The sequence below is a fragment of the Rutilus rutilus genome, assembly GCF_951802725.1.
Source record: "Rutilus rutilus genome assembly, chromosome: 13".
In the NCBI taxonomy this organism is placed as follows: domain Eukaryota; kingdom Metazoa; phylum Chordata; class Actinopteri; order Cypriniformes; family Leuciscidae; genus Rutilus; species Rutilus rutilus.
In genome coordinates, this window is record NC_140218.1 from 23,331,183 (window position 1) to 23,453,589 (window position 122,407).

A 122,407-nucleotide genomic window follows, 5' to 3' on the forward strand; every position below is an offset into this window, starting at 1 on the left:
GGGCCATTGGTCCCCGCAGACGCAGTGACCTTTGGAGAGGGCCAGACTGCTGCTTTGTGGCCCAACACCTTCACACACACGTCTACCCTTGAGCCCCTGGCAGTAAATAGTGAATGGTAAATGTCAGCGCTCTGGCCATTGAATTATACGGTTTATTTAAATAAGTGTATAAGAGCAGATCAGATCGGCCCACAATCTCCACCGGCAGCTTGCCTCCATCCACAAATAAGCCTTCAGCAATCTGGGAATTTTCTCTTTGATGAGTAGGATTATATTGTCCTCCTTCTGATGGCATGTCCTGTCCTGTTTTGTAACTGTTTAGTTACAAAACATGACTTTTATTTGACAGGCAAAAGTTTAAGCAGTTTATGTACAAATATTTTTTTCCAATGAATAAAAGTAAAAGTGCTTACAAAATAAGGTATTCATTCTTTTAATTATTCTTTTTTTTTCTTAATGATATCCGGACAATTGTTTCACCCTCACTTTATTTGACTCCAAAAATTTGCCCCCAAAAATATCAAACTGAATTTTAATATAGAAATGAAAACATACTCATCATAGAAAATATTTATTCAAGTCATTGTATGCATGAAGTGCATTTTTGATGTTTTTCAGAATAAATTAATAGATAAAAGGTGACAACAAATTATGCATGTCATTCACCAATGAAACTCATTTGATTACGTTGTCTTTAATCTTGCGCTTGCTCTGTTACTGTCTCTCTTTTCCTCTTCCTCACAGCGTCAGACATGAGGGTCGCACCGACACGTTTGGCAGGACCACAGAAAGGGATCCCGCTTGACGTTCCACGGGGATAAATTGGTTTATTTCTTGTCGGAGTTACACATTCTTTCCATATCTTTTACAACTGTGCGGCTCGTGGAAGACAACGGAAAAGACTTAAAAGGGCCTGATGCACCTTTTAAAAGCAGCAACAAAAATGAATAAATCATCAAGATGGAGTGAGGGCTAGTTCTTCACAGACAGCGCTGAAGGAAACACTCTCCCCCCCCCCACACCTGCCGGCTCCGAGCGAGCGAGAGAGAGCTAGAACTGAGGTCTCTGGCAGACTGACAGTTGCAGCCTCTCCTGCTCTCTAGCCTGGCGTTTTGTTGATGCATTTGCCTTGATTTTCACGTTCCTCTGCCCTCCCCTCTGTGCCTGTGTCATGCTCTGTTGCCGGCGTGCCGTCCTGGAGCCATGCCCATCCCCGAGATGGCTTTGAGCACGGTGAAGTCTCTGTACTGGGAGGTGTTCCCCTCCATGGCCACGCAGCGGGTGTACTGCACGCCCGTGCTCTGGGCCGGGCGCCTCTATGTGCTGGGGGGCTGCGGCGAGAACGGCCTCCCTTTGGACTCCGCCGAGGTGCTGGATCTGGAGAGCCAGCGCTGGTGCGAGCTGCCCCCTCTCCCCACCGCTCGGGCCGGGGCATCCGCCGTGACCGTCGGAGACCAGCTCATGGTCATGGGAGGCATGGATGCACAGCAGAGCCCACTGGCCTCCGTGGAAGTATATCATCCTGATGAGGGCAAGTGGGAGAGGAAGACGGGACTGGGGCAGGCCTCCATGGGCATCACCACGCTGGAGAGAGGTAAGAAGTGTTTGCTCCTCATTTTGACCAATTCCTTGAAAAGATTCCCAAAAAAAGAACCGCATTGGATGCTGGTTTGCGAGACTGCACTGGTTGATCCACCTCATTAGATAAACTGTACTAGTCAACTTGCATCACCAGGCAAGTTTTTTCTAATTAGAGTGCAAACATTTTTTTTTACAATTAAAAGAAAGTCTAAAAATCCTTAAAACTTGAAATAAACTTGTTAATTATGCTTATTTTCCTTACCCGGTTGTCAAATTAGTCATGTATGAACCTTACTAAAAATTGTTAGTTTATGCCAGATTTGACAGTGGGGTAAGAAAAATAAGCACAATTACTGGCATATTCTCTGAAAACAAGTCATACTATTTTATGCCGTTTTACAGCGTATCCAGGAAAAAAAGAAAAGTATTTGTTTCCTAGAAAAGTTTCCACATATATTTTTCAAGAAAAAACATTTTTACAATTATCAGAATGTTTTAATTCATTAATATCATTATTACATTTTGGTATGCTTTCATACATCACACCACATGTCATTTTACAGTCTGGATTAAACTGCCACATAAAAAGTCAAAATATGTAATATTTTAAGAGAATAATTGACCTTGACACATGGTCATGTCTGTAATGTAACTTTTTGTTTTGTTTTTCTATGTTTCTGCATGTTACGCCACATGACTTTGATTTGACAGACAAACGTTTTTCAAATATTAATAATATTGAAGCAGTTTAAAAAATATATATATATATATATATTTAATGAATAAAAAGACTGCTTACAAAGTACTTAAGTATATATCTCAAGATAGTTGTATTATAAACCTGATATATTTTGGCTTCATGTCCCCAAAAATATCAAACTGAATTTTATTATAGAAATTAAAAACCTACTAATCATAGAAAATATTTATTCAATTTATTGTATGCATGAATTGCATTTTAATGTATTTTAGAATTTTTACAAAATCATGTCATTGACCAAGCAAATTGATCAAAATCTAAATTGATTTTTATTTTTATTTTTTATGAGAAAACAAGACAAATATATTTCTTACCCACATCACTGTCTTTTCACTACAAGTGTATGTGTAAGTGTTCTGCTGTTGTAGTTTCTCAGACTAAATTGTTATTGTTTGGTTCACAAACCTCAGTGAGCAGCAGTGTGTAGAAAGACATCAGACTGTAATTGGGGAAAACAAAGTTTGGTTCCTCCATTCATCTTTCTGCTGCTTCCCGTCAGAGCACGATTATCTGTATAATCTCAAATGCTGTTATCTTTGGTACAATCACTACAGTTGTAATAAATGTCTCATAACCGGCGCCTCTGGAGTGCTCCGGATACACCAGCTCCAAGTGAAGGAATCAGTCATGCCATATTGTGACACAAAGACTTACACTGCAGAGAAAAGTCTCTCTCACACATTCTCCATCCTCTCCAGCTTATGTAGGTGTGTGTTCAGGTGACAGTTTATCCAGTTTGAGACCCAGAGGAAGAGTGTCTATTCACAGGGATTTGCTTCTCCTAAGACGTATTCCACCAGCTGAGCCGCATTCAGGCCGGGATCAGTTCAGTTCTGTCTGTGGGTCCATGTTAAAACTATCAGCAAGACCTATTTGGATTCATTAGCTGGAGAGAGATCTTGTGTGAGAACATGTGGTTCTCTAACCAACACTTCTATAAGTCCACAGAATTAGAAATGATCTGTCTTCTCATTTACTTAGAGCAGCAGAGCGTTTGAAATTAGCTTGTGAGGTTTGGGCGAGACGTTTGCCATTAAAAAATAATTTTGAGACATATTAAATAGGCCATATCATGAATATGTTCATTTATTTTATTTTTCTAGCTCTGCTTATAATGTTGGTCAAGGTTCCTTGCACCAAAAACTAGCGATTTACTTTTTTTAATAAGCATTTTCTATTCTCTTTTTGACACTTTTTTACTTCCACTGTCTGGCCTTTTTTTAACAATTAATAATAATAATAATAATAATAAATAATAAGTATTATTAGGCATCACAATGTTGTTGTTATTATTAATAATAATTAATACTAAATATTAATAATTATTCACCTAAAGATAAAAAATGTACTCATCCTTCCGTTGTTCCAAACCTCCTCTGTGGAACACAAATAGTCTTCTGAAGTCATTTGTTAACTTTTTATGAGGAACAGACCAAATTTAATAGTTTAAAAAAATATATATTTCCAGTCAGTGAGTTGACAATTTAAGAACTAGGTAAGGCCAGATTTGTTAACAGATCATTGAAAAGATCCAAGAACGAGTAAAAGTTCAGAAGACTTGTTACTACACCTATAAATGACCTCTGTTTTGATTGACTAACGTCTTTGCATGTAAAAGAGTAACACTGCTTAGACGAGGTAGGTTTGCTGTCATGTACAATTGATATGAATTTGTAGCCTCTTTTGTGTGTGAAAGAACATGAGCACACCAGGGAAAGAGCTGCAGGATTGTGTGTTTATCTATGTGCATTAGTGCGTTTATAATTATGCCTCTGTTGTTCAGTTTCCTTAAAGTTGTGTTCCCTTTCTAGGCACACAAATCATACAAGAATACAAATACCAGCATGATCCATGCCTTGCCTTATTAAAACAAGTGCATGCTAATTGCCATATGCCACCACCATGTGGACTGATAATTAAACTTGAAAGATCTTATTATACAGCTTTCTGGAATACTTGTTTCTTATTGGTCAAATCTTTTTATATAATGACGGCTAAACTGCATTTGTTCTTTGTCAATGGCAACCGACCTCATACACATCTCTCCATTATGTCTTTCTTCTCGCATAATAAAACATTTTTAGATAATTTTACTCAGTAGGCATTTAATAAATATCGTAATTTATTCACAATTTCAGTCGGTTATTGTCGCAAAATAAATCTCAATAGGGTGATCAGGACCTCAACAAATTAAAGGGGTTTTGTAGCATCCTGAAGAGGCTTATTTTGTTCTTCAGGTGATCCTTACATAACTTTTCTCTCATTTTCAGTTGACAATTTATCACGTCACCCTTTACTATCAGTGCATCATCGTAATTGGTTTATCCTCTCGTGTTGGAAAAAGCATTAAGGTCCTGAAACAGGCCGTTTGAAGCCATAATTCAGTTTTAGGCTTTGGTATCAAAGACCTCTGTTTTCACCTCTCTCTTTCGGTCAGCGGAGCTTGTTCTCTTTGATATCCTTCACGTCATCTTGGAAACAAATTGCTTTGAGGTTCCAATCTGTATTTGTATGGCTTTGAAATCCCATTTTCCTTTGCACCCCTTTGCCTTATTGGAAACATTCTTTATCTGAATATCAGTCTGTGTCTGAGCCAAACCATCTAGATCTTGTAAATAACACATCCCATACTGGATTTGATCTCAATGTTTAGGAAGAAAATAGAAAAAGCTGATGCTGTTTGTGATAATGACAATAATAGAGAATTGAGCTGGAGATGTGCAGCTGTGGCCGGTCAAAACCACAGAAGTCTTATCTCATATTTGTTCTGGTGTGCGACTGTGCGCTGTTGTCTAGTGAGAAGTTTGAGCGTGTGCTGTGGTGTTGAGGACGTGTCAGAATCATGCTGACCTCTCTCTAAGACGGCATTTGGAGCGGATGTCTATTTAGGCAGGGAAGGTCTTTTTGATTTCAGACTAGCACTCTGAAGAAAATGTGACTGTCAGCTAGGGTTGCCAACCATACTATATAACACAGAATCATCGTGTGTTAACCCCAAAGTGGGATGTATTTTGTGTCATGTTTTAGTGTTTTGCTCCTGAAATACTAGGAACACTTTGGCATGTGTCAATTTAGTTGTCAGTGTTATAAATTTCAGAATGATGGAAAACAATTTGCAAACGATGAATGTGAAACAGACAGGTTTTCTGCAAGTTGTGTATGAAAGCCATGACACATGCTGTTATGCATAATTGCATATATTCACCATTACATTAAAAATAGAAATATTTTGAAATATTATTACAATTTAAAATGACTGGTTTTCTATTGGAACATATTTTTAAATGTAAGTTATTCCTGTGATGTCAAAGCTGAATTTTCAGCATCATTACTCCAGTCTTCAGTGTCACATGATTCTTCAGAAATCATTCTATGCTGATTTTCTGCTCAAGAAACACTTCTGATTATTATCAGTGTTGAAAACAGTTGTGCTGCTTAACATTTTTGGTGAGATTCTTTGAATAATAGAAAGTTCAAAAGAACATTTCTTTGTGCAGTTCTTGTGCATTGGTGCACATTTTTCATTGGAGTTGTTGCTGTATTAATTACAAATTGTTGAATTCAAAGTAGGGCTGCATGAAAATGGTTAAACTGATCACAAATATTTTGCTCAAAAATTATAATCATGATTTTTAATCACAATTATTCTTATCTGAAATAAATATATAAATGGTTGCCAGATTGAGCAGATTAAGTAAAAACTGGGCAGGAAATGTATCAATTTAAGAGAAAAGAGAGAGAAAAAAAAAACTCCTGACATCTGCCAAACCCAATTGGATTAGAAGACTTGTTACCAATGCAAAATAACAGAAATGCCTAAATAAAAAAATGTTTTCAGGACAAATAATCGGAGACAATTATTATGACCGCCGCTAGCATAGCTAGCGAAAGCAGTCATATAGGGATTGTCAAAGGTTTTTTTTTTTTTTTTTTTTTTTTTCAATCTACTGAATTTTCCGTCAACGATACCAGGGACACCGAAACACCGGGGAACATGAAATTTGGTGAGCATGTAGCCCCACTAGACTTTTACGGAAAAATTTCGTTTGGTCCCCGGGGGCCACTCCCCCCCCCCCGCGCTGGGCCCCCCCAAACCCAAAAAATGCAGTTTTTCCTAAATAACTACTTGAACCGTGGAACCGAGGATGAAGAAATTTGTATGGTATGTTGGTCTTAAGGGCCCACATCAACCTAGCCCATAATCACTCATTTGTGATTTGCGCCCCTCCCATAAAAAATGAAAATCTGCTCAGTTCAGAACTGCACCATATTTCATGTGTATGATTAACTTGACATCCTCTGGGGGTATGCTAAGTTTCGTAGAATTTCATCCATGGGGGGGTATAAAATAAATTCATTTATGTGCACATTTAGTGACTGTACACTCATCGGCCTGTAGATGGTGCTGTTGAGCGAAGGGTTGCTGGTTTAGGATGATACTGTCACACACACACATGCAGGAATACAAACAAACGCAAGCATGCACACACACTGACATCCACACGCACAGACACACACCCATACACACACATACAAATCCACATGCACAGACACACACACACAAACACACATGCACACACACAAACACACACACATACACACACACACAGACAGACATGCACATACTACTACTTTTTTTAGGTATATACATAAACACGCAATACAGCCAAATTGCTCCACGTCATTTATTTTTGTGGAAAGCCAGTGCAGGCCTGAGCGGCGGTCATATTTTGTACCGCCATGCGGTACATCTAGTTTTGAATAAATTTTGAGAGAAGCAGAAATCGTTATCGCAATTAAAATATGATTAATCGTGCAGCCCTAATACGAAGTGGTTAAGTTAAGTGGGTTTTTATTGATTTAATTTTTATTCATTTGATAGTTTAGTTTTATGGGCATAGTTCAGCCGAACTTGTCAGTTTGGACAAATTACAGTCAAAGACAGATTAACATAACTAATTTTTACAATTTACATAACTCAGCATTATAATTTGCCTAGGCTAAATTGATATGTGATTATTGTCCATAATTTTACTTTTACTTAATCTGTGTCAGCCTGAATTTTACTATTGCATTCATTAAACACAGTAATACCAGCAGATAAGTATTTATAGTTTCTGATCTATCCTCCGTAATTACATTTTTTCAATATTACAACAGATGCAATAAACTCAGTTAGGCAAAATCTAAGTGTATGGGTCTCAAAAGCATTTTAGGATTATTTCAGGCAAACGGTGACAGATCTTTTTTTTGTACTTGCATACACTCTGTAAGCATTTTTTATTATTTTTTTCATAGTGATGTCAGTTACCTGCCACTAACAATTTACATGCATCTCAAAAAGCATATGTGGTTTATATATAAAGGTCTTCCTAAGTTGTCTTAAAAAGAAACTGTCCATTATTTTCTTCTGCTTAAGTTTGCAACCCTCCAAACAGCACACCTATGGGCCACTGGACTCTCTCTTTCTTTGACTACTGCTTATCTGTATCTCCCACTCTACCATCCCTCTCACTTCCCTGCCATCATTTGATCAAGAGAGCATTCTTGTTGCTAGGCAACAGGTGTGTAAATCTGTGTGTGAGTGTGTTTGCATTTGTGTGTGTGTGTGTTTGACCCAGAGTCATTTTTAGAACGGAACAGACTGAGTTGCATTGCCAATCCATGATTCACTCGCTGCTGTGCTACTCTCCTCTTTCCCTCTTCACAAGAGAGGCAAAAAGAAGTGCTTATTGCCCTTCTGCCCCCTTAATACCCACAGTGCCCTTTGTGTTCATCAGATACATAATAGTGAGAAAATCTCCCAATTCACTTGCTGAGTCCATCTGTTTGACCCAAACAGTCCCCCATGTTCTCTACTAGACATCTCTGCAGTTTTTACACTCACTTTCTTTTAAAATAGTACTTATGTTTAAGGAGAGTTTGTCCATCCGTTACAGAAGCATCTTAAAAGAAGGTTTTGGGTTGTACAGTATCCCCTGGAGATGATTTTAAAGTATGTCTCTGCTGTAATCCTGGTGGAACCATTTGGTCCACTTTTCCTAGAAGTATACGTGATTCAGGCTAAGTGAGCTTTTCCTTTGTGAATTATGCAGAAACGAAGTGGAAGTTGTGCTTCTTCAAACGATAGCTGCACTGTACATGTAAAAATCGAGGTCAGCTCTAACAATTTTCCTCATTATTGAGCACAGAAACTTTATGATGAAATCATATTGTGCCATAGGATTGTGTTAATGCTAAACAAAGGCAAGTGGACAAGAAAATGCAGAATATTTGCTTAGTGTTGGGGAAGCTGTAGATTGACAAGCTAAAAGCTATTTATGGTTTCAACAAATTAAACTACAGATGAATTATGAATACAAATTATATTTATGTCTGTTATTTAAAGCAATGCTGAGCTGTTTGCATTTGTACTGTTTTGAGTGTATACTTAAATGAGCATTTGCATTTTTAATGACATTCGAGACTCTTCCATATTGATTGACATATATAATTGGTTAATTATACAGTACAGTAGTCTGGTTAAAACACTAGGAAAATGGATGGATGACTGGATGGATGTTCTTTCTCTGCATCTGATGTTTCTGTTTAGATGCAACAGTTGATGTGTCTGTAAAAAAAAAAAAAAAAAAAAAGCTCTTTAGTTTTGTATCACTTTTCTGTTTTTGTCCCCCCCTGTTTTTCATAAACAAGCTGCAGTGTTTTTGTTCCAATTTACAGAACAGTAATGTGGTTTTTGAATGTTATTACGTGAAGGCAAGATGTGCAGTTCATCTGATTTGGCCTTGTTAGCGCATGTCTTAATGCAACCCATGTTGCGTGTAGGTGTGCAAGCTGCTGATAGAATGTTACTAGGCTAGCATGTGTTTGTCATTTGGTTATCACTACAGCCGTGAAGATGATGTCGTGTTTGTGTGTGCATGTGTTTGTGTGATCTCATTACATAAATTTGTCTGGGAAGTGAGCTGAGATGCAGATCACTATGGTAACACATCCATCTCTGCCTTACGTAGGGACGAGACAGCTGTGCAAACAAACACATTTTAATACTTTCATTATTATATGTGGTAACTTATCTGTTACTTATCTGTGCGACACAGATGGTGCTCAAAGAATACAATGTTGCTATTGCACGCACACCGATATCCTGACAGCAAGCCTTCATTACGTGCACACATACGTGCGATCTGAAATAAAAGATGCTGAAACCATTAGTCCCTTCCTCTCTGCTATTGTGCAAAAGGCTGTTTGATGTTGCTTTGCGACCTCTGTGTACGGCACACGTTTGATCGCTGTGTGGTGCGCGGGACACTTTCTTCTGAGGATGCGTAAAGAATGGGGAAGAATACATGCAACTGCTAATTTCCATCGTCTCGCTCAGTCCCATCTCTCTTTCTTTCTGACACCTGTGTTGAGTTGCTTATTTGATGCTCATCTAATTGAGCTGATCTAAATACATCCTCAATCACTGTAGAGCTCATTAGTCTTCTGAAACCTGTGTGTGTGTGTGTGTGTGTGTGTGTGTGTACTGTGTATGATTCTGTTGATTCTCTCCTTTGTTTCATTCACAGATCTTTTTTGAAGTCATATTGCCCTCAATACCAAACATTTTATTGTAAATATATATAAAATATTTAAATATTTCTTTCTGTATTCACACAATCATACGAATCTCAAACTGTATTCCCACTCTGTATTTAGTTGTTGCATTGAAATTATTTTACATCATGGACATCAAGTGTGGCCACTCAACAAATAACTAACTAACTGTACCAAAGTACACAACATTATTTGTTTGTTTGAATGTTTATTTATATAGTGTCATATAAACCATCTAAAAGAATGCGTTTAGAAATTGTATATATATATATATATATATACATACACACAGTACAGTAAGTTTTAAAAGCCTGCATGTATTTGATCAAAAATACAGAAATAAACAGGAATATTGTGAAATAGTATTAAATTTAAAATAATATATTATTGCATATTGTTACAAAAGATTTCTATTTTAAATAAATGCTGTTCTTTTTAACTTTTTATTCATCAAAGAATCCTGAAAAAAGTATTACATAGCAGCAGCAGCACTTAATATTTAATATATATATACTTATTGTTTACTTTGGTACAATTCTATTATTTAGTTAGTTATTGTAATTTATTAAAACTATTACATTTTAACAGGCTTTTTTATTTTATTTTTTTAAATAGTGTTTACTTTCTAGGTGTCTTAAATATGGATGATTTCATGCTCTTGGTAGCTAATAATTCACAACACCAAAGACAGTATTTAATATATTCTTTTTTTTAACCTTGCATATTTTTACATGGTTTTTGAGGTGGAGGACTTCTTGCAACCTGTCCATGTTGAGAGTCATATTTTGTCTAGTTTCTTCCAAATGACAGATGAATTTGGGGCAAAATACAGTAGACTTTGATTGGATCACACCATCTTTGACTTGTACAGTTATTTTTTTGTACAGTTGCATTTTATTATTTGTATTTGCCATTGTCAGAACAGACCTAAGACCCATTAGATTAGAACTAGTCTGAAGCATTCTGGGAAATGTAGATGTTCTGTTCTTTTGCATGTTCATCTTTCACTTTGATCTGCGTCCATAGACTTCATCAGGTTAGCTTTAGAGAAATCCCTCAGTATACTTGAGCTTCTCCTACAATTTAACGCTCTGTGAGGAAGACGATTAGAGTTTCTCCCTCAAGACGTAATTGTCTCAGAGCTGGCGACTTGTAACTTTCCTCACCCCACTTAAAGATTATTTTCTTTCCTCAGGGGAGCTTTAGAGGAGGATTGTGCTTCTCTGACAGTCAATGCTTTTGCCGCGGGCGCAGATACAGTCCACATCTAAAGTGTTGAGCTCACTTTCACAGAATCCAGCAGACGGCTTTACTTTTCACAATCTGTTCTCATGCATACATAGTACCATAGATACTGTTGCCATGTTGCCAATGCATTCAGAAAATCTTGGGTTTGTGGAAAAGTAGTTAAATTACAGGAAATATGTGTAATTTTGGCACAAAACAGAAAATAATAGCTACTCTTACCACCCCTTCAGACTAGTTGTCCCATACAGAGTTTGCCTGATTAGCATAAGAAGCCATGACATTTTTCTCTTTTGTAAGCAACATTTAAATGGCAAGTATTTCATTTGTCTGCTGTAATTTAACAGGATAATCACTAGTGAAAGGTTTGACACGGTTCATGTTTTTGTGGTGCCATCAACCTATCAATGTTGTTAGCGTGTTACTTTCCTTCAGAGTGATTCGTCATATGACATTTATGGCTCGGCTGATTGGCCCAAAGGGGCTGATTGGCTGTAAACAGCTGCCATTGGGATAAATGGAAATACTTTTGGATTGCTTCCTCAAGACATTATAAACATCCTTCATCACTCAAACAGAAAGCAATTTTCTTTAAGCACAGTGTTGACTCTTCAGAAAATCAACCTGCAAATGACTTTGTAGTTGTCTCTAAAAATAAATTGGGATAGGAGTATTTTAACAATGGAAAAAAGAACCTCACTAAGCCATTAAGCCATAATCTTATTGACAACCTGAATTGCAGTTTGTAACCTGCATTTTACTTTTGTAATTGTATGCATTTTCCAGTGAATGAGGGAAAAATAGGGCATGATTGGATTTTATCCATCAGGAATGTCCTAGATCATGAATAACTGTTACTTCAGAATGCAGAATGGATCCCGGCCGAATGCTAAAATAGTATGCACTTTCAAACATTCAGTCTTTACTGGTAAATTACAGTTAAGAGATCAGGTGTGAACCCTTTCTTTCAAAAATTCCTCTAAATCAGTTCTGGCAATTCCCCAGTATGAGAAGTTGTAACATTACCAGTATGATGCTATGTGTGAACTTTGAACAAGATTACGGGTATATGAGCACATATGAGAAAGCAAAGATCTGTCGGAGCTGTTTACGGTAAGCTCCGCTACTTTTAATTTTGTTTAGGCTGAAGTCTTGACAGTTGCACCGCATCTCGTGCTCGAGACCCTGCTTTCTTTTCCATTCCTCAACGCTACGCCTGTGGCTCTTCATTATCTTCAGTTATTGTGTACTGTACTATACTAAGTGCAATAATATAGTTACTATTATGCGTCTTGTGCTTGTACGAGCAAAACTGGGTTCTGTGTGATTTTTTTTTTTTTTTTGCATCATCTAATAACCAGTGTGAACTATCCTGAAGGGCTTTTGGAATTTTGATTAAATATTACAAGACAGCATGAACAAAATGCTCTGCTAAATTGTTCACAACGAGACCAGGAACTTAAAGTAAATAGCTTTATTTCACTCTCTATGGTATTAGAATGTATCAGTCCAGCTATTCATGATTTATACAGTTTAAAGAGAAACAACTGTATTTGGATAGAAGAAACAATCAAAATATGTAACTTTGATATTTATTTCATTTATCAACCAAATTTGCTGTCTGAAGGTGTTTGTAATAAAAAACACTTTGCAATAGTTCAATGAGCATAAAACGGAAATGATGGTGAGAGATGTTTGGCATTTCTTTCTACATCAGACCACTTCAAAGTCATTTCATTGTTTGTGTGCTCTAGGCGTCAGCTGTCTGAGCTCCTGCTGAGACGGACGTACCTGAGCTCAGAGAAGATGTGCGGGTCAGGCAGGTCCTTTCACCAGTCCTCTGTGTTGACTTACCCAGCGGCTGTTATTTAGAGTGCTCTCAGAGTTTCACAGAGGAGAGATAGAGGTCAGAGCTCATTTTCAGAAAGCCATATCTCCCCTTGAGCAGGTGGCGGAAGACTATTCTGTCCCACAATCCTTTGCCTTAAGAGTTCACTGTGAGCTGCTTTGTGCCAGCTGTTACACTTGCAGAGTTTTTGTGAACAGTGGTGTGGCCCAGTGGGGCTCAGTGCTGAATGGACTCTAATGCATTAGCTTGTCGGCCGTACATCATTCCCCACTCAATCCTGAGGACCAGCTGGGCCGCTCTACACCTGAGCCTGTTCACCCGATTATTTAACATTTACGGTAATAGATGCTTTTCATCAAGAAGAACTCCAGTTAACTAATTGCAGGAACAGGCCCCTTAGGAAAGGTTAGGAAAAAATCATCATTTATTCACCCTCATGTTGTTCCAAACCTGTATGATTGTATTTTTTATGTATTTTTCTCTGAAAATAGCAAACTACAAACTGTGCTCACTAACATTTTAATTGGCTACTTAACTTCCTGAGATTTCTGGCTCAGTGGCTAACATTTGTTTATTTGATCATTTACAGTGCCTTGTTGCTGTTGGCCCCATCTTTACATCCATAATCATCTTTAAATGTCCCCCCTTAAAACTGTTTATGTTTGTATGTGTATGTATGAAAATGATTGTAGTCGTTATTTACTGAAAATATTGACGTCTTCCTGTTCAAATAATGATGTAATGGAGAAATTCATCCTAAATACAGCTGTAAGTGCAGTGAATATAAACTAATAGACTACTTTTATGCTGCTTATGTTATACATTTGATCAGTTTCGGAGCTTTACAGATGTGGTCACGTATGAAAAAGAGCTTCTTTTACTCTTGAAAAAGCAGCACCGGTGAGTTCATTTTTGCATGCAATATGCATCAGACGCTGTGTGAACGGACTGTGGGTGGGCCGTGGCCATCTGAGAATGAGAGGACATCGTAGAAGTCAAACGCAGCTTGCTAGAGTTGTCGCTGTTGTCTCAGACACAGGCCTCTGAGGATACGCAAATGACTGAAGGTCAGTTGTCAGAGGTCCGTGCTGTACATTGACCTTGTGCATGCATAGAACCTATATGAGAAACAAGAGATGCAGGGCTGGATTTAAAGATATAATAAGCATACAGAATGCCTCATTCTACAATGGAAATAGGACTCCATTGTTGCAGGCCCCTATGTCTCCCGCTCCTGCTGTGAGTCTGGATGTGGCTGATCATCGTCAATTTGAGGGAAGGCAGATGCTCCATCACAGCAGGGATATGCTTGTAAAAGAGCACACATGGGAGAACGCAATCTGGGAGAAAGTAACTTTCCTTGGAGTTGCGATTTGATCACAAAATGTAAGATATGTTAAATCTTCTTGAATGTTACACACTTTACAGAGAAAATAGCAGACTACAAACTACACTCAGTGTTTTTAATGTTTTATCTGGCAGTTTCATAATGACCCCAGTTTTCTACTGTAGATCAATGGGTTCTCCTGTGTATATATATATACTGTATACTTCAGTCACATAATGAATGTCTAGTGATCCACTTCTCGTAAGTACCCTAAACAAGGAAATGAGTTGGTTTTACATTATTGCCTTCATTCACAGTGCCTTTTGCAGTTTTCCCTCCTACATGAGTCATGCAGCAGCCCATTCAACGGTGCCGCCTCAGATTATGAATCAAATGTATTTTAAAAGCGAAAAAGATATATTTGTCTTTGAATGTTCGTGATGGATCACAATGGCGGTTAAAAATAAAAATAAAACACTAAACAAAAACACCTCTTAATTATTGGTGTGAATACCTAGTTTATAGTTAAAAGGTAATCTTTTTGTCATGAAATTTAATTTATTTGCTATTACTTACGTGACAGTGATTGCCCCTCTGTGTGCCGTAGGTTGCCGACCCCTGATCTAGGGGTTTAAATGTTATATATATATATTTATTTTTATTGGGTGTGCTTTAACTAGCATATTAGCCAGCTTGGAGAGCAAAACATTCTTAGAAAAGTTGTGCCTTTAAATTCAAAGCACTGGCCATACATGGCACTGTCACATATTACTAAATAGTAGATTCTATTGAGGGGATTTAGATTAGTTTTGTAACGAGTTGTTTCTTTAAATTCAAAGCACTATACCTACAGTACATCCATACAGGTTTTTAAGATGCTCTATTTTTTCTTATATTAACACCCTCGAAAGTAGAAAAATTGTTATTGCACCCCCATTGTGGTTTTTATTACAAAAATAGTTATTGCACCCCCATCTGATTGTGGTCTGGTGAACCTTGAATGAAGATTGAATGGGCAACTAGTCATTCGCCCCTGTGTATATTTTTTGTTTCAACTTGGCTGAGCCTCAGGGAGAATTGTGGGGCTGTTTAAGAGGAGTTTTACCGACAATTCAGCTAATGCTTCTTCTGGCACTTACTCCAAAGTAGCCCACTAAGTGATGAAGGGGGATCAATTTAATGCACTGTTTCGACCTATCATCTTTTCAGTCACGTTAATCTTCCTCTCTCACTGATTTTTCCCTTCCTTCTGTCCTCCGCATTAATATTAGATATTCCTTTTCAACCTGTCTTTCTTTCTTTATATAGTTTCTTCATCCATAGCTTCTTGTTACATCCTTCAGTAATTTTAAATCAGTTTAAAATCTTTTTGCATTCTGCTTTCGGAAACGCACACATTCTACTCCAAAAATAATATTAATAAGCATGCGTCATGTTCATTCAATATCAAATCACAGGTAGTTCGTTTTCACTTCAGTTTCTATGGCAATGGGTAGCTCTGTGGAAAAGTCAAACCATTGGCAAATAATTAACCCTCCGTGTGGTTTAGTTTGACACTGACGCAGTAAAGTCGTGATGTGAAGCCCACAGAGACAGATAATAGAGTCTAGATTCTATTACGTGCATTTATTTAATTAAATGGAAACAATCATGACCACTCTAGATCCTATTTTGTGGGCTTCCACCTAGAAATCTGAATTTTTATGTATTTTTATCGATCTCGAAAACAGCGCACCTTGTGGGTTGTTCACCCACGACCCAGCTGGGTCTTCATGCTAACTGCACGCCATCTCCAACAACGCATGAAATGGGCCCAAGATCATTGAGATTGGACCGTGGATGATTGAAAGGTCTGACAAATCACGATTCCTGGGGCATCACGTCGACAGCCGAGCGCGGATACGCCGATTACCAACAGAGGCTATGGCACCTGGATGCACTGTTGGGCGGACACAGGCCGGTGGCGGCGGTGTTGTGTTGTGGGCAATGTTTTCTTCCCAATAGCACAATCCCTGACTGCTGTCAGGTATCTGAACATCGTTGCGGACCAAGTGCACCCATTCATGGCAACTGTGTTACATGCTGGTGATGGCCATTACCAACAGGATAAAAACAAGGAGTGGTTCGAGGAACCACTGTTAATGCCTTGGCCTCCAATTTCACCTGACATGAACCTAATCGAACATGTGTGGTTCGACTTGGAAAAGTGGGCTCATGTTACATCACCATTACCCCGCAATGTACGGGAACAGGAGGACCGGCTGTTGACATTATGGTACCAGATACCCCAGGAGACCTATCACCACCTCGTCGAATCAATGCCTTGCTGGGTGGCCACTGTCTTGCGGGCTAAAGGAGGTCCTTCATGTTATTAAGCAGGCGGTCATAATGTAATAGCTCATTGTGTGTATATATGTGTATATATATATTTAATATATATAATATACATATATATTGTACATTATTATCGATTTATATGCCTACGATCCAACTACATCTATCTGTGCTCGGCAAGTTGGTCTTCCGGACGACATATATATCGATTTAACATCGTTTTAAAAGGTAAAGAATCGATTGTATCGATACTAGGAAATAACGCATTGGATTTAAGCACGTCATACTTTATATGGATGTTTTTTCTTAGCACTTTTAATGATAAAGGCGTTAAACGTTACTCGATTCAGTCTGCCTATCTGTGACGTCGTCGCCATGCGTGACGCGCCATCAGCAGCGCAAAGACAACAAGCAGCGCAAAGTCTCTCACCTCAGAAAAACGGACTTTCCTGTCTCTCAGCCGCTATACTGCAGTAGCGCGCACTCTTCAATTGCACGCGCAAATGCGCCGGAGCGCACTGTATCACTTCACTAAAGTGCAAAAGACATACGAGAATGCAACGTGTAAATTAGTAAGTTAAGAAATAAAAGTAAAATACCAATAAATTACGTTATTGGTACGTCATGTGTGTTGCTATTTATCAGGAGCAGTTTCCATGTTTCTTTACCAGTTCTTCTAAGTATTGTGTATCACCATGGTAGCCTAATTGTTGTTTGTTTCCATAACAAAATGCCACTTACTGGTTATTTTGTATATTTTTATATGACTGTGGTGGCTCATACCAAGATTGTATTAACAAAAACTAGTTTGGGACTGCTATTTAAAAGCTTAACCTCGAAGTGCCTACTGTTTATCAGTATTTGTCATATTCTTAAAAAATGTTGTGTGTCAACAATTTTTGTGTAAACAAATGTATTATAATAGGCCTATATAATTCCTAAAAAGGTGGGTCGCGGCTTGATGACCATGGGGAAATGTGGGTCCCATGGCCAAACTATTCAAAACATCATTCAATGTTGTGATAATCGTAATGAATAATCGCAATTACAATTTCAAGGGAATAATCGACAGTTATAATTTTTGTCATAATCGTTCAGTCCTACTTTATTCAAATAAAATGTGAATGCATTTGACATTAATTGTTGTTTACTTGTTTGTTTATATCCATAATTAATTGATACCTGATTCCCTTACAAGAATTTTTGGCTAAAAAGTCATTGAATCGATTTCAGGTCACTGAATCGTTTCGGATCGTATCGTTCTAAATGAACCAATATCGTCCTTGAATCGTATCGACAACCACGAATCGCGATACGAATCGAATCGTTGTTAAAATGAATCGTTACACCCCTAACATATATATATATATATATATATATATATATATATATACAGTGGGGAGAACAAGTGTTTGATACACTGCCGATTTTGCAGGTTTTCCCACTTACAAAGCATGTAGAAGTCTGTAATTTTTATCATAGGTACACTTCAACTGTGAGTGACTGAATCTAAAACAAAAATCCAGAAAATCACATTGTATGATTTTTAAGTAATTAATTTGCATTTTATCAGAAAAGCAGAACTTAATATTTGGTACAGAAACCTTTTTTTGCAATTACAGAGATCATATGTTTCCTGTATTTCTTGACCAGGTTTGCACACACTGCAGCAGGGATTTTGGCCCACTCCTCCATACAGACCTTCTCCAGATCCTTCAGGTTTCGGGGCTCTCGCTGGGCAATACAGACTTTCAGCTCCCTCCAAAGAGTTTCTATTGGGTTCAGGTCTGGAGACTGGCTAGGTCACTCCAGGACCTTGAGATGCTTCTTACGGAGCCACTCCTTAGTTGCCCTGGCTGTGTGTTTCGGGTCGTTGTCATGTTGGAAGACCCAGCCACGACCCATCTTCAATGCTCTTACTGAGGGAAGGAGGTTGTTGGCCAAGATCTTGCGATACATGGCCCCATCCATCCTCCCCTCAATACGATGCAGTCGTCCTGTCCCCTTTGCAGAAAAGCATCCCCAAAGAATGATGTTTCCACCTCCATGCTTCACGGTTGGGATGGTGTTCTTGGGGTTGTACTCATCCTTCTTCTTCCTCCAAACACGGCGAGTGGAGTTTAGACCAAAAAGCTCTATTTTTGTCTCATCAGACCACATGACCTTTTCCCATTCCTCCTCTGGATCATCATTGATGCCCCACGAGGTGAGATCTTGCATGGTGCCCCAGACCGAGGGAGATTGAACATCATCTTGAACTTCTTCCATTTTCTAATAATTGCGCCAACAGTTGTTGCCTTCTCACCAAGCTGCTTGCCTATTGTCCTGTAGCCCATCCCAGCCTTTTGCAGGTCTACAATTTTATCCCTGATGTCCTTACACAGCTCTCTGGTCTTGGCCATTGTGTATATATATATATATTACACTTTAATATCACTAATCAAGCATGTAATTAGTCCCCACACAGGCATATACTTAAAGTATATTAAGTATACTTGAAGTTGGTCCAATTTAGTACAAAAAAGTACAATAAACGCACTTAAAGTTATGCTTTACTACAATTCAATTACAACTAAAATATACTTAGTACAAAATTAGTGGTTTCAAAATAGCACACTTCAAGTTAACTAATCATTAACACACTTCAAGTATACTGATAATTAGTATGGCTGCAAGTATCCTTAGCATATATTTTTTTCACCAGGGACATCCCACTCCCTAGAGCTTATATTTACAACTTGTAAATTAAGCTGGGAATTTTCAAAGAGCTCCTACTTGTACCATGTGACCCAGTAGAACGTCACGTGTTGTCATCTCGAAATTACGGTACGACCAGAGCCGTTGAAAAACACACAAAAAATCACCTTATCACTTGCCCGAACTGAGAGAACTCACAATTTCCCTCACAATATTTCAGCAAGCATGTCGTCTATCTAGTATTTTCTGTTCTTTGCTTATATACTGTATGTATCTTGCATTTGAATCAATCCCCGAAGAAACTAAAAATATGAATAATTGAATAATACATGAGCATGCAAATATGTTTGTCTGTGCCTGAAAGAGAGCAAAAGTTGTGTGCCGCTATAGATCTCAAAGGGCAATTGTTTGAAAATGTTTATCTGCTCAGCTTGATATCACTACCCAGCATGCCTTTTTCACACTGTATCTCTTAAAAAAAAAAAAAAGTGTTTGCTTTCATCTGGTGCTACGAAAGAACTCGCCGTTTGTTGATTCCTTGAATTCATTGGTTATTTTGCACTTGTGGAGGAGAATTTAAGCTTTTTTTCATATTCCAAAAATACATGCAGACTCTTTCACCATGTGATCAACTGCCGCTGTGAATTTGACGCCGTCGATGCAGCGACACGCTGATGAAGAACTTTCACTCATTAGCACGTATGTCTCTGAACCTCTCCTGCAGACAAGTGCATTCATCTTGTTCTGCTTAAATGCCACTGCTGCAGTCAGAGTACAGAAAAAACTCATAAATCTCCTGAGAACTGTTGCTCTATCAACTTTTATTCAGCCTGGAAATTCGGTACTATCACACAAGAGCTGAAGCCCAGCACACAATGTGATCAAGACATGGTTCAACTTTTGCTCAACTGAGATTATTGCCATAGTAACCAGGTATAAAATCCTCCACTTTTTCTATAGGATTTGGATCATGGATTTTATAATGAGTTTGGTCAAATGGTTTGGTATGATATCGATCTGATGGCAGGGAATAGTTGTGGAGTAAATGTTTGTCTTGACATCCAGTGTTGTTTGCAGCCTATTGCTTAGTCAAGTCAAGTTACATTCATTTCTATAGCGCTTTATACAATACAGATTGCTTCGCAGTAATAAATGGGGGGAAAAAACAGTGTTAAAGTTGTAAAATTCATCAATTATGAAACAAATAATATTCAGCTATAAAGCAGCTCTACAAAAGATAGTGTCATTATTCACCTCAATTTATTTCATTGTTGATTCAATTCAGTTCAGTTGCAGTGTCGACATTGCAAAGTATTTTAATAATAATTAAAAATAAATAAATAACAAATCCCTGCATACTTGCATGAATACTAATAAATTAAAAACTAAAATATTTTTTAAATGCAACAGGTCAATTTAGGCACCATTATAATGTACAATACAAAAAAAAACAAATATTTATTTTGATATTTGTTAAAGATTGCATTTATCAGTGTTATTAAAGTTGTAGTGTTTTTGAAGATTAACTTTTTGTGACCAGCTCATCTACATTTAAAAATAGGGAAAATTACAATGTATAATTAAATATCTAATTTCAACTGATATCATTACATAAAAAAAACAAAAAAACATATATATATATAATAGCATACCCAAATGCATCCCTAAGAATTAAGGCTAATAATCCCTTAAATATAATTGTACAAGTTAGACACACATACATTTTTAAATGAACATTTTTTCAAATAAAATCAATAAGCTCAAAAGCTGTTGTACAAACAAATGTATTCACGTAGTCATCAGATGTCATTGTTACAGCAGCACATGTGTGAATGTGTAAACATATGAGAGTTTGAGACATTAATGGCGGATGTTTTAATGTCCTAAGTATATTAGTTTCCTAATACGCACACCTTTAAATGAGCCTTAGACTCTTGAGTCTCTTGTCAGTCTGTCTTCATTGCACACTCACACAAGCCAGTGAACAGCTGAAAGCTGCTTAGGGTTGATACTGCAGAGGAGAGCCAGTCGTGAGGGTGGCACACAAACACGCACACGCACACACACGCGCGGCTGCCACCCGCCCACGCGCCATCCTCATCCTCATCAGTCTTTCGCTTTGACCGCACAGACACTTGCTGCTATAAGCTGATTATTGTACAAAAGTAAATGTGTGCTGGTACTCAGCAGTATTTACTTTTTAAGTAGGAGCTGAACGTTTGGTGTTCCTACATGCCCCTTTTTGTATTATGGGTGGTTGACAGTCTATATGTGTGAGTATTTGTGTGTGTGTGGCACTGATTCACCTCATCATGCTCTTCTGCTCCAGATGGTGGAAGCTGAAAAGACGGATTTCTCTGTGGCTCAGCTCTGAGATTAGTCTCATTTCCATCTCTCTGCTCATTTAACGGCTTTGGTGTGGATGTGTTTGTATACATGGGTGTAGATAATAGATTGCAACTTTTTAAAAATATTTTTGTTGCATGATCACATTAAAACTGCCTCATAAACTCTTAACCCTGCCTTGGCTACTTTTCAAACTTCTTTTATGGTCTGTATAGGTTTAATTGTCTTAACCTTGTCCCAGACCCTGACTTTCAATCGTAAACTGTGAAAATGTATAAAATATTAATCATTACTTTTTTTTTTTTTTACTGTGATAATCTAAGCCAGAGCTGCCCAGACTATTTACAACAAAGGGACAAAAATCTAACTTGAATGAAAACAACAACAACAAACTTATTCACCCCAAACTTTTGATTGGTTGTGTACATTTAAGCCTTAGTTACATCATGACCAACAATTTTGCCACTAATAAAATTATGTATTTTTTTTTGGTCAAATTATGCAAAAAAATGTGTCAATATGATTTAATTGTGTGTCTTTAGCATGCATAACATGCTGGCTATTGTATTATTCGACCATTTTAAAATGTCATTTTCAGAGAAATAAGATAATGATAATTAGATAAAGTTATAAAGTTTCATTTAAAGTTAGTGTTCTTGGTTACCAAGGAGACAACAGTGGCAGTGAAGAGCTGAGATAAAATTGAGGCATATTGAGAGAAAAAAATCTTTTAATCTTTTAAACAATATTTTAGTGTGCTTTTTTTCTTTTCTTTTTTTTTTAATTGAGCTGTCATTTTTGTAAAATTATGCAAAAAATTGCTAAAATATGATTTAATTGTGTGTTTAGGATAAATAACACGATAACTGAAATTAGTCTTAGTAAGACAAGGAAGTTGCCCATTTTAATCCAAAAGTGTAATTTCCACCACAGAAAGACTGGTGATCTGAGGTGCTGGAAATAATATTTGTTCATCACATTCTGGAGAGAAATTATAGAATTCTGTGTTGCATGTATGTCCTCTGTTGGACATTGCTAATAGACAAATAAACAGGTGTGAGTGTGAAAAGTGTGTTTCAAGAGTGTATATTTTCACAGTCCACAAGGCCAAAAGTAGAAAAACACCCATATATATATATATATATATATGTGTGTGTGTGTGTGTGATTGTGTTTCTGAGCTCTTCAGCCTTACAGGAGAGGTTTATTTGGCTTGTGGCACAGTTCCTTTCATATCATACTCCCTCATCTCTCTCCTCTCTCAGACTCTCTCTCTCTCTGTCTCTCCTCCTCATGTTCTCTTCTCTGTGTCATATTGTTACTGAGGCAGATACGATAGCCCAGTAGACCTGACTCCCCTGAATACATCTCCCATAGCGCCAATTTACACACACCACGGTCATCTGGGAGAATGTACTTAGTGTTGAGCCATCCCATTCTGTCTGTCTCAACCCATAGGTATGCTCTCCTTTTATTAACCACACTGACAGAGACGAGAACATTACCCATGATTCCCCTGGCGCACCTCATACAGATGCTTGCAGTTGTTCAGAGGGACGGGGCTCTCCACGGGAGCAAGGCAGATTGGACAGGAGTGTTAGACATGCACTCCCGTTCAAAAGTTTGGGGTTAGTACGGTTTTAAATACTTTTATTCACCAAGGATTAGGGGTGTAATGGATCGTAGTTGATCCGTTAGCCGTATGGACCAGGCTCCATGGATTGGCACGTATAATGAAAGTTTTTTTTTTTTACACACGTTTTGTCTTGCCAATTTACACATTGAACAGAGGTGAAAGAGAAATCAATTGGTAAGCCCCTCCCCTTGAACGCAGATGAGCCAATGGCAGTTAAGTATCAGTTGCACGGGACCGGAACTCGGACATCTTTAGGTTTCAGCGCCATAGAGAAACATTGGAAGATCCGAAACTCTCATTGGTTTTTGGTGTTTATGCTGCAAAAATAGTGTCTAACTATGTGTCTGGGGTACTTGTATCAGTGATTCCAGGTATCCTGAGAGGATGGGCATGGGTATTCATGTTTTGAAACATTCATGTTTTGAAACATTCTGTGCAAACGTTCACCAGCGCGTTTCAAAAGTGTGATAAGATTTACGCGAACGGACCAATTATCTGCACAATACGATTTATTTATAATATCAATGATGTGAGCTCAGTAACCTGGTTCCCTAAAGATTCAACCCCAATCCCAATAAAGAAGAAAACGTTCATTTTCTGGTTGTCATACTCTCATTAAGTAGCCTGACGTCGTCATACTCAGATTCTAGTCAGAATGTGAGTCTGATACTTCTCCATAGAGATTTAATTATGGGGCGTGTCTCAACCGAACCAGAAAAAAAAAAACTCTGCACTCAATTGGATAGACCTACAACCAATCAGAGCAACGGAGTAAATGACGCATGTTCTTCATTCATATTTTCAACCAACAAAATGTTGCGGCTCTCTGTTCCTCTTTTAAAATGAATGCGCTGTCGATATCTTCTATAACAGACGCGATGGCGGAATCTACACATGATGTTTCATAAACAAAGTTCGGGAGGAGCACGTACAAATAATCAATCCAATATCAACTTGTCATCAAACAATACCATGTCTAACGTTACCCTATCTATCAGCATGAGGAAGCATATTCACTCTGTAAACTTACCTAACACTCCTTGACAGTTTTTCAGCATCCCTCCACCACCCCGAATCCTCTCTCTTGTCTTGTTCTCTCACAACCAGGAATACGGGGGAGCATGGCTACCGAGCCCACAGCCCTCTCCTCGGACAGCACGTCATATACGCATTTATTCTATTGACTTATTTGTGTGAAATCTTATATACGCATTTATTCTATCTGACTTATTTGTAAATGTGAACTCGTGAAATCTCAATTCTCCAGCAGCAGTCGTCTTTGTTGTAAACTAATTCAAATCAAGCGCTCTTTGGTGACGTGGATGATAACGTTACCGTTGCTCATCTGTCCATCATCGTATAAAGCCCGCCCTGACAATTTGATTGGTCCGAACAATTTTTGTTCGGGCATAATAGCTACTCAACGGAGCGAGTCCAGACCGAACTTCCCGACCAAAAAATGTTGTGGGCGGGGTTCGGGCTGGCACCCAGGCTACTCATTAAGTCCATGCTAACATACACACCTACAGTAGGTCAAAAACACCCGATGGCTCAAAAACAGCCATCTGCGATCGTGACGACCGTAACATGAGGCTTCTCCCACTTGCATTGTGATCTGTAAGACCTCGCTTCCAAATTAATCTAGTTACCTACCATATTTATTTTAAAATCTTTCATATATCCCTCCATGGCATATTTAAGTCCCACTTGAATGCTCCTCGAAGAGAGGTGGCCCCTCTGTGTTCAAGATTCATCAAAAACATCTTGGAACAAGGTTTTCACACTGACAGCTGTCATTATACAGTTAGCAACTCCGTTTGTTTGTCCGAGATAGCAACAGTAACTAAGGGGGGCGGGGCTTACCGATTCGGTACTCACGCACAGTGCAAAAACCCGAAGCACACGCACGAGAGCCACATTTCAATAGCACACAAATACAGAATTGATTCTGAAAACAGCCTAGAGAGACCTGCTGCTGTCTGTCATTAATGGTAATCAAAGGGGAAAACTCTACCTAAAAAACCTTTAACCGAGATAATCTATATTGAAATGTATAAATGTAGTGTGAACACTATACAGTGTTATTTAACTATTTTAACATTTAATTATTACATTTCTATACCTGAATTGTATTTTTCTATGCTATGCTTTCTATCTATGGGTTTTCTACGCTTTTAATTAGTGTATTTGTTCTTATTTTATTACTGACTGTTCACTTGTCTTTTAAAACAAGTGAAAATGAAAAACATTTTGAAAAATGATCTGATCCGTGACTCAAAAACCGTAATATGATCCGTAACATTGCACCACTACCAAGGATGCATTAAATTGATCAGCAGATGTTTACAAAAAAAATCCATATAAAATAAATGTTCTTCTGAACTTTCTATTAATCCAAAATCCTGAAAAAAGGTAGAGCACAACTCTCTCTCTCTCTCTCTCTCTCAAACTCTCTCTCTGACATACACATATTCACTCACATACCGAATAAGCTGTTTGAAGAGAACATGCTGTGTAGTCCTGCCAGTGCATTTCCAAATATAATAACAGTGTGTACTGCCAGAGATGGGCTCTTTTGTTGCGTGACTATGACGTAAATTACGTAAAAACACTGGGATCACTGTGTACTCCTGTCCAAATTTGGACTAACCTGCCAGCACTCTAACCTAATTAAAAACACGTACATACACACTGAGTCACCAGTGGATGTGGGAGGGAAGAGATATATCTAGGTATTTATATGGCACTCACATTTGCTGTACTCTCATCAAACCCTATGTATGTTTGATATGAAGAAACATGCATGGCGACTCAGCACTTTCAAAAAATGTTAACAATGCGAAAATTCTTATTTCGCAAAACGCTTCTATTTCTTCTTTTTCTTCTCATCATGGAGGTCTATGGCAGCCCATAATACCGCTTGCGGGAAAGTTATTCAATTTGGCACACAGATAGAGGACAGTCTGAACTTTTAGCATAGCAAATTTGGAGTCTCTAACTTAAACCCTCTAGCGCAACCAACTGTCCAAATTTGCACTAATGTTTATGCTAATAACCATTGAATCATAGTCATTTGCGTGGATGTGAACATGCCTTTTTTGCTAGTTTTGGAGCTTAACAGACTGTCTGTATGGAAAAGAGCTGCATGAAAATTCAGCTAAATATCTCCTTTGGTGTTTCACAGAAGAAGAAAAGTCATACAGGTTTGGAACAACCTGAGGGTTCTATTTTTAATATATGTGATTTTTTTTTGTGAACGGTTCTTTTAAGCTGGTTGTTGAATACAAATTTTTCACCTTACACTATTTTTAAGTGATGACAAAAGCTTTTGTTAACAGCTTTGCAAGTTAGACAGTATATAGCAGGAGACATTGACATGCAGACGTTGAACAGAAAGTGGGATTTATTGCTTGTCACTAAGATGTTGTCTTTTTATATAAAAATTGCAGATCCAGTCAGATTCTACTCCATTCCAATTTTAGATTGCTTTGTTTCCAAGCATCATATGGTAGCAACTTTCAATGGAGCATCTCCAACTGCTTAGCCTTTCAGTACCTTTTTCTCTTTCTCTTTCTCTTTCTCTCTGCCTCTCTCTCTCTCTCTCTCTCTCTCTCTCTCTCTCTCTCTCTCTCTCTCTCTCTCTCTCTCTCTCACACTCTCTCTCACACTCTCTCTCACACTCTCTCTCACACACTCTCTCTCACACACACACTTGTTCAACCCCTTCCACCACATTTGCTCCATAAATTGCTACTCCATATGATTCCCACAGGGGAAGGAGAAGTGGTGCCCTGGGTCTTATGTAACAGCATTTCTTTAATAAGGAATTTTCCTCTCACTTGTGCAAAGGGGGATGAGCCTCATTAGCTTTTTCTCATTTTGGTTTATTGGTGTATGCGGGTGTATGCCCACATGCATTGTCTTGCGTAGCCACACCTTGCCACACTAAATGGCAGATCTACAGTAACTTTTGTGTGTGTGTTTACATGCTACTTAGGGACAGGGTTATGTGAAAAGGATTATACAATAACAATAGGCTAGCGTGGAAAATATTATTTAAGTAATGGCGCGGCAGCATCTTTAAATGTTGTACAGAAAACATTTTGTTGTATTTAAAAAACATTAAAACTATCTGACTAATATTGTCTAAGTCCCCATCGTGCTGCCAAAAGAGCTCTGATGCATCAAGGCATGGACTCCACAAGTCCTCTGAATGTGTCCTATGGTATCTGGCACCAAGACAATTGCAGCAGACCCAGCTGAAGTCCTGCAAGTTGCAAGGTGGAGCCTCCATCGATTTTGGTCCAGCACATCCCATAGATGCTCAATTGGATTGAGATCTGAGGAATTTAGAGGCAAAGGCAACACCTTGAACTCGTTGTCATGTTCCTCATTCCATTCCTGAACAAATTTTGCAGTGTGGCAGGGTCCATTATCCTGCTGAAAGAGCAATGGCATCAGGGGACAGAATCTAACTGGACCAGGACTGAAAAATAAGCGTAGACCTCTTCCTACGGACTTTTGCGGGCGGGAACGGGACAAAATGTGAAAGTTTCGGATGGGAGCAGGATAAAATATAACATATTTCTGGCGGAAGTGGTAGATAAATTTGCGGGATTGAAAAATCTATCCCACGCAGACCTCTAGTGTACATGGTCTGCAACAATCTTTAGGTAGGTGGTGCATGTCAAAGTAACTTACACATGAATGCCAGGACCCAAGGTTTCCCAGCAGGACATTGCCTAGAGCATCACAATGCTTCTGCCAGCCTGCCTTCTTTTCAAAATGCATCCTGATGACATCTCTTCTCCAAGTATTCGACACATGTGATTCATCAGACCAGGCAACCTTCTTTGCCTGGCCTTCTTTGCCTTCTTTGAATAGGCAAACTACGACGCACTGAGTTCTGACACCTTTCTATCATGGGCAGGATCAAGTTTTTCATCAATTTGAGCCAATGTAGCTTTTGAACGTTGAATAATATATATATTTCTTAAAAATTACAGTTTTATAAATATAGGGCCAGATTTACTAAACTGCAAAATAGCGTGAAAGATCGTCATCTACTGACGATGTGCAAATTAAATAACATAGGCACAGCCGGATCATTTCCATTATGACCAACGCAATCTACTAAGAGCAGTGCAAATAAACATCTGGTTTTTGGCTGGTAAATAATGGCACAAATACTAGTAAATTGACTAGCGCAAACCTTAGTAATTCACCTTGCATGATTCATCCCATAAATTTTGCGTCTGAAAGGGAAACTCCTACAAATGCATATGCAATAAGGTTAGCCGCAAAAATAACCCATGTCCACGCCTTTTCAGAGCAAATTTTTTTAGGAAATCCTGACAATAGTTTTTTAATGCCAAAAGTGGGTTTGCACTAGCTAGCGGAAGCTGTTAGTAAATCTGGCCCATAGTCGTGTATCTAGATAAACACAGACTAAAATAATTTGTGTGCCCTTGCTTTTAGTGGTTGCGTAAAGTCAGCCATTTGGATTAGTGCTTTTCAATTTTCTGTGCAATATGCAACAGATGATCAATGAATGGATTGTAGGCAGGCTATGGCATTGCCATCTGAAGCATGTGCATGCTAACATACACATCCCTCATCTTTGATTCATGTTTCTGTAGCTTCACATGTTGAAATATGCAGTGCTTCGTTTATTATTGAAAGACGTGCACTTTTGGTATTATGTGTTATTTAATATCTGGAGTTATCACAGTCCATAGAGTAAACATATTGAAAATGAGTGCTGTCTCACACATGGTTATCTGAAGTTTCTTCAAATCAATATTGTTGTGCTTTTCACTGCATTGCAGCTCTTCTGTTAGGGTTGTGCTATAGTTAAACTCTAATGTATATTTCATGTACTTATTCCCCCTGCCTCACTGATTGTGACGCTGAGTGGGTGGTGAATCTTTTCCTCAGAGTGCTATATTACTCACAGATAAATACACACTCAGCCTTCTCTCACTGTACATATTGCGTACAGCATTAAATATGATATTTAGTTACTCGTGAAGTAACATGAGCTAATATAAGATGGCCAACGCATGAACACACCCCCACACAAAGTTACTCACATGTCCACACACACACGCACATGCAGAAACGCAGCTGTGGTTCTGGAAGGAGGGGCCCTTATGTCTCCACTGTGAGGTTCCTATATTTAGAAAGGTCTATTATTTGTGCGCAGAGCTTCACAAACACTAAATACTCAACAGGGGGACATGGGGGTAGGGCTAAGGGCGCCATAGGGAGAAATAAAATGATGTATCGCTCTAATCTGTGTTAAAAACATATTATTATACACCCTCCTAAAAAGAGGTTTGTAATCATCATAAAATGCTCTCATATTAGAGCAAAGTGCAAAAAAATAACCTGTATAAGGGTCAGTTCAACTTAAAATGCAAAGTTTTATCTCCACCTTCTTGGTGTCACACTACAATGATTTTGCAACTATTTTTGATTCAACCCAGTGATTTCTGTTGATTATATCAGGGCTTTTCAGTCTTTTAGATGCCATGGACTCCTAAATATGATCATCCTTGTCCAAAGGGCCCCCATCCTAAAGGTGCGGTTAGATTAGCGAAATGTTGCAGCCAAAAAAATGTCCATTGTCAATAATGTAGTGTTACATGAAACACCGCTCACACAGAAGTCACTTTCAAACCAAAAAGCTCTCTGTTGGTCAACACGGCAAATTCGTGTGACCAACTTGAACATGTTGCAAAAATCTCCCTCGCACGAAATTCTAGGTTGCATGGATTTCTATTTGAAATGCCTGGGTTTCGCCCGTAAAAAAACTCACCCTAAGAATGAAAAGGTTTATACTTTGAAAAATTGTAATGATAAAGTTTTAAAATATTTGTCCACAAATATTTTGTTACTGTTGTTACATTATTAATAATACTACTCACTATGGTATTATTAATTTATATTTTTATATAAAATTTTATTTATTTTTTAATTCGTTTTTAAATCAAATGTGTTGTTTGGGTTAATCTAATTTGTATTATTTATTTTTAGATTACACTGTTTTTCTCTAGCCTGGCTAACGTCAGACCTCGTCTCATTGAGACGTGGTCTGGGAACCACATGTTCATTTTCTCGTATTTGAGGCGTGGTTTGCGAATGCCCAGAGCCGTTTATTGGGCACTACGAATGTCTATCAAATGCGCCTGTACGTAGCTCATAGCCAATCGTTTCAATTATACCAGATGACGTATGTAGAGCGACAGAAATTCGACGAGGAAGAAGACGATGGGTCAAAGATTTATGTGTACACGATGGCATTCAGCGAAAATTGCCGTTTGTGCAAGACAAGCATGAGGGTAGAAGGTACAGATATAGATATAAACAAACTGCTTCGGTGTGTCGCATAGACGTCGTCATCGTCTTGCTGCTCCCTCCCCGTTCTGTGATTGGTTCCCTTTTTGAGGGGAAAATCTGGTCCATGGTGTCCAGGCTGCCTAGCAGCGTGAATAAAATTGCGCTGTGCGCAAGGCAGCATGGGGAAACCCAGGCTAGTTTTTCTCTGTACATTGTTTTGATCATTACAGCAGTAGGCAGTGACCAGTGACAAAAATGCATTGCTCCCTTAGTACAGTAATGCATTTAATAAGGAAGTTATGTCAGGGAATGAAATATGAGTCATTGCCTGGAAGTAAATGACATGATTCGTTAAAAACCGAACATGACATGATTTGTTCTTGACCGAAATCCTACAAAATTGTCTGGGAATAATGACAAGTGACATGAGGGTGATTAAAAGATGACAGATGACAAATGAGCTGTCTCTTTAATAGCTGGTTATTGTGAAATTGCCCTACAACATGCAGTAGTGTGACAAGACATGTTGGTTCCAGTGTTGTGATTCTGGTTCTGTGGCTCTCAGGCTGCGAGTCACTTGAGATTTAGCCTGGCGCTCTTTACGGCAAGTTCAGACCATGTGCCAAATTTTTGCTGATTGATTTTTTTTGTCCTAAGCAGTTATAATTGTGTTGGGTTCAGGCCAAACGTAACCAGACAGGCTCTTTAAGCGCTGTTCAACACCAACCTGACTGAGACAGCTGCCCGAGCAAGGCTACTTTCCCCTGCCTCTTTTTCAGTGCGATTTAAAGCTTTGGTCACAGCGCAGCATTGCACGTTTATTGTAATATATTCTGCTAGTCACCCATGCAGGGCGACTCGCTGCTTGTGGACTTTTAGTTTAATTATTTCCACTTGATTTGAGTTATCACTTACCCAAAAGCATCGGATTGATTCCCTACTGGTTTCCAGTTTCTTTCTCCCATTGCTCCTTCTATCAAATTCAAATAAGAGATGAATTTGACAGTCTATTCAATGGCTTATTTTCTGTCCTTTGCTTTAATGCAGTGCCAGATTAATCAAGGGGGATTGTTTGGGCTTACATTTTCACAATGCTAATGCATTCTGCCAGAGTACATGAGTCAGCTTTAACTGTTGCTCTCCTTATCCTCATGCTCAGTGCCAGACTTCAGTATAGTGCTGCACGAAGGTACCATTCATCCCAGTGGCGTAAATTTAGTGCTCTGATTGGCCTTTGTCTATAAGCCAAGGGTTTTAATTAATGGATTTGGTTTGATGTGTCCAGACTGTAACAGCAGTGGCCCAGCATGTCCAGCAACCTGCTCCCACATTACTGTGCTGCAGAAGGCAAGCATGTGGTCAGACTGAGCTCTAGATATTGGGTTTTGTTAGGGATGCAATGATATAAAAAAATCTGGCTGATGGCGATAGCCTGATAATTATTTTTATGTCATGAGATGGATGGCTGATATTAAAGTTCAGTACTATTTTGACCCCAAAAAAAAGAGAAAAAAAAAAAGACGTGCAATGTTACGAAGATGGGAAAAAAAAGGTTTTACCAACAGAAGAAATATGAGAGCCAAAAGACAGAGTTGATACAAATAAGATAACAAGGTTACAGATAGATGGCGAAGGCTTAACATGAACCCCATCAATATCAAAGGACAGGTCCATCCTTTTGACTGAGGCAGCAGAGCCAATCATCAATATTTCAGTTTTGTTATTTAGTTTGAGGAAATTCAGGGACAGCCAATGCTTGATATCCCTGATACATGTAGTGAGTGAGTCGGGCAGGGATGGCCTATCAGAGCTGGCGGTTAGATAAATTTGAATGTCATCAGCATAGCAATGAAATTAAAGTCCATGCATGCGTATAATGTCACCAAGTTGAGTGGGCCAAGAACTGAACCTTGAAGAACACCCTGTGTAAGCGGTGCAGTGGCAGATCTATACCCTTGTACAGTGATATAATACTTTCTGTCGCTGATGTAGGAAATGAGCCAGGACAGGAGCGAGCTGAACCAGTGATGCCGATATCAGAAAGGCGAGAAATTAGTATTTCAGTGTCAAATGCAGCACTTAGATCAAGAAGCATCAATGTGTTTATTAACCCTGAATCCATGGACAGGAGAATGTCATTAACCACCCGAAGAAGAGCGGTTTCAGTGCTATGACATGGGCGAAATCCTGACTGAAAAGGTTCAAAAAGACCATTAGCATCTAAAAATTATCTCAATTGCGAAGCCACAACCGTTTCAAGAATTTTGGTTAAGAATGGTAAATTAGATATTGGTCAAGGTCCGTTTTTTTAAGAATGGGGGTCACCGCAGCCATTTTTAATTCTGCTGGAACAGTGGCTGATGCTAAACTGCAGTTTATCATATGTGTTATAAAAGGTGCAACCTCGGGGACACACATCTTAAGAAAAACAGTAGATAGGTGTGGGGTCATGCTGGCAGGATGTGGAATTAGACTTCACGATTAGATCAGTTATGGCAGCAGAGGGAGACAGAATGAAAGCAGAGAGAGAGTTTGTTGAATGAGCTGAATCTGCTAGCATCAAATTAACATTTGAGTGACTTGTATGAGGGGTGTCTTTGGTAATGGATTCAGTGATTGACTTCAGTTTGTCTAATAATAATTGAGAAAAGCTATTCACAAGCACCCCAGAGTCAGAAATAACATGTTGTGATGGATTAGTGAGATTATTAACCATAACAAAGAGTGATTTGGTCATGCACATGGAATTCTTAATGATAGAGGAGAAATAAGAGGATCTTGCAGCATTGAGGGCTGTACGGTAGTTAAGCAGATGTTCTTTAAAAGCCAGAGAGTGCACAATGAGTCCAGTTTTCCTGTACAGTCTTTCTAGGCTTCTAACCAGTCTAGTTTTAATAGGAGCATGCTTCTCAAGTATTTGGGAAAAAAGCATTATTATAAATACAGAAGATCTCTGACAGTTAGATAATAAGCATTCTGACAGGGTAGAAGCCCTTATTGAAACAGAGAATGAAGATGGATTCACAGAATTGATTTTACGATAGGTGAGCATTTTCTTGAGTGGTGATATAGATATTGGAAAACCAAAATGGAAGTTTATGAGTTTGTGATCCGAGAAAGCAAAATCAGAGCCACTAACACTAAGTGTATTATATAAGCCTGATGTACATATGAGATCCAATATATGACCCCTGGAGTGAGTAGCAAAAGTTACATGTTGAGTTAGGTTAAAAAAGTCCAGCACAGACATCAATTCAGTGCATTGTGCAGTATATTAAATATATTTAATATGTATATTAAAATCACCAAGCACAATAACAGAAAGTTGATTGCATGATTTTCCTGCTGTGTTTTACCAGAAGCACGGGTGTTGGTACAGATAACCGGAATATTATTTGAAGACGAGCAGAGATAAGTCGAAGTATCTTCCGCGAACTGTGTATTTACACAGTTCACACCATTTATAAATGTCCGGAGCCAAGCGGAAAGATCCTTTTAAAGTTCTGAGTTGAGCAGCAGAAAATTGTAAAGCCATCTCGGGAAAAGTCGTTTGATTAACGTCAGCCAAAAACAGCACAAAAAGACCGAAAAACAAAACCTGCAAATGATTACGCGACGAAATGACCAGTGATGACCAATGGGACCCACACAACAATTTTATCGGTTTAACTGCCAAAATTGCATACTTTAATTATTCGTCCATGTGTGTTTGTCATATCCGTAAATAAAGGAAAGAGTTTGCAAGCAAAAATAGTACCCGTAATAAATAATGAATCAACATAGTTTGCATAGCACCATATTTGCTGTGCATTGACTAGGTTCACAAAACAAAGTTTATGTTGGTAACAATACCAATCTCTTAACCAGTTACTACTTTTGCCTTTTAAATTGCATTGCCAAGTATAGTTTCCACTGTTATCTGAAATGAATTGCAATTATGTCTAATGTCAGTGTTGCCAACATTTGTAACATTATTACAAGACTATAAGAATATTTTTCAGATATCGGCATTTTGTTGTTGACTGAGTTTTGCTGTCATTAGTGATGTTCACACTGATAAGATGATTATCTGTAACTATGGGCACAGTGGCCCTCATAATAAAGCCGAAGCACAACCCACATGATTAGCGTAACAATTTTCCTCCGCATGTAACTTGTATTTTTATGTTTCAACCGCTAGAGGGCCAAAAGTTACATACCCTGCATCTCAATGTCCATTCTATCCATCCTAAATATTGTGGATCCGTGCTCACTATAATGGCTAATATTGCCCACAACCCATTGCGCTTTGGAGGAGGTACTACAAACAAGTAAAAAGTGTTAAAAAACTACAAAACATGGCGGATATGCGTGACCGACGGTGAGAGGGTTAGATAAAGGTTTGAGTGACTAATCAAAGTTAGATAAAAAATATATATAATTTATTTAATGTTATCCGTGTTATATTTCATCTGCAATAACAATGTGGACTTTTATAAAGATCCGTTTGGCCAGCATCATTATGCATTAATATGAGGAGAGTATCTGCATGAAAGACCCGCGACTGCAGATCAAGGTGCTACTGCATTTCTATCCGATACGGTAGGAAATGAAATGAAATGTGGAGGATGTTAACTGTGACAAGATGATTGATAGGCCAGTTTACTGTGACAGGGTGCGTCAGAGAGCAGCCATTAAAGACGCAATTGTATAACATGATACTATGTCCCAAAGCTTGTCTACTTTTCTGCTACAAACTTAAAAGTATGTACTTGTTCTTCACAAAAAGAGTACATACTTTTGGGGCGTAGTATAAGTAGGCGAATTGAGACGCAGCAATAGTGTAGCTTTAAAAAAGTTTTACTCCTAAAGAAATGAATGCTTTTACTTCATTTTAGTACTTTTCTAATCTGTGATTTCAAGTAATTTCAACTCCTGGGAATAAACAACGTTTTTTTTTGTTTTTTTTTAAGAATATTATATAGGTTCTTATCAGACAAAAAATGCTTGTGGCAGATGTTTGTGCAGATGCTAGAGTGGAATAGATATCACTTTAAGATAAATTGGCTTGAATTCCCTCTTCGGCTCTCAATAAAAGCTCAGCTGTTCCAGTAGCAATCAAGCAGTTACTTTAATCAGCACCATGAATTGAGTTTACTGGTCTGAAATTTATTTCTTGTATTATAAAATTTTGGAAATGCATTACAGTTCCCTTCAATCATTAGGAAATGACGAATTCTCCTCATATATTTTTCACTTTGAGTGTATTTGAGGTAATAACATTGCTGCTTGTATCATGAGACCTGAAGCCATCTGTCTGTTTCTGCTTGACTAGCTCAACACCCTCTCCTGTATACCACTGGAAAACATCTCTTAATGATGTAATCAAACTGACGATTAACTCACTTCCCTGAAGAGACTCTCATCCACTCAGCCCTGTGGGGAAGTTATTCAGTTTAAAGTCCGTTTCAGCAGAACGTGTCTGTGTGTGTGTGTGAGGTAGAGTTTGCAGGACGTTTCTGTGAGGGAATATATATATATATATCTATCCATCTATCTATCCATCTATCTATCTGTCTCTGTCTATATATCTATTGACAGACAAATCCATCTATCCGTCTATCCTTCTGACTGACTGAACATATAGTAAAGTAATATTAAATTGATAGTGTATATATAATTCATGTCACTGATTTCAGACTCATTCTTGATCTCGGAGAAATCCGTTGAAAGTTTCTATTAGTAAGTCGTCTCAGACCTCTGTAACCTTCAAATTAAACTCTTGATCACATGCAAACTCATGCCTATACTTTCAAACTGGATGTATTGCAGTGACAATTTCATAAGGATTGAACAGAGCTCCATTTTTGTACGTTTTAATGGAAAACCAAACTGTCATTTTGAGGTTACATTGTTCTACTCCACAAGAGTGAATCCAGACTTCCTGTGTTGAGCGTGAGACGTCAGTAGTAGAGATGTTCCGGCTGATTGTGTTATGTATTCCGCTTGTGTTTTGTGCCCTTTTATAACGCTAATGGCTTGCCTTTCCCAGCAACTTCCTGTTTGTCTCTCTATTTCTAGAGTAGAGGAAAGGCTATATGTGAACAGTTTTGGGGCTGTTTTTGATGGTTGTTTGTGATGCGGCATGTGTGCTGGTGAGGACTAGCAACACCTCTCACTGTGATTAATCAGACATGTCACGAATTCTATCAGTACAAGCACTTTCTTCCAGCTTACGTTTGCCAGCAAAAGCCAAGAGAAAACAGAGATCACTTCTTTCTCTCTCTCTCTAGATAGGAGATAGGGAACACACACGTATAAAGCATATTTTAAAAGCTTCATTATAAATGTACAATTATTTGTATATTAACTCCAATAATAAGATATTCCTGTAGTCGCTGCCTAGCTTTTTCGTGATAACACTCCATGTGAAACTATAATGAGGAAATGACGTGGTCTTTCATTGTTCCCTTCGCCAAGTGCGTTCCAAACGGCTTCTTTATGACACATAAGTGCCCTGCTCCCTTCAAAGTCCCCACTTCAAGGGCTCTGGCCTTCAGAATGAGTAGGGGCATAGGGATGCTCACTTCCGATTGGAATTTGCCCAGTGTGTTGGAGCAGGGCTGGAACTGAAGTCTGCAGGAAGGTTAGCTACCCCTGCTCTATGCAATAGCAATGGATACTAAAGTCTTCAAAGAGCATGCAAAAGCACTGTAAGTATGATTTTCTATATGCCAAATTGTATAGAATCATTTGATAGAGTTGTTTGACAAATAGAATAAATGTAAGTTATTTACTGACAGTAAGCTGTTCATTGTTGCGATCAGTTCATTGAAAGACCTTGAGAATCGGATCAGTCTGATTTGTGAATCATTCAGACATGTTTTGTGAACTTATGATCAACTGATTCATTGAAAAGATTGAAGGAACAGTTAATTTTCCAATAAGAGTAAATAATCACTTTTTTTTTTCGTCAAATTCTTGGGCAGCATTCCATGTATCTCACAGAGAAGGCAATCCTATAATGCTTTTTCGACAGGCTACCGTATTTTCTGGAATATAAACTGTTTTTCTTATCATCTGAAACGTGCTGTGACTTGTATCCCAAAGCGACTTATATAATGCTATTAACGTCAAGCACGCAAAACATGCACGTATGAGACAAATGTGAGCCCATGTTTAGTTGTATAGCGCCTTTTTCCACATGTCAGTAGGTTTAGTTTTGCTTTAAATTTGTTTATAATGAATATTAATGAAATTATGTTTATAATTTCAAATGTTGTTTATAATGAATGCCACTTTATATTTTTTAAAAACCTATAGTTTTGCACATTATTTCTGAATGTAATAATAAAAAAAATGTATACACCAGTATGACTAATCTGTGTATTTTTTCTCTCAAAAATGCACTTATTTTCCAGGAAATATGGAAATACATCCAAGATGGTGAGACAACGTCTAAAAAGAAAATAGACTTAATAATATAAGTAATAATGCTCAGAGTAGTGCAAAGTATTGCTAAAAATAGTTTACAGTAACTAAATGGATTATTCTACACAACATTTTCACAACTCTCAAGCTTATGAGAGTGTCATATCTTTAGCTTACCAACATGCTAATGTCAAACTGTTGAAATCAGTTTGCAAATGTAGCACTATTTTTGTGGCACAACAGTTAGTGTCGTTCCATGACATTTAGTATGCTGCCTATGCAGTCTGTAGACAGCAATGAGCTTCTCTCTCTGTCTCGGTCTCGCGCACACTGTTCTTGTACTACTTTGTAAATGTTTCTGATTTCTGTTTGCATAATCACTCAGGTGTGTTCTCTGGGGTGCCTGTGTGTGCGCACGTTTCTGGGTTTGTTTTCACGCACTCAGCCTCTAGCTGCTGTTGTTTATCATCAGTCTGTCACCTCGGGTTAATGCCTCTGCTTAGTGTTTGACGAATGCTGCAAACCATAGTGTGTGTGTGTACTGTATGCGTTTGACTGTGTGTTTATATCTAACTGAGGATCTCAGACTCATCGCCTCGGTATTCACTGCACAGCTTGTGTTTAGTACTATCAGTATGTGAGAGGGCTGTCATGGTCTGGTGCTGCTGTATATGAGAGGGAATCATGTTAAGTGTGTCAGCTCTGCACGTAAACAACACTCTCTAATGAGAAACTAATCATCAGTAAATATTTGCACTTCCACACATGGTCTCTCTCTCTCAGCAAACGGACTCGTGTCCACTTGTTCAAGACTTCAGGATACAGTACATGTTCGCTGCTCATTTGAAGTGAATGGTTGGATTCCGGAATCAACTGCCACTTCAAAATATATCCTTTGAGTGGTGTTTAATCAAGTTATTAATGAATATTTATCCTTCCAAATATTAAACAATTTGAATGACTTCTTCAAGCTAATGAGATTTAAGTAGTTATAGAATTACATGTCTGCTCACTGAAACGTGCTCTCTCTTTGAGAGAAGGACCAAACACATGTTAAAACATATTTATGCTTCTACTGTAGCTGACCCTGACAGCCTAGGCCAATGGGGTCACTCAGGCCTGACACCTACGTGACCTATTCTTAATTTACTTTACACTTCATCTTCAATCACTAGAGAATAATGACGAATATTGACTGAACCTCTTACTGAGAGAAAGTAGCCTATATCTTACAGTATCAGTATGTTGTGGGAAAATTTCCTGATCAGAGCTAGAGCTTGGCCAACTCAGACCTTGAAGAATCTGTGTGTGTGTGTGTGTGTGTTTCTGGTACCCTTTTGTACAGGACCTGACATTCACGAGGTGAACAACTGGTACGCAGGGGAGGTGAAATGACCATCTGACAAGACAAACTGGAGCCCAGAAACTCAGATTGATAGCCTCAGTGGAAATTTTTATCTGTGCCTTAACCAATCAGAATCATTCAACCTGATGTGTTGACCTGTGTTGGAGTGAAATTGCTGTTGTTTTGAGAAGTGTAAGCTGAGCGGCCTACGAACTCCTTGCTGAGTGTGAAGCTGACTTCTGCTAATGAAACTGCAAACTATTCTTCAGTAAAAAAAAATTCTTCAATTGATTGCATATCTTGACTCCTGATCTTCATTCATCATATCTGATCCTTGGGTGTTAAACTGTTAATTCCCCTACAGAAGATATAACTTGTCTGTTTTCAGTGGTTTAATAAGCTTCTGTAATTAGAGATGTGAGTTGTGTTATGGCCAATAACTGATCAATTATTGTTGTATATTGTTATTTAAAGTTATCATGAGCTTTAATAAAATTCACTGTTTTGACTACACTTCTGTAGCCTGGCTAACGTCAGACCTCGTCTCATTGAGACGTGGTCTGGGAACCACATGTTCATTTTCTCATATTTGAGGCGTGGTTTACGAATTCCCAGAGCCATTTATTGGGCGCTACGAATGTCTATCAAATGCGCCTGTACGTAGCTCATAGCCAATCGTTTCAATTATACCAGATGACGTATGTAGAGCGACAGAAATTCGACGAGGAAGAAGACGAAATAAACTTGCGTTCTAAACTACTTAGAACACTATCTAAGGCTGCATCGAAAGGTAACTTCGCGTCTGCTGCCATGTTGGATCCATAGATATAAACAAACTGCTTCGGTGTGTCGCATAGATGTCGTCATCGTCTTGCTGCTCCCTCCCCGTTCTGTGATTGGTTCCCTTTTTGAGGGGAAAATCTGGTCCATGGTGTCCAGGCTGCCTAGCAGCGTGAATAAAATCGCACTGCGCGCAAGGCAGCATGGGGAAACCCAGGCTAACACTTCTGGGCAAAAAAACTAAAATGTGCCAAGCCCAAAATGGCTAAACACTAAGCTTTTAATTGTCTTAAACACACATAATTGGTCAGAAAATTAGCAACATTTTAGCAAAAGCATTACTTAAAAAGCCATTGCTGTCACAAGAAAAACATCAAATACAGAATAACGTTTTTTCAGAATATAGGAAGTTGTGTGTGGAGTGATGAATCACAATGAAACACGAGTTGCATGATAATGTTCGGTGTCTTTGACAATCTGCTGAGAAATATAATAATAAATACATCTCTACCACAGTGAAGCATGGAGGAAGAGACTGTGTTATTGTGTGAGGAGTCTTTTTAGCTGCTGTATTGGTGAACTACTTCACTGGGAAAAGTCATTTAATGCTTTGAAGTACAGGAGAATATTGCAGAATGGCTTGCTTCCCACAAATGAAAAGTTGTTAGAGGAATGATCAGGTGTTATTTTAAGACAATACTCCTGCCCAAGTTACACAGACAACCAAGAAGTGGCTTGAGAACAAGTCTATCAGAATCGTGTTTTGGCCTTGTCACAGTCCAGATTTGAACCCTATAATAAATATTTGGTCTCACATTAAACTCAAATGCACTGGGAGACATTTTCGGGGAAGTCGGGGAAGGCTATTCTGTGCTGAGTTACTTTACGGTATTTGTGCAGTTCTTGCTAACTTCCTGACCAGAGTTTTGTGATTAAAATGGTTAAGACCATTAAAATACCACTCAATATTTTGCCATTTTTGGCTTGACCCATTTTCTTTGCCCAGGAGTGTGCATAAATAAAAAATATTTAAAATCGACCATTTTAAATGCTACATTTAATGAATAATTAACTACAAGTGAATTAAGCTTCTCAAAATGATGATGTGCAGTATGAAAAATGGGTAGCCTATTCATTTTGAGATTTGCTTTTAACAGTGTTATTAAACCATTGTTGATTTAACTTATTTAATTAAGAATTTTAATATCAGTACATCCCTAGAAATGTGTCATTTTTAAAGTCATTATTAGAAGTTATTACAAATATTACCATGACAATTTTTTTTTTTATTCAAATAACTGATTTATTCACAGTATAACAGGGAATATGATTTAGGAATGTAAATAGAACCAATTTTGTGCTTTCCAGTTTTGCTTCTTTCTATTTGGGAGTTTCACTTAATTGCATATAATTATTCAATCCCATTACTGATTGGTCCAAAACACTCTGCATTATTTCTATCTCATTTCCTGAATAGGAATGTAGTAGTTTCTGTTCTATTGCAGACATCCCACCTCTCCTGGAAGGTCTGGGAGTCTCCCGCATGTTGATAGTGTCTCCCAGACGCCCGCAAATTATATACAGTAATTATGTCATTTTATAATATTGAGGGATGGGGTGCTATCTCCCGGAAATGGGCTTTTGCAGGGTAGGCTATTTTTCATAGACATGTACTGTAGAGCAGAGTTGGAGGTTATTTATATTATTTTTAATAGTAAGGTCACCTGAGAGGCATTTATTCATCTCTCCCTTTCACTGCAGTGATAGAGAATTTCTCATATTTATATCGTCCTCGTATTTATTTATTTATTTTGTCCTCTTCAGAACAACAGCTCATCACACAAAATGCAATGTTGACTTGAACAGCCTCTTGTGTCTAATGGTAGCTTGTTATCAGTTGATTATTCTTTTGCATTGTGGCCAGTGTGTGTGTGTTTGTGTGTGTGTGTGTGTGTGGCTGTGGCGAGTAAAGGTCAATGTGAAATTGCACACTGCCACTTCAACGGCTCATTTTAATCATTGGCCTGAAGAGGAAAAGATCATTAGAGAAAAGAGAGGAGGAGAATCTGTCATTATGAACTTTTGTTTTGCTGCATGTTTTTCGTTTGTGCTATGAATACTAAAGACAGTCTCTGAAAGAGCACTGATGATAGAGTGTTGAGAATAGAGAGAATAGAGAGTGACTTAGACAGCCATGGTTGAAACAGAGAAATGTACCAGAAGCTAAGACCAAATAAGGAGGAAAGGGAAAAACCTGTTGTGAAAGGAGTAAGTCAGAAAATATGCTATAATTAAAGGGATAGTCCACACAAAAATGAAAATTCTGTCATAAATGACTCACCCTCATGTCGTTACAAACCTGTATGACTTTTTTTTCTCTCTGGGACACAAAAGGAGATGTTCAGCAGAATGTCTGTGCTACTCTTTATATTATAATAAATGTGAAAGGTTCTAAAAATCACAAAACCAGTCAATGCAACTTGTGACTTGAGGTGTTTTATATTCCAAGTGACACGATAGCTTATGTTCAGTTCAAGGACTTTTAGTTTGTATTTATTCAGTTCATGCCTTCCTTTGTTTGATTTCCTGCCCCTCTTTAGTTACCATGGTCACGTCATTATTAGTTCATTTGTTCCAGCCGTGTTCTATTAATTAATTAGTTTAGTTCACTATATAGTTGTACCCCTGTCTTCACTCTTTGTCTGGTCATGTTCACATTTAGTGGTGTTTGTTTATGCCTGTTCGCCTGGTGTGAAGTATATTTGCTATTAAACTTCGTTGGAACATTATTCATCTGTCTTCGTCTCTCTGCCTGCAAACACACCGTGACAACAGCTTTGTGTGTGGGTAAAGGCTCAAATTTAATTCATTTAATCTAACCCTCTATCGTAGCTATCTCATTGACATTCATATTATTCAAATATGGCGTGTCAAGGAATCACACCAGGATTGACGTCATATTCATCATTAGGATCTTGTGTATCTTGTTACGCATAATAATATGACAAATTCTAATATACACATTTAAATTGCAAATGTGAGATTTGACTTAAAACTCATGTACAAATCTTCATAAGACTTAGAATGAAGCGTACAATTTGTCCAAGTTAGACTACTTTTATAGTACGTTTTTCTTTCTTCTTTTAATAGTACATCTGTTCACCATTTACGTTCATTGTATGGAACTTCCTTCTGTGGCCTATGGAAGAAAGAAAATCAAATGCATCAAAAAATGGGTTTGGAATGACAAATAAAGCAAATAATGTTTTTGGATGACCTTTTCCTGTAAATTGTTGGAGACATGGACAATAACAGGGCTGTGAGGAATGGATTTACAGTCTGTTCAATGGGCCTCATTCATAAAAAGGCAGAATTAATGTTCATATGACTCAGTTGGAAAACCCATGCTTACATGAATTAGTTAATTAAGTAATAGGCAAGAATAATTTTATGGACGATTTACGTATAAATCCAATCTACTCATGTCTAAATGTGCCCTACAATTATGTATCTCATTCATACAGCCTAGAAAACATTTGGTAATACGTCTTTCCATACATTTTCAGGGGGGAGATAACATGGTATTAAAATTAGACATGACGTGCGACCTTAAAACTGAACCTCTCTCAGCCTCATTTTTGTTCACATTCAATTAAATGTCATGCGAGTATATTAAGTATAAGTTGGAAGAGCAAATTTGAGAAGGTTCAGACCGGCTGGTGTCCTTTAAAGGTGATGTTTACAGCAGACCTGCCTTCTATTAAGATGTATTGTAAAAAATAAACCCCAGGAAAGTCACTCTTGCAATTCAGCCCCATTTCTCCTCTCTTCTGTGTGCCGCACATCAATGCTAGAGGAAGTTCCTGTTCGAAATATCATCCCTTTATCATTTCTTTCTTTGAAATGGTTTGAATATTATTGAATAATACAGCGCCTCTGTCCAAAGCAGAAAAAAGGTTATTGAAAAGGTCCCGTCATTTCTTTTCTCTGAATATAAAAAAAGGGCTGTTTGGTTTTCAGTGAGTCACCGTTTAGGGAACAATGTTTTCCGGCGTGTGTAAGCACTTTCCACCTCTTTCTTTCAAGAGCACTGTGTTGATCGAGGGGCAAGAAGGTGCACAAATAGAGCTGAATAACAGACTGTGTCATTTATTGGTACAAACACATTCTCTTCCTTGTTTGGATGCTCTCTATCCATTTAAAGCTGTGCAGGCTTCCTAAATTTCATCCTTCAGTGAATTATTGACATTTTTTCTCCTCCTCCTTTTTTCGACTTTGTAGAGAATACATCCTGCTGTTATCAGTTCCATATTCTGAGAGCCTCTAGTGATTTTGAATATTGATTGTGCTTTTGTGAAAGACATAAATAAGTGGCCTTTAAATGGCATGATGGGCGACGATGCCCGTGTTATCAGCAGACTCTTGTTGGGATGACTGAAGTCTTTAAACTCACTTATTAAAACACCTCGTCCATCTCCTGCCACACCACCTCTGAATCTCTCTGTAAATATCAGTCATTTAACTCCCCTTTCTCACTGGAGATGCAGCACTGCTTTTGGAGATCAATCTTACTTCAGTTCAAGATGCATCAAATTCCTGTCTAAATCACCATTTGGACCGGATTCATTTTTGTAAAGTGATCCTTTAAGCTATTACAACTTGATTAGTTTTGCAAAGCAGGAATTGTTTAACTTTTTGATGCCAAGGAACGACAAATGTGTGGATCCCCTTGCGAAGGACACACTTACTAAATGCATAAACCCATTAATACTTTCTTCCATTTCAAAACTAATGCTGATAATTGAATAAAATAATCATGATAAATATAATGAATGAAATGTGACCACTTTTCAGAAAGTAGAATGAAACCTATATTAAATTTGTTAAACATTTAATTAATATCTCGCATGCATTTTGTCTTATTTTGTCTAGGACTCCCTCAATCCCCAATTTGAAAACCCCTGCTTTAAAAGACACTTGAGTTCTTATGATGTCTGTCACCTGTACAAAACCATTCAAAAGTTTGGGGTATACATTTTTTTATGTTTTTGAAAGTCTCTTATGCTCACAAAGACTGCATTTATTTGATCAAAAATACAATAAAAACAGTAAAACTGTGAAAATATATTACAATTTAAAATAACTGTTTTCTATTTTAATATACACTCACCTAAAGGATTATTAGGAACACCTGTTCAATTTCTCATTAATGCAATTATCTAATCAACCAATCACATGGCAGTTGCTTCAATGCATTTAGGGGTGTGGTCCTGGTCAAGACAATCTCCTGAACTCCAAACTGAATGTCAGAATGGGAAAGAAAGGTGATTTAAGCAATTTTGAGCGTGGCATGGTTGTTGGTGCCAGACGGGCCGGTCTGAGTAATTCACAATCTGCTCAGTTACTGGGATTTTCACGCACAACCATTTCTAGGGTTTACAAAGAATGGTGTGAAAAGGGAAAAACATCCAGTATGCGGCAGTCCTGTGGGCGAAAATGCCTTGTTGATGCTAGAGGTCAGAGGAGAATGGGCCGACTGATTCAAGCTGATAGAAGAGCAACTTTGACTGAAATAACCACTCGTTACAACCGAGGTATGCAGCAAAGCATTTGTGAAGCCACAACACGCACAACCTTGAGGCGGATGGGCTACAACAGCAGAAGACCCCACCGGGTACCACTCATCTCCACTACAAATAGGAAAAAGAGGCTACAATTTGCACGAGCTCACCAAAATTGGACAGTTGAAGACTGGAAAAATGTTGCCTGGTCTGATGAGTCTCGATTTCTGTTGAGACATTCAGATGGTAGAGTCAGAATTTGGCGTAAACAGAATGAGAACATGGATCCATCATGCCTTGTTACCACTGTGCAGGCTGGTGGTGGTGGTGTAATGGTGTGGGGGATGTTTTCTTGGCACACTTTAGGCCCCTTAGTGCCAATTGGGCATCGTTTAAATGCCACGGCCTGCCTGAGCATTGTTTCTGACCATGTCCATCCCTTTATGACCACCATGTACCCATCCTCTGATGGCTACTTCCAGCAGGATAATGCACCATGTCACAAAGCTCGAATAATTTCAAATTGGTTTCTTGAACATGACAATGAGTTCACTGTACTAAAATGGCCCCCACAGTCACCAGATCTCAACCCAATAGAGCATCTTTGGGATGTGGTGGAACGGGAGCTTCGTGCCCTGGATGTGCATCCCACAAATCTCCATCAACTGCAAGATGCTATCCTATCAATATGGGCCAACATTTCTAAAGAATGCTTTCAGCACCTTGTTGAATCAATGCCACGTAGAATTAAGGCAGTTCTGAAGGCAAAAGGGGGTCAAACACAGTATTAGTATGGTGTTCCTAATAATCCTTTAGGTGAGTGTATATTAAAACAAATTTTCTGCACCATTACTCCAGTCTTCAGTGTCACATGATCCTTCAGAAATCATTCTAATATGATTATTTGCTGCTCAAGAAACATTTCTTATCATCAATGTTGAAAACAATTGAGCTGCTTAATATTTTTGTGGAAACTGGGATTCTTTGATAAAAACAAAGTTTTTGACAGCATTTATTTGAAATAGAAATATCTTGTAGAATTATGTCTTTACTGTCACTTTTAATCAGTTTAATGCATCCTTATATGAAATTAAAGGGATACTCCACTTTTTTTGGAAATAGGCTCATTTTACAACTCCCCCAGAGTTAAACAGTTGAGTTTTACCGGTTTCGAATCCATTCAGCCGAGTTTCTGATATTTAGAAGACAGTTTCTGGTCCCATTGACTTCCATAGTATATTTTTTTTCCTACTATGGAAGTCAATGAGACCAGAAACTGTCTGGTTACTGATATTCTTCTAAATCAGAAACTCGGCTGAATGGATTCGAAAACGGTAAAACTCAACCGTTTAACTCTGGGGGAGTTGTAAAATGAGCCTATTTCCCAAAAAAGTGGAGTATCCCTTTAAGTCACATTTAAAAAGTATTTGTTAAAAGAGTAGTTACGTTGCTTTTGTTATTCAGTGAAGGTCAAAATAAATGAGGAGAATTGTTGTGAAAATATATATATATTGCAATCATAAATATTCTTATTTCAAGGTTTGAAAGAATTCGATTTCTCAGAAGACCTCCAAGTTAGCCAAAATGCAATAGATAATTTGATCTGTTATTTTTACCCAAGTATTTTTACCAAAGAGAAAAACACAGACTTGTTTGGTTTCGGATGGGATTCAAATCACAAATGTCTGTACTAGTTGCCTCCTCAGGGACCACAAGTCCTGTGCGAGTCTCTGGCTGTCACTCCTCTAGTCTGATGTCTCCCTGTTCTGGGTTCAGTGTCATGGTACATGGAATATTTGGAAGGCTGCTGTGAACTCAAAGCTGAAGATCAACTGCAGGAATGATCATGTGCTTTGGCTTGAGGCAAGGCATCTATTTTGGGAGAAAGCTTAACCAATTTATACATCCAGAAAGAGATGTGATGAGATTAAGACCATATTTCCTGCTCGCAGTCATGAAAATGGAAGAGGAAGACCAGCAGCAGGTGGTCTGTTTAATAAGGGTCTTTCTGTCATACGGGAAGGTTGGAAACAGCTGTGTGGTCGGACGAGCATGTTTGTGCATTTGTTTACCAAATTACAGTTGCCATGTAAATTAATACATGATTTGTTTGTTCAGTTGTATGCTCTGGTTTGATGCAAGCTTATGCATGTGTGTTTTTCTCTGCTTTATCTTGTCAGGCCACTACTTCCTAATTGTCTCAGAGTACGTGTTTGGTTGCTATGGGGTCTCCCTGGGCGACGAATGTTGATCAGAACAGAGAGCTCTAATTAGAAGTGACTGCGTGTGATTGGACAGTGCAGTCTGCAGGGGGTGACGAACTCAGCGAGGGTGCAGAGGGGAGAAATAGATGAATTCGAGGTGGGTGGGTTGAGTTTAGATTGATTGGAGAAAACAGCTTGTAGATGGAGGCTTGGGATAATGACAGGTGATTCACTCACTGTATCTTTGATTTTAAAGCACTGTGCTCCCAGACTACCATTCCCATAATCCAATGGCATTTATGTGTAGAACAGATAGCACGTGCTGTACTGTCTATACCACTTAAAGTTCGACTTTATATTCTTATTTGGGTGGTTGACAAGATGTGTTTTTTTAAGGTCCAGTGTGAAGAAGACAAACTGACTTTTTTTGTTGTCCATGTTTAATAATTTCTAGCATGAACATAATTATTATTTTTTTGTAATTTGAATTCTGAATGCTCATATTGTGTTACTGAAATGTGTTTTCATCTTGGCACACTTTCAAAAAAAAATCTTTTAAATAAGGAGCTTAACCCTATCATTCATAAGAAAAAACCATCCAAGGCACTTGAGTAATTAGGTTTTAGAAAAATATAAAAAGCCTTTATTCTTTCATGGCTTAGATATTTGATACGCAAATTTCTAAAGCCTCTAAATTATCAATGTGATAATAACTAACTGAGAAACCTGTTCTACACACTCCACTGCATTCCTTCTTTAATCCGGTTGATAGTTCAGACTTGTTTAGTAAGTAAAAGTCTTTTAAGTATAGTTGTAAAAATTTCCATCTTCAGGTTATTGGTACTGTAAGTAAACATAAAGATAAACTTCTGCATTATTAGTAGTATTTCAAAAATACTAACTGGACAGAAGCAAATTAAGTTAACCTGATTATTGATAAAAAATTTTTTTTTTTTTTGTAAATGTTAAAATGTGAGTATCAAATACACTATCAGGTTTTTGAAGAAATTTTATTTTTACATCTCTGTCATCGTATTGCATTATATGTTTTGCCCCAAAAAACTACATAGCTTTGATCATAAAACTAAGACATAAAATGCGATATAAAATGACAACTGATAATTATATGCATTTTATGTACAGTCGTGGTCAAAATTGATGGCACCCCTGATAAATATGATAAAAAATGGCTGTAAAAAATAAATCTGCATTGTTTATCCTTTTGATCTTTCATTAAAAAAATTCACAAAAATCTCACCTTTCATTGAAGTAAAAGAATTGAAAGTGGGGGAAAATCACATTCGTAAATAAATGTTTTTCTCCAAAACACGCTGGCCATAATTGTTGGCACCCTGTTATTAAATACTTTTTGCAACCTCCTTTTGCCAAGATAACAGATCTGAGTTTTCTCCTATAATGCCTGATGAGTTTGGAGAACACCTGACAAGAGATCAGAGATCATTCCTTCATACAGAATCTCTCCAGATCCTTCAGATTCCCAGATCCATGTTGGTGCTTCTTCTCTTCAGTTAACTCCACTCATCAGGTCAGGGGACTGGGACGGTCATGGCAGAAGCTTCATTTTGTGCTCAGTTACACATTTTTGTGTTGATTTTGATGTTTGTTTTGGACCGTTGTCCTGATGGAAGATCCAACCACGGCCCATTATAAGATTTCTAGCAGAGGCCGTCAGGTTTTGATTTTTTATCTGTTGGTATTTGCTAGAATCCGTAATACCATGGATCTGAACAAGATGTCCAGGACCTCCAGCAAATAAATAGGCCCACAACATATAAGATCCAGCAGTATATTTAATCGTAGGCATGGGGTACTCTTCATCCCTGTTTGCCCCAAACACATCTGCTGGGTTTGCTGCCAAAAAAGCCCTATTTTTGTTTCATCTGACCATAGAATCCGGTCCCTTTTGAAGATCCAGTCGTGTCTGACAACTGAATATGCTGGAGTTTGTTCTTGGAGGAGCGAGGAGGATTTTTCTTAAAACCCTCCCAAACAACATGTGGGGATGTAGGGGTTGTTTGATAAAAAAATGTATCTCTGCAATTCTCCAGCTGTGATCCTTGGACAGTCTTTGGCCACTCAAACCATCCTCCTCACTATCCATTAAGACAATATAGACACACGTCCTCTTCCTGGCAGATTCGTAACATCTTTAGTTGATTATAACTTCTTAATTATTGGCCTGATGGTCAAAATGGGGATTTTCAATTCTTTAGATATTTTCTTACAGCCACTATCTATTTTGTGATGCTCAACAATCTTTTGCTGCACATCAGAACTATATTCTGTGGTTTTACTCATTGTGATGGATGATTAAGGGAATTTGGCTTTTGTGTTTCCTCATATTTAAACTCCTGTGAAACAAGAAGTCATAGCTGGACAATTTCATGTTCCTAGTCACCCTGGTGTGCTAAAAAAGGTAAATATTAATGGGAATATACTTCAGAGATATTTTTCTCATAAAAAATTCTAGGGGTGCCAACAATTATGGCCAGCGTGTTTTGGAGAAAAACATTTATTTCATAATGTGATTTACCCCCCAATTTCAATTCTTTTACTTCAATGAAAGGTTAGATTTTTGTGAATTTTTTTAATGAAAGATCAAAAGGATAAACAATGCAGATTTATTTTTTACAGCCATTTTTTGTCATATTTATCAGGGGTGCCATCAATTTTGACCACGACTGTAAGTGCATTGATTTACATTACAAGCATCAATACGTCATCTTACTTTTTGGCCATAACAACTGCACAAAATTGCTAATTCTTTGCTCAGTTTGGGACTTATAAAATTGAGTTGTTTTTCCCCCTCCTCGATTATGAGCTCCATATTCTCCATATTTAATATTCTCCATATTCAGTATTCTCCATATTCTCACTATATCGTACTACAAAGGGATATAAAAGTGTCAAATATGATACAAAAAACACACATGCAAACTTAAAAAATATATACTTTGTCTAAAGGTTATTTGTTTGTTATTTGTATTATGTTAGGCTTTACGGGGATAATATGTATGGAATAAATTTTAGCAAACCTAAAATCTGAAGTCTGTTTATAAAAGCATTGGATATGGTGCAATGTGGTTAAATATTTTCCCATGCAGAACGAGTGACTGTTACAATAATGCCCGGCTGAGTTCAGTTTGGCCGCGGATTGACCTAACAGCGTGAAACACAGCGTGACATTAAATCATATGCTAAGACATTATTTTGCTTGTCACACTGTATGATAAATCAATCACAGCATAAATCGTATCTAAGTTATGTAACAATATACAACGATTGCAGTAGTTTAATGATGTAGGCTATTATTCAGTTATCTGCACTATAATGACATGTATTATGATTATAATACACCAAATAGTTTCTGTACAAGAAAGATTCCTTTAAAAATCTCCTAACAATATATATTATAAAGATGTCAGAAACACAAAAAGAATAAGCGCTGATGCTGTCCTCAGTCCTTAGGGGAAAGAGGAGCTATTAAAAAGGACAGAACCATTTCCAAAGGCTTGTTTAATTTGGATGAAATATATGGCCAGGGACTTGCTGTGACTGAAAGTTGAAAAGTTCTTTTTAAATACAAAAAGTGAAAGTTTTTTTCTGAGTAGCCAGGAATATGTACAGTGCAATATATGGCTGGATATTATATTTGCTATCATGTTGTGAGAGGTTGATTAACGAGTGGACACAGACATTTGGATTCTGTCTGTTGTCTGAAAACTGACACTGTGCCCTAACCAGACACTATGATATATTTCTAGCAATAGGCAATTTGTCATTTCGCACTGGACTGAAACCACGCGCCGTCTGACATAAAGATTGACAGTAATGAAGAGTGAGATTTTGGAGATATACCCCAAAATATATGATGAGCATTCAACAAAATGTCCTGCTGATTGTTTTCTCTGCCGTGTATGTTTACGACAAAAACTGAGGAATGTCTAATCTATCTGTGGAATTGTTTAAAATATTACACATTTTTATAGAAAACACTTTATTTTACAGTGTCCTTGTTACACGTTACATGTAATTACTATAGTAGTAACTATAAATTATGCATAATTACATGCAACTAACTCTAAACCAAAACCTAACCCTATAGTAAGTACATGTAAATTGTTATTACTCAGTCATTAAATGTATAATTACACTTTTACATGGACACCTTTCAAATAAAGTTCAATTCAATTCACATTTATTTGTATAGAGCTTTTCAAAATACATATTGTGCTTTACAGAAAATGCATGTGTCTAATAATTTGGACTGATCAGAGGTGACTGTGTCCAAGTAATGGATTTCAGACATGTATAAAATCACACAGCTAACAATGTACACACAGCTCAAACGACTCGTCAGATGAATCAATCTCTCTAAATCCCGCCTTTCCGCGAGCTACTCTGCTCTGATTGGCCGGACAGCTCAGTCTGTTGTGATTGGTTTACCGCGTAACTTGTTTTTTTGTGCACGTGAACTTAGTTTCATGCATGTGAAATTGTCTACGCATGTGTGAATCAAGTTTTTTGCATGAATTAATAATGAGACTGATCTGCTTCCATATTCCTGTCCCTTCTACGACAACCTGGATGAAATTTTGGCTGCAAGCGCTTGTGCTTGTCTGACAGATGTTGTCGAAGGTGGAAGTGTACTGTGCACATGGAAAATGCACAGAAAGCTGGGATCTGAGTTCTTTTGAGGTTGTGGTGTGAACAAGAAAGGGTCTGAGATCACTTCAATGCAGAAGAGGATCAAAAAAGGAACCGGGACCAAAAGGACTGAGGTCACTTTCGGCTGGTTTGCTTTCTGGTTCACTTTAAGTGAACTGGATTTGGTTATTTTAAAACGAACTATTTGTGAAAACACCCATAGATGTATTAATTATGTAATTATATGCAGGCATTTTTTAAATATAAGTAATATAAAAACATGTATGTAAACAATGTGCATTGTATCAATATGAGTTGAAATGTTAGTAAATAGTAATTAAAGACACCTATATAAAGTGGGACTGGAAAACTTGAGTACATTAGTTTCTTAAGCCATTAGATGCACTTTTCAGATATTTCTGTCCTGCTCTTTCGCTCAGTCTGGCTCAATCTTTACACAGTCTTGAACATGTCAGACCATATCGAATCAAACTGGAGAAATCATTTGTGGTCATCAGAATGAATTCAGTGAAGAGGATGAAAGTGAAGATGGTGGTCATGATCTTTGAGTGTTGTTTTCCTCTGTCATTTACACAAGCCTTGAAAGACCTCTTATTTCACTGTTGCTTTCTCACGGTCTCCTCTCTTTCTGGGTGATGATGTAATAGATGTGTAATTTTTCAGTTGCTAAAATACTTTCTCCTTTCACTGTCAGTGAGGATTTTAAATTGACTGTTCACCTCAAAAATGTAAATTCTGTTATTGTTTATTCATACTCGTGTTGTTCCGAACCCGTATTCTGTTTTTTAAGGGGATTGGGGTTGACATGTTTTTTTTTCCTCATGCAGACAATTTAAAGTGACTTGTGCTTGTCAAGCTCTAAAAAAGGACAAAAAAATGCAAAATGTTTTCACATATAAAAATCCACAAAAAAGAGATAAAGTAGATTTTGTGTCAGAGTGCAGGTAAGAGCATTGCTTTCACTGTTGCTTTTGAGCCCTAATCAGCATTGCAATAATCTCTGAGCAAATATCTAATTGCTAAACAAAGTCTTTCTAATAGAGAATATACTTAGGCAGTTAAGGAGGTGACAGGTTATTGACACAACTACATTTCCCATCACTCTCTGTCGCAGCACAAAAATTATAATCTGGATTTGAATCATGTCAAAGCAATCATATGTGTGAGTACATGAATCTATTTTCAATATTTTGAAGCTGAAGTAGAGGGATGTCAATTAAAGCAAGTGTTATTGTGGTATTATTATAGTTTTTTTTTTTTTTTTTTTTTTTTAGATTTTTTTAGCTATATTTTATTTTTTCAGTTTTATAATTTTATTTTACTCAAGTTTTTCATCTAATATTTGATTTGATTTAAGCTTTTAAAATTGTATGTTATTTACAATTTTAGTTAACAATAACAAAACTGATTTAGGTGGAAGTAAATTAGTATTTACAGAATCATGAGATATAACTATAAGGGTACAATTTGGCTTGTCTGCATTTGCTGCACTGTTGATGGAATAGTGATAAAGCTTGCTAGATAATACTATTCATTTATCCATTTTTTAAGGAGACATGGTTGCATGACCAAGCTACCTTCCCATCATTCTTTGCTTCAACCAATTACACAGCTAATGCACATACACTGCTCTTCATTTTGATACAGTAGAACTAAAATAGCTTTTTCGTTGGAGAGGGGCAAAGTGAGAAAGAATTAAGAATTCAACAGGAGCTTTCTCGAGGGGTCCAAGGTTTGATTTAGCATGGTCTAGGCCCTGCTGTTATGGTGGGAGATGGTAGATGACTATAAACATCTTTCTTTATTAGCGTCCATTCAGAAATCAGCAGTATATTATATAGTATAGTATATTGCTTCTACAACAGATGTTTACTAGTGCCTTTTTTTTTTTTTTTTTTTTTTTTGTAGGGCACTTGAATGCATGACCAGGACTGCATGTGCTCTCTGCTGCCACCTAGTTTACTCCCTGGTATCTCTCCCTATCTGTCTCATTTGTACCGCATTTAACTCTAGTCACAGGTTGCTGTCCCAGAGTACTGCAGATGTCTGAGTCAGCAGCTGCTGCAGTCATGCTAAGAGAGAATACATACATACAGAGACTGTGTTTTACTAACATACATTATCTCTCACAGTCTTCTTAAGTGCTCCATATGGTGATCATTAATGCTGTTTCCTCCTGGGATAATCCTGATGTCTTCATGTTTGTGTTTCTGTGCTGTAATAACTCGTTTCATCAGTCAGAGTCTATACTCCTCCTATGCCCTCTCTCACATGCTCACATCTCATTGACAGTTCAATTAAATTAAGACTACCATCAATATCAGTGTGCTTTGCTCTTCAACCGTTGAATGTACATCTCTCTCTCTCTCTCTCTCCCTCTCTCTCTCTCTCTCTCTCCTCTCTCTCCTCTCTCTCTCTCTCTCTCTCTCTCTCTCTCTCTCTCTCTCTCTCTCTCTCTCTCTCCCTCTCCATCTCTCCATTAGCTGTTGGCTGTGCTGCAGCAAGGCTGTTCTCTTTGCTGATGCTGCATTTCTCTCCACATTCATATTCTAATTTCACTGCTGTGCTGTATTTTAGCATTCCCCTTGAAAACTTCATGAAGGTCACTTTTTACATTAGACTTTAGCCTAAACTAAACTAACAGCTTTTTCAAACATGTTAAGTAATATCAGAGTGGGATATAATGTATTTTATCTGGTGCTATGCTTAATTGTAGTCATGCATTACACGCATTGGATTAGTTACAGTTTTATGGCGCTTTTCCATTACCAGTACCAGCTCGACTCGCCTCGTCTCGGCTCGGTTTGCTTTTCGCTCCGTTTTCCATTGCAGATAGTACCTCCACAATAGTACCTGGTCGTCATAGCGGCGCGGCAGGAAACGCTAGACACACCCACACACACAGGACAATGGAGGAAATCGAATGTATGCTGTTTTTGGATGTTTTTGTTTTTGCTGTTTTTTTTATTCAGGATACTCCGTCTGGCGCGTGCAATGATGATGCAGTGAATAGTGACGATTCTCTCTGACCAATCAGCAGTCTGCCGTGTTTTCACGTCACATTTTAGTATCAGAACCTCGCCGGAGGTGGTACGAAAAAAAGTACCTGGAAGCAGGTACAGGTACAACTTTTACACAGTGGAAAACCAAACAAAGTCAAGGCGAGGCGGTACTGTGTAGTGGAAATGCGCCATTAGTTAGCTAGTTGTTTTCACAATAAATTCCGTTCTGTTAGCAAGAGTTATTTTATTATATTATATATATTAAAATATATTTTTTTTTTTATTTTATTTGACTATTTTGGAACTTGTTGAAACGGTTAACGTCTGGTTCCTGAAGCAAAACCAGCTGAAAGATTCTTATCTAAACGATCATTTTCCAAAGAAAGACTACTTTCTCAAAACTATTTTGACTAACTAACACAAGTTGCAAATTTTCTTTTCAAAACCCTAAACACAAATGAATCATTTTACACCGTTCTCGTGTTGAAAGCACCAGCATTTAGATACCATCACAACCTCAGTTAACACACAGTTCTCATTATCTGAACATTAGTATGCAAACTAGTTCACACAGCAGTCAGAATGGGGATTGTAAAAATAGCACAGATGAGTTCTTGGCTTTAGTTCCAAACAATGCAGAAAGTGTTCGCATTAGAGGAAGAGCATAAGTATTGAATTAAGTCAGTGCCATTCCTTTGAGTGCCAACATGCCTTCTCCTAAAATGTAAATTAGGCTTTATAGATTTTGTTTGAAGTTTGAGGTTTGTACAATTAAGATTGTAGTTTTGAGATATTTGTTGTAAGTACACCGGGCTTCTTAAACATGTCCGTTACGTTATATTACCGTTCACCTATAAGTTTACCCATCTATGGTGACTTCCACTTCTATCCACCTTCAGCAAAGTAGCACTAACCACCAGTGTGAACAAGCATGTGAATTCATGCCAGAGTAAGCCGATGATTTTTTTTTTACCAGAAGGTTTGAATAAATGTCTTTTAGTGACATACTATATCTTTTGGTTGAGCTATAATAGAAAAGTTTGTGGGGAAGTTAAAAATGTTGGGTCAGTTACTGTATGTGAACACATTCATTTTTAATGTTCTATCCCCTTAGGGGAAGAGAACAAATGTGGACTGTGAGGTTTAGTGTTGGAATTTAAGTAAACCTTAAAATAGCTGGAGCTGAGGGAAAAAAAAGAGCATGTCTACAGAGATTCTGCACTCCGGCACGGACTATTTTCCACTGCTCTGTCATTTCCTGATTTGTTTGTTATTCATTTGTTTAATAAGAGAGATGTGGGAGACTTGGAAACAGAGTTCAAAATAATTACGGTCTCTTTCTCTCTGTCCCTCTCAGATGGTAAGGTGTATGCATTGGGCGGGATGGGAGCCGACACGACCCCTCAGGCCTCAGTGAGGCTGTATGAGCCGACAAAAGACCAATGGCTGCCCCTCACCTCCATGCCCACACCCCGCTACGGAGCCTTCTCCTTCGTGCGCGGTAACAAGATCTATGTTCTGGGTAAGGCCTCACAAAATTGTCTCATAAATCTGAATAATTCTGTTGTTTGTCAGAAACACACTCTTGGTTCCCTAGGAGTAATAAGACATGACCAAATAATAAAAAAAGGACAGGCAAACATACAGCAGTGTCTAATGGTAAAATATTTGTTTAGTGTGAAAGGGGAGCCGCAGTTCAAATCCAAAGCTACCATATTGGTTTTTTTAAAATGCTCAAATTCAACTAATTTTGACTGCTGCTGAACTTTAACATTTTGATCGACATGAAGAAAAAAAAAAAACAGTTTTCTATATTAAAGGGTTAGTTCACCCAAAAATGAAAATTCTGTCAGTAATTACTCACCCTCATGTTGTTCCAACCCCGTAAGACCTTCGTTCATCTTCGGAACACAAATTAAGATATTTTTTATTAAATCTGAGAGCTGTCTCACTCCTCCATAGGCTTCTAAGCATTATAACTTGCTGGCCCAGAAAATTTATTAAAGACATCGTTAATATAGTCCAAGTGACTCCAGTGGCTCAATCTTAAGTTTATAAAGTGACGAGAATACTTTTTGTGCGCAAAAACAAACAAAAATAACGACTTTATTCCACTTTTCATTTCCTTCTCTCTGGGCCTCGAGTCTTTTCACATAGTGTTTAAGCGTAGCGCGTCTTTGCACGTCACCACGTATAACACACATGACCTGCGTCGGCCAATAGTGAGCCTACGTGGTGACGTGCAACACAGACGCGCTGCGCTAAAACACTACATGAAAAGACTCGCGCAAGTCTTTGGACTCTGGAGTCACTGGGACTATATTAACGATGTCTTTAATACATTTTCTGGGCCAGCAAGTTATAGTGTCTTAGAAGCCTATGGAGGAGTGAGACAGCTCTCAGATTTAATCAAAAATATCTTAATTTGTGTTCCGAAGATGAACGAAGGTCTTACGGGGTTGGAACAACATGAGGGTGAGTAATTACTGACAGAATTTTCATTTTTGGGTGAACTAACCCTTTAATAGAGTTAAAATGTAATTTATTCTTGTGATGTCAAAGCTGAATTTTTAGCATCATTACTTGTCATTACTGTGTCACATGATCCTTCAGAAATCATTCTAATATGCTGATTTGCTGCTCAAGAAACATTTCTTATTATTATCAATGTTAAAAATAGTTGTGCTGCTTAATATGTTTGTGGAAACCGTGATACATTTTCTTTCAGGATGTTTTGATTTGAAATAGAAATCTTTTATAACATTATAAATGTTTTTACTGTCAATTTTGATCAATTTTATGCGTCCTTGTCGAGTAAAAGTTACTAAATATATAAACATACATTGCTCTATTAACAGACAGTGTAGGCTAGCCAATAATTATAATGCATCTTATTTTCCATGTCAGACTGTGTCACAATACTCTCTAGGAGCAGCAGATGTGGTAACAACACCTGGTAATTGTTCATGCCGTGCCAGGGCTGATAAGAACTGTGGAGTGGAGTCTTTTCTCAGTAGGGGAAGTGAAATCTGCACTGCAATATGCTGCAGGGATCTGACGCTTTACAGCAGAATTGTTCACTTCTTACATTGGTGTTGGAAATCACAAAGGAGCATTAAATGGAAAGCTTCACTGCTGGTTCTCATGATAAAATCAGCCTCTCTTTTAAAATAACCACAGCCTTAGGCTGTAAGTTGCCGCCACCAGTGGCCTGTTTTGGCCTGAGTGAAAGAGACACAGACCCTAAGTGGCTATTTCCTGCTCTGCATGTTAGTGTTTGTGTGTAAGAGTATGCATGTTTGCTCATGTATATGTTTATAAGCAGGGCCTAAAATTAACACTCACCAAGCAGCAAATACGTGTGAAAAAATCAATGTTGGTGAGTATATGAATCACCAGTTGGCCGGTAACATTTTTATGTATTCTAACTATTCAAAATTGTGAAACGATGCTTACGAAAATGTAAGCCTTGCCAATTTAAATATTCAAGCACAAAGAAGAAGCAAAAGGGAATTTAATTGTTAGTCGCGGTCTCTGTGTGGAAAGTTGTCTGTGCAGAAACATCCGAAGTGTGCGCCCAGAAATTACGAATACTGAATTGAGCTGGGCTGTCATTCTCTCGCTGCAAGTACAACTGTGTTTTTAACTTCTTTTTACAGCTCACAAACTGAATTTTAATGTGGTGAATTCAGTAGAGATTGCTTGAATGTAGATGAAGGAGAATATGTTCATGTGCGTTTCCTCCTAAAGATCACCACCCATTTGCCTCTGGGATAAATAAAATGGATTTATAAATAACTTCATCTTGCTTTAATGGTTTTGGGGACTTTTATTACCAATAGAGTAAAAACTAAAGTGATTTTTTTCTGAAGTGAAGAGTTTGTTTGCTTAAACTATTTATGTTTACATAAAATGCAATCTAACTCATTTTATTTCTTCTTTCTGTAAAGATTCATTTTATATGAGTTGGATGAATGCAACTCCTTTACAACCCCTCCAATATTTTACCTATGATGAAATTATTAGAAATTGAGATATAATGTGTGAAGTAAGTGAAATGTGGAGAAATAAGGATATTTTCCCCCTGGACTCATGATTCTTCTCCTACACTGTGACACAGTTTTGTTTTGATGGTTAGGCTTAAACGTAAGGCTTAAGGCCTATTTATACTTCTGCGTCGAACTGCCGCCGTAGCTACGTCGTAGGCTGTGTGTAGCGCGCGTACCCTACGGCGTACCCTGACGTGCACCTCTCCAAAAATGTAACAACGCGTCAATTCTACGCGGACACAAGCGCTGGGATTGGTCTGCCAGAACCCCTCCCTCGGGGTTTCACATGCTCCCTAGGTGCGCGTCAACGCGGACAACGACACAGAAGTATAAATTAAAACCAACACGTTGCCTACGGCGTATAGGCTCCGGCGTAGGTCCGACGCAGAAGTATAATGAGGCCTTTAGGCTTACTTTCTATCTCTCTGTTTCTCTCTCTCTCTCTCTCTCCCTTTCACTTGCCCTCAAAGGGCCACTCGCCTTTGTATTGCTTGTAATACTTTGGATACAGTTTGACACTTAGAAAAAGTTTTGCATTGAAGATCTTCCTCTTCTTAACTTGACAATTTTCAAGTTAAGAAACTTAATTCTGTTATTTGTCGGATTGCTGGACCACAAATAGAGCCGCGGCAGAATCACATTAAGGCCAAGAATGAAGAATGAGCCGGTATCACAGAATGCTCATTTACTTTTGATTTACTTTTAGATGCGCCCCGCGAGGTCTATCACTGAGCGCAGACACTCGATCACACGTCACCCAGATGCACCACGCTATCTCCCCAAAATAAAATCCCTACTGTGTGTGCTAATATCGTTACCTCTGGTGCAGGCAGGAGAGCGACGTGACCCCATTCGTAACTTTAAGCTGCATAAAGGTCTATTCCACTGGTGTTGTTTTCATTAAGCTGAATGAAAGAAACCTTTTGCTAGAGGAGTGTGACCTAAAGGCTCAGCACATGGCATTCGATTTGCTGAATAGCACGATTCTATGGGCTTTTCTCTCGTTTTCTGTGCTGATTTTGAAAGAAGTTTCACACAATAAATATATAAATACGATAAAATATGTGTGAAAGTGAATGGAACTGAAAACACTACTCTTATTTTTAGCTGTAAGTTAGCATAATCAAATTATCTTCTTGATGTACAGATTCTCTATGGACCTAATCTGGAATGGAAATCATCAAACATGACAGTTTAGCTCCTCCTGCTCTTTCAGAAATGTATAAACATGATAAAAGGTGAAATGTGAATTTTCTGTGCTTATACAAAATGTAATAGCAAAGATAATGTTTCCTAACAGGTCTTTTATTATTTAGACAAATAAGCAGTACTGTTCAAAAGTTTGGGTTCAGTAAGATATATATATATATATATATATATATATATATATATATATATATATATATATATATATATATATATATATTTTTTTTTTTTTTTTTAAGAAGTTTTATTCAACAGGGACACATTGATCAAAAGTGAGAGTTAAAGGGATAGTTCACTTTGAAATTAATTTTTGATATGTTTTAGCTTACCTCAAGGGCATCCAAGATGTAGGTGTCTTTGTTTCCGCAGTAGTTTCAATTTTTATATTTTTAGGTCAAACCGTTCTTGTCTGTCAGTCATATAATGCAGGTCTATGGTCACTGTCTCAAAACACAAGCACAGAGTCCAAATTAAAACAATTCCCCATCGTCCAAATGAAACAATTCCCCATCATAAGTACACATTGATGGCCTAAGACACGAAACGAGCGGTTTGTGTGAGAAAACGAACAGTATTTATATCGTTGTTATCTCTTGAAAACAGCACACGTCCAAATGATCTGACGATAGATATATACATAGATGTCGCCTTGGCTACGGTTTCGTTCCAATGAACTGCAGTAGCAAAGGCGACATCTAGGCTGTTTCTCAAAACCAAGAATGCAAAGAACGGACTTGTGTTCTTGGGGAGAACGCTCTTGCTAGTTGTTCTTGGAAGAATGAACTCACAAGGTGACGAGCACACAGAAGCTGCTGACAGTTTGAGACGATGCTGGTACTGCGCAATAATACCCCCGCACAGACGCCGTCTGCAGTACCCAAACATAACGCGATTTAAATAACGGTTTATTCCTTGAATGCCGAAATGAATGCTGGGATATTTCTGCCGTCAAGTTCACACAAGTTACCAACCGCTGCATCCTCTGTAAAATGGGCGTGTCAAGAACACTTCCGGGATTTTTAACCGTTCCTGCCAAAATGCAAACTTGTGTATTGGGACAGTACTTGGGCAGCGAATGATGACGTTTCACAAGTTCACAAGAACACAAGTACAGACAAGAACGCATATTGAGAAACGGCCCTAGTGTATACATCTATACCCGCCCGCGGGCGGGTATAGATATATACACTAGATGTCGCTTGGCTACGGTTTCGTTCCAATGAACTGCAGTAGCCAAGGCGACATCTATGTTTATATCTATACCCGTCCGCGCCGTCAGATCATTTGGACGTGTGCTGTTTTCAAGAGATAACAACGATATAAATACTGTTCGTTTTCTCACACAAACCGCTCGTTTCGTGTCTTAGGCCATCAATGTGTACTTATGATGGGGAATTGTTTCATTTGGACGATGGGGAATTGTTTTAATTTGGACTCTGTGCTTGTGTTTTGAGACAATGACCATCGACCTGCATTATATGACTGACAGACAAGAACGGTTTGACCTAAAAATATCAAAATTGAAACTACTGCGGAAACAAAGACACCTACATCTTGGATGCCCTTGAGGTAAGCTAAAACATATCAAAAATTAATTTCAAAGTGAACTATCGCTTTAAGACTCGTAATGTTACAAAATATGTCTTTTTCTAATAATTGCTGTTTTTTGTAAATTTCTATTAATCAAAGAATCCTGAGAAAAGTTTTTAAAAAATCGTTAATAAATGAATAACTATTTAAATAAAAAATATTGTTTTCAAATCAATAAAATAACTGTTTTCAACATTGATAATAATAAGAAATTTATTTATGAATTACATGAATCATTCGATTGCATATTTTCAATTCAAAACGGCGAAATATCATAAAAAGTTGAGTAGTTTGCATCAGATAGTCTATTACTGTCGGTCGCTTAACATTTCTACCGTAAAACAGTTGTCTAATACTTGCATCTACTTACATCTTTCACGAACTCTCATTGCGTTATAACAGTAACAGTAAGGCAATAAGACCCACCTTCTTTGATTTGGTTGGCCTTCTTAATCACGTACATAGTAAAGCGCTATGTAAATGCCTCATTTCAAGCATCATTTCATTTCATTTTGACATTGACGAGCGCTGTTAGACCGCTGAGGCAGAGCAGCCTAAAAATTTAATCAGCCTAAAAAAATTTACTTTTAAAACAACAAACAGCTATACTCAGTCTACACTAAAATAAGATAAGACAAATAAAATGATAAAATATGAATTTTCTCATTTTATATTATATTTTTTTATTCACAGCTATTCACAGAATATTTTTTTATTCACAGCTCAGACAAAATGATTGGCTCTGGTCCCCCCACAAACTCTGCCAATGGTTTGGGCCAATAGCAGCCACACTTCACTCAGCTCAATATCTCACCCATACACGTCTCTGTTGAATCTGCTTGTGTGTTTGCCCTCTTCCCCTCAGCTAATTTCGCACAATTTCGACCACGGAGGCTTTAATGATTGAAGGCGGAAGGCTGACATAGTTGAAAGAAGTTAATTAGAGGTGTCCAGGAAGGTCAAGAGAACAAGTCCTCTTAAATGAACTGCTATAACCTCGCTTCTTATAGAGACACACTGCCCTGTCCTCAATTCTTTTTCCTCTATCTGTTACTCTCTCACGCTGCCTTGACTGCCTTGACTGCATTTCCATTTTCCGGCCTCCTTTCTCCATCTCTTCTCTCTTCCACATTGTTTCTCAGACAGGTTCTTTCTCTCCTCCCTTTGTTTTCTCTTGTGTGTGTTTTTTCCTGGCTCTTTGTTGTGTCCCAGAGGGCTCTCAGTAATGCCAAAGCTGGGAGGAGATCAGTCACATTGTGAATGCATAGACAAGAGGACGTGCGAGAGTGGAAGAATAAGAAGAGGGGGGGTGGGGAAAGGCATACCTTGAAACATGACAGTTTTTGATGTCTTCTGAGCTCTCACATACATAAACAATGATACACACCCTAGAGTTTGTACACTTTACATTGTTCTTCAGAGAAGTTTATGTATGTTGTACTGTACTATTTGTTGTATAGATCCAGGGCCCAGATTAAGTAGCGACCCAACATACCCAAACTGTTTATTGTAGAAAAGGATCAGAAATCTTGACACTTTTTATGGTTTCATGTTCCTAACCAGTAATGTTTTTAATGCAGTGTGGTTGTGGTTGATTTTTTTTTCTTTTCTTTTTTTGTTTCACCAGTTTTGTTCACGTTTTTTAAAGATGAGGATATGTCCCACCACCTTTCCATGTTGGCATCTGTCTAATTTGGTTGCTTTTACCTATTGACAGAAGCCTTAGTGCCAAAATATTACAGTGTTCAATTGGGCATGTGACCTTTAACGTCAACAACAAAAACATGAGAGACAAGTCCTATCCCCTGTTTATTTTTGCATCATTTTTAGTTTGATTCACCCAAAAAGCAAAAGTTCTGTCATTGTTTACTCATCATCCAAACCTGAATGACTTGCTTTCTTCTGTGGAACATAAAATAACATATTTAGATAAATGTCTCAGTGGTGTTTTTGTTGTCCATACAATGGAAGTCAATGGTAACCAAAACTGTCTGGTTATCAACAATTTTCTTGTTCCATAGAAGAAAGCAAGTCATACACGTTTGAAACGACATGAGGGTGAGTAAACGAAGACATCATTTTAATTTTTGGATGAATTATCCCTTTAAATGCACAATTATATGGCAGATCTCTTTAGGGTCCAACCGGATGAGAACCACTGGCTTTAGACCTCAGTAAGGGTACAGTAGATGCCATGTTTTATTTGACTCAGATGTCAAATGAAGAATTATTATCAGATGAAATAGAAAGTACGGTTCATCTAGTATGGTGTATTTTAAAATCCTATGTAATGCTGTATTTATTGAGAAGTTCCATATTGTTTTGTCCACTGTGACCATATTTTCAGTGCTTGTCGGCTGAATGATTTGTACCCAGCAACAGTATGACATGAACTTCCATCCATCACAGCCTCATTTTTATTTTCATCACATTAACTATGCTGTCTGCTGTGACTAATGTCTGCTACTGTAGCTACACTCTCACAAAGGTCCAGCTTGCAGATTCATTGTGTTATCACTGAGAAAAGCTAATTGTTTTATCATTTTTCTGCAGTTTAAAAATCCCAGTATAACAAGCTCCTCAAACATATTCCACATACAATGTATGTTTTTTATAACATTATAAAAAACACCACGTTCACATGACCTCAAGAGAAATAAGAGCATTTGATATCTTTAGGAATGAAATTGGAAAAGCCATATGGTTTGAAACAGCACTTTTGGTGAAAGTGCAATAAATAATTGTTCTATTTTCTATTTTTCCCTTCTGTGATTGTTTTATTGTGGTTGAGCACTGTAGTTGAGCTTTTTTTGTCTAATTCTAGCAATTATAATATCATGGGGTTTGTTTTGGTTTGTGTCTGCCAAATGCATTAATGTAACAAAACAAAACCATTAGCTGACAATAGTGATGTGTCCTACAGAATATGGCTTTCTATATCTTCATTACTTGCATGTGTATATGTTACTGACCCCTTAGGACAATAATTTGTGTTGTGGTCAGAATGCACCTTCGTCTCATTTGTAAGCAGGGGACAACTGACATTCGTAACCTAAATATGAATTAATTTATCATTAACTTACTTTTCGTACTTTTTATTTCAAAATAAAAATACTCAGATAAAGAACAGATACTTGAACAAAAGTAAAAATACTCTGTTACTGTCCACTACTGGCTGTTGGTGTGCTGTTAGATGCATCATATCTGGTTCACTATCTTTATGGGGACTCTCCATAGACGTAATGGTTTTTATACTGTACAAACTGTAAATTCGATCCCCTTACAACCCTACAATCCCCCTTCTACCCCTAAACCTACCCATTACAGAAAACTTTCTGCATTTTTACATTTTCAAAAAAAAAAAATCATTCTGTATGAATTATAAGCTTGTTTCCTAATGGGGACTCCCCACGGTGATACAAGTTCCCACGAGTCTGTGTGCATTCAGGTTGTAGCCCCCACCGGGATAGAAAAACATGAACAAACATGAACAAACACACACGTGTGTGTGTGTGTGTGTGTGCGTGTGTGTCAGAGACCGAATAATATAGGCTGTCAGTTCGTCTGAGGAGACCAAAGCGTCAGTGAGTCATGACGTGTGGTAATCGCACACACACTGGCTCCCAGCAGGGACAGACGTGACACAAGTCCCATCAGAGAGATACCACCCCCCCGCCACACACACACACACACACACATACTCCCTCTTAATCCTCCAACCCTTTTCTTACTTTCCCCTTCAACAGGTGGGCGTCAAGGCAAGCTGCCAGTGACTGCATTCGAGGCCTTCGACCTTGAGACGAAGAGCTGGACGCGGTACCCGTGCATCCCCAGCCGCAGAGCGTTCTCCTCATGCGCTGCCAGCGACAGGGCGTTTTTCAGCCTGGGCGGCCTCCAGCAGCCAGGACCCCACAACTTTTACTCCAGACCTCACTTCGTCTCCACTGTAGAGGAATTTGATTGTGAACAAGGTGAGTAATCTCTTTTCCTGAGTCTTGAACATGAATTAGTATGTCAGCTCATTAGTATGTCAAGACATTTTTAACGGTTGGAGTAATAAATATAACTAATAGTTGTACTGTGAAAAGATGTTTTTTGAAGCCAAGCTTTTCTAAGGGCCATAGAATTTATTTTTTTTTTTTTTTTTTGAAAGAAGTCTCTTATTCTTACCATGGCGGCATTTGTTTGATCAAAAATAAAAACAGTAGTATTATTGCAATTTTAAGTAACTGTTTTCAATTGTAATATATTTTAAAATGTCATTTATTCCTGTGATGTCAAAGCTGAATTTTCAGCATCATTACTCCAGTTTTCAGTGTCACATGATCCTTCAGAAATTATTCTAATATGATCATTTGATGATCAATAAACATTTCTTATTACTGTAAATGTTGAAAACAGTACTGCTTAATATTTTTGTGGAAACCATGATACATTTTTTTAGCATCCTTTGATGAATAGAAAGTTTAAAGACATCACATTATTGTGGCAAGTGAAACCTTTGAATATACATACGGCTTTTTATTCCACAGCATCTTGCTTTACAAATCAATATTACATTTTTTATGAAATCATGAAACATGGAAGTGATACTTAAAGCAGTCTTGACAACATTTTGGTGTCTGTTGCATGGTTTTCCTCTCTTTTTTTGCTCTGTTGCTGTGGTTGAAACCTCTGACAGTTGGGCTTCAATCTCTTCAGCCTCACTATGTGATGGGAAGGAGAAAGATTGATGTGTTGTTGTGTTCACTGTACATACAGCACTGGAGGGGTGGAAATATATTTGTTTCTTTCTCTTTCTCTCTCTCTCTCTCTCTCTCTCTCTCTCTCTCTCTCTCTCTCTCTCTCTCTCTCTCTCTCTCTCTCTCTCTCTCTCTCTCTCTGCACAACAGGGTTCACTGGTATAACAATTTGCTTTCTTGGCGAATATGTCCTATAAGGTCATTGTGAAAACTGCGTAGTCAGTCCCCTGGTCTTATAAAATGCACATTTTTTTAATCCATTTCTTATATTGGGGATAATCAACAGGGACACTGAATATTTATTCACCTTCCTCTGAGCACAGGAAGGTATTATTCAGTCATTATGCACAGAATCCAGCAATGTCAGCTTTAGATTACGCTGACTGGCCAATACACAGTTTTAAGAGAGTTTATGTGCCATTTAAATGTACTGTTGCCCTGCATTAAGGCGAGACACGGCAGGCAAAAACATAGTTTTTTTTTTACTGGTCAATTTTGAGATTTTTGGATATTTGTCTTCAATAACATGTCTTCTTTCAGACTTGTGGTGAAAAAAAGTCCGAAATACACATTTAGGTCTTTATTTTATTACACTTTGTCTGTTTGCGTCTGTAGATTTCTCATAAATTCAACAAAAGTTTGCGTTCTTAATCAACATGCTGCTCCGCGATCTCTGCCGTCAGCCTGTCATCACATGCACCGTTAGGAAGCTCTCTCTCTTGTGTACAATCCTGTCGGATCCAAATATGGTAATTTCCTTTTTATCAACAACCAATCGTGAAAGTAAAAGGGCTGAATGCGCAATCTCATTGGCTGATGAAAAATCTTTAAAGCCCGTTTTCTCAAAATTACTTTTCTCTCATACTCCAAGTCCGAAATATCCACTTCAGTAGCACCTATATACACCAAACTTTCCAGTCTTGTACCTAGTTATATTATGAAGACATTTACAGAGGGATTTGTAAATATATTATTCCTAGCCTGATTTATATAACGTTGTATTCCAAAAAACATGGCGAAAATAAATTTTTTAAAGGCTATTGACAGTATTTGCTGATTTACAGGATAACAAAAGTAGATATCCATAAATCCCTCTGTATTTTTTTTCCATCTAATATGTGAACACAATGGAAAACATTTTTTTAACCTGACTTTATCCAATACTCAGATATCGTTTTTTAAAATATATGCAAATGAGTGAATATTTGATTAGATATTGCCTGATTTGCATATTTAAACATTAAATTACAGAAAACTTGTAATACATTTTTTTCTCATCTTAATGTAGGTAATCAACTGGGAAAGTTTCATGGTGATATCTGCTAGTTAAAAAATGTACCCTATTCACCTGTAGTGTCTCGCCTTAAATAGCAGTGGATATAAAATGTAAGTTGATCTTCAAGACAGTAATTTGCATGAAGGATCTGATATAAAACTGAGAAAAAACATCATATGTGTTCAACTCACACAGATTTAATACTCACATTGATCTAACATACAGAAGTCTGAGACCACATAAAAAATGTCGGCTTCTAAATCTGATTTAGGATTTTAAACAATTTCACTAAAATTGTTATTTTGATCATATACTTTTTAATTAGTTTTTATTTTTTTATATTTAAATATTTAATTTATTTGTCAGTTCTTTACTTTTTTATTTTAAAAAGATCATTTCATAATAAAAAAAATGTAATAACAATAAATAAATTTTTATTACATTTAAAACATGCAAAAAAGACGCATTTTCACTAGTGCTCTCAAAATGTTGGTCCCCAGTGTATATGTTCCTTTGTGTTGGTTTTCTCCCAGTGTTCTCCAGCCTAGCTGGCTTTTAATTAAACTATAATTCTCTGTTTTGTTTGAACAATTTTTCCCCATCCCAGGAGAACCACTCAATGAGCTTTCAATTGTGCAAAAAAAAGAAAGAAATCTCATCTTCAAATAAATAGTCAAACCCCAATTGGCCACCGGCCCTTATCTAAAGATACGTGTTATTGTCTCTTTCATCTTCTGTCGCTTTTCCTTCTTATTCCCTTTGCGTTTGCCAGTTTGTATATGTGTGTACGTGTTTTTCAGACTCTTTGACGTGCTCCAACACAGAATGAAGTCTGTCCTCTTGATATAAGGGTCATTCTCACCGACCTCTTAAATTATATTCCTGCCTGCCTATATATTAAACCTCTGCTACACGAATGTCTCTATCTATTACACTCAGCCCAAAGGGACAAATACAGAAGGACAGAAGGGACAAAAATCAATATGAAAGTAAAAAGGTTCCTGGATGTTTAAACACCAAACCACTTGTTTGGATCCTACGTGCTTTTTAGATTAAAAAAAGCGCTGGAAGTGTCAACTAAAAATAAATTGTTGTTTATTTGGTGACGGCAAGCGTGAGATAAGATGTGCAGGGGTGACACGAATGGGACTGGTTGTAACCTGCTCAATTTTACCTTTTAATCAGAGGCATTTGCATTTAAATACTGCTGTTGCGTGCTCTGATTCTATGTGCTGTAAGTGTGTGAAAGAAAGACTGTGTGTGTGCGCGCTCAGGTCTGAGTGTGTACGGTTAATGGAGGCTAGCGCGAGTCCTCCTTGTATAAGTGGCAATCACTAATTCCATTATCACTTTACCTATTACTGTAGAGGCCGTAGAGAAAAGCTGCCCAGTGTAATTACCAGCCCACGTTTACAGGCCATATCCTCAATTACACATTACTGCTCTCTAATCGGCCCATTCAGCACACATAGGAACACATGTGTGTGCTTATGTGTATTTATGAGTCGCCCTGCATTACAATGTGTTGTATATTCCAGCCTTGATGTCACTGTAATCTATAAGTTTTATTTGTATTGGATAAAATGCAGTCAACTGGTCATTATCACAAAATAACTTGAGAAGAAAGAGGCTGATACGAGAGACTTGATACTAGCACAGCTAATCCGTTTCCTTGAACAGCAGTCAATTGTACAGTTTAGTGCCGTCACTGGTTAATCAGAATTAAGTTTTACAGAGAGCTGTGAAATAAGGATTGTTAGTCATTGGAGCTCGCTGGGGCCAAATTCATTAAAGTAGTCTGTGGTGTTACCTTGGAAAAAAAGGAGTATTTAAATGAAGTGATTACATTTCTTTTCAGTACAAACATGCCTATTTTTTTATGTAAAGTAGGCTTATTATTGATTGAACCTTATTTACAGAAATCCTGGTTCAATTTCATTGGAGCTATTAATGTCCACAGGAAGCATGTCAAACTGAATTTTATAAAGACTTGTTGATTCATGTTTTCTATTGAACATGGCAGCAGCTAATCAGATTCATTAGATGTTCAAATGATACAACTGAGCAGACATACATCCAGATGAACAATGGATGCTATTTTTCAGCATGTTAAACAGTACCTGATTTGCATTGACTGGGTGCTAAAACAATGCAGGCATTGTAAACGCAATCAAGGGACTCAGTTGTTTCTATGGCGCTGTTCTTCTCAGTGCTATTTTAGGATTAATTCTTTACCATTTATAGTATTTATTCTATATGTTCAGTTTAAGTTTTAGTCAGTTATGTGCTTTTGTCATTCAATGTAACAAATAATAATAATAATTGTTGGTTTAACCTGATTGCCTTAAAATTGAGTTCAAGTTAAAAATTTGAGTTACTTCAAAGAAGGAGATTGGTTTAATCAACAGAAACTCAAAATATTATGTTCTCTGAACCACATTCATTTTCTAAGTTGTTTTACAGTGTTGTCTCAGCTTTATTTCAATTAACAAAAAATATTTGTAATAGTTTTAGTTAATAATAACAGCATTGATTATTCTCGCCAGCCACTGCAGAATGAGAAACAACAGTTCAACATTTGATCTGGTGACAGGATTCTGATCACAAACATTTCGCCTGAGAATTTTGTCTTTCCTTTAGCCTGTAGCAGATTTGTTCAATAATGAGAGTTGGGTTAAGTATGATTTCTCTTGGTTGTCTATGGTGGAACTTCAGTGCAGGTCTGAGTCTGACAGAGGAATCTCTCCCTCAAGCGTCCTCAGAGCAGCGCCACATAAAAGACCAAGCGGAGGCTTGTTAGAGAGCAATCATTAGTATGAGCGAGCGTCCGCTGTCTGCCTGTTCCTCAGCTCTCCTCTGCAGCAGAGAGAACCATTCTTTTGTATTAGTTCATTATAATCGCTTTAGTATATTTTTCAGCATTGAATTCCTTTCCTTTAAACCTAAACTTCCCCGAGCATGTATTCTTAATCTCTTCCCCTTATCACATTCAACTCCTTTGTTCATTCAAAAATTAAACATTTATATAATTCAATTTAGGAAGCTTTTCCGTGCAATTAAATAACTAAGCCTTCACAGTAACAATAAATATTTTGAATGGATTTGGTCTAGTAGTCTTTTTGTTCAAATGAATTTAGTTATGCCTACTAAATGCAGGGAAAATGAGAAGGACTGAGTGGGATTTGAACTCTGATGTACTGGATGCACTGCCTGCGCTCCTCTCACGAATCTATCTACTCGAACACATTTTTAATACATTTCTACAGTTCTTGGCTTTTTAACAAAGATTTGTTACTGCTGGGGGGTTTTTTTATGGCAAAGAATATGTATATAATAATGTGTCATGAATATGGACAGTGCTCAAAGTGAAGGGTGCCAGTAGTATTATTTTTGATGTACAGTGCTGGTATGTACGTGATTGGTGGTTTAGTACATTAGTTCATATTTCGTATCATATTCCTTGGCCAGCAAAAGGGATGATATGCACTTGATTTAAAGGGGTTGTTGATTATGATTTCACTTTTTTAACTTTAGTTAGTGTGTAATGTTGCTGTTTGACCATAAACAACATCTGCAAAGTTACAACGCTCAAAGTTCAAAGCAAAGGGAGATATTTGCTTTTAAAGAAATTGCTTTTTAAGGACTACAACAAACGGTTGGTAGGGACCACACGACATTCCTACTAGATTAGTGACATCACTAACCCTAAAATTTACATAAACCCCGCCCCCAGGAATGTGATTTATAGATTATCATGACAGAATATGCTAATCAGTGACACATAAGATACATAAATTCATCAACTAACCATTCAGAAATATTGTCTACATGTTGTCGCATCTTCTTGAGTCTCTCCATCTTTGTCTGACTCCAGTTTGAACATAAAAGGCTAATAGTTTTTGAAATTTTCAGGACACAAGCTGTTGAAGCTCCACCGTCTGTGCCGGGAGCAGCAGCTCATTTTCATTTAAAGGGACAGACACAAAAACGGTGCGTTCTTGCTCACCCTCAAAAAGTGACAATTTTAACATGATATATAAAAATATCTGTGGGGTATTTTGAGCTAAACTTTCACATACAGACTCTGGGGACATCGGAGACTTATTTTACATCTTGTGAAAAAATATACCACCCCTTTAATACTAATAGTCCATTCTCTGGCTTTGAGTTTACGTTGATTTGATTGTAACAAAGTGTTTTCCTATAGCTCAATTTAATGAATACAATCCATTTTGTGAGTGTTGTTGGGTTATTTTAGTTACTTGTCTTTCCTTAACACGTTTTTCCTCCCTAATGTGTATTTTTCTTTCATCCCACTTGTTGACATTGGTTTCAGAGTTCATCAGTGTAATCGACAGACACTGAAGGAACTGTGTCTCAGAGTTATTTGCTGAAAACTTCTGCCTGGTTGGTTTTTTTCTTTTCCATATGGCTTACAAATCTCCTCAAGCCTCCTCAATCCCACAAGTCTCATTGAGGGCAGTGATCGACCCTCACAGCTCAGCGCTGAAGCTCTGCTAAAAGCCCCATTTTAGCTCCAAGCCAGTATATTACATAATACCACAGAAATTATACAGGATAGGATATTATTCATCTTCATCTTAGAGGGTTTATAGACTGAGGCTATGCTCACAGTGTACACAGACGGTTTTCCTGGCATTTCTTTTTCAAACACTCAAAAGCAATTTTTTTCAATGAATTCCATCCGAATTCAAGCAGAATAATATGTATGACAGTTATTGCATGTTTAATCTGTTGGGATTTGTCAGGCTGTATTATGAACTACCTTCACAAATGGCTTTTTAGATTAATATCAAAACGATTCTAATTGTGAAGAGCTGCTGAACTTTGAAGCTCCGCACTGTTTTCCCTCCGGTTTCAATTAACAAACAAAATGTTCTTTAAATGCAGAGTTCACCCAAAAATACAAATTCTGCATTAAAACTTTGTCTTCAGCGGAACACTAAAAAGAAATGTTGAAGATAGTACTGCTCACTCTTTTCCAAGTAAACATGTGTTAATTTTGCACTATTTTCCATATCTTCTGAAGCTTTGTGTGAGGAAAAAGGCTGAAATTTAAGTTGTTATTCACTGAAGCTCTTATATATGGTGCTTTACTTTTAGTGTAGTGCACAAGTCATATGGATTTGAAACAAAGTAAAGGTTAGTAAACGAGGATCCAATTTTGGGGTGAACGATCTCTTTCAATTTTTATTGTTATACCAGACTGATCTCATGAAATGGCGTATGTATGACACGCCAATTCGTATTTCCATTTTTGGCGTGCTATCAACACGCATAATCGCTTTTCAGCGTGTTTATCAACGCCGTTGACTTAACGTTACGATATAAATATATGACCTACCCCAACCCCGTCCCTAAACCTACCTGTCACTGGGGTTAATACCATTTATGAGTCTTCCCCTACCATCCTAGGAAAAAAAATATCGCTCCCCAGATGTAGATATACATTTTGCTTCATTTGGCTTGGACATTTAACGGCGTACACATACACGCGGAAGATGACGGTTCGTTTCGGCGTGGACATACACGCGGATAGCTCAAAATGCGTATAGATAACACGCCACTTGACTTGAAAGTGGCGTGTATGTTTACGCAAAGTCATGATGTCATGTTGGTTATACAATAAATCCAAGTGACCCTTAGAGAAATATTGTAATGCATTTTGCACAGACATTTTTTTAAACATTTATAACATGCCAAATCAATTAATAAAATGTGTGTGGATAAAAGTGAAGTGTTCACCAGAGGATCGCTGCCCATAAGGCCTGATTATCCTCTGGCCAGATTCCACTTGTCCATCTGCCAGTATTTATGAGTTGAGATTTCTCTCTATCTCTTTGTCTTCCTGTCTGTCAGAGCTAATTGTGAATGCATGCAAACCTTCCACAGTGCTCTTTGTGCCTGTTTGTCTCTCGTTCTCACCCTGTCCCATTTCATTTCTGCATCTTTGTTTTCTGTCACTCGCTGTCTCATTGCCTCCTCATGTGCTGTCACCTTTAATACTTTCATGTCGTTTTTCTTTCTGTATTCCATTGCTTTGTTTTCTTGGCCATTCCTCCTTAGCTTCATGCTACGACAGATCAACCATAGTTTGTTAGCCTGAATATTAAGATATGCATTAACATGCTTTTCTGTCTGCAAGTTTGACTAAGAACGACTCGTAATTGCACAAATGCAATTCAATTGATGTATAAGAACTTTTAGCTTGCATTAATTAGAGATTTTTATGTATATGATCAACAATGTGGCACCGCATTTAGCTCTTTGCTACAGTTTTACATAATTATGCATATGCATTTTTTGCATATGAGAGTTTGTGCTGCATCCAATCTGAATTGAAAGTACTTCAGTGCTTCTGTGAACACATTCACCCAGCGCTGTCACAGAAATAGACTGTTTTTTAAATGACAAGGTAAATTATTATTTCAATTGCAATCAGCTTCAAGGCAGACAAAAAAATGAAAGCAGATGCACAATGACTGGCGGAAGTCACCCTCCAAACGCAGCATAAGAGAAACATGTAAATCATACTGCCAGCAAAAAAACACTGAGCATGAGTAATTACATTACATTGCTTAATGTCTCTCATGAACAAAAGGCTCCGAGTTAAGATTACTGATATTATTCTGTTATATCACTAGATATTGTAGTCGCATCCTTTACAGTATGACTGAATATGATCCTGTAATAAAAAACTTTAAAAAGTTGTCAGCCATCCCCAACATTTTTTATCATTTTCACAATACTTTTATGAATGTCTGAACATGCAATATATCTAAAGAAAGAACAGAGCCTCTGCTTATAAGACAACAACAAAACGTTTCATTCTAGCTTCATGCATTATTTTTTCATCAACACTTAAACAATTTGAACAAGAAGCTGAGAAAATCGTTTTTGTCAAAATGTGCAATGCTTTTATCGCTTGTTTCTGTTTTACGCCTGTGTTTTGATCCGGAGATTCTGTACACTTTCAGAGGATGTATAATAGCGCCCCCTACCATATAACAGGGAAAACACCTAAGACAGAAAATTCTGTCAATGGTGGGAAAGCGTAGCCTGGCTAAAGTCAGACCTTGTCTCATTGAGACGTGGTCTGGGAACCACATGTTCATTTTCTCGTATTTGAGGTGTGGTTTACGAATACCCAGAGCCGTTTATTGGGCCCTACGAATGTCTATCAAATGCGCCTGTACGTAGCTCATAGCCAATCGTTTCAATTATACCAGATGACGTATGTAGAGCGACAGAAATTCGACGAGGAAGAAGACGATGGGTCAGAGATTTATGTGTACACGATGGCGTTCAGCGACTATTGCCGTTTGTGCAAGACAAACATGAGGGTAAAAGGTATATATGGACACTCTACAGACATGTTTTTATCCATATATATAAACAAACTGCTTCGGTGTGTCGCATAGACGTCGTCATCGTCTTGCTGCTCCCTCCCCGTTCTGTGATTGGTCCCCTCGCTGAGGCGAAAATCTGGTCCATGGAATCCAGGCTGCCTAGCAGCGTGAATAAAATCGCGCAAGGCAGCATGGGGAAACCCAGGCTAGGGAAAGCGCTGGCTGTGTACGAAATCGCATACTCTCGAGTATTGGTCATTTTTTTGAATAAGTAATTACTTCACGACCGCTAAAAAAGTATGTTTATATAGAATTAATGTGTGTAGAATGAATGTAATCTGGACGCACTACATTCGCCATGTTGTCATTATCATGTGACCTACCAGCGTCAGTTATGCTGCTTCACTGCCATTCATAAATACTCTCCCGTGGCCATCGTATGCACACTTCAGAATCTCACCAGAAGAAGTAAGTCATCCCGGGACTTTTTGCCTACTTTTTTATGAGTACTGTGAATTTTGACATACTTCGTTTGTGACATACTCTTTTTTGCCTACTATATAGTAGGGATTCAGATGCAGCTGTTGTCTCTTAAATTATGGAAAATTCCGTCAATGGCGGGGAAAGAGTTGAAGGAGTTATCATGAGAAATCAAATTTTCCTTAATCTTTTGAGATAAGAGTTCACTGTACTTTGAAAGAATGCTGCAGGCTGCAAAAATGTCTTTTTCAGGCTCGAAAAATGAACATATGAACAGCCACATTTACATATTACTGATTAGGGTTACACTTTATTTTAAGGTGACGTAGTTACATTGTACTTACTCAAATAAGTATATTAATTAACTACATGTACTTACTGTATAGTTACAGTTAGGGTTTGGTTTAGAGTTACTTGTTCTTACTAAAGTAATAACATGAAATTATGCATAAGTACATGTAGTAACATGTAACTACATCACATTAAATTAAAGTGTTATGGAAATGAGCAGCTGAAGTTTATTTTATTTTTATTTATTTTTTACTTATTTATATTTTTACAAGATCTCTGATCTTAACAGTTTGTACAGCACAAGTCGGCCCGGGTTGTTCTGTATTCTTGTGACACTAGCTATGTTTCCATCTAAAGTTGTGAATTTAACTTATGCACAAACTTGGAATATCACATGAAACATTTGCGAATAAAGCAACGTTTCCATCCCATGTGTTCAAGAGAACAAAATAGTCACTTCCTGGGAAATTGGTGCAAAATATCTATATTAAAAATGGAAGTCGCTGCAATCGGGGACGCTACTGTGGCTTTTTTCCTAGATCATAAATGACTTACGTCTCAGAGTGCACAGACAAAACGCAATAAAAGCTGTCATGTTATCTTGCGTTCGGATGCCTGGTGTTTTGGAAACGGAATCATGTGAGACACTTCTGGGAGGTCATTATACCCAATCATTCTGATGACAGATTTTGGCTCCGGCATTTCAGAACGATCAAACCAACATTTGAGATGCGGTCCGCTGGTTAGCCAAGTTATCCAATTACATCCACTGAGGCAGTCAAGTTTTTTTGCTGTACATCAAAGTATATATTCGTTTTATGCACTATTTCTTATCAGATAATGTTACGCCTCATTCGAGCGCATAAGTTCTTTTTATGTGCATTTTTAGAATTTATGCACATCTTGACGTTTCCATGCAGTGTTTTTTATGCAATATACCAAAATGTGCATAAAAATAAGTGGATGGAATAACACAAGCTTTGCAAAGAGGCTTTTACTGAATCTTTAGGAAGTTATCCCTAAAATGTATATTCTGTCATCATTTAATCACCCTCATATCGTTCCAGTCTTTTCTTTACCGACAAAAAAAAAAAAAAAATTCTCAAAAAACCTTCTTTTGAGTTCCACATGAGAAAGAAATGATGTAAATGATGACAACATTTTAAACATCACTTAAAAAAAAAAAAAGGTCAAGTTTTGCCTGGTTAATGCCCAACTAGCACCTGCTTGTAGATATAGTCTACCTTAGAAATTGATTTTTTTTTTTTTTTTTTATTAGCGGACCTCAGGGGGGGGAACTACAATATGATCCCTTTAATAAAAGTGAGATTGGTATGTTTGGTTTAGCTTCACACAATGAAATCTTCAGTGGATGTTTTTGTAGACATCTGTGCACAGACTCATTCCCTCAGCCTCTGTGTGCTGTGCCGTACAGGCAGTGTGTTCGTTCATTTGGCGTGACTGCTGCTATTGTCAGCTTGTGTTCTCTGGGCTTTTCGTACATGAATGAGTCTGGCGTTAGCAACAATAGTGGATCCCTCATCCTTATTCACAGTAACAGCATGCAAAAATGGCTTGTGTGCACTACCAACGCAGGATTTAATACAAACTTTCTGCCTTTTTTAAGGTATAGAAACAGTTTTTCCACTGTCAGTGGAACTTGTCATTGATGTCCTGCTGTCACATCTTTCACCCCTCCTCTCTTGCTTTATCCCTTGTTCTCAGGCTGACCTTACACATTCCCTCCTAATACACTCCTGTCATTTCTCCTTATTTTCAACTCTCCTCTCCTGCCTCACAAGAACTGTCTGAACCGGCGGCTCTGATAACACAAACTCCACATGTGCTCCTCTGCAGCATCACACTGAGTGATATAGTGCACAGCTCTCGTGGATTAGCCCATCGATCTGCTCTAATCAATCCCACAGTCCCCAGAGTGTGCAGGAGACTATCAGTGATTAATCTGGGCGTGGATTTGCGATTCACTGTAGAGATCAAAATGCCACTTTCATTCCATTGTGCTTGATTTGATATAGTTGTATGTTACTGTATTTTGATCAACTGTACAGTAAAAAAAAAAAAAAAAAAGTAAAAAACTGTCAGCACTAGGGGTGTGTCCGAAGATGAATAATTATTCAGGAAGGCACGCATAATGACTTAAAATGAAAACTGTGCTAAGGGCTAAAGATTTAACAGTTCAGAGGGGGTGCTAAGAAATATTTTGCATCAATGAATTTAATATTAGGCATTTATTTAATTTTACGTAATTTTCCATTTTACCTTAAAGGAACACGCCGACTTTTTGGGACTTAAGCTTATTCACCGTATCCCCCAGAGTTAGATAAGTACATACATACCTTTTTCATCTCCGTGCGTGCTGTAACTCTGTCTGACGCACCCACCGCTAGCCTAGCTTAGCACAAAGACTGGAGGTAAACGGCTCCAGCTAGCATACTGCTCCCAATAAGTGACAAAATAACGCCAACATTTTCCTATTTACATGTTGTGATTTGTATAGTCACAGCGTGTACGAATAACAAGGTCACATGAGACACAACCATCTTCTAACCGTATACATACTGGGAACTATATTCTCAGAAAACGAAACACTGCTACTTCTTTACTCCAATTCTGAGCGAACTCTGCTCCTCACCACAGGGCTTCTCAGGCGCTGCGAGCAAATCACTCCGCCCAAGTAGCAGTGCTTCGCCTTCTGAGAATATGTGACCATGTTATTTGTACACGCTGTGACTATACAAACCACAACATGTAAATAGGAAAATGTTGGCGTTATTTTGTCACTTACTGGGAGCAGTCGGGTCAATTTTTTTTGTATTTTTTTTTTTTTTACAGATTGGGCTTTGGTCGGACTCGGGCTCATTTAGCTTTTCTCCTTTCATCGTGTCCATAATACACGTGCAGAGCGCAGGCTACTGTATGAAATATTGTTATATTGATAATATTATAAATATGCAACGCAATATGCGATCACGCGAGTAACATGACGCGCGTGCAATGCATTAAGTGACAGTTGACCATGCAGAGCATCAGGGAGAAGTTGGAGCGTAAGCAGTTACTAAAAGTTCCCAATACTTCAGGAAAAGCTGCATTTTGAACGCATTTTGATTTGATTACTGAGCCTGAAGCCTTCAACAGTGATGCTATTCTTTTTCCTCACAACACTCACGAATAAACAGTGAATGAGCCTACTCAGTTCAACGGATTTTCTTTATTATATTTTTATTATTATTTAACGTTAGCCAGTTGGCGAAGAGTTCTTTGAAACGTTGTTCTTCAGTAAAGTTACTTGACATCAAAAAAAGGTAGGCCGTAAATCTTTATTTACTGCTGGATCACATTTGGCTATATAATATTCTCTACTGCATGCTTATGCTTCTCTGTAATGGACAGTCTGTATTAATATTTGTGGGCATAATTGTCGGTGGTGGTAGTTATGTTTGAGGCCTATAATAACATTTTACCTAGTAGCCTAGCGTGTGTGTGTATGTGTGTGCGTCTAGCAGAGACAGCGCGCATCAGAGAACACGCGTCAGAGAGAGCTCAAAGTGATATTGATGTTGGTCTCGGGTCAGGTTCGGGCTGAACAATTGCAGACGTTTTCGGGCTGGGACCGGATTAGGGCTTGAACACCACAGGCCAGGTCTCGGTTAGGGCTGGATGTTTTGCCCCGTGCAGGGCTCTAGGCAGTATGCTAGCTGGAGCCGTTTATCTCCAGTCTTTGTGCTAAGCTAGGCTAGCGGTGGGTGCGTCAGACAGAGTTACAGCACGCACGGAGATGAAAATGGTATGTATGGATTTATCTAACTCTGGGGGATACGGTGAATAAGCTAAAGTCCCAAAAAGTCGGCGTGCTCCTTTAAAACTGTACCTTTAAAAGGTCACATTGTAAAGTGTACACAGTTTCATTAAAAATCACCCTAATCTTCTGCTGTCTAACACTTCTTTCGCCATGTATTTGTTTGTTTCTTTTATTATTTTATGCAATCCAAAACACTCTAACCTGCCGCGCTTCGTATCTCTCTGTTCAAATCCTTCCATCCCACACTGCTGTCATTTGCAGACGGAAAACATGACATTACCGTAATAAGCCGTATATTGGCGAAAAGCGCATGATGTCTACTTTCAGGAACTATTTGAATTATTTTGATAATGCAAAGGGTTGAAGAGTTACAGTGACATGAATACAGCTTGGTTGGCTGTGTCGTCGACGACATATCTGGTTTTAAAGGGTTAAGCATGTTATCAATTTCTCTGATTTTTATTATTCCCTTATCAGCTCTTTGAATCAATAATGGTTTATTAAAACTTGCAAGCATCTATGTATATTGTCTATGGACAGTCCCACCTACTGGCCGGAACAGATAATGAGGGCTTTAAAAATGCAGTGAGCTAAATAAATGAGAGCATTTGTGCTTTTAAAAAATGCAAACAAAATGGAAAAGAGCGCAGGGCATTGAGTCGTGTGTATATAATATAATATAATATAATATAATATAATATATATATTTTATATATATATGCACATTAAAAAAAGTCGGAAAAAGCAACACGCACCAATAGCTCTTTAGCTACGCTCACTCCCTTGAAGCACTGCAAATGACGTAACCGAGTCGATCTCTCTATGCTCTCAAAATATTTAAATGTTTGTGTATATACATATATGTGCATATTTTACAATAAACTTAAAACGTATTGTTTTTATATATACAATCAACATTTGTAAATGAGAAGTTTTATATTTGTCCATCGTTTTAATTAAATTATGCTTAATGGTATTGTAGTTCTCTATCATCATTTCGTGTTCGAGATCATTTATGGGAAGGGCATCCGTACCTGACCTCTGCAGAAGCATCCAATTGCACCAAGTCTGGCTAGACCGACAGAAGCGCGCAGCCAGTGCCAGGTATATAACGCCTGCCAGCGCTGCTGTTCTCCAGTTGACATTCGCTTCTCGCGATCTCTGCACGTACACAGTTCGGTTGGATTTACACTGCTCACTTGCGTGTCTTCAGGAGGACATATCGCTAGATCAGCCTCCGCCGGACGTGCCAGTCTTTTTATTTAGCCAGTTTAGCTGTATTTGCATCCTGAGCCACCCACACTCTTCTTATTTTTTCACCTTTTCCCCCCTTTTCCACGGCGGCCCGCCACGGATTTCTCTCCGGTTTTTTGCGGTATATCGCTTTCCAAATCTGACGCTTCTCCCGGAGACAGCCTGTCCGGCCGCGTGTAATGTGCTGATCGCCGCGAAAGACCTTCACCTGTTCTGCTTGGGCGTCAAGCACGCAGAAGAGGCTTTGGAGAACTCGGAGTATTGCAGCCATTGACTTATGCTGCCGAAGAAACTCCTGCGACACCGTCTGAAAGTTGCCGTGACACAATGCTTCGAGCTTGGCCTTTCTGACTTGGATGGGGGACACGGTGATGCCGATGCAATACCGGGGGCTTCCCGGGGCACAACGTCCCTCAACTGGGCTGACCAGCCCAATCCTGCATTTAACGGGAAACCTCCCGTTCGTCGATGAACCGGTCGGTTACGGCGACGTGGACGACGCGGGCCTTCTCGGGGTCTCAGAAAGCGAGAAGGCCATCCCGCCCTCTGGCGCCCCCCAGGCTAATGGCCTCGCGGCCTTACCACAGTCCATCCTCCTGGAAGTGTGTGAGCGAGGGGCCGCTCTCCTCAACATTGAGTGGCTGGCTCCACAGAGCGCCACCGACCAGGAAAGGGACATTTATGATGGGAAACTGCTGGGACCCTCTCCCGGCCCGAGGAAACATCTCTCTTCCCCGTCTTCCCAGCGTGCGCAAAGCACATGAGGAACAACTGGAGCGACCCGCTCGATTTTAAACACGGTCTCGCGAGCCTCAAGGTAAAGGACATGGTGGCTCTGATCCCCCCGCCATCGAGCCCTCTATTGCCAGGCACCTTAACCCCACCCAGGGCGGGGTGCTCACTCCCCCGAAGCTGGTTTTGCCCAACAAGATGGGCCGCTTTTCTGCCTCAGTGCACCAGGCTGCTTACAAGTCCTCGGCCTTGGCTGTCTCTTCCCTCCCCTCTGCTTACCAGGTATAGATTCTGGAGGATTTAGGGCAACAGTTGGACAAAGGAACCTTCTCACCAACCCTGTGGAAGGTGGTTCTAACTGTTAATGACCTCGTCCTCCATAATGCCCATCAGGCCGTCCAAGCCTGCGGGCGTTCCATGGCGTTTTCTGTTGTGGGAAAACAGAGCGTGCGTTCTGGCTTAACCTGTCGCGTCCCCCTGACAGTGAGAAGAGGTGCATTGCTCCGGTAGAGCCCAGCCGGGCTCTCTTTGGCCCCGCCGTCGCATTGATGCAAGCAACAAGGCGACGACGAGGAGGATGAGGCCTTCAAGTTATGCCTACCCAGGAAGGTGGCCCCACGCCAGATGCCCCCTGCGCATTTGCCTAGCCTTCCTCCTGCCCCAGAGCCCCTGTCCAAAAGACGGGTTGGCCGGTTTGTGAAAAAAACCCCAAAAAAATTCAATGGCGTTCTCTCTTCACACACGGAGGAGAGCGCTGCTCACATTCTGAAAGAGGAAATCTCTACCCTTCTAAACAAGGGAGCGATTCAGGTGGTGCCCCCTACTCTGATAAATCAGGGATTTTATTCCCTGTATTTCCTGGTTCCAAAGAAGGACGGATCTCTCCGCCCTATTTTGGATCTCCGAGTGTTAAACAAACATTTGACGAAATACAATTTCAGAATGTTAACGCATGGCTCCCTCGCCCGCTCCATAAAACGGAACGACTGGTTCACATTATTCGATCTGAAAGATGCTTTTTTCCACATAAGCATTTATCCGCCGCACAGGAAGCTTATTCGTTTTGCCTATCAATGCACGTTACGAATGCAATGTCCTCATTAAGCCCTCAGACTTTTTGCCTGTGTGCGAAGGTGGGCTTAGCTCCCCTGACTGTCAGGTCTGCAGATTTTGACACATACGATTGGCTTATCATAGCAGAATCAAAGGAGACATTGTTGCAGGACACCTGCTGTGTGCTCACACACATCACATCTCTCGGGTTCAGTGTGAATGTGAACAAAAGCAACCTCACACCCAGTCAGATTGTGATTATTATTTTTTTTTCTGGGCTTGGAACTGAACTCAGTCTCCATGCGAGCGCGTCTCTCTCAAGAGCGTGTTGTCTCTCTAATGAACTGTCTGTCGCAGTTCAGAGAGGGGGCGAAAGTGCAGTATCGCACATGTCTCAGACTGCAGGGTCTTATGGCTTCGTCTATCCAGGTTTTGCCCCTGGGACTCCTGAGAATGAGAGCCTTCATGAAATGGGTTTTGTCACTACATTTCAGGCCGATACGCAATCTTTTCCGCTCTGTAACAGTGAGCCTGCTCGGCAGCTTTGCGCCACTGGAAGAGTGTGGACTTTAACGCACAGGGAACCCCTCTGGGGACGGAAAGTTGTGACAACAGATGCGTCCTTAACAGGCCACCCAGGAGGGCAGAACGGTGAATGGTTTGTGGCCGAGCAAACTATGTTCAAGAATTATTTTAAGCTTTTGACCATCTGTAAAGCTCTAAATTATTTTCTGCCTCGCCTGCAGGGACTTCATGTGCTCGTACGCTGTGACAATAACGGCAGTGGCTTACATATCATCAGGGTGGCGTGCGCTCGTCGAAACTTCATGATCTAGCTCACAAGCTTTTGGTGTGGAGCAGATGGGTTTTCCTTTCGTTACGCGCGACTCATGTTCCAGGCATTCTGAAAGCTTGACCTTCTATCGAGGGGGAACCCACTCTCAGGAGATTGGCGCCTCCACCCTCAGATGGTGGACATGATATGGATGAGATTTGGACAGGCAACCGTAGATCTATTTGCCTCGCGCGAAAACTACCATTGTCCTATGTTCTTCTCGCTAAAGGACGTGGACGTGCCTCTCAGGGTAGATGCACTGGCCCACCCATGGCCCGAAGTGCTGCTGTATGCTTTTCCTCCCCTGTGCCTAATAATTCCCACACTGGCCAGGGTGAGAGAGCAGGGCCTGTCTCTCATTCTGATAGCACCCAGGTGGCCCAAAGCACCATGGTTGGCGGAGATAATCCCTCTGTTATATGCCCAGCCATGGCGCGTCCCCCTCCGTGCAGACCTATTATCCCCTGGGCCTGGCCCGTGAGAGGACGAACCTAAGCGCACTGGGGCTTTCACTGTGTGTGATTGCTACTATACAGAATGCCAGGGTCGTTTCTACACGGTCCTTATATGGTTGTAAGTGGCAAGTGTTTGAAGGATGGTGTGATGGGCGTGGTCTCACATCATATCAGTGCTCAGATCCTGATATTTTGTGTTTCCTTCAAAACCTCATGGAAAAAGGGAGGTCTGTTTCCACAATTAAGGTCTACTTGGCTGCGATTTCTGCCTGTCAATGTGGGCTTTGAGGGCTCAACAGTCGTGCAGCATCCTCTAATCCGCAGATTTATGAAGGGTGCCCGTAACTCTTTGCCAGTCATCAGGAGAACTGTTCCTGAATGGGACCTCTCCATGGTGCTGGAGGCTCTGTCTCAATATCCTTTTGAGCCTCTAAAGCTGCTGTCTTTCAAGGCGGCTTTGCTCTTGGCCTTGGCGTCAGCTAAACGTGTCGGTGAGCTATATACACTCTCGGTTCATTCCTTGTGCACTAAATTCTCTCTTAGTGGAGATAAGTTTTCCCTTAAACCTAATCCGGCTTTCATGCCTAAATGCTTCGCTGCGTTCACATCGGAGGTGTTAGAGCTGTTCGCTTTTCACCCTCCACCTTTTTCCTCCACGGAGGATCAGAGGCTGAATGCTCTGTGTCCTGTCCATGCCCTGTCCATGCCCCCTCACAGAGGGAGTCCCATATCTAAGCAACGCCTCTCACATTGGCTTGTGGATGCTATAGCTTTGGCATATGAATCACAGGGAGTTTAGCCCCCAGGGGACATCAGAGCTCATTCCACGAGGGGCTTAGCCACCTCTTGGGCTTTTTTAGGGGAGTGTCACTGCAGGACATCTGCTCTGCTGCCAGTTGGGCATCTCCTCATACCTTTGTGCGTTACTACCAGTTACTACCAGAATCTCGGTTAGCACATTCTGTTATAGCGATGGGGTCTTCTTAGCTGCCCTTGGTTCATGTCTTGTAATGCTTTAACAAAATTCCTAAAATGAAATCCCTATGGGATGAATGAATAGAAAAAATACTTAACAAACTAGACTTATAAACACTGTTTTAACACTATTTGATCTTTAAAAAACACCATTTATGAGGCAGTTTGTGTAAAAAGTATTGCTGGTTTGTAATGTTTTATAAATGCAGTTAGCAAGCAGTTTATTATATTTTGATAAGTAAATACGAGTTGGTTTTGCATGCATGATAAAGAGCTACCCAGGTGTTGCAAATATGGCCGCTGAGTGAACTGACTTGAAAGAGACTTGAAGTCATGACTAAAATAAATTAAGAAATGATGTAGACAGACACAGATTGAGAGACATCTGTAGATTGAAAACATTCATAAAAATTAGATTTTTTTCTGAGTGTAGATCAGATCAGAATGAGGGGTATGTGCTTGTGTGCACATATGTGAGTGTAATAGAAAGAGAAGAAATGATTGATTTGTGAGCTTTAAATAAACTCGTGGTCTCATCTCCAGCTGGGTCGTTGTTCTGAGCCTGCAGAACTGTCAATCATGCAACACCTCCTGCTCTTTAGCTACAGAAAGAAGCGCAGCTGTGTGCATGTCTGGTTCAATAGCAAGCGACAGGTCGACAGACAGACAGACACACAGGCAGGCAGGCAAGCAGACAGGTGATCTAAAGCAGCAGTTCAAAGGGAATGTGCAGTGCTTTGTAGACTTTGCTATGATGAATGACTCCTCCTTTCTTATTTTCAGCTCTTGAAATGAAGAGTACATGATGGTAAGATAAGAATAGATTTTCATCATAAGTTGATCTAGGGAAGTGCTCTCCAATTAGTAGACTGCAGACCCGATTTGGTTCCAACTTCCAGCGAACTGTAGTGACGTAGAAAAAGAGGCATACTTTAGCATACTTAAAAAAGAAGTAGGCCTACTTATGGAAACAATGTACTTTAAAAGAATATACTTAAGAGCGAACTGAATGTAATGTTTCAGGACACTTAATTGCATGTTATTTACAATTAAATAAAAATGTTATAATTTACATGTATATTAAATGCAATTAGTTGAATTTAAGAGTGATTTTTTTGGCACAGTTAAGTAGGACTTATGTGCATCTTTATATGTAATGGTTAAAGTGTACTGCCAAGTGTACTTACAAGCATTTATGGTAAACAAAAATATACTTTAATGACATTTAAATTGAAACTTGTATGTCATGTATTTAAATATATTTGTAATTACACATTTGTAATGATGAGTTTGCAATTTTGTACATTTAAAATATATACCTTTAAATGTAATATAAAATAACACACTACTGTTAAAACTATAAACAAATACATGACCTTTAGTATGTCAGTCAAAAGATCAAAACATACAAAAAAAAAAAAATCTTTTTTTAAATGTGCTTTAAAGTAAAACTTTGCCTTTATTACAAAGATCAGTTTTCAAAAGTGTGTCTTGATGAAGGTGTACTCTCAATAAATACACTTAAGTGTCCTTTTTATTTCATTTTTATCTGCAAAAATATATATTTTTAAGATTTTTGGTACACTACAATTCCAATTCTTCTTTTGTGTTCCTATATATATTTTTATAGAAATATGTATTTATTTAAACTTTTTAAAAACAAAAAACATGATCTGAAATTTATTTTTTTATTCTTTCATAGCTATACAACATACTTGCTCCTGTAATAGTGAACTGTATGTTATTATGATTGTTCAGACCTTTGCTGGGAGGGAAATTTGGAGATTTGACCTTTTGAACAGCTATGGCCTGGAATACGTTATGTTCCCTTCACCTGTCATCTAATTGACTCAGATGAATACAGATAAATCTGAGAATGAAATGTGATCTACAGATGAGATCTTATATGGAGACAAGCCATCATCGCTGTACACATGGCTACATTAACCATCAGATTTGAGCGTGTCTGTGTGATGTAGAGTTTCAGAGTGTTATCTGTGAACTCTGACCCTAATTCAGCTCCATTTGCGTCTCATGCACATTGAGAGAAAGAGACAAACACTCAGACTCCTGTCAGTGTGGAGTCACTGGCAATTCCAACCAATTTATCTTGTAGTTTCAGAAGGAACAGCGGGAGGTGAAAATTGTTCCTGCTTAACCATTTCTCTTTTCTTCCCTCCATCCAAATCTTTTCTTCTCCGTACTGTTCTCTCCTTCTCCTTTCAATGTGCTGTAATTTCATACAATGAGATTACAATGAGTACCTAGTGAGATGGTGAATGGCTTTCTCTCTTCTAAAAAAAAAACAGTTTGACCGGGCACACTGAGCCGCCACACTTCATTAACTACCATGCTTTGCCTTTGTGTGTGTGTGTGTGTGTGTGTGTGTGGTGGCAGAGACAGACAGGCTGAGAAAGCTTATTCCTATATCTTTGATCTTTCGCTGTCTTTCTCAGTGTTCCTCCGCACATCTGTTTTGTTAGAGAGAAGGTGCTTAAATGCAGAGCTTTATTATCAGAGGAGACGATTCAAGACAATAATGTATTTTTTTGCTCTTTCTGACTTGGCTTTTTTTTTTTTTTTTTTTTGACAGCTGGCAGGAAGCAATGTTTTATTAGTACTGTACTGTATACCGAATTTTTCTTAGCAATACATCTGAAAAAACGAGGTCATCTTATATTCAGGGTCTAGACTTTTACATGTCCATAATACACCCGCAACAATAGGTGGCGCCAAATACGCGTAAAACGAGTACAGTGTGTCAGAGTGTAATGTTAGAAGATCGCAAGCGCAAAAAAAAACGCAAACAGTCAAAGAAAAACCTACCATCTAAGAGCTGCGTGACTGTCATGTGCCTCACTGATGGGATCATCTTTGAAATGTGCTGTACAAAAGACGTATAAAAGGGAGTGGAATGTAAATATATACTCATCTTTTTGACAAGCAATGGAAGTTTTGTTCCTGAATGAATTAGTGTGTTTGAACTAAACAGTTAACTGAATGATTCAATGACTTACTCATATAGGCAGACACTTGTTTAAATGAGTCTGTTGTGAATTAATCATGTGTCTGAATGAATCCCTAAATAAATGATTCACTGATTCACTCATAAAGACATTCCCTTGTTGCCACCTACTAGCGTAACTATTTAACGTGCAAATAAGTCTCAGAACTCCCCAGCACTAATGCTCATACTGAACAGGGCATGTGAGCCGTGCGGGGGCGGTAATATTTCCTCCAGAGTGGAGTGTGCCTTTCTGAAGATTACGCTTAGGGCCGCTCACTCAACCCAGAATGCCCTCTGTCATAATGATGGTTCGAGAATCTGTGAAATAAGTAATGGCTCTAAGGTTATGGAGCTCAAATGTTGTTTTAATGAAGTTGCGAACCTTATACCCGTGTGGAGAAACTGAGTTAGCAAAGATTCATTTTGTGATATACTCACAGTGAAATTCTTTTCTGTTCATTGCTTAGAAGTAAAAAGAAGATTGAAATACCTTCGCAGCAGTATACAGTACTGTTAGGAATAGCTCATGCTGCTGAGAGAGAAATTTGTGCTGCGCTTTCCTTTCAATAACAAAATTAACACTACAGAAATGACAGCAGAAAAGAAAGTAGTGCAATTGGGCACAATCCAATCAAGTCACGTCTCGTTTATACAATATATTGCTTTAAAGCCACAAATATTATAACCATCATCTATAGGCCTATTGTAATTGAGCATAGAGCTAAATATACTCTGTTCTGGAACAAACACAGACATTTGCGGAGTGATACAAACAATGTAAAGTCCCAGTGCTGGTGGACTGTGTATTAGTACTAAAATTCACTCATATTAGCCAATCAAATCTGATGACCAGAACAAACTGGTAATGTTTTGAATTGTGACTGAAATGAATTGAAATGTTTTTAAAGTACAACTCTGTTGGCCTCAGAATATCAAGGAAAATTATTTTTCTTATGACCCTTATTAAAGTGGGAAAATCCTCAGAGTCAAACAATACTGGAAGATATTGATTTTCAGATTTCAGAGTCAGGACAAGGTTGGGTTACAGCTGAGTACTTCTCATCCTCAGCACATCATCCTGATACTTTGAGCAAGAGGGATATTTAGTCCAATGAGGACAGGTCAGAGTGTGCAGGTGAGGACACAGTGGCCTATAGAGTATTTTTCAGACAGACTGCATTTCTTTATGTGAGGCAGGCAGAAGGGAGAATGTGTGGGATGAATTGAAAGATTCTGAAGAGCTTGATCCCAATAGTTGAAAGAGATGTCAGGTGGCTGAAGGTTACAGCAAAGAAAGGAAATGGAGCGAACAGATTTTAAAGTGCCCTCAGAAAGAGTGAGTGAAGAATGATGTTTATGGGAGCATCTGAGATAAGTGAGGGCATACATTTGCTCCCAGGCAGATGGTGTCATGCAGGAAGATTTTTTGGAGACTGTGTGTTCATGCCATGTTAGTGCATCAAAAATAGTGAGAGATACAACATCTCAGCTGTTTGTTCATCACTAAAGCTGTGCCTCAAGACGTCTGTATAGTTCAGGGCAGATCGACTGTGTGTGTGTCTGAACTCTCTCTGACTCTGACTTTCAGTGCCTGCTTGTTTTGTTTTATTGCAGTCATTATGGTACATTATGGTTTTAATGGTCAACTGTGGCCAGTCCCCACATGCTGACAAATGCCCACGAGCAACATGGCCCATCTGACTAAATTTTAGTGAATCAGGGACAGATGCTGGAGTTTTATATTGATCTGTGAAGACCCCAAGGAGGTATAATACCTGGAGAGATATTTCGGCAGTTTGTCTCAGTGGATATTTTGCTGTGTTTTGTCAGCAGAACAATCCAAAAACGCATTAAATGACAGTACAACCCACTGAAGAGACGGATATCTATCCCTCACAGCCTCGGTTTCATTCCCGCTAAAAATCAAAGATGGTGCTGCTGTGAATAAGGTCTATGATGATGTCAATGCTGATTGAATGAAATATTTGTTTTAATAATGAAAACTATAACATACTTGATTATAATTTCCATTATAATTTAAATGTAATATAATAAATTAAATAAATAAATATATTATAATTAAAAAAATATTATTTTGACTCCATCCCCGCTTTTCACTGTTATACAGTAGGGGGCGCTATGACACATCTTCTGAAAGAGTATTGAATGGCCTGATCAAAACACAGGCGAAGAAGAAGCAGAAACATGCAATATCATATGTAAGCTGATGCATACATAGACAGTATATAAACTGGACACAGCGACCCCATTGGATTCAATGGAGACAAGTGAAGTCAATTAGAAGCACTAACTTCCTGATGGTCGAGCATACTGCGCAGACTCAAACTGAGCTTGACGACGTAGATGTGACGTGAGCAACCCGTCTGTCTTCTAGTAGCTGTGCCAAGAGAAATCTAAATCATTCCCTTTCGAAACTTGCAGAGACGGAGAGTGTGAGTAGGAGCTGTCCATGAGCTAGGAGCAGGAGAAACTTTTGCTAAGTATTCTGATTAATTATTTTGTCATTTTGCCTCCACGTCCCCCCGATTGCCCGCGAGCTTCTCCTCCTGTCCATACGGTAATCTCTCTACTGTGCGACAGAGAGTCGCGTGGTTATGACGCAATCGTTAGCCTATTTTTACAAAAACTGCTTCTACGGGGCCATAACGTAAGATACAAGGTAATGGAGCCTTTTATACATTTTCGTGTTTCTTTAGAAATAAATAATGGACAAATGGAGTCTTTAAACGCCTCAGATGTAAAGTTATTCGCTGTCAAAGTGACGCCAAAATGAATGGGAGTCAATGGGATGCTAACAGCAGGTGATGGTCCGCTAGCCAATGGCGGCGCCCGGGGAAACTTCAAAATAATATGAAACCCTGCCCCCCTGGATGCATATGTAAAATAACGCGATCATCAACATTAAACCACATATAAATCAAAACTGCTTAACGCTATTGAATGAAATGTCGACCCAGGACTGTGAAGCTTTGGGGGTGTTGATGGACTCGATCTATTTCATCTGTGATCGTTCTGAATCCGATATGGATTTAAAAGCTGAGGGTCTGTTCTTTCTTTTTATATTGCATATTCAGATATTCATACAACAAAATATTCTTGGGGCCATGATCATTTTGTGAAAATAATCAAAAATGCTTGTGGTGGCTGGCAATTTTAAAAATTGTAAAAATTCTGGAGGGGAAAGAGTTAATATTTTTTTAAATAATAATTATTAAAAAAAAATATATATATATATATAACTACTTTTAGATGGTTATCAATGGAGAAAGTTGCATTTTAGAGCCCCACGTTGTGTAGTTATATCAGCAGCAGTGATCCAGTATCATTGATATACTATTATAGTTTTTGTACTATAGTATTTTAATTTATTTTCTGTTTTAATTTAAAAGTTTTAGCTTTTTTTTTTTTTTTATGTCTAAAGTTTTAGTTTATTTAGGTTTTTCTTCTGTACCTCAACTTAAACCTAAACTATAATGAAAAATGTTGCATTGGGCAACTAGCTGAAAAATAAAAAAAATAATTATATATTATTTTATTTCAATTTATTTTATTAAATGTTGTCATGATTTTAGTTTTAGTGAACAGTAATAACCCTTGTGTGATCTTGACCTCCTCTCTGACCTTTAACCTCTGGTGGTTGTTTTCACCTGTTGCAGGTGTGTGGTTGAAGGCCACGCGGGGCTGTCGCATGAGAGAGAAGCGGGCGGACTTCGCAGCCGGCTGTCTCGGTGGACGGGTCATCGCTGCGGGCGGACTCGGTAAGTAACTGCCAATGTTGAATAGATTATGCAAATAGGATCAACTGAGCTTAGAGAATCGGGAAAGAAATCAACAAAACACTGTGCAGGGACTGTCATTTTTCAGAACAACCTGCGGCAGAAACGGCCTCTTAATAAAATGCCATATCAAGCAAATGGATTCATTACGTCAGGTCCTTATGTGCAGCCATGAGTAAGTACTGTGCACTAATGTCACCTAGCAACAAGAATCTACCTCACAGTACATCGACAACAATTACAGGCCACATCTGAACAACTTTACGAACTCTGCGACCTTCTCTCAGGAAGCAACCTGCGTAATTTGCATTGATTTTTTTTTTTTAGCGTGTAGTTCGATCAACATTCCCTTATCTGTTTGTTTCATTCATAAGCGGAACTTAGTTTTAATTGGAAAGTCAAAGAATCACACTTAGCTTCATTATGCATCAATGAAAATGTGAAATTGCTCAACGACAGCCTGTTCCCTAGACTGGCATGTCTTTAAATGAAATGATTTGTTCATTTGGCTCTTTACGCTCCAGTGAAGAGGCTCTGAATATCAGTCTCAAATACTGCCTTATTTCTTTCCAGTCTGTTTGTCTGCGGGTACATTACTAGAGGGAGAAAGAGAGATTTCTTCAATAAATGTCAGCTCAAAGAGTGGGCGAGACATTTCTGCATCTTCCCAAAAAATGATATTTAGGGCAGAGCATTGCAGATTATACATGGCACATTTTTATTTAATCTTTTTCTCTGTCTAGAAATAGACGGAATTTCAGGCATCACACGAGCCGATGGAGGATTGTGTGCGTGTGTATTAGAATGTGAGAACATTCACATTTGACTACTTCCTTTTTCACCTGCTCGATTTATCCTCTTTTAGTTGTTGTTACCTCTTTCTACCCCGTCCCCCCTTCATGTCTTCATGTCATGTTGCAGGTGTGTCTTTCCCTCCCTTCATTTTTAGTCACTGCTGTTGCTGTTCGTTTTCTTATCTGGTGCTGTTTCTGAGCTATTTTTGTGTCTCTTTCCTTGGCGGTTTAGTCTTTTCATCTTCTTTTTCTTCTGTTCTTCTTTTAAACTGCCGTTGTTGGACACTCAGGCTATACAGAGTGAGACTTATGCGCACACACAGACACAAATATAATGATATAACTGCAAGAGATGCTTCATTCCCTCCCTGTAGCTCCTCATGTCTTTCCAGAATTAATGGCTGCTATTATGTCCATATTGGAGATGATGTTTGGGAAATCGCTCTTCAGATGATTTGCTCCTCAATCATCTATGGCCTCATTCAAATGTACTCTGTTATACCCATATATGATCATTAGTTTAGGCGTTACAGCAGTATCCGTGTAAAGAAATGATTGAATGAACGTATTTCCAGGGTGAATGTATTAAGGTAATTAGGATGATTAGGATTGATTTACTCAATAGCTGTTATGTTTGTCATATTTGGATGATTACGTGACATGTTGCCAAAAATTGTCAAAATCAGAATCAGAAATAATAAAATTCTGATTCTGTCCATTTTTGCCTCACTCATTTTTCACACTCTTCCTTCTAGTCCCATTCACTATGTAGTGAATGATTGACAGTTTTATGCATTGCATGCATGACTCTGTTTTGGCCAAAATAGAGCAGCAATATGTAAAATTTGTTCAGCTGAAATATCAAGAGGCGGCTTGTTGCCAAAGAATTTAACTACAATTGTTTTCATTTATAACCTGAGAACGCTAAAACCAGAACAGCAAAAAGAGTTCAGTTGTCCAAATTTAATTACCCAAATTTTAGTTTTGGTTTCAGTTTTTCACTAAATGAAAACATTAGTTTCAGTGAATTATTAGTTTACATATTGTCAGTTTGGATTTAGAAACCAAATTAGATTTGTGTACAGTTTGAACAAAGCCTATGAAATCTGATTTGCATTATGTATTTCATCGTTTTGATTTCTGCTTATTGTTCAGCTTCATTTGCTGTTAGTTGCTGCTGTAGATTTAACATTTAAATTTTGTTTTATTATTCAGATCTACAGTATATTTAAGTGTAATATTTAATATTTTAATTTCTGTAAAGGTGGAAAGCACCCCATAGCTCAGTGATTGGCAGATTTTTTAGACTCGTACCCCTTGAGGCATTTAACATCCTTCTGCGTACCCCCTCTCTTCCACTTGACTGCAGTCATACCTTTTACATTAAGGGACAATATTTGCCCCCTTAAATTGATTTTCCAGTGCATTTTCTACCTTTATAAATACCTCTATAAAATAAATAATGTTTTAAATAAAATTTGTTTTATAGAGAAATCTAAAACTGATGGTAAAAAAAACGAATTGATACTTTTAAATATTAAACTAAAACCTCCTGTAGGTGGCGGTAAGTCTTAATGAGTGAGCCACTGAGTCATTCATTCGTTCAGTAATGAAGCAAGTGGCTGTATTTATGAATGGGTCATTGAATCATTGACTCTCCCGATTCGTTCAAAGCCGCAGATTAGTTCACAAAACACTGTTGTGTTTTTAAGTTCTGCTGTGGCTTTCATTGGAACTATTATTTCATTCCAAAATAGAGCAAACAATAGAGGGTATGCACATGACACAAAACACATCTAAAATGGGAAAGAGCTTTGAGATTGACTGTACAAATAGATTTGACAAGAAATCTGAGGTATATTTTTACAGACTGCCGAAAGCTACTGAAAAAATAAGCTAATGGATCACTGCAATTCATAGAAAGAACTGGACTCCAGGCAGCGAAACGTGGATTTGCGTTATCACGTTATCATTTTGTGCCACTATGTTGAATTTTGGGGTAAAATCATACCCTATATATTGTATTGACAACTCATCAATGAGTTCAATGAGACAAAACCATCTTATGTTCTGCATTCTGCAATTGGATGTTTTTAAATAAAAATGGACAAAAAACTATACAAGTTTTAGGGCTGGATGATATGAGGATATATATATAACATTGATATAAGTGATCACCCGGATTTAGACCTACCTATATTGTGTATATATAAAGCGTTCACAAGCAAATTTGCTTTATGTATTTCCCTGACATCGAAATCAGGCATATATAAATGTCAGGAAACACAATTCCTGGCTGCATGTCAATATCCATGGATCACTGGATCTTTGGTAGGTTGTAAGGAACACTATATCGACTCCAACCTTTACCCTTTTGTTTGTTGAACTGTTGTATAAAATCGATGTCACATTTGCAAGTGTGTGGATAATTAGGGAAAATTGCATTCTTGCTCGTATAATATATGATCAACATTAAAAACAAAACAAGAACCTACACAGGGTATGTTTTTTGTATCGAAGAGTGTTTGAGTCTTAAATTGATCCGTATGCACAGTCTGTGTCTATTTGTTCTTCATGCTTCAGTGGTCAATCCCCACTTTTACAAAGATACATTGTGGAGAACGGCAGTAATGTAGCAGTGTGATTTGCTAAGTGATTTGCATACTCTGCATTTGCATGCTGCTTGTGTGGATGCAGTCTGTTTTGACTGCAAAAGATGAGGTCATTTGATTGGATTTGACCTTTTATGGCATTTTGCCTGTTAGAAATACATGCTCAGTTTGTGTTAACACTTATTATTCAGTTCACTTGGTTAATTTGGTCCAGACCAAAAAATAATAATTTAGTCCTGATCCCATCACAGAACCAAAAGATACCGTACCTAAAGTCATAGGGATACGTTCACAACCTGATTGGTCGGCTTTTATTACGTTTATTCCGCAAAACAAAACAATGCTGTGTGTTTGTTGTAGGTGTGTAGCCTACATATGATGCCATTTTGATCAGCCGAGAACTCGTGAAGAGCTTATAAAGTGTAAAGGAGTCAAAACAGCGGCAAGAATCCCTCCTTCACACTCACACAAACGATCTGCTGTGAGGAGACGCGATTCTGATGCCTGTACAAAACCAACATCACGACTATGACGGCGTGAGCAGTCTGTCCTTTTTAGGGTCGCATCTTGTGATATCATGTCCCGTTTTTGCTTTGTTTTGATGTCTTTGGTCCATGACCAGATTTCGTTTGGAAGCGGGCCGAGACCCATCTTTTCAGCGGTCTCAGTCCGCTTGTTTGGTGCGCACCAGGGTTCAGATGGCTGCGTTCACACTTAGTCAAATGAACCACACCAACAGAGCAATCGCACCAGGGTTCGTTTAATCAAACCAAACATGCCAAGTGTGAACACACCCTTAATGTTATTTTAAAGTGAGGTAGAATTAAATGTACGGCAAAACTCAGCATTTTGTTTGCGTACCCCCTCTGTCACCTCACGTACCCCATTTTGGGAACCACTGCCATAGATGGTGGTGAGAATTGTCTCGGAAGTGAAATCATTCAGCAAAGATAAATCCAACCTTTGCAAAAAACAGCTTCTAAAAATCTGCCTCAACAAATATGTATTTGTGTGAACATAAGAGCACCTTAGGATGCGTAGCCACATGCAGGAGCTTTCGACGCGAGTGCCAGACCACAACTCGATGTGACATTTTTGATTACCGCGAGCGGATTCACCCAAGTGTTTTTGTTCTACCAGGAAATTATGATAACAATACTCACCGCACCAGCCCGTCCATATCATCTGTACTTCAATTTGAGTAACCATGGAAACTTAGTGTCAGGTACCGCATGATGATTTAGGCAAAAAAGTGAAAACACCCAGCCTAGTCTTACTGACCCTGGGGAAACATGAGAAAATGTTTGCCGTTCACTGCGACTGCAGTGTTAGTGCCAGGATTTCCCAAGGAAACTTTTGTTTTTATTTATTTATTTATTTATTTTGCAACATCAGAGGAAAAGTTTCCTGAAGCATAAGCCACAGAATCTGTAGGAGTTACATAATTTGAAGAAATCTGCATGGCGCCACCTGTTCAAACCTGTTTTGGTCCCAAAACCCACCAGGTGGCAAGTGCTTCATCTGCGAGAAACATCCGCATCCGCAGTGTGTGTGTGCTGTGAGTGAGAGCGCTGTGGATGCTGTATGCTAATGTGGAGAGGGTGTTGTGTTGATTGAATGGCTGGGGAATCTGTCTAATGTGCATTACTTTCTGATTTGAAAGTAAATAGATTTTTGGTGGTATTGGGGGAGGAGCATTCTCATTCTAGAGATCATCTGATTGGACAAAAACCTGTAGTGCAGGATGAGTCATCAATATTTTTTGTGCATTTTCTCAAAAGAGAAAGACTACATTTTGATGTGTATATCTGCTAAAAGTTAATTTTGTTTGTATAATAAATATAATATATAATGTAATTATAAAAAATTATATTCATTTTTTTCTGAAATTAAATAATCGGCTTTTATTATTGACATTTGACTAAAGCCCCCCCAAAACATTTAATACAAATACATATATTAAGAATTTCTAGAGGTGCCAATAATTGTAGCCAATATGCATTGGAGAAAAACATTTATTTCATAATGAAAATTTCCCCCCACTTTCATTTGTTTTACTTCAATGAAAGGTTAGAATTTTGTGAAAAAAAAAATTTAAAAAATTGTTTTTATGAAAGATCAAAAGGATAAACAATGCAGATTTATTTTCACAGCCGCCTTTACTCATATTTACCAAGGGTGCCCATATTAGTGGAGGAAACTGTATATAATATAGAAATAAATTTATACAAATATATAGAATAGAATATTTATTTAAAAATATTATCTGGAAATATTATTGTAAATGTTGACATTATCTTTTTTTCTATTTACTGTAGAGTAATATAAAATGTTATAGTAGTAAAAGATTAATCTTATGATTTCTGATCATTTGTGAAAGCAGAATGAAATAGTAATATATCCAAACAATCTGCAAATATGTTTTTTTTTATATATTTTTTTTATTGAATACATATTTAAAATGTAATATTTATTAATAGTAATCATATAATAATAATATTTATTCAGCACTAGTTTTTAATAGGCATAAAAATACATAAAAAAAAAAAAAAAAACTCAAAATTTTAATGGACCCCCAAGCACTGAAAACTTCTGCTCTAGCAAATAGATTACCTCACATTCAGGGTAAATGGTTTAATCCCCTTTTTAAATGAAAAAGCAACATTATATATTATATGGTTTATAACAAAGTAAGCCATTGTTAAATTCAAACCGTTATGCCTTGGTTACACATTTTGAGAACTTTGGGTTTTTATATGTTTGTGATTTGTGACGATGATTTGTTCTGTTGTATTGTGTGCTGTCAGGTAACCAGCCGTCCCCGCTGGCGTCAGTGGAGAGTTATAACCAGCTGAAGAGGAGATGGGAACCCGTGGCCCCGTTACCCAGCCCTCGCTGCTCCTGTGCCTCCATTCAGACCCCCAACATGCTGTTCCTCATCGGAGGGGTGTCCCAGGGTCCCAGCAATGCTGTGGAAGCCCTCTGTTTGAAAGAGACCGTCTGACACACACATGCACACACAATACTGGACAACTATAACAAATCCTCACATGCTGTACTTTTTCAGAGTTAAGGCTCTGCAAACCCAAACACACACATACTGACGTCCAGTTGACGTGTGTGTCTCTGACAAATTCACAGACTTTCCCCTCAGAGGACGCATCAGATTTATACTTTGAATAGTGGAGACAATCTACTGGGGCTTGGACAGTGTTCCACACCTCTGGACAGAAGAGTTGTGGACTGGAGATCTAAAAAATACATAAATATATAATTATAGAATAACATATACATATATTGATATATATATATAGAGAGAGAGAGAGAGAGAGATAGATGTGCAGACCTACACAAACAGGCACACGCAACACTCCAGGCGCCTTTGAACTGTACTGCATTTTTCAGTATAAAAGCAGGGTAATTTTCTGGCAAACTAAACTAAAGAGGAACTTAGGGCCATATCCACCACGCTGCCACAGCACCCGTCTGAGGTAGCATGTTTAGCACTTTTTGTACTATTGACAAACAGAATCTTCTGCACGAGACTTCAGAAGTGGGAGGCGGATGCTTGTACGTGTGTGTTTTTGTACCTTCACAGCCATGAACGTGTGAAATAGAGCATTGTTATGAGTGGAAAGAGCAACTCATATAATGGCAAATCACTGATGCCTCACTGTAGCATGATACGGGAGATGGATGAGAATGTGGTTAATCTTGCCAGCTAATTAAAGGAATGTTCCGGGTTCAAAACAGGTTAAGCTTGAGAGTATCTGTGACATACTGTCAATTAGCACAGACAATAACTTTCATGTGTCCATCAGTTCGTAAAAACAAGCAAAATAGATGTTTACAATAATGTTCTTATTATGTATCATGTTTTTTATTAAAGTGGTTATATTAATTATTCCGTAGAAAAAAAAAATGTTTTGAATATAATTTTAGTAGAATTTGTAGAAATATAATTTTAACATTTTGTAAATTATTTAAAGATTTGTTCCTGTGACAAAGCTGAATTTTCAGCATCATTACTCCAGTCTTCAGTGTCACATGATCCTTCAGAAATCATTCTAATATGACGATTTGCTGCTCAAAAATGATCAATGTTGAAAACAGTTGTGCTGCCATATATTTTTGTTGAAATCATGATACACTTTTTCCAGGACTCATTGATGAATAGAAAGTTCAAAAGAACAGCATTTATTTAAAATAGAAATCTTACGTAACAACATAAATGTATTTACTGTCGAATGATGTGGAAACCCTGTTAAATCACAGGGTCAGTCATGTATAAATCACACATATAGTAGTAACACTAAAAAAACACACATATAGTATGGGTATGTCTGAACACCAGCCATGCCAGAATCTGAAAAGTTCAATAAAACCTTTTTTAGACTTATGTTAGAATATAAAATGTAGAAACTGTCTTTTAATGGTGATCCTAGGGTAATGCCCTGCCCAACAGACTGATCACTGTAAGTGCATTACTGTAAACATGTATCACATTTGTTTGTGCTAGCTGATACACTTATATTCTTGGCTAAGTAAATACCCAGAACATTCCTTTAATACCAATGAAGTTTGGAGAGAGGGAAAGTCTTATAGTGTTCCTTTTTTTGGACACTAAATTATTCGAGACTAAATACACTGGAAATGTGTTTGCCGATCAAGTTCACATGCAGTGATGTTCATATTTAATCGAAAGCTGTGTATCTTCAGGGTATGAGCTAATTAAATAATTTAGTTGCAATTCAAGGCTCACATGACCTGTTTCTGAGTTACCCATTTGCAGGACAAGAGATGATTGCTCTTAGGGGACGTGGAGGAAGACCGATGGCTCACTTCCTGTAATCTGTGATGAGATAAAACCCTTGACGTAGACCTGTGAGGGTCTTGTATTTCCCCCACTGATGATTTGACAAGGGTATAGGGTCACTGAGCTCATTTAGCATGCCGAAAACAGAAATAAATGCTTTGCGCCAGGTTTGGATGCACTGATTTCAGGTGCACCTTCACTATGAGAGGTCAGTATGGGTTTGATTTATCTGGTCTGCGTGTGCTTGTATAAATATGTGCACCCACACACCGATTATCATCACGTTCTGTCTCAGATGTTGTTGACCTGTTGTTATTGGGCGATATGGTGCCTGAGGGCACAGTAAGACGTTCATACATATTCATTGTGACCGTTGTTTGAGTGCAAATGGCTGTTTGTGTGTTTTAGTTGGGATAGTGAGAATTGAATGTCAAAAATCCCTCTTAGAAATATCAGGATCAAAAGAACAACACATACAATCCACATACTCGTTTCAGATTAACGCCTCCCCAATAATCGTGATGATGTGCTGGCTGACAGCGGTCTTGTGCATCATGTCACAGTGGAAACAGACAGATCGATGGATATTTCTGCCTGTATGAAGCCATGCTCACAGACAACAGAGGACTGGAAGATGTGTGACAACGTCAGAAGATTTTTTTTTTTATCTTAGTTTGGCCTCATTAAAAGTCTCTGCCGCAGGCTAGCTCAGATGGCGAGTTCATTTTCACTTTGCTTTATATGAGGTTAAATGTCACCGAGGTTCAAATCTGAAACACCCTCCAGCACTGAAACAGACGACAACGTGTGAATAGATGATCTGAGGGAAAGAGATAACGCCGAGAGAAATATACCTCTATTTTTCTTGTCTACGAATTCTGCAACAAGACACGACACATTATACTTTTCGCTTTCACTCGAGTCTCATTTCTGCTGCCTCTACGAAATGGTAACATCTTTACTCTCGAGAAAATGTCTCAAGATGTTAAACATGCCGTTTTCTGAATTCATTGTTGAATTGAGAGTTGGTGGATGAGGGGCTTCAGTGGGGGAAGTGAGCTCATATTTTCATATCTAGAGGTGCGAAATGTTTTACTCAAGTTTATTTCTGAGGTGTCATTTCAGTTCAGACCTCTCCACAGTGCTTTAAATTACTTTAGGGAACTCAAATCATTGGACTCTAGGCTTTTTTTCATTATACAAACATGTTCAAATGCATTTCGTTCCTTTTACCCTTATTTGTATGTAAACCACTTTGGAGTAAACGCTGTGTATGATCACCTAAATTCTAAGTAGCAGTTGTTTTGCGGTGATTTTTCATGTTTCTCCATGTGCTGAATATTATTCTCTGTGGTGGGTTGTTAAAATAATGCAGTTTCTTCAGTGTTTCGTGGGTTTGTTTTGTTGATTTGTGAGGTGACAGGTTGTCACGTTGACTTGTAATACGAGGAGCCGTAGAGATGGTCTGTTGTTTCAATATGATGTTGTCATACATATAGTGGTGTACTAGTGGTAGCTGATGGCCTCTGACAGTCTTCAATATGCAGTGCCGATACTCTGAGCGCATTTCAGCTTCTGACTCATAATCTCCATAAAAAAAATCAATCAGAATCCACATTATTTCACCGCATAATCGCTAATCTAGATTGATAAGTCTTGGTTTTAGCTCTGAGCAGAAAATACAATTTTAGGTTGTTTTTCCACATCTGAAATATTGCCACGAAGGATTGTTTCACACTGAGGTAGATGAGCAGAGACACACGGTCGGCCCAGGGGAACTCACAATGTCCCATGAGATTACACTGCACTCATCCACACAGCGAAAGCTGTTTTACCCTCTAGCATACTGTTGTCGACCACACACTGATTCAACCTCCGTTGTTACACTTTGAAAAACAGGTAACTGTTATCCATGTTTATTCTGTGAAGAACTATGGGGACAGTCGAATTGATGTTGTATGAGCACTGTAGGCATGAACCTGTGTGAATTTGGACAACATTTATACATAACTAGGCTATTGATTGAAGCTTTATATAAAACTGCTAATATTTGAAACAAATCTCATTTACCTGTCTTAGTGGGATAGTTCACCCAAAAATGAAAATTTTCACCCTCACGCCATTCTAAACCTGGATGGCTTACTTTATTCTGTGGAACACAGAAGACGGCATTTTGAAGAAAAAAAAAACTGTTTTACAACTGTCGATACAATGAAAGTCAATGGGGTCCAAAACTTAAATTGTTTGAAAACTCAAAAGTGAAAATAATTTTCAAAATATCTTCATTTCGTGTTCCACAGATTTGAAACGACATAAGGCTTAGTCAATTATGACAGAATTTTTTCTGGTTAAAGGTGCTGTACTGTAATTGCTAGTGTTCCGGTATTTTGCTATTTTAATCCACACAATCTTTGTTGAAACTTCTCAACCATGCAAAGCCACAAATGTGCAAAATGATTGACAGAGGCTAATTGGCTCAAATAGAGCAGGACATCCCCTGATTTTTATTTTATTTTATTGTGATTTCTCAGGACACCTAGGCCTATTTCAGTGTATATCTGTCAGATTATAGTTACATTTTCAAGTGTGGTATTCCCAGGTGCCTACAGCACCTTTAATGTTGTCATCAGAATGAAGAATAGTTTGAAAGCAATATATAAAATGCACAGATTATCAGTGAAATCTCTTGACACCGGTTAAAGCCCCCATGGTATGTTAGCAGACATTTGAGCTGCATATCACACAGAGAACTTCACTTGAAACTTAATAGATGGGTTGACATGGTTTGGATTTAAATCTAAATTGTGTTGAACCGTGTTTACACACAATTGCGAGTCCAGTTCAGTAGTTCAGTGCCTATATATGTGAGGTAGTGCCTCTACTGCGATTTCTGTAATAAACTCTTTGAACATATGTGATCCTGTGTGGTTCAATGTTTCTTCCTTGACATTAAGGTGTCGTTTACATACAACGGATTCTTGAATTTAAAGGGCTGGGCATTTTGCCCCTTTTTACAATATGTAAAATAAGTCTCTGATGTCCCCAGAGTGTGTGTTTGAAGTTTTAGCACAAAAGTCCCCACAGATCATTTTTTATAGCATGTTAAAATTGCCACTTTTTGAGGATGAGCAAAAACCCTTTCAAGAAGAGGGCGGAGCTTCAAGAGCTCATGCAACAAACAAATAGGAGAATCTCATGCACTGAAATGTCAGTGGTGTTCAGTTCGTAGCGGAGTCGGACAATGATGCCTACAGAGCCAGAGAATATATGCTATACAGTTATAACTTATGTTGACACCTTGCTTCTATCCACTACAAGCCTGTTGTAGCGGACCCCGTCTGAATGATGGCCAAAACTTTACTAATGAGTTTTATGAAGTTTAATGTACATCACACAAAAGATGAAGTGTCCATTTTCACTCCAGAAAATCACCATAATAGCTGAATAAAACAGTACAAGAAGTGCGCATTAATGTCTTATCCATAAGCTCTCTCTCTCCCTTTCATTATCATCAACAAATAAAATAAATCCACTGCGTCTTCAGCGGCTCTGATGTCAGGAGTACGTGAAGACTGCTGTGTTCACTCTTACATCCAACAAAAAACACCTTCTTTCAGCTGTGCTGCCATTCTGGATTGCAGCTAGGATGCAGGACAAGAAAGTTCTTACTTCAGCAATAAAAAAATTAAACAACGTGATGTTTATCTAAAGTAATTTTTGCGTGGTTGTATTGGATCATCGAAGGTCTGCAGCAAAGACATTGTTTCATAAAGCAAGATTAAATACATAATGTAAATTTGTGTAATGTAACATTTAATTATTGCAGGTTTGTATACTATTTTGAGTTTTCATTTCACTGTTCTTATTCATATTGAGGAATGCCAAGTCTGTTTTTGTGCAAGTGAGATGAGTAAATGCCTGCTCACATTTAGTCTAGAACTATAATATCCATCATGTTTAACATCTACGTAATATCATCATTTTTATGGACAGAATTTCTAGGCGCAGCCAGGGGCCGGAGGGTGTCCGGTTTGGGGACCACAGGTCTCTGCTTTTTGCGGATGATGTTGTCGTGCTGGCCCTATCAGACCAGGACCTTCAGCATGCACTGGGACGGTTTGCAGCCGAGTGTGGGCTGGGATGAGAGTCAGCACCTCCAAGTCCGAGGCCATGGTTCTCAGTCGGAAAAGGGTGGCTTGCCCACTTCAGGTTGGTGGAGAGTTCCTGCCTCAAGTGGAGGAGTTCAAGTATCTTGGGGTCTTGTTCACGAGTGAGGGAAGGATGGAACGGGAGATTGACAGACGGATCGGTGCAGCTTCTGCTGTAATGCGGTCGATGTACCGGTCTGTCGTGGTGAAGGAGCTGAGCTGCAAGGCGAAGCTCTCAATTTACCGGTCAATCTATGTTCCTACTCTCACCTATGGTCATGAGCTGTGGGTCATGACCGAAAGGACAAGATCCCGGCGGCCGAAATGACCTTTCTCCGCAGGTTGGCTGGGCGTTCCCTTAGAGATAGGGTGAGGAGCTCAGTCACTCGGGAGGAGCTCAGAGTAGAGCCGCTGCTCCTCCACATAGAGAGGAGCCAGCTGAGGTGGCTCGGGCATCTGCCTTCCTGGGGAGGTGTTCCAGGCACGTCCCACCAAGAGGAGACCCCGGGGAAGACCTAGGACACGCTGGGGGGAGTGTCTCCCGGCTGGCCTGGGAACGCCTCGGTATCCCCCTGGAAGAGCTGGAGGAAGTGTCTAGGGAGAGGGAAGTCTGGGCGTCTCTGTTTAGACTGCTGCCCCCCCACCCCCTCCGACCCGGGCCCGGATAAGCGGAAGAAGATGGTATGGTATGGTTTAACATCTATAACATCCATACACAGCGCACACAATGCCTCTGCACTTACTCCTGATTTCCCTCAACATGGGGACAGAAGAGGTATCTGTCAATTCATGGGAGAACAAAATAACTTGCGTTACTTATTTGAAAAAGTAACTCAGATATTTTGTTGTAAATTTAAAAGTAATATTACTTTACTAGTTACTCGTAATGCATTACCCCAACACTGGTCGCTAATGTGTGTTGTGGCGCAACAGGCAAGTTTGAAAAAACAGGCTCAGTGTAATAAAACAAATGCGTTCTGTGTGATCTGGACCAAATGAATTGTGATTTATATTTTCTTTATTGACTGGTTTCCAAAACAAAGATAAACGAATTGCCCCAAAAAGTCACTTCCATTCATTTTTGGATGGACACAACCAGAACATCTTTAAATGTCACTATAAACTCATGGCAAGACAGAGATTAAAGATGTCTTGTTTCTCGCCTCGCCTGTTGGGGTTGATTTACGAATTTGTGGTCTGGCAGCTGTCTAAAGGTTTTGTTTTTCCCCACCTCATATCTTTCTTTAATATTTAAAATAATAATAATAATTAATTCTTTTATTTTAAACAGGCTGCACAAATAATTAGATGAAGGACGTGGCCAAATAATTAATTCATTTGCATAAAAAATTAATTAACAGTAAACAGTAAAGTGTTTTAATAAGCCTTTGAATCTGTTCTCAGGTAACTGCTGATACCCTAATTAAACAGAAGCAGCCAGTACTTATCCTAATTTCTGCTTTTTAATTTCCCTGCAGTGTGTATGTGCTGTGGATCATTATTACTCATTCTGATTAAAGGAGCGAGATGTAACTTCAGAAATATTACTCTCGGTTCCCTGCTGTGTTTTTGGGTGAGGGGCTTGTGGAGGTGGGATGAGAGACAGGGAAAATATTTATTCACTGCCCTGGCAACTGGATCAGGCATTAATCTCAATTCACGGCCATGAATAACTTTCCTCTCCGTGTCTTTTTTGATTGCATAATGTTGACACCCGCGGTCAGTTCGCTGACTAATGCCGAGAGAGATGTATCATTCTGAGGTAGGGCCTGCTTTTACGTTAGTAATCGCATTAAATAAATAGCCTATGTTAAATCCTCACAAGACTATTTTGACTTTGCAGTCTTTAATCCGAGCAATTATAAATAGGCTATATTTTGTGTGTAAATCAAGCAACACTAAGTATTCATTGTGTTTAAAGGAAACGGGCTAAAAAGAAACCGATCAACCAACCAATCACCGTCTGAAACTGTAGCCTTTGTAACACTGACACCCAGGGGCATCTGTTAGTATTTGTTTATTTTTGTAAAGTGGAACTATAGAAAGAACTTTGTTTAAATTTTAATTACATTTGTGCTTTCTCCTCTTGTCCATGTTAATGACTGGCAGGCTATATTTGTGTCATGAAAACTGATTTAGTGTCATATCAGATTAGACCAGTGATGAATAATGTTCTATACAAATCAGCACAGCTCAGCAGTTTATTAAAACTAAAGATATTAAAATCCACGTATGACTTGTAATTAAGCACATTTAAAGTGAACTCAGTGCCAATTCCTCCATCAGTCAGCCCTGATTACTGCTTCATTTGGAGTTATTATGAATTTACAGCCACTAAATCATTTTCAGATCTAAAGGCATTGTAATAATACTGACAAACATTTGTCACCTGGTGAAAATATAAGTAATCAATGAGTGAAATGAATAGTAAAAGACTTTTATAGGCTTAAACATGATTTGCATTTTTAATAACAATAAAAATGTCTCCACGATCTGATTTTGAAGAAATATCGTAGAATCGTTGCAGTTCTGGAGCCTCCGCCTTCTTTGTTGAATACTTCTGTTAAATACACCTACTGTAGCTGAAAAATGAAGCACCGTTTATTTCATTTGTATATTATATGTTGTGTAAATGTAATGTGTATCTTTGGCCTTATCTTTTAATAACAAAGAAAATAATGACAAAGATTTTTAGCTTCGCCACTTTGGTCTAAATGTCTGCCATTCTTTTTTATTTTATATTTTGTTACCTTGTAAGGCTTTGTTTTTAAAATAGGGACATTAGTTTGGCTGTAATGCTCAGTCACTTGCAAAATAGTAAAAAAAACATGTGACAACGTGACACGTTTTTTTTGTGTTGGTGTGCCCATGCTGGTGTCGTGTGTCCATGCCGGAGTCCGTGCTGGTGTCCGTGTCGGTGTCCATGCCGGAGTCCGTGCTGGTGTCCGTGTCGGTGTCCATGTCGGTGTCCGTGCTGGTGTCTGTGTCGGTGTCCGTGCTGGTGTCTGTGCCGGTGTCCGTGTCGGTGTTCGTGTCTCTGCCCGTGTCAGTGTCTGTGCTGGAGTCCGTGCCATTGTCCATGCTAGTGTCCATGCTGTTGTCCGTGCCAGCATGCCAGTGTGCTCGTGTCCATGCCGGAGTCCGTGCCGGTGTCCGTGCCAGAGTCCGGTCCAGTGTCCGTGCCGGTATCCGTGCCATTGTCCATGCTAGTGTCCGTGCCGTTGTCCGTGCCAGTGTGTCCGTGCCAGGGTCCGCGCCAGGGTCCGTGCCAGGGTCCGTGCCAGGGTCCATGCCGGTGTCCATGTCCATGTCAGTGTCCTTGTCCGTGCCGGTGTCCGTGTCCTTGTCAGTGCCAGTGTCCGTGTCCTTGTCAGTGCCAGTGTCCGTGTCCTTGTCAGTGCTAGTGTCCGTGCCGGTGTCCGTGTTGGAGTCCATGCCGATGTCCGTGCCGATGTCCGTGCTGGAGTACATGCTGGTGTCCGTGCTGATGTCCGTGCCGGTGTTCTTGCCGGTGTCCTTGTCAGTGCCAGTGCCAGTGTCCGTGTCCTTGTCCTTGTCCATATTAGTGTCCGGGCCAGAGTCTGTGCCGGTGTCCATGCTGGTGTCCGTGCCAGAGTCCAAGCCCATGTCCTTGTTCGTGCCGGTGTCCGTGCCGTTATAGAAAGCAGTTATTTAGTCCATACCGTTGTCCGTGCCAGTGTCCGTGCCCGTGTCCATGTCAGTGTGCCCATGCCGGTGTCCATGCCAGTGTGCCTGTGTCCATGTCACATGCCGGAGTCCTTACCAGTGACCGTGCAGGAGTCCGTGCCGGTGTCCGTGCCAGAGTCTGTGCTGGTGTCCGTGTCCGTGTCCTTGTCCGTGCCAGTGTTCTTGTCCGTGCTAATGCCCGTGCCAAAGTCTGTGCCGGTGTCCGTGCTGGAGTCCGTGCTGGTGTCCGTGCCTTTGCCCGTGCCGGAGTCCGTGCTGGTGTCCGTGCCTTTGCCCGTGCCGGTGTCCGTGTTGGAGTACGTGCCAGTGTCCATGACGGTGTGGCGGTGTCCATGTCCTTTGTTTTTAGAATAGGGACATTAGTTTGGTTGTAACACCGTGTCCAAACCAGACGCGATGCTATAAAATTCCAGCGACAAATAATTTGTCTGTCCATAGTAGACGCGTGGCGACTGCGAGATGCCTCAAAATCAATCAAAACCCACAGCCAATCAGAACAGCGTATGGGCAGGCTCTCGCGGCAAGTGCACAGCACCAGAGAGTAATCTTGATGGCAAAAGCAAGAAAGCTACATAATCAAATTCACAAATATTACACCATTTAAACATTATTAAAAATACATAGGCTACTGAGTTACTAAAACAATCTTTGTCAAAAAATACACTTGTTTGTTCACAGTTTGAACGTTCTTGTTTCCATTTGATTAATTTCAAGATCTGAGGTGAATTATCCATTGTTGCTTTTACAGCTACAAAGCTGGGAAGCACTAAATGATATTCACATAAGTCACATTGCATGCTTTTAACATTAAACAAAGCACATTTACAGTAGGCCTATACCTGAGATTATCATTGCCACACTTTGTGTTTGTTGTTCCAACGCGACATCGCAGAAAAATAGAAAATTAAAATAGAATCGTCGCGTGTCGCCGTCTCGGCTGGTTAGTACAAAAACTCTGCGTCATAAACATGGAAAAGATACCTTTTATCGCGCGTCTTTGTAGTTAAAGACACGGTGTAATGCTCAGTCACTTGATAAAATCATGAATCGTGATTTTCCTGAAAAAAATCGTGATATGATATTTTTGCCATATCGCCCACCCATTAATATGTAGGCTAGTGTACAAGTTCTCCATATTTGTTATTGTATTCTGAATTAATCCAATAAGATTAGTAATTATTTGTGCAATGAGTGGCCTGGATACCTCTAGGCCAGAGTAGCTTATCCTCGTGAAGTATGCAGTCAGCATTTTGGAAAAGGTCTTTAAAGTTCACCAACTGACAAAACACACACCTTGTAGCCTGTTAAACTAGCTCTTGAACACAAATGACTGTCTTTGACGAGTATGTTGACATGCAGGTGCATGTTTAAACAGTAAAATGCATCAAAGCATTGTGAACATAGTAAGGCACTTCTCCACTACATACTGTATATAACGAGAATATTGAAATCATACCATCAATGTTGCATTTATATCCTTTAATATCATATATAATCCTTTTTTTAGGTTATGCACTCTGACATACGACTAACAACATTTATGAGTAGGCTACTGATAACAAGATCAAATCCACCTTCAGGCTATCATCTCGATTCCTTCTGTCTTTTTAGAAACCATACACAGTTTGTTGTTTATGTGAGGTAATAATGGGCCCATGTGCAGCATCGTGTTAAAACTGGTTTGTGATCTATTGGATCTGGATCACCCATACCTGAAAATTAAGCCATTGGACTTCTTGTTATTGATATATTTACTTTTGAAAAGTAAAGTTTCCAAAAGGAGGTTTTTGTGGCAATGTCTTGAGGATACATTTTTGGTTCCCCAAAGAAATTTAAGTAAACAGTTCTTAAAGGAACCACATGTATTCTTAGCGTGAGGAACATTTTAATAATCTGAAGAATCTTTTTCCTCTGTAAAGAACCTTTTGTGCAAGGGAAAGGTTCCATGGATGCTAAAGGTTCTTCATGGAACCAGATACCAATGAAGAACCTTTTATTTTTGGGATTTTTAGTTTTCACTGCGGTCTGAAGTGGTACGAGTCCAGACAAAATGCAGCACCCTCATGAACTAGGCCAGACTTCTCTAGATCCTATTTTTTAACAACTATAAATAGTAAGAGCAGAGGGCAGAAGGGATTATGACTCAGATTGTCTGAATGATTCACAGGCTGGAGTGATCGAGAGATGTATACGGTCGGGCAGGGGTTTCATGATCCAGGGACCATCTCCCCATCCAGGCTCTCAGCCAAATAAGGGACCCTAAATGTAAAAATGCATATCATTCATGTACCACATTTATTATTTGAAATATATAGAATATACAGTCAAACCAAAAATTATTCAGACACCTGATATCATTTTTGATATTTTTTTACTAGTGGGTGTAGGACACTATTCATTTATGTGAGGATAGCAAAATAAAGTAAACTGTTACATATTATACCCAAAAATACATACAGTCTTCATACAGTGGATTACCAATAAAATGTATAAAAATTTGGGACCAAAAATTTTTCAGATTCTTTGACCTGATTATGTTTTGCTTAAGTTTTTTTTCTTTAATTGCAGATGCGACTTTTTTACACCACAGACCATAAATGTTGGTTTGATATGCAAGACTCTATATATGGAACATTCTGTGCACTAAATGTTGAATTATAGCAAAGCTCTTGATCTCGTTTCAAGCTAATTGATTCAGACATGGATTGATATGAATAATCTCTTACTGTCATGTCATCCAAAATAGTCCTTGTGCTGAATCCCAAGCCAGTAGAGCACCTTCACTGAAAGGTTGAGGTTTCTTTTACACTTTGGTCAATTTTAACTTAGTTTAACTAAGTTTTTTTCTGATATTTCTAAAGGGGATATACTTTTGTGTCCTAAATCAGACATATTCAGTGTTGTATCATCATCTTGTGGGGCTTAAAAGTTTATTGGGATGTCTGAATCAGGGAGAACTCCAGGAAAGTGAAACTGCCCGATGTGATCAGCAGAGAAGCTTGTGTTTTTTATTGTCATCTTTTCGTGATGGGTCAACGACTCAGTGAGGATTCTGACGACAAAGAAATTGATGTTGCTGAACTGCAGGAGTGGTATAAAAAGTTTGTGGTGGAATGTCCGAGTGGAACCCTCTTCATGCACGAGTTCAAGAGCTTCTTCGGTGTAACTGGAAACCAGGAAGCGGCAGATTACATAGAAAACATGTTCCGTGCTTTTGATAAAAATGGGGTAAGTGATTCAATTTCAGTTACCTCACACAAAGTAGGCATAAACACTCTGTAGGAGACTGTGTAGACACTCAAAAATAACGTAATGCTATAAAATAATATATATCCCTATATATAATATAGAAGCATATGTAATATATGTACATGAACTTAGAATTCTCCGAATTTTTGGCCGTTCATTCTTATTTTCTCATTCAATTTTTCGTAGGACAACACTATTGATTTTCTGGAATACGTTGCAGCCTTGAATCTAGTGCTGCGAGGAAAGTTGGAGCACAAACTGAAATGGACTTTTAAAATGTATGACAAGGATGGGAGTGGCTGCATCGACAAAACAGAGCTCAAGGAGATTGTGGAGGTAATCATCCCTCGTGTCCTTTTCCCATTGTCAATCACACCGACTTAAACATTAAATGGTTGAGATTACAATTCTTCAGTGGTTTACTTGATTTAAGAAAAAAAGAATAAAAAACAAAACCATGTATTCTGGTTGCATTTGTGCTGAGATTACAATTTCACGACTGGTTTCATCACTTTCAAGTGAGATGTTTACATGGGATTAATCCAGATGATAGCAGGACATTTGTGTGCAGAGATGATATAACACTGTAAAGAAGACATTTATGCATTTATGATTAAAATAGGCACCTTTTACTTTACTTTTATAGTCAATCTACCGACTAAAGAAAGCCTGCCATGGTGAACTTGATGAGGAGTGTAACCTACTGACCCCAGATCAGGTGGTGGACCGAATATTTGAGCTAGTGGATGAGAACGGAGATGGTAAAACCTACTATGATTCATTATTTTTCTAGACAGTCACTAAACGGCTATAGCCAAACTTTTTCCTTCTTTACATATCTGTGCTTAAAGGCAGCCTTTATAAAGAAGCTGATGCTGAGTTTCTGTCCTGCGTCCACAGGGGAGCTGTCTCTGGATGAGTTCATTGACGGGGCGCGACGTGACAAGTGGGTCATGAAGATGCTTCAAATGGACGTGAACCCCGGGGACTGGATCAATGAACAGAGACGCCGCAGCTCCAACTCCAACTCCAACTCCTGAACTTTACATTCACCAAAACAACCCTTAAATTAACCGACATATACATGTGCAGTTTCTCAATTACAGTTTTAGACATGGTTCATGAAAGTGAATCTTGAGTCATCAGTACAAATTATATAGCCTATTTTTTTTTTTTTTTTTTTTACCATAGTGTCTATGTCACGTTTATTTTTGGACCAACAGAATTCAGTTTATCTGCATGTATATATTAATGTTTTCTTTATTGTTTCTTTCGTTCTTGTTGCTAGGATCTGTGGATGGTTCACTTTAAATATTGATCTATTATTCTGCAGATAAGGTGCATTTGTTTAACTTTTTCCAGCATATTACTCTGTTTATAAAAACAGCCATCAGTTACAAATGGGCATATCTAATGTTTGTAAATATATGAATATTGTAAAGCCTCTTGAAGGTCAAACTTGTAAAAGTATTTGCATCTGTACATTTCACCAAAATAAAACCCATCAATTATATATTAAATATACTATAAATTAATTTCACCTTTTTCTCATTTCTTACAAGCTCACGCTATAGAATTAGATACAATTTGGTGACATGCATTTTTGTCAGTTGTGTTACATATAATCAATGGCAAAAAGAAAAAGTAATTCTACAGTAACTGCATTGCCAATCATATTGCAGACTGTTTTATTAAAACTGTGTTATAATCTGCTATATTGCTATCTCCTCACTGCAAATAACTTTTAGCCCCAGGATTGTCACTTTTTTAATATCAATGGTGCTACAGAAACATAGAATTGTATTGTAAGTATTTTAACCCTAAAAATGGCTAGACCATAGAGAGAAATCAGAACATTTATTTATTGCTATTTTCCATATTCTTAGGACACAAATACCGGTAATAGCCTACAATTTCATGATTTCTTTTTAAAAAACATGACTTTTTGATTTTAATATTTGTATCCCCCAGGACCCGTCGCCAGGTATAAAATCACTGGAAAAAAGAAAGCTTGTTTGGCAATGCGTGTTACAACATTATAGCCAAATTTTAAAAACATTTATTCTCTCATTACTTAAACTAAACATTCTTTGTAAAATTCTGTTGAACAATAAGCATAATGCCTATTTATGAATATATTATAGCCTACTGTATCATATTTAATACGCATATTTCAATGAATGTATACCCCCAAACTGGCGACATATCCTGGGAGATACAAACATTTACAGACGTAGGCTATTATGAAAAATTTACAAATTAAATTCATAAAATTTCAACACAAACATAATAAGCTAACGCTTAACAACAACTTTTTAAACATGTAAATACCCTTCAAATACAGTAAATATGTGAAATATCAACTTTTATCAAGTACTTCCCACTACACGTGGTCATGTTGTTTTTAAATGCTGCCCGTGAAATGTAGATTAACAACGTCACAAGATCTAAATATTCTCAACAAACACCCTTTCAACATGAAACCAAGAAATGAGACCTACACTCTCAAATGTTTGTATCCCCCAGGAAACGTCGCCCATTTTAGGGTTTAAAATATGAATTAATATTTATTGATTAAAATGGATATATAGACAAGATGCTCTTGCACTCCCTGACGCTAGATGGCACTCAAGCCTTTCAATACAACCAATTTAAACCTGAGCTAGAAGCCAAAGTGAAACCTATGAGTGAAACCAGTGTTTTCGTTGTTTAAAAGGACACAGAACACACACATTCAGCTTTATTGTCGAGGTAAGTTATCAAACCACCAGCTCTAACCAACACACAACGTATCTAACCAGGGAATCTCTAAGTACTTGAACATGTTATGTTTGTGCACCTTAGTTCTTCGTAAATGTTAGGTTGTCACTGTTTTTTGTATGTTGTAACTTTAAACAATTATTAATTGCATTTTCTGTTGACCAAAAAAAAAAAAAAGAAGAAGATTTTTACGGTTTCATTGATTGACTATGAGCCTGTGATACATTTTTAGATATAGATAGTTAGTGGAAAGATACCCACAGTGAAGTCCCTGCTCAAACGTCAAAGATGGACAAGATCGTGCGGATGAAGGTATGGCAGATGTTTTCATTCGTGTAACATTAGGTTTTTTTTACTGTTTTACTTTTCAAATCTGTGTAAAGATTGCCCCTGCAAAAGCATTTGGAAATGATCCTTAAAATGAAAATGAAAGCAACTTGCACTGACCTTAAAATATGTCAGTGGTGCCATTTTGTCTGGAAATGTTTTTTCTATGGCCCTTTTATAAAAGCTACTTAAACGTCCTAATTAAACTAAGGTCTAATCCTGGCTTAATCTAAGCCCTGTCTGTGAAATCAGGCTTTTATGTTCTTCCTCATTTGTTGCAGCTCCCGTGCAGCTCAGGGTGGCGGCTGCTCTACATGAGAGGAGATTTGTTCACCTGTCCGTCCACCGATGCCCTGGCGCACTGCATCAGTGAAGACTGCCGCATGGGAGCAGGGATCGCTGTGCTCTTCAAGAGACGTTTTCATGGAGCTAAGGAGCTTCTGGCTCAGAGTGAGTGTGAATAATCATTACTGACAAGTGCACTTCATATAACACTCGAATCACACACATCTGATTCTCAGTGTTCTTTGCTGCCTTCTGTTTTGCGTAGATAAGCAACCTGGGGAATGTGCAGTCCTTAAAAGATCTGATCGTTTTGTGTATTACCTGGTAAGGTATATATTTTTTTCACTTTAATTCACATCTGTTCTATGTTTTACTAAATAAATTAGGATGAGAGTAGAGTTTTCTGGACTTACAGCTTTCTTTGTTCATCAAAAATGACCGTTTCCACCTTTTTCCTGCATTAGGTCACAAAGAAAAAGTACAACCAAAAACCCACCTATGACACTCTCAGAAAGAGCCTTGTGTCTATGAGGGAACACTGCTTGGCCAATGCCGTTAACAGTATATCCATGCCTCGGTAAACTGACACGTTTAATAATAGTGCTATTTTGAATATGAATCGACCTAAATGACTATGAAAAATAATTTTGCTCAATACTCCAATACCAATTTTGCGTATATTTTCTTTTAAATTACTTTTTATTGTTCTGCTGGAATAGACTGCAATAACTAAAGCCATTTTCTCTTGCTAGGATTGGCTGTGGTCTGGATAAACTGAAATGGGAAAATGTGTCTTCCATTATTACAGAAGTCTTCCAGGACACAAACATCACCATCACTGTGTACTCAATTTAGACCACAGCAGGTCTGAAACTCGCATTATTTCTAAACCCTTCTTAAAGAATGGTCAACGGTTTGCTTTTTGTTCCAATGGAATTTCACAACATGCTGTGTGGTGGGTGTTTACTAGTCTTGTTCTGGATTGCATAAGCGCTAAAGAATGTAAAAAGACTGTTCTATTTATATACACTAAGAATTTCGATGTTCTTTTCACCACTAGAGGGTGCATGTCTGACTATTTGACTTTTCAAATCTGTCAATATTGTCCCAGATTACCTCTGCAAAAGCATTTAGAAATGATCCTCAGTGGGAGTGTTTTATTGGATTGCTTGAATCTTAAAATGAAGAAATTGTTTAATTTTGTAAATAAAGTTCAGTATGTCTTCAAGTTCATATTTTTCCAGTAAAATATTACTAATTAAGTGTACCACAATATAAATGCACTATAAATGACCCATAAATAATGATTTCACCATTATTCTGAAATTCTTATTTCCAATTGATTCTTTAGTATAGCAGTTCCTGGAGACGTTCAAAAGTTGTTGCTTACTAGCATTCTACTTTTACCATGTCTTTCTATGGCAGAAATGGTAAGAGTAGTATGCAGTTCTGCAGTCATTTCGAAGGCTGTGCCCTCCAAAGGTCGCATTAGTCAGCCTGGATCATCGAGGCTCTATCGTTTCAGCGAAGCAACCATTAGAAAAACTACAGTTATTCCTCGTGAGGCATAATTACTGTCATTTCTTTCTTACTTTGGAAAGAAATGTAACCTGTGCGTGTAGCTTTCGAAATGAGACGCAGCTATGTGCAGTTTTGATCCACTGCTTTAGTATATTATAAGCAGAGCTGAAAAGCATCATGCCTTTATACCGCTGTCTTTAGATTGTGCTCACGATAGGAAATTGACTCATGTTTATTGCATAAACATACAGGATTTCAAAATATTAGACAAAATTAGAATATTTAACCATGATGCTTAGAGCAAAGCAAACTATATTTTGTTTTGCAAAAGAATATACTTGGAATTAACTGGAAAATAATCAATTTCATGCTTGGAATTTACATTACACTCAGATGTTTGGCATCTAAAGATTTTCCTAAAATTTGACTCTATAAAATAGGAATATTAACAACAGCTTGTTCCTTTGCTACTTTGTACCTCGTCTACCCCTAAAAGGTGAATTTTAATACCTTAGAGTAGTAATACATACCCTTAAGGTATTACTATCAACTTTTATGGGTAAATAAGCTGCAGAGTTAAAAGACATTAAGAGACCAGTTAAAGGTAAAATTTTTTGCACATTTTTTCTAAGAATGTATGATATCCTTTATATCTGAGATACCTCACTAAATACTACATGTGAGTGTGGTTTGAATTCATTAATTGGATTATAAACTTATGTAAAGTCAGCCATGTGATGTTACAAGAGAAATAGTGTTGACAGAAGAAACAACACTGCTAAAATGACAGGTTGATTGTAATAATTTGCTTTGAAGTACCAATTTCCTTAAAGGCAGTTCATTTGCTGTGTTAAACAATCTTAATCATAGGCCAGCAGTGGCTCTTTATCCTACTTTAAAATATCACGCAACTTCTCGTCATAATAATCATAGCTATCTTGACAGTCTTCCCATGGTGCAAAGTTATCTTCCTCGTTCTCAACGAAAGTAGACCAAACATACACAAAATCCAAAGGCCTCATCATGCGTAGTTTACATCCCGCCCTAGCTAACGCCTGAAGTCCAGCCTGTATCTCTGGTTCCTCCCACTGGAAAAGGCGGGAGCAGTGGATATTAAGGCGCAGTGACTTGCGTGCTTGCAAGATCTCGATAAGCTTAGCGGCGCAGGCTGCGCAAGGGCTCGAGGACATGTACCAGGTCACTGTGTACTGGAGTGACTTGTCGTAATAGGCCAGGACCTGTTGAAAGAAGGCCTCTTCAGCATGTGAACCCATATGCTCATCCTCCAGGTAACCACGAAGGCCGTCTGTCTCTCCAGCGCCCCCTTGAATGTCTACCTGGTAGCACAGGAAGGTCTTATTGCGCCCTGAAGAATATTCCACGTTTTTAAACTGGAACTTGAAGAAGGTGGGGTTGATTCTGTCTCTGTGGGAAGAAGGAGGACATTTGGAGTCTTAAGTAATGCCTGACTTTCATAACCTTTCCTGTTTTCTGATTTCAGCAGAATTCCAGCAATTAGTGCAAACAATGCCTAAGACATAAACTCACACATTCCATTGTGAGAAAACTGGAATACACCACACAAACCAATTTTAAAACACTAGGCATCATACACGTTTGTAAATGGTTACAGAGAAAAACTGGGCATCATCCAAGACTGAGATTCACACATTACTAGACTAGTTCTTCCGAACGCAACATACTCATGTAGAGACATGCACCTCGCTGCTAGGAGACCCATGACAGATGAAAATAATAACAAACGTGTTCTCAAACACATATTCTCCGACTGATGAAATCAAGTCTGTGCCATTCATTAACTAAGCGATTTTCTGTGAAATCTGTCATTTCCGACTGGCCAAAATCTGTAGACTGGCTCTTATTTTAAGCAAAATCAGGTGAAAAAGATGTGTGTTTAAAAAAAAAGGATCCATTAACTTTTGGCAAGAAGTGTTTTTGATCGGGTGGCCTCTAATAGGCCTACAGTGACTTAAAGGGAGTTAATAGGCTTGTATAGAGCTCTTTGTTGAAATATATTCTTATAAAATCTAGAGTTTAATTGTGATATTTGGAAGAAGAACCGATTGTCTGATAAGACAAAAACTGAACTTTTAGCCTCATGACACTATAAGACAAAGTCAATGGCCACTTAAACACCACACCTATGTGCTTGCTGAACACTGAACTTCAAAACCAGACAATAATGGTAAACAGGTCCTAACAGCTTCTACTCTTCAGAGAAGGATTTGCACTAAGTTGGATCATGGTTGTGGAGATTTGACGTTTTTTCACATTAGGCTCAGTAAACCTTATAGACCTCTCTTAGTGAAGTCACTGTAAATCTTTTAGGATTCTGTTGTTACTGTGGGTGTAGCTGAAATAGTGAAACTGGTTAATTAGTAGGCGGTGTCCACACGCTTAGTCATTAAGTGCCAAAAGCATCATGGTTTAGGGATACGCCTACTAGTCTGTGGCAGGGAAAGGAAAAATCATAAAGACAAAAAAGAGAAATTGATTGCGCTGAATAGCACACATATGAATCCTAAAGAAAAAAATAAAGAAAAATCACTGGGGTTTAAAGCAATGCCCTGGATTGGTCTAATTCACATTGTTGCCTAGCAGGATGGAATTTGACAAGTATCTGTTGTCAGAGGTGATCCCACCAAATTAGTAGGCGGTGTCCACATGCTTAGTCATTAAGTGCCAAAAGCATCATGGTTTAGGGATATGCCTACTAGTCTGTGGGGCAAGGACAGGAAAAATCATAAAGACAAAAAAGAGAAATTGATTGCGCTGAATAGCACACATATGAATCCTAAAGAAAAAAGAAAAAGAAAAAATCACTGGGGTTTAAAGCAATGCCCTGGATTGGTCTAATTCACATTGTTGCCCAGCAGGATGGAATTTGAGATGTATCTGTTGTCAGAGGTGATCCCACCAAGTATTATTTCTAGAGTGATAAATACTCATGCATTAAGTTCTAGTCTATCATAAAGTTTTAATTTGTTAAAATGTATTTTAAGTGAAGTAATCTTAAAATCGATTGTGGTGTCATTCATGCGGTATAATAAAATGTAAAACAGTTTATCTACAATGCTGTATAGAGAAAAAAAAAATTCACACAACATTTATACCATGCTGTTGTGATACTCTACCCCTTAAAGGTGCATTTTAGTACCTTAAAGTAATAAAGTTCTTTGGCTTTTAGTATGAATTTTAGCCTTATGGTTATCTATAAGCTAGTGTGCTACAAAACAACGACAAAATTCGTGTTTAGAAGATATAAGCATTCAAAACTTACATTCACTTACTTCCGCCAATATGGATCAATGATTTAAAATCGGTTACTTGTTCACACATTTACTATTTTCTACATGGTGAATGGCACATAGTGCAATATAGGGCATAGGGAGCGATTTAGACCGTGTAAATATGCTTTTCATTGGGGTGAATGAAGTCTGGTTTCGCATTAGTGTCACGTGAACCGCCGTAACGCGCACACAGTCTGCTCCGGTCCAGAGACACGGATCATATGCGCAAACCTACCGGACACATTTGAACTCTCCACAGAATGCTATATTTTAAAAATGATATGGAGGAGATTAGAGAAGAAACGTTTAGGAATCTGCGGCCTTACCGAGCTCAATTGCTCTGGCCAATATGATATAAAGAAAAGCTATTGGCTATTTTTAAAAAGTCCTTTAAAAAGGCTCTTCCAGTTTCAGTGGAAATTTTCAACACATTGAATAATGCTGCGTGTTTCAAGGCGCTTCCATTTAGGGGTAACTAAGGTACAAAGCTGTCCCATTAAAGGTAGGCTACTGACCCAGTGAAAAGCTATTTTTGCAATACAAAAATAATTCTGAGGGTGTATGACTGCTCTCACTGAGTGATAGAAATATGGGTTACTATGTAGTTAGTATAAGTGAAAGATGTGTGACGTACCCTACAATGATCTCAAATGGAGGCAGCTCCATAGGCTCCAGCTCAAACTCCTCATCTTTAACCGGGCCTTTGGCTCCTTCTGCTATCTCCCCATTTCCCTGTGGCATCTCCTCATCCTTTTGCTGATTTTCTGGGGTCTTCTCCGGCTTCTTCGTCATCTTTTCATCTTTAACCTTGTTCTTTTCTTTCTCCTTTTGAGGTTTACTCTCTACTTTCTCCACTTTGTCCACTTTCTTCTCTTTCTTTTTCACCACACTGCCTTTACTGGGAGTCTTGCTGTCCTTTTTGTCCGCCATGATTTAGCTGTGCGATGAAATGAGTCTGCTAGATGGGAGTGTGTGAGGGGTGCTGTTGATTCAGTGTGTGTGAGTCAGAGAGATGACAGCCTGAATATGTTCCTAAGTCCGAGAGTTGAAGATGAAGATAAAGATAACTCGCTGTCACAAACAGGAGCTGGTCAGAGAACGCACAAGGGAGGGAGATTGAAAGGGCAGCTGCTCTCTTGTTTCAATGCTATAAAAAGGCTAAAGTATAATGAAGAGGGGGTTTTCATACATTCATTGTTTAAACACACCACTACCCATTTGTTCAACAAGTGCTTCAACTAGCCTTTTTTTTTCCAGCTCAGTTTCAAATATGTAATGAGCATTGACATATAACCAGGTATATAACCAGGCATTTCCCTTCCCTTCTGATCAGGATATTATTGCTGTTCACACACCAACAACAGGCAGTTTATTAATAACTGTAGTTTGGCAGAGAGTTCAGAATGACTCAGTCTCTTCACATAGTGAATGCCATATTCAGTTTAGGCCCTTACGACCCTCACATCAAGGTCGTTTAAAGGTCAGCATTGCATTGACCAGTTCCTGAAAAACTCTTTTTTTCTTCTTTTTCTTTTTTTTGCATTCACTTACCTATTGGTAAACTGTGTCATTATTGTTTACAGATACTTGAGTTGTGTTGGAGGAACTGAGTCACTTTCTAGAAGATAACCTTTGCGGTGTGAAATACAGTGTATTTTAAGGTTATATTCTTGTACAGAGTGCTGATGTCCCCACTCTACCCATTTAAGTCATTACTAGTTCCCTTCCAGCTTTTGTACACATTCTTGAACTTCTTCCAGAGCCCGGAGACCTGGGAAAGTCCAATGGTTTTGGCTATGTTTAGAATACTAGCATACTTACTGAATACTGCGCAGTATACACTGTGTACTACTATTTAAAAATAATAATACTATGTGAAACAGAAGGCATTTTCCATGTTAAAAATGATCATCACATGTTTAATTCCACAAATCTGCCCAGCATCTTTTGGCTAAAATTCTGGTTCATCCATAACAATAGAACAAAGAAGAAAGAAGAAATGGAAGATCGGTGCGGGATATGATGATTTAGTCGTTTAGGCTACTTCACATTTTTAGCAAATGTAGTATGCCATTTGAGTCCTTAACATAATGTGCATAGTATGCAGCAATAGTAAGAGTATAGCAGTCCCACATCTCTGACTTAGGCTACATTGGTTATTGACCATAAAAAGCAGGTGCATTACTAGGGTATTTATTTTAAGAGTCATATTAAGTCTATTGCTATAAAGGTTGTATGA

General features: G+C 38.4%; 4 protein-coding genes across 4 annotated transcripts; 3 read left to right on the forward strand and 1 right to left on the reverse strand.

The window, feature by feature from the left end:
* Positions 1-1,203: 1,203 nt before the first annotated feature.
* klhdc8b (kelch domain containing 8B) lies at positions 1,204-99,892 on the forward strand (the record flags this gene model as incomplete). Its single annotated transcript, XM_084428910.1, has 5 exons — positions 1,204-1,594; positions 57,063-57,227; positions 66,297-66,521; positions 92,518-92,619; positions 98,851-99,892. 5 exons carry the CDS (start codon positions 1,204-1,206, stop codon positions 99,045-99,047), a joined length of 1,080 nt encoding a protein of 359 aa, XP_084285036.1. The 3' UTR covers positions 99,048-99,892.
* Positions 99,893-111,459: 11,567 nt separating this feature from the next.
* On the forward strand, positions 111,460-113,497 carry guca1b (guanylate cyclase activator 1B). Its single transcript, XM_084428704.1, has 4 exons — positions 111,460-111,943; positions 112,151-112,300; positions 112,611-112,725; positions 112,865-113,497. The coding sequence occupies exons 1-4, from the start codon at positions 111,743-111,745 to the stop codon at positions 113,002-113,004; spliced, it is 606 nt and encodes a 201-aa protein (XP_084284830.1). The 5' UTR covers positions 111,460-111,742; the 3' UTR covers positions 113,005-113,497.
* A 1,080-nt stretch (positions 113,498-114,577) lies between these two features.
* Positions 114,578-116,564, forward strand: oard1 (O-acyl-ADP-ribose deacylase 1). The gene is made up of 6 exons (XM_084427185.1): positions 114,578-114,715; positions 114,957-115,036; positions 115,333-115,501; positions 115,602-115,660; positions 115,801-115,913; positions 116,089-116,564. Exons 2-6 carry the CDS (start codon positions 115,013-115,015, stop codon positions 116,189-116,191), a joined length of 468 nt encoding a protein of 155 aa, XP_084283311.1. The 5' UTR covers positions 114,578-114,715; positions 114,957-115,012; the 3' UTR covers positions 116,192-116,564.
* A 509-nt stretch (positions 116,565-117,073) lies between these two features.
* On the reverse strand, positions 117,074-121,317 carry apobec2b (apolipoprotein B mRNA editing enzyme, catalytic polypeptide-like 2b). Its single transcript, XM_084427184.1, has 2 exons — positions 120,803-121,317; positions 117,074-118,282 (listed from the first exon to the last, which is right to left on the reverse strand). The coding sequence occupies exons 1-2, from the start codon at positions 121,096-121,098 to the stop codon at positions 117,748-117,750; spliced, it is 831 nt and encodes a 276-aa protein (XP_084283310.1). The 5' UTR covers positions 121,099-121,317; the 3' UTR covers positions 117,074-117,747.
* Positions 121,318-122,407: the final 1,090 nt, after the last annotated feature.

Coding starts and splice junctions, on each gene's coding strand:
- guca1b (XM_084428704.1), top strand. CDS start 111,743: ATGGGTCAACGACTCAGTGAGGATTCTGACGACAAAGAAATTGATGTT. Junction 111,944..112,150: donor GTGCTTTTGATAAAAATGGG/GTAAGTGATTCA, acceptor AATTTTTCGTAG/GACAACACTATTGATTTTCT. Junction 112,726..112,864: donor AGTGGATGAGAACGGAGATG/GTAAAACCTACT, acceptor CTGCGTCCACAG/GGGAGCTGTCTCTGGATGAG.
- oard1 (XM_084427185.1), top strand. CDS start 115,013: ATGGACAAGATCGTGCGGATGAAG. Junction 115,037..115,332: donor ACAAGATCGTGCGGATGAAG/GTATGGCAGATG, acceptor CATTTGTTGCAG/CTCCCGTGCAGCTCAGGGTG. Junction 115,914..116,088: donor AACAGTATATCCATGCCTCG/GTAAACTGACAC, acceptor TTCTCTTGCTAG/GATTGGCTGTGGTCTGGATA.
- apobec2b (XM_084427184.1), bottom strand. CDS start 121,098: ATGGCGGACAAAAAGGACAGCAAGACTCCCAGTAAAGGCAGTGTGGTG. Junction 118,283..120,802: donor CCATTTGAGATCATTGTAGG/GTACGTCACACA, acceptor TTCTTCCCACAG/AGACAGAATCAACCCCACCT.